The sequence below is a fragment of the Prionailurus bengalensis genome, chromosome E4, assembly GCF_016509475.1.
Source record: "Prionailurus bengalensis isolate Pbe53 chromosome E4, Fcat_Pben_1.1_paternal_pri, whole genome shotgun sequence".
Classification (NCBI taxonomy): domain Eukaryota; kingdom Metazoa; phylum Chordata; class Mammalia; order Carnivora; family Felidae; genus Prionailurus; species Prionailurus bengalensis.
The window spans coordinates 39,762,730-39,901,879 of NC_057360.1; the positions used below are offsets into that span (position 1 = coordinate 39,762,730).

At 54.0% G+C, this 139,150-nt stretch overlaps 4 protein-coding genes across 15 annotated transcripts; 1 reads left to right on the forward strand and 3 right to left on the reverse strand.

Annotated features, from left to right (window-relative positions):
- Window positions 1-3,561: 3,561 nt before the first annotated feature.
- PKP1 (plakophilin 1) lies at window positions 3,562-55,705 on the forward strand. Its single transcript, XM_043569410.1, has 14 exons — window positions 3,562-4,052; window positions 14,794-14,900; window positions 35,540-35,934; window positions 38,844-38,988; window positions 39,954-40,161; window positions 40,938-41,115; window positions 42,501-42,615; window positions 44,534-44,689; window positions 45,546-45,722; window positions 47,027-47,180; window positions 47,535-47,721; window positions 48,325-48,409; window positions 51,456-51,562; window positions 52,726-55,705. The coding sequence occupies exons 1-13, from the start codon at window positions 3,851-3,853 to the stop codon at window positions 51,528-51,530; spliced, it is 2,184 nt and encodes a 727-aa protein (XP_043425345.1). The 5' UTR covers window positions 3,562-3,850; the 3' UTR covers window positions 51,531-51,562; window positions 52,726-55,705.
- A 19,549-nt stretch (window positions 55,706-75,254) lies between these two features.
- TNNT2 (troponin T2, cardiac type) lies at window positions 75,255-94,276 on the reverse strand. 12 transcript variants are annotated; one of them, XM_043569354.1, is made up of 17 exons: window positions 94,149-94,273; window positions 89,684-89,731; window positions 88,746-88,756; window positions 88,627-88,641; window positions 86,295-86,321; window positions 84,292-84,357; window positions 83,889-83,924; window positions 82,985-83,018; window positions 81,831-81,891; window positions 81,446-81,562; window positions 80,473-80,550; window positions 79,332-79,442; window positions 78,478-78,483; window positions 78,010-78,119; window positions 77,408-77,498; window positions 75,836-75,876; window positions 75,255-75,503 (listed from the first exon to the last, which is right to left on the reverse strand). In XM_043569354.1, exons 2-17 carry the CDS (start codon window positions 89,719-89,721, stop codon window positions 75,458-75,460), a joined length of 888 nt encoding a protein of 295 aa, XP_043425289.1. In that variant the 5' UTR covers window positions 89,722-89,731; window positions 94,149-94,273; the 3' UTR covers window positions 75,255-75,457. The 12 variants fall into 12 exon arrangements, with proteins under 12 accessions (XP_043425289.1, XP_043425286.1, XP_043425288.1 ...); XM_043569351.1 differs by having other exon boundaries at window positions 86,295-86,324; XM_043569353.1 differs by having other exon boundaries at window positions 89,684-89,735; window positions 94,149-94,270.
- Window positions 94,277-98,285: 4,009 nt separating this feature from the next.
- On the reverse strand, window positions 98,286-115,326 carry LAD1 (ladinin 1). Its single transcript, XM_043569350.1, has 10 exons — window positions 115,090-115,326; window positions 105,537-105,674; window positions 103,437-104,268; window positions 102,820-102,924; window positions 101,951-101,994; window positions 100,502-100,574; window positions 100,261-100,398; window positions 99,652-99,738; window positions 99,313-99,387; window positions 98,286-98,968 (listed from the first exon to the last, which is right to left on the reverse strand). Exons 1-10 carry the CDS (start codon window positions 115,125-115,127, stop codon window positions 98,963-98,965), a joined length of 1,536 nt encoding a protein of 511 aa, XP_043425285.1. The 5' UTR covers window positions 115,128-115,326; the 3' UTR covers window positions 98,286-98,962.
- A 9,194-nt stretch (window positions 115,327-124,520) lies between these two features.
- TNNI1 (troponin I1, slow skeletal type) lies at window positions 124,521-137,208 on the reverse strand. The gene is made up of 9 exons (XM_043567612.1): window positions 137,156-137,208; window positions 133,594-133,629; window positions 132,948-132,951; window positions 130,596-130,637; window positions 129,798-129,929; window positions 128,721-128,810; window positions 127,336-127,512; window positions 125,850-125,959; window positions 124,521-124,896 (listed from the first exon to the last, which is right to left on the reverse strand). The coding sequence occupies exons 2-8, from the start codon at window positions 133,602-133,604 to the stop codon at window positions 125,852-125,854; spliced, it is 564 nt and encodes a 187-aa protein (XP_043423547.1). The 5' UTR covers window positions 133,605-133,629; window positions 137,156-137,208; the 3' UTR covers window positions 124,521-124,896; window positions 125,850-125,851.
- Between the last annotated feature and the right edge of the window lie 1,942 nt (window positions 137,209-139,150).

The window sequence follows — 139,150 nt, forward strand, 5'->3', positions numbered from 1 at the left end:
CAGTCCTCCCACCTGGCCCAGCCCCCGCTCCTCCCATCTCTAGACTGTAAGTTCTATAAAGGCAGGACTTTGTCTTCTTTACCATTGTATCCCCAATGCCTAGGATAAGGCCTGTCCCGTAGTAGAGGCTCAATAAATACTTGTCGACTAAATAAGTCCATATTCTACATGTTAATGAATGAAACTTGAGGTCACGGGACGTTTTGCTTCTAAGAGCACACTGCAGGTGACGTGTGGGTCACAGGCAGCGCTGTGGGGAAGGCAGCAGAGAGAAGCAGAACCCCGTCCACATTCATTTATGCTAACTCCTATGAGGATGACGGTTGACTCACTTTGTTCCAGAATCAAATCAAAATTAACTTCTTTCGAGATGCTTTTCCCAAACCATCCCACACCCTCTAAACTCAAATTAACCCATATTTGTTAGCATTTTTTAACCATCTACAAGTACATTCTAAAAGTCACCTGAAAGCATTTCAGAGCTCAGCTCACATGACAGAGTCTCACTGGCATTTATCCTTCCCCTTAGGAGGGCTACCCTCTTCTCTGGCCTGTTTCTGAGGCAGGATCCCAGGATGCAGAAGAGAGAGGTGATGGGAAAAACCCTGGCCCGCTCACTCCAAACCATACACTTGAACCCCAAACCTACCTTTCTAGCCTGAATATACCTCGCTCACTGGGTCAGAATGTGTGACTGATCCCCTTTCTTTCCTTCTCCCAGGGAGAAGTCAGACCTTGTTTCAAATCAAGGCTTCACCATTGATGTGTTTCCGCTTCTGCAAAATAATACTTCCTCAAGGGCTATTGGAAAGATTATATCAAATAATATATACCAAGTGGACCTGTTATTGGTCCTGCAGATCCTAGCACTCCCTCTGTCCACTGCCAGGCTTCCCTTCGCGCTCGTGTGGGGTAGGAGAGACAAAGAAAATATTGTCCAGGAGAGCTGGTTCAAGGTTCTCCTGCCCTACATATCCCCATGATTGACATCAGAATTCCATAGTGTTAGGTAGGGTGAGGGCAGATTTGGTGAGCTATCAAATCCACCTCCACTCTTTACAGGTTTGGTTCCAGGACAGAGGAAGGGACTTGTCTGGCATCACGAAGCTAGTTAGTGACACAACTGGCCTGACTTTCATGCCACATGATGGAAATAGATGCTGATAAAAGATTGATCCATGGAAGGCTTTTGAGCCAGATGCTTGTCACAGGGAAATCAGGGGGCACTGCCGTGGGGCGCCCAGACTCTGGATTCAGGGTGCCTGTGTGTGGCCTTGTCTCTGCCACTTGCCAGCTTGGTGACCTCACTGAGTCTCAGTTTTGTCATCTGAAAAGGAAAGATGATGGCACCGATCCTGATACTTTTAGGATCACTGTAAGGATTCAAACGAGATGACCCACGTAAAGGGCCCAGAACCGTGCCTGGTTTATAGGCCTGGTGCTTGTAAGAGCACAGCAAGTGTTGGGTATTGCTCTCAATATATCAAAATAATGTCAGTATCAAAATAATAGAGAAGTATCTAGAAAAACTGAACTTCGTATCTGGAAACAATCTTAAAGATGATCAGTTTCAGCTTCCAGAGGGATAAGTATGGCCTTTCATAGCAATATAGGGTGCACCAATCACCTCCTCAGGGCCCTTCCACAACTTGGAGCAAAATTATCATTATTTAAAGACATAATTAACACTTATTATATCTAGCATGTTAGGTTTTAGATAGGGCAAATGCATGATACAATGGAGTTGTATTTTTATGTGCTGTCATGTGCACTTTATGATGCATTGGGGGCCCTTATATAATCGGTGAGCACTGTACTTTAATGCCCATTTTATACGACTTTTATAAAGGAGGTTGGATAGTGTGGAGGGAAGAGCAGTGGCCCAAGAGTCACCAGGCCGGATAGGAACAAAAGCTTTGCCACATATTAACTGGGTGACTGAGGGCAAGCTACCGCTTCTCCTCATCAGAAAAATTTGGAGCCTGGGCTGGATGATGTCCAAGGATCAATCCAACCCTGACAGTCTGTGGCTCAAAGCAGAATCTAAAAATTTTAAGAGATGATAGAAGTCTATGAGTGTTGAACTTTCGTGTATCTATGACATATTGTTGGTCACACCTCTGGTTTTTTTGATGCTAAGTGCTTAGGAATACAACCTTCAATTATAAAACTATTTCTACTGGAAATTGTGATCTGCTTCACAATATTCTGCTCTGTACATAACTACCAGGAATGCACTATGGGGAATTGTAGGGGCATGTCACACCCACTTCTCAGGAAATGAGCAAATGACCCTCATGTGGTCCCTGAGATTGTCACTCAAGCTTTGCCATCCTTTCTCATATAATTCCCAACAAGCCTAGACTCTGATGGCCCCTTCCGTCGCAAATTAGAAGGGAAAACTAAAAATGAAGTATGTGAGCTGTGGGTGGCAAATATAGAGGACAGCTAAAGGGACAGCTGTGATAGCATAACACAGCTGAAGGACACCCCAAAACTAAGCAGCTGATGGGACTTCACACCTAGAGAGTTCAGAATCGGTGCCCACAATGAGAATCCTGAGTCATCAAGAAATGCATAAATTATATGCTCATCTTTTACTTACAGAGAACAGGCAGGGTGTGATGCCTTTTAGAAAGATTTCTGTCAACGTAGTTTTTAAAATACTCGGCTTCTGTTACACACCAAATTCCCTGGTATGAGCTACCTTCGTGCCTGGGACCAGGCTACACGAAGGAAACATCACTCTGCGTGTGTCCCGGGGGGTTGGGTGTATAGGAGAATGTCACAGAAGTCCCAGAATAGTAAGTCCACAGTGGGGTAGTTTTATGAGACAGACAGCTTTCCAGGTTTCCAGGAAGGCTCTGGGTAGGATACAAGTAGACTTAATTTACCTTAAACTGGCTAGCTTTTATTCATGCATCCATTCAAAAATATTTTTATTGAGCCCCTAATATGTGCCAGCACCATTTTACGGGCCAAGTCTCAGTTTCAGAGAGAATCCACTGTTCACACGGCGTGTTCCTCTGGCGTGCCGCTCATGACAGGTGTACTATTCTGTAGTTTTGTATCTCAAGTCTGTCTGGCCCTTGAGGCTTCATGCCCCCACCCCAGTACCTTCAGGTCGACTGGCTTCCTTTCGAGTAGAGTGGGTTGTTCCCACAGGATTGAGCACTCCCTTTAGACAGCCCTCAGCCTGGGAGCTGACCACCACCCAAGGGGCTGGTCTCTGCCATGACCTCAGGACAGGAGGTGGATTTCAGGCTCTCTCGGGATGGGGCGGGGGGGGGGGGGGGGGGCGGTGAACTTATCAAGAAAGACTCCTTTTTCCTCGAGAGAAGTCTCCCTGGGTTCCTGAGCTGAGCACATACTTTCTCCATGAGCGAGCAGGAACAGGACGGAGGGGCGTCTCCCTGGGGCCTCACCTCCCGCACGTCACGGAGAAGGGAAGCGAGAGCAAGGAGCAGAGAGCAAGAAGACGCCGAGGCCCCACACTCCGGGCTCGCGGCCCTGCCCCCCCCCCCCTCCCCAAGAGCGCTCGCTCCCGCAGCGGCAGCGCCCTGCAGCTCGGCACCTGGCGGGGGCGCGCAGCCAGTGGAGTGGGTGGTGCAGGGCAGGGGTGGTATATCCAGTCTGACCGAGGGCGGGCCCCGCCAGTGCCAGCAGAGGGACGAGCCGGGGTGGAGGCGCCAGGAGCCGCTGCCGGGAGCCTCACGCGGACCTCTCACTCTATGGCCCTCGGGAGCCGCTGAGCGCCAGCAGAGCCGCAGCTGCCCGCCCGCCCGCCCGCCCCGCCGCACCTCGCCGCCCCTCTCGGCTCTCGCACGCCCGGCCCGCGCCTCCCGCCGCCATGAACCACTCGCCGCTCAAGACCGCCTTGGCCTACGAATGCTTCCCCGACCAGGACAACTCGACGCTGGCTTTGCCGTCGGACCAAAAGATGAAGACCGGCACGTCGGGCAGGCAGCGCGTGCAGGAGCAGGTGATGATGACCGTCAAGCGGCAGAAGTCCAAGTCTTCCCAGTCGTCCACCCTGAGCCACTCCAACCGAGGTAAAGACTCGGCGCCCGGCGCGGCCCGTGCGCCCCTGCCCCGCGCGCCTCGTCCGGGCTGCGGGGACAGGAGGTGGCGCGCGCCCCGGGGCGGCGGGGGGGCGGGGGGTGGGGGGGTTCTGCGCGGCCCGTCCGACCGGGTGGAGCGGCGGCCGGCGACCGGCTGGCGAGCTCCCCAGAAGCCGGGAGGCGCGAAGGCGGGCTCCCGCGGCGGGGGACACCGCCACGGGCGTCTCGCCAGCTCGCGGAGGCTGAGGATCGCCCGCGGGCCCTTGTCCAGGCCCAGAGCGGGGAAGGCTTTCTTCCCCCAACTGCTCAGGAACAGTCCCCTCCTCTCTCTTGTTCTGCCTCGGCCCCCCAGGGCTCCCCAGGGCTGTGTGCCCCCCTCACTCCCCGTCCTGTCCTTGAGGCTTTGCTTTTCACTGCGCCAGCGGCAGGTAGCCGGCGCCCAGGCCGGCAGGTTCCCCAGTGTGTGGCTGCCGGCGGGCAAGGGAGTCACTGTGACCCCAGTAGGTGCTCAGGAGAGGAGGCGCTGCGGGACGGGAAGGTGCCGCGGGGAACAGGGACAAGCCCGTGGTGTGCCGCAGCACGCTAGCGGGAGCCTCAGACCTGGAAGAGGCAAGTCTGGTTGGAAGGTCACCCCAGGACCAGCGCGCTCCCTGAGGCTCCCTGAGGACCGGGAAGGAGGTCTGGGGATGCCCTGTTTCCTCAGTAGCTAATGCAGAAACTCCCTTTCCCACCAGATTCTCCCTACCTCACTTGGCTTAAGTAGGAAGGAACAAGTGTCAGGGGGACGCTTGTGCAGGAATTGAGGTTGGCAAGGCTGGGCATCCCAGAAGGCCCCCAGGGCTGAGCCCTCAGGGTGAGCACTTGTTTAGTTTAGATGCGGGGCCTGACCAGCCATCGACCCCACCCCTTCACCCTGTGCTGAGGTCCCCCAAGCCTGGGAGGCTAGGCAAAAGTGATCGGCCCCCTGCAACTCAAGAAGGAAGGTACGATATCTGATAGGGCCATTTGTGGAGAGTTTTTAGGCCAGATACTTTAATACAAAGCATTCGCAGTAAGAATTACACACCAACCAGCAATCGTTCTGTTTATTTATTCGTTTAGCTAAATTTCGCAAGTGCCGACAAAGATTCCACAGACTGCAAACCAGTACAGGTCAACCAAGACTTATTTATGCAGTCTGGCCCCTAAGAGAGTGTACAGGGTGTGGGGGTAGTAAAGAGGAAGGAGGCAAAGGAGACAGACCCCTGCCCACCTCCCACCACACACGTGCACGCACGCACGCAGCAGCTCACATTTCCTACCTCTGGCTTTTTCTCTCTGCCTGTCTCTCTCATTCCTGAGTGGCCCCCGTGGAGAGCTGAGGGGGAGAAAATGGCTGGCTGAGGACTTCCCTGTACCCCGAACCTAAAGGTCTTTGCTGCTCAGTGTGCCCTTTGCCCTGGCCTGGAATCCTGGTTCCTCTCCTGCCAGACTTCCACTCAAGGTCATGCAGACTCCAGAGCATTTGCCTCCGTCTCTTTCATTTATGGTTTGATAGCTGCATACTAGCCTTTTTTGGAAGTAGGTTCGAGATTAAAAAAACAAAAAAGTGTCCCCATTTCTGGCCACGGTCCAGTCACAGCTCAAGGCAACCTACTCTCTTCTCTGCATAAGAGTCACCTATCCCTTTCCACTCCCACGCCATCCCAAGAAAATCTCAAAAATGCCAGGTGCTCTAAACACCCGTTCTTCTTCCCACCTGCAGGGATGCCAGCGAGTGTCTGTCATCATGCAGTGCTCTGTTTCTGGCCTTGACCTTTGTGGGTAACATCTATCCAGGGGGATCTCATTCTCTCCATCCCGAGGTCCTCCAGGGGGCTTCGGCCAGGCGACAGTTGACTTCCTTGGCTAATGCGTATCTTCCCAGAAAGAGGCCTCTCTAAGGACTGACCCAGAAGGTGTGTCCCCTCTACCCTCAGCTCTGGCGAGGTTCCCACAGGGGCTAGTTTCCCCAGCGGCATCCAAGGTGGAAGAGGCGGTTAGATCACTTGGAGCTGGTGTTTCTGGTTTATCTGGCTTTGTTTTCATCAGATTTCCCCCTTCTCGTCATCAGAACCGCCCAAGCGTTCCCTATGTGCCCAGTGGCCATTCCTACTACCTTCGCTCCCTCCTTTTGTGTTGGTTTATATCCCCTGCACCTGCTGTGACTGCTGGGAGGGGCAAGTTGGGAGTTGTAGAAGGACCATACCCCAGGGCCTTGCCTTCACCCTGCTGGACACACTGGACACTCTTCAAGAGAGAAGAGTCGAATTCTCTAGGGTGTTTTGTTCTGTTGGGACCCCTGAATCCCACCGGGGCTCCTCTGGTTAAGAACAGCCGCTCCTGGGGCGCCTGGGTGGCGCAGTCGGTTAAGCGTCCGACTTCAGCCAGGTCACGATCTCACGGTCCGTGAGTTCGAGCCCCGCGTCGGGCTCTGGGCTGATGGCTCAGAGCCTGGAGCCTGTTTCCGATTCTGTGTCTCCCTCTCTCTCTGACCCTCCCCCGTTCATGCTCTGTCTCTCTCTGTCCCAAAAATAAATAAACGTTGAAAAAAAAATTTAAAAAAAAAAAAAAAGAACAGCCGCTCCAAAGAAGGCCAGCCACACCTCACAGGTTGCCTGGCGGGGAGCCGCCACCCCTTGTACGCCATGAGGGACAGCCAGGAATCGGCCAGTGGTGTTTCTGGTAATAGAACCAGCTTTTCCCCAGAGTCCTCCCCACTAGGGTTCTCTTCTGTCTTGTCGGTGAGGGGGAAATTGAGCCACCCATGAAAAAGGAGTCCTGTGGAAGGAGCCTGCCACACAATACCCATTTCCACCTATGCCGTCCCCCAAACACAGCAGATGAGACAGATGCCTCGTTGTGGTCCCCAGGGAGGGAGGCGAGGGCCCTGGTGTCATGAGACCCTGCAGAAGGAGACTGCTCTGAACCTGCCTGCCAATGTGGGTCTTCTTGTGAACTGGCCACTAAGTATTACTCTCCTGTGCTTCCAGAGCATGCTTGAATGCATCAGGGTGTCTTCTCAGACTGTGTGGGAAGCGGGAGGAAACCCAGGGGATGGGGCTGCTTAGCCAAGGATCTCTGTTAGGGAAACTTGACCTGCCTGAGGTGGGAAAGGCCCTGCAGGTGCTGATCATGAACTGCCCTGTCTGGGGGTCAAGGGCTATTGCACTGGTTAGGCAGCCTGGAGGGAAACTTTTCCACATTCAGGTTCTTTAAAAATTTTTTTTAATGTTTATTTATTTTTGAGAGAGAGACAGAGTGTGAGTGGGGGAGGAGCAGAGAGAGAGGGAGACACAGAATCAGAAGCAGGCTCCAGGCTCTGAGCTATCAGCCCAGAGCCCGACGCGGGGCTCGAACTCACGAACCGTGAGATCATGACCTGAGCTGAAGTCAGACGCTTACCGACTAAGCCACCCAGGCGCGCCCCCCACATTCAGGTTCTTTAGAACTTCACTTGGTATCTCTTCCTAAAACTTAACCCACATCTCATTTGATCCAACTTCAACACACACACACACACACACACACACACACACACCACTGTCTCTGCCATGAATACTCATCACACACCAAGTTTAATGACACTACCTTTCTGTTCCACATCCCTTCTCCTTCCAGGCAAGTCCCAAGACTAGCCTGTCATTCTTGTGTGTCTCACTACCTGCTTAGACATCTGTGATTTTTACTTTCAATTTTCTCCTTTCTTCTCCCAAGTACCATTTCCTATTTAACATGGCCAAACCTGAATTTCTCCCTGATCAGAGATAGGGTTGGGGCGACCTTAGGCTAGGGGAGGTGTCTGTCCACCCCGCTCCTTCAGCATCCTGCATCTACCCCTCACTGGGCAGTTGCTACTCCAGGAGCTCCTAGGGGGCAGGCTTGTGCTGGCTTGGTGGCCGTGGCGTGTACAGGTGGAGGTTTGTTGGCACTTCTGTATTTGCATTTGGCTGTGTCTCAGCATAAGCCTCTGCCTGTGTGAGGGTCTGCTCATTCTACCCTCTTGAAAGTTGTCTGTTCCTGACCGCAGACCATAAACAGGCATCACTTCTGGGGTTGTTTTCTTGGGACTGAAGCTGGCACGGGAGCGAGTGAAGGGTGTCTGGGCTTCAGCTTATTCCAGCCGCGAAACATCCTAATTAAACTTCAAATGGACCAATTCCTGTTTCTTTACAACGTATCTTGGCTTGAAGCTCAGGTTTTACCAGACTTTCCGTTTGCCTGTTACAACACATGCAAAAATGCCAAGTATTCCAGAATGTTTCATGGCAAATGTGGTTTCCCTGGAGCCTGCTCCTTTGCGAAGCTCGTTGGCAGAGGTTAAAAAAATATAGAAATCAATGTTTCTCCCCACACACCAAATGGTAAATATCAAGAAGCCAATTGTTCCGGACCTAAAAATCTGGCAACTACCCCTGCCATGAGGTATGACCGCTAGAAGGTGTGTGACGTTTGGACAAAGTAAGATGGCAGAATGTTAGATATCTTCATGTGAAGTTCTCTGTAGGCACACACCACACATGTGTGCATACACATATACACACGAATACCCCACACCCATGCACATACACATGTGTGTACACGCACACACACACACACGCACACACGCACACATGCACACACCATCCTTGCAGTTCGTGCTAGGGCAAGAGTCCAGCCTGGTGTCAGGAGATCTGAGTTCTACCTGGATGGATTGCTGACTGCTGTGTGATCTCGGGCAAGTCACTGCCTCTCGCTGGGTCTCTGCAACTGTAAGAGATTGGATTAGATCATTTCCAACATGTGCCGTGATGGGTAACAGTCTTTGGAAATAGGTGGTGTCACTCCCTACCTCTGCAGGCCATCCCCCCAAACCAGCTGCAGCTGTCCTGCAAAAAGGCTCCTCGCCTCACTGTGTGTCACTCACGGTTTCCCTCTTGTAAACACCCTGACATACCAAAAGCCATCCAGTCCGCTGCTCTCAAACCTGCCTCTGCATCGAAATCACCTGGGGATTTTAAAAAATGCAAATGTTTGAGTCCCACCCTCAGAGATTCTGATTTAGTGAGCATGGGGGACAGTGTGGGCATCAGGACTCTGAAAGGTTCCCAGGCAATTCTGATGGGCAACAACGTTACGGTATGGTTGTTCCGGTCCCCATCTTTCACTCACACTTAGATTCAGCATGAAGATCAACCCCATGGGATGCACACACACACACACACACACACACACACGGGTGGATAGACACCTAACATGGTAGTTGCTGAAGACAAGTTTTTAGTCTGGATCCCCAGCCAGGCGGCTGAGTCCTGTTCTGACCTTTGCCCACACTAGACCACTGCCCTGCCCTCTGTGCCAGTCCTGTCCCTACAAGATGCTCCCACTCTCTGCCCTATCCTTGGGTTTAGTGGTGGCCAGGAACAGATGATCAGAAAGAGAAGCAGATGTGCTAGTGAGGGAGAGGAGCGGGCACAGGCTGTAGCAGCATCTCTGCTCTGTACACATGCCCAGAAGAAGAGTAAGAACCATGCCAAAGTGCCTGGGTGCGGTTGTGCTGAACTCTCTGCCCACCTCAGGCTCATGGAAGCGTCCGGATAGGAGATGTACGTCCAGAGTGCTCCCAGCTGGCCCTGGCAGAAAGAAATGGGAGGGTGTCTGGTCATTCCCCTCCCTTGGGCACCTGAACGTTCACATGGGCACAGTCCAAACTGCCCAATCTTGAACATCTCTGGGGGAGATCGTGCTAGAAGTATCTTCTGGCATTTCTTATTCTCTCATTTAAATTCCTCTTGCTATGGGCCTAGCCTGACAGAGCACCACCGGTGGAAGAGACTTCAGGGGGTGAGAGAAAGACGTTGTCAGGGCTGGAAGGTAAGGAGCTGCTTCCTTTCTCAAGGGTTCTGTGCTGAGGAACAGATGGACTTTACAGGGTAGAAGCCAGAAGAGACATCGACCGACCTTAAGGGACACAGATCGAACCGTAGATCTACATCTAGGGCTGTGTGCTGTGGGACAAACCTTCCTGACTAGCAAGGGAGAGGGATCTGGGGCGGGGGGCGGGGAGGGGTGGAGGAGAGAGGTTTCAGATGACCTCTGTCCCTAAGGGCAGCCTGTTGATCATGAGTGCCTTCTCCAGGCAGACCCTGGTCCTGGGGTCAGGAGTGGGGTGGCGATCTAGTACAAGCAGGAGATCTCTCACTTCAGGGAGTTCCCAGCCTAACCGGGGACATCTAGAGCCTGGTTTCTGGGAGAAGGGCCCATGGTGCCCACGCGTGCACACACACACACACACACACACACACGCCCACGTACCCACATACCCACACAATGTACAGAAGCCACACTCCAAGGAACACACAAACCAGCGCAGAGTGAGTAAAACAGTTGGACAGAAAGCTGGCATGGTTACACTAGAGTGCCATGAGCCGGGTGCACTTTGGAGTGCCCAGAGCACTGGGTGGAGTCACCTGTAGGAGAAGCTGATTTTTGTGCAAGGTTTTGAATGCAGGGAGAGGGTTTGGCTGAGAAGAAGAGAAAGAATGTTTCAGGTGCGGTGGGTGTGACCTATTTGAAAGCTTGGAGGTGGAAAAGGATGAGTCATCCCTGCAAAGGTTTGCCTGTCCTCATTGGAGAGAGAAGTCCATATATCCTAACAAAGAAGCTGCCTCTCTTTTCAAAGCTTCGGTAGGCGAGAAAGCTTGGGTTGCCCCTATGACACAAGAGAGAATCAGATAATCATCTCAGGCACCAAAGGGAAGCAGCATCCAGGGACGCTGATGGTGTGAGTGGTGGATTTTCTGAGAGGGCTTTACGCCCTGAAACACTGACACAAGCTGAGACAAGCTGTGTGGACAGAGCCGCTGGAATTGCTTGTATGCCGAAGAAAGCGATACATTCTCTGAGACATCTGCTCTTTGACCTTGGGGTTCTGTGGGTGGGTTGTCTCCTGGGGACAATGCACAAGTTGAGCCGGCAGCCGGCTTTACTGAGAAGCCACCATCTTTGTTTACGGCGTGTGTGCCCTTCTAGAGAAAACTGTGGGAATGCACTCAGATACAAGAGTGGGGGTGATTCTGTGGGGTGAGCTGGGTGCTGGGATCGCCTCCCCTTACCACTCCTGACACCAAGAATCCTCCTCAAGGAGGTGGCTGTGCCTGTTCTAAAGCTGTTCTCAGACCCTCTGTCTTCCTGGATTAGCCAGCAAACCCCACCCCCCCCCCCACCGCCCCCAGGGACCTCTTTGGGTGGGAGGAGGGCCTGGTTGGGTAAGCCTTCAAGGACCCTGATCCCATACTGCAATTTGGGGGATGTGGAGCCTCTAGGCACCAGAAATCTAAGCACCTCCACCATGAGGGGTGGGTAAGGAGAACTGGTTGACAAAAAGGGCCAGCTCAGTCCAGGTTCGGCCCAGCCCCGCCCAGGGCCACGCCCTGTGCCCAAGATCCCAGGGAAAGAAGAGACACAATTCATGCCTCAGTGAGTGCCCAAAGTACATGACGATGGACACTGGCACAGTCATGAGATGGAGAACTGATTACACCTTTCCGTGCCCTTATTCCAAGGAGGCAGTCAACCAGGGTCATGGGACCAGGTAGAGTTAATCAGGAAAGGCTTCTTAGAAATGAGTTCTGGAGAAGTCAGAGGACTAGATGGAGAAGGGAAAGCTTTCAGAGCTGTTACTATTACTGTCATTGAGAACCCCCATGTTCTTGGTGTTGAGCCTGACTTTCCAAAGGCAGTGTGTACCAGCCAGACACCCTAGGGTCAGGAGAGGGGAGCAGCGCTCTTGCGAACAGAGCTCACCTCCTTCCTGCACCTCATTGGTCATCGGGCACAATACAGAGTGTGACTTCAGGTAGGCAAGTTCTCTGGACTCCTCCTTTACCTCAGAACCTTGGCCCCCAAGTGCAGCTACCTTTCTGCCAGAGAAGCAGCACTGGCTGTTGTGATGGCAGCCTCGTTCTCACAAGGGAGCCAAGCAAAGCATCTTAAGGTGGGAGTCAAGTGATCTGACCCCCAGTTGCAGACAGATCTTAGGGGGTGCCTTCAGGAGCCACCTGGAAGGACCTGGAGACCTTGGCCCCACCAGTAGGGAGTGCTATAGCCCACACCTGCCACCACTAAAGTCACCACTAGGACACAGGGACTGGCTTTGGAGTTATAGGACATTCCAGAGGTCCTATTCACCCCTGCCTCCATGACAGAGAACTCCCTACCTCCCACATGGAGAAGATTATGTGAGAGGGAGGCAGGCAGGTGCAGGGCATAGAGGGAAAAGATGCTTCATCTGATGACCGAGAGGGTGAGTGATGTCACTGCTGACAGATTCCCTTTTGAGAAAGAGTAGAGGCCCCATGGGAGCCTGCCCTCCACTGAGCCTCCCGGGGATGCCTCCCCTAGCAGAAGGCCTCCCTGGGGCTCCATAGAACTCTCCATCGCCACCCCAAATTTTCCATCTGACAGCAGCTGGCTGACCCACACCTGCCCTTGGATGAGAGATCCCTGCTCATGGGGCAACAGCCAAGTGAACGCTGGCCTGCCAAACCCTGGAAGGGATGATAGAAGTAGGCCGGATGGAGGAGAGTCAGACGAGACCTGCTGTCAGCTGCCCCGGGGCCTGACCATGCATGCCTAGGGTCCTGGCTGCAGCCCCTTCCCTGCTGTAAGCTGCTTCTGGGCGTCTGAGTCCATGAGATTGCTTCCAGACTCCTCCTAACAAAGGCAGCCTTTCGGGGGCAGGGGGTGCAGCTTCCTGAGAAAGGGAGAGGAACAAGCTGTGTATGCTCAATAGAGGAGCTTACAGTAGGTCAGAGGCTCAGGGAGAGTCCCTGTCAGGAGTCAGGCCTGGGCCTGCAGGACACCTCTGGGAGGACCTGAGGCAGGCAGCAAAGGAGGTGCTGGTGTAGCCTTTGATGTCTCCCCGTCTTCCTTACAAGCTTCTCTGAATGCCATGGGGCATGGGTTACTATAATCATACAGTCATGGAACACTGGAGCTGTATGCGGCCTTTGGGGTGTATAGAAGCCAACCCCTTCTTTTTACAGAAGAAGCTGAGGTCCAGGGAGAGCAAGTGACTTGCCCAAATGTCGGAGCCAAGACCAAGGTCAACACCTGTAGGCTCCCAAGGCAAACTGTCTCTGCCACAGCCAGTAACCTTAATGGCCTATTGGTCCTCCATGATGGGAGAGTGGTAATCAGGGGCAGTGCCCCTTCTGTGTGCTATGGGGTGGTCATCTGGCTGGCTTTCGACAGAGGAGGTGGCACCACGCAGAGATGCCTGCCACATCCCAAAGCTGCCCCTCTGCTATTCCATCTGCCCTCAGCCTAGATACTCCAGTCCCCCCACCATCCCCAAAAGATTTGGGAGTCTGAGTGGGTATGGTGGATGGGGAAGGAGCTAATCTGGCTGGGAAAGATCACTGTCAAACCCTTCTCCCTAGACATGGTTTCAGATGCTGCAGTCTGACCATCACTTCAGAGAAAAGAAGTGGCCCTCCCCCTTAGGAGGCTGTCACTGGATCCCACCTTCCTTTTTTCCCAGAGGGCTCATCATCTAATAAGAGTGTGGGGCAAGCCTTGCTCTGGATGTCCAGACCATACCGCCATGACTTTTCCCTCATGCAGGTCCCAGTGTAGGGAATGGGACAGTAATGTGAGTCAGGGTACAGACAGCAGGGCACTGTGTGTTTAGAGATAGAAGAGATTGCCTCGGGCAGGGTTGGTCAGAAGAGGCTTCCGCAAAGGGGTGAGGTCGTGAGCTTGGCCTTGAAAAATAGGTGAGATCTGAATGTTGTGACTGATAGGGGAAGGCAGACTCCGCAAGGGACACGGTATGAGCAAAGTCATGGCCATGTCACGGTCAGCCGTGTTTCAAGGACAGTGAGACAGCGAACAGACTAGCTTTTGCAGTGTTGGGACGATCCTTTGGAGGCCACTTGCCATTTGGTGAAGGGGAGAAGGGAAGGTAGCCCTACCAGCAGCCCAAAACCCAGTTCCGATTTCTGTGATTCAAAGCCATTTTGCTGCTAATAACCCTAATGACACTCTATCCTCTCGCAGAGCCTATCATTTGTGGGTCTCCAAGCACTCAGAAAACATTAATTAATCCTCACTGGGGCCTTTGAGGTTGATGGCCACCCTCCCCACTTCACCATCTGGAGCACCTAGAGGATGAAGGAAAGGACAAAAGATCACCTCGTCACTCTTGGGGGCCGGGCTGACGTTTGAAACAAGAGTCCTGCCCTGAATTGGCCTCTAATCAGCCCTCCCGGCTCTGTGGCCCTGACCTTGGGACTCTGGACCTGGAATGCTGAGATCGTGCCAGGCTTCCCCCAGTGGGAAGCTTATCCTTGTGGAACACGGAGTCGTGATTCCCTTGAATGGAATGGCGGTGCTCCGAGGCCCTCCAGGCCAACTCCTGACCTGTAGGTGTCAAGTCACCCCAAGCCCAGGGAGACATTTAGTCAGCCCAGGAAGGGCTCAGCTGGTTTGCAGAGCTGTCCCCGCCGCAGTCTGCCTGGGCCCTTCCTCGGCCCTGGCTGTGGAGGAGGTAGAGTGGAGAGACGGAGAAGGCAAGTAGATGATACATTTCCTATCCTGCTCCTTCAAGAGCTCACACCTGGTCTCCTCCATGGGGTATGGTGTACCTGGATACAGAGGCGACGCTGTGGGGAGGAGAGGCGAGTGAAGAGCGTGGCCATCACTGTCCTAACGCCCTGCCTTTGTCCTCAAGGTTCCATGTATGATGGCTTGGCCGACAATTACAACAACTATGGGACCACCAGCCGGAGCAGCTACTATTCCAAGTTCCAGGCGGGGAATGGCTCATGGGGTTATCCGGTAAGGAGCTGCGTGCATTCAAAAAGACCTGGGGTGTTGGGGAGTGGTTTAGGGTTTATGGCGGAGCAAACCTGCATTGGTTGCTGAGAAGAGTGATACAGGGTGGAAGGGGGCTGCTTTGGTCCATGAGGTGAGGCCCGCCAACCATGACCATGGTCCATTTGCTTGGCCATTATTTCATAGATGGTTGTTAGTGCAGGCTCCTGTTTGGGCTGATTGGATATTTCCAAATGTCCCACATGAGAACATTGTAGAAAAAGCATAAAGAAAACAGCATATTTTTAAGTCCGTTTTCCAAAATGTCTGATATGATCATGGATTTGAGAGAAGTTTGAATTCTTGAGGTCCATTTGTGGATTAAATTAAATGTTGCTAGGAAACTCCTGAAGGGACCTCTCTGCTCAATATGTGCTGATGACCAAGGAGAATGCTCTAGAAGTCTCCTGGGGCTAGGAGAGCATGTCCCCTGCAGTGACTCTTGGATAAGAGGGCACATGCTGGAATGGAGCATTGCTTAAGTTTATAAGTTGGACAGGGGCACCTGGCTGGCTCAGTTGTTGGAGTATGCAACTCTTGATCTCAGGGTCATGAGTTCGAGCCCTAAGTTGGGTGTGGAGTGTCTGTAAGTTGGATACATCTGGATTCAAATCGGAGCTCTGCTACTCACTGAGTATGTGGCCCTGGGCAAGATAATTTTACCTCTGGGCCTCAGTTTCTTCACATATAAAATGGATATAACAAAGTCGTCCTTGTGAGGTTATCATCAGGATTCAATGAAATAATGTGCATGGAAAAAAACCTGATGATAATTAGTCTTCAGGTCAGTTTTAAAACGAACACAGGTAGAGATTATTCTAGATCCTTTAATCTTGGCCCTGTCACTGTCTTTCTTTGTGATTTCAAAGAAATCACTATGCCCATCCATCCATCCATCCATCACTGAACAAATATTTATTTAGCCCTATCTCTGCACCAAGGTCTGTGGTAAATGCTCTGGTTCAACCATACAAACCAGCGTTGGCGCTCTCCTCAACTCCAAAATCAGGGGTATTGGGCTAAGTGACACCCAAGTTTTCTCCCTGGTTCCAAATTCTATGACTTTCATTTATTTTTGCTAATTTTAACATTAGCCTGTATGGTTCTTGGGAATTCTTTTGTGAGGCATTATGCAGATGGGGCTAAAGACTGCCTTTCCATGGGAATCTGGGGCACTGTCTTCTTGGAGCTCCAGGTTTCAGTGCTATTTGCTTTGAGGTCACATTGCTTACAGATGTCACCCCCGAGTGTCAGGGTCCCGGGCAAGGAAGAGGGTTTACGAGTTGGGTGTTCTTTTTATTGTCAGTGTGATCCTCCCTTCCTAAGTTCTTGCTCCGGCTAATTGTGGAGTATTTGTCTTTCTTGCATGTTACAGGTTAGGGACTAAAGGGAGGCGTTAACTAGGTTTCCTGCAAATGTATTTCCCTCCCATTTTTTTCCTGAGTTTTTGATGTCAATTGATACCCTCAGAGCAACATATGGACAGTTGACTGAGCCCATAAGCCGGCAGATCAAGGCTCATATGTGAATCAAGTGCTCTGACACCAAGAGTGATGACCAGACAGAATCTGACTTAGAGAAAACGACTTAGTAATGCAGTATAAAGGATTATATGAGACCCAGGGAAGGCAGATCACTGGAGGAGACTAGTAGTCAGAATGAATAATCATGCTGACAGGATAGATGTTACACATCGTCACGTATATTTTGTTACACCTCAGAGCCTAGAAAGCTTAGCTTCTAGCCTGGCTTCTGCTACTCCCGTGGCTCTGTGACTTTGGATAAACCTCTTAACTTCTCTGAGTATCAGTTTTCTCATCTGTAAAATGGGAACAAAGCTATCTGTGTGTGTACTTCACCCACAGGTTGGTGTTACAGTAACGGGGAAGTGTTATCAGATGGGCAGTGTGGGGTCATTACATACGGAAATTTGTCACCAAGAACCACAAAGGAACTCTTTCAGAGGTGTTTCTTAAAAAAAAAAAATTCTCCACACGGCCCATGTTGGGCATTTCTTCTGGCTAATCAACTCAATCTTCAGCAATCTCAGCAGCTCCTGATGCTCCCAAACCAGCCCCGCCCCTCCCCGCACCTATTTTCTGACAATCCATTAAAATTCCTTCCCTTTCCCGCACCCTAAGGCCCAACCCTTCTCGCTCCGTCTTCGCTGGCGGTACTTCAGACATGACTCATGTCAGGGCAGCTGCTGAGGCACGTCCTGTCTCCTCTCAGTTCAGGAGGGGCTATGGGAACGGCGAAGAGCTGAGCACACATGAGGATTTGGCAGAAGGAGGGGGTGAGGAAGGGAGGAAATGGAATAATTGATATTGGAGCCAGGCATATAATCAGCCAAGGACTGGGCAAAACCAAACAGGGCCAGGACTTAAGAAGGAGAGAGGGACAAAAGGTAATACAGGTCTGTGGCGGTGAGATAATCTCACCACAATTTCCTCTCCTCTCTGTAAATTTTTTTTTTTCAACGTTTATTTATTTTTGGGACAGAGAGAGACAGAGCATGAACGGGGGAGGGGCAGAGAGAGAGGGAGACACAGAATCGGAAACAGGTTCCAGGCTCTGAGCCATCAGCCCAGAGCCCGACGCGGGGCTCGAACTCACGGACCGCGAGATCGTGACCTGGCTGAAGTCGGACGCTTAACCGACTGCGCCACCCAGGTGCCCCTCCTCCCCTCTCTTTTGGTGAAACCAACATGGTGGCAGAAAGCAGGGAGTGAGGGGAGCAGGGTGAGGTGTGGTGGGTCTGTACAAGCCTCGTCAGTGGGTTTCGGCAGTTTCTGAAAGCTGCCGAAGGACTGTTCCCTGCACATACTTCACGTTCCCTCCGTCAGCCAACTCGTATTGAGCAACTCCAGGGCGGGGCAGGGAGCTGGGCGCGCTGCAGACACACAGACGAAGAGATTCATCTGCCTTCGGCCTCAGTGAACTTGCAGTCGAGTTGGGAGAAGCATGGAGGTCAAAAGACAAGTTGAATCCTGGAATATCCCGGAATATTGCGGCAGTTCTGCCATTGCTCAAAAGATCCCCAGATACCTGTTTTAGATTTTTCTAGATTTAAAAAGAAAATACAACTGTCAGTGTCCTTTTAGGAGCCATATGAGAAAACCAGTCTCGTTTCTTTCTTGTCATGCATGGCCTGGGTTTGACCGGAAACAATATTAACCACTTTGAGCACCTCACTCCTCACTCCTTATGCAGAGAGGGCTGGAGGCTGCTTTTCCACAGGAATCTGGGGGCACCGTCTTCTTGGAGTTCCAGGTTTTGTGCCATTTGCTTTGAGGCTGCGCTGCTTACCCTGAGTATCAGGGCCCCAGGCAAGGGAGAGGGTTTATGAGTCGGGTGTTCCAATTACAAATACCACATGAACTTCAGTTAACAAAGATCTGTCCCCATGAAGCATGTATTTTATTTAAATATGCAAAGGATCTGCAGCCCATTCCAAAATGAAAGTTCTAAAAATATTTAAAAAGCAGTGGTGTTACCCTCTGATTTACCTTATATTCTTTATCAGCCGTAGCCTTCTTTGTTTTTTATTTAAGAAAATTTATTTTAATGTTTATTTATTTTTGAGAGAGAGAGAGACAGAGACAGAGCACGAGCAGGGGAGGGGCAGAGAGAGGGAGGCACAAAATCCGAAGCAGGCCCCAGGCTCCAAGCTGTCAGCACAGAGCCCGACACGGGGCTCGAACCCACTAACAGTGAGATCATGACCTGAGCAGAAATCGGACGCTTTCACCGACTGAGCCACCCAGGCGCCCCTATATCAGCCATAGCCTTCTAATTTAAGTATATATGTAAATTATAATTTATATATAATATATAATTGTACCACTTGGAATCTAGGGTCGCTGATATTGCAAATTAAGAACATTGAACAGAGGGAGTCTTATAATAAAATAGGACTTAAAACATTAAGTTAGTGAGACGCACAAAAAGCATCAAGGAAAAGAAAAGATTGATCCAAAGAAAGTCGTTGTCCAGTCAACACTCTGCTGGCCACTCCAACCTCCTCCTCCTTCAGAGACATGTACCTTCTAGAGGACAGCAGGAGCCCCAGGGTCCCAACCTCAGGGAGAAGGAGGAGCTGGGTGAGATGGGCCAAAGGATGGGGCAGTTCTTATCCTTACTGCTCAGTTTCTCAGGTAAACAGGCTCTGCTATTCTGCTCCAGTTCTCAGAACCAGACTAGTGAAATATTAGGGCCCCAATGAGGTTTACGCTTTACAACTGAGGATACCCAGGCCCGGAGAGGATATAAGACTCATCGAGGGTCACACAGCTGGTTAATGCAACAGCAGACTAGACCCCTGGCCTCCTAACTCCTAATCTAATGCCGTTTCGTTTTCATTACTCCAGACTTTGGATGGTCTTTTTATATGGGGTTTTTGTTTGGTTTCATTTGGTTTTGCATCTCAATATTTTAACACCACGACCATGTTGTAGGGACCTGCAAGAGATCTGTGAGTTTGGATCCCTTAATTTCCTCCCTCCTCCTGTCCTCCAACCAAACCTGCTCTTTCCTTGAGGAGTCAGCCTAGCTCAAAAGAAGCAGGAGAGCGGCCATTTTTTCCCTTCCTAAACTCAAGCAGAATTCACTCAGCTGTAAGGGTTAATAGGGTCAGGGCAGGGATACCAAATAAAATGCGATGAAATACAATAGTTGGGACATATTTATACTAAAAGATTATTTGTTGTTTACCTGAAATTCAGATCTTGTACTTTTATTTGCCAAATCTGGCAACCCTGGGTCAGGGTATCTTCCCACACACTCCTTGTAATAAAAACAGGCCTCCCTTAAAGGGCTCCTCTCCTAGGCCAGGGCCCACACATAATTACGTCAGGCCATAGCCGCCTCTGGTGAGAACATGGAAGCTGTTTGACTCCTGTGAGGGGTCCTCAGAATGGGTCCCTTGAATACCTTCCTCTGGGTCAGCTGAGACCAGAATGAGGAGGGGCAGAGAGCTTGAGGCCCTGGAAGGCCCAGCCCTTCCATTCCCACACTGGAAATGGGGTTTGTCCTAGATGAAGCTGAGGCAAGTGCACAATTCTGATATCCAGAGAATGTTTCTGGATTAAGACAATAATCTCCTTCTCTATCAGCTCCAACTTGAAAACGTTTTCCTGCTTATAAATCAGGAAGCGCATCTTTAGCTTCAAGTGTTCTGGGAGTCACATCAAGTGAAATGTTCTTTGGTTGTGGGTTGAACTAGACCATCCTGCCCAGGAGCTGATTCGCAGAAGAGAGAAGCCATGCCAAGCATCATCAGCCAGGAGGTCTGGACTAGAGATACCTTGAGGACCACCATATTGAATCACTCAACTGTGCTCAGTTAAATCGAGGCCAGTGCTTCTGAGAGTGAGAATCCCCCGGAGTACAACCAGGGAAAATTAATCCAATATTCACTAGCAAGTCTTTCTCAGCTGAACTTGCCTAACTGACATGTCAGTAGTTGATAATCTATCCATGACAGAGTTTTATGGGCAACGCGCTAGGGACCCTCACCCTGAGAAGAACTGACCCTGCCCACCTCAAGCCCGAAGCCCCTGGGTGGCCCTCTTTTACAGGTGAGAGGGCTGGGGTTGTATGAAGCTTCCACAGGGCATGAGAAACTCAAACACAGCATTCCCCAGTTAGCCATGTGGCTGGGCCAAGGCAGGGCTCTGGGCCAGGTACTACAGAGGACCTGCCAGAAAGAAACATGATAGGATCCTTGCCCTTGACGCAGAGAAAGAGATCATCTTTACCAATCCACAGTTAACACAGTCCGTTCCCAAAAACAGCCAGGTATGGAGGAAAATCCTTACACTCTGGCCATGAACTTTGGAAACAAATCCTGGCTCTGCCCCTTACCTGGCTGTGTGACCCAGGCAAGTTCTTAACCTGACTGAACCTCAGCTTGCCCATCTCTGAAGTGGGTGAGAATTCCTATTTCAAAAGGCAGTAAGGGTTGTGAATATGGCATGTCAGATTCCTAGTGGGGAGGCCTGGATTCCAGTCTCAGCTGGGCTGCGACACGCTGAGGGGTCTGGGGCGGTCTTCACCTCTCCAGGCCTTGGTTGTCCCACCCGTGGGGCAAGGCAGTTGGATTAGATCCTAGCCAAGGACCCATTGAGCTCCAACTTCTCAGGTTCTGTGTGACTCGAGAGCTGAGTCTGAGTAGCTGCAGGCCTCTATAACCAAAGCCTACATGATGGTTTTCCCGGAAGCAGGGGTGGGGGCAGGGGCAGATCTTCTGCTGAGACCTCTACTTCCACCAATGGATGGATAATGGCTTCTGTGCTTCCTCCCTGCTTTCATCTGAGCATCTCCAAGCACCAGGAAAACAGCAGTTAATTAACCCTTGCAACAGGATGGAAAGGTGGTAGGACTTCATTTACTTGAGCTTTACAGAGAGGAAACGGGCACAGCAATGGCTCCACCTAGTAACTGCCCTGACTTACAAAGTCAGGCTCGACCCCCTCCCCTGCTCCCATTTCTCAACTATGAATGCCACTTTCCAGATACGCCAGCCGGGCTCCTCTGGCAGTGCCTGCTGGGCCTCTGTTCTTGAAAAGTCCAGGAGAAGGGAAGATAGAGGGGATATAGACTCCTTCTCCCCAGCAGGCCTGGCTCCTGCTCTAAGAGGGAGTGATTGATGTGTTTGCCAACTCAGTGTCCCTGCTGCCAGCCTGTGACTCACCCCCACTCAGCCCTGGGAGATAGGAGGGTCCCACAAGGGCCCCAGGCTCTCACCCAACAAGAAGAGACAATGATCCTACTTGCCGAGGGACAGAATGTGCCCGAGAGAATAAGGTGAGGGAGCGAGAGCTGGCAGGGCCGGCTCCCAGGGGACCCCTCCCTGTGGAGAGCAGTAGCTTGGCTTGTGGTATGTTTCCACAGACACCTTGCTGGGGCCAGAGACGCTCCTATATTTAAACCGTGGAGAAGAAGCATGTGGCAAACGCCTATATCTGGGGTGTCCCTGAGGGATGGGCCCTCCTTCGCAAGCTGCAGTCCCCTGGAGGGGCTCTGCTTTTCGTGTGAGAAGTTCCCGCTGCCTTTGAGTTGGGTGCTCAGTGAGGAGCTTGCTTTAGGGCTCGATTTCCCTACGCAGCTGATTTCAGCCTCTTAGGGAAACCTGAGGCCCCTCCTCCTGGCCAAGGTTTGGGTGAGCCAGAGAGGACTCCCCAGAGGTCAAAGATAAGGTAGAGAAAAGGAGGAAGCACCGGCCTGGACGTGGGGTTCTCCATCACTGCCCATGTGGCCGTTGCTGGGACCCCCCCTCCTGGCGGGGCCTCGGGTTTATCAGCAGCAGGAGTAGACAGTGGCTCCATCTTGAAGCCATCCCTGAAGCTCTGATATTTCAGATCCTGGGCCTCCCTCAGGGGAGAGGAGTCAGGGAATGCCTCCCATGTCCACACCATGGACTTGCAAAGGGATAAGAACATGGTTCCAGCGAGCACACGCAAGTAGCTTCCGACGGCGGGCTTCAAGCAGAGAAAAGCAGGCCAGGCTGCCGGAGGAGCTGAGCTTGGAATGAGATGTGAAAGGAGAGGAGGGCTGCCCTCAGCAGAGAGGATGTGGGCAGAGGAGAAACGCTCCTGGGCCTGGGGCTTGGTCTGACAGTAGCCCTTGGGCCCTTTTTCCTGACTGATCACCCCCAAGGAGGGTGGCTATTTGCATATTGCCAGCCCCAGAGTTCTCAAGAGCCTTCCCTGGCCTCCGGTAACCAATTCCTGGGGGCACAGGACCCATGGTGCCTGTCTGAGCTGAGCAAGCCTGCTGCCCGCACCTTCCTTCTGCCCCTGAGGAGCACCAGACCCAGGAGAAGGCAGTGAGGGCCCTCATGGGGGAGGGAAGGCCCGGCAGTTTGGTCAGAACACTCAGGGAGAGATGTCACTGCCCACTGCCAAGGGACTCCCTGGGGCAGCGATAGAGCGGCGGGCAGCAACCCAGGACACCGTCAGCAGCTGGCGCTTCTCAGACAGTGCGCTAGAGGGAATTCCCTCCCCTCACGAGAGACAGCAGCGCCATTTTGCATCTTCCTTCAGCTTAATCTCTGCTGGGTGCCTCTGGGGCTCCATTTCTTCCAGCCTGACAGGGGGAGGCGGTTATCCCCTGACCACATAGAATGGAATTATGCCTTCTTCCAAGAAGGAAGACGGCATGAGTTGGTCGCTATTCTCACCTTCCGTCTCACACACAAATTCAAGGTAGAGCCTCTGAGACTCTAGAGGGAAGATTGGAAGAGTCAAGGATAATTATACACTTTTTTATTTTGCTCCAGGAGAAAATTAGTGGAGTTCGGGGCCTGGGTTTTGTTTTGTGGGGTTTCTGGGGGTTTTGTTTCTCTTGGTTTTGTTTTTTGGTTTTTTTTGTTTTGTTTGTTTTGTTTTGTTCTTTGGTCCTGACAAGAACTAATCTACTCAACCACCAAGTCTTTAAAGTCCAAACACTGTAGTTAAAAACAACTAAAGGAGGAAACAACCGCATAAGAGAGGATGTAATTAAGTGCTATTGTGTACAGCACAAGCCAACTTAAACCTCTCCAGGCCTCAGTTTCCTCATCTGTAAGTGGCAGGGGGGGACCAGGTGATCTACGAGCCTCCTTCCCCAGCTCCAGACCCAGTTCCCAGGAGGAGACAGAGGTTTGGGCACAGGCCTCCCATGGGGTCAGCAGGCAGGGGAGAGAGCTTGCGAGGCTGCCACTGCCCCGCCCCTTCACCCACCGTCCTCTCTTATGGGGGGAATAACTCGGTCCTCAGCACCCCTGCCATTTAACAATCCCTTGAATTAGTGCAGCATTTTGAATTTACACAAAAGGCTCATGTTTGTATTTCCCCACTTGATCCTTCAGTCTTTGAGAGATCAGTAGGTGAACCGGGTATTATCATTCTGATTTATGTGCAGGGAAATCAAGCTGCAGAAAAGCGCAGGGACTTGCCCGGTACCTCACAGGTAGACTTGGCAGAACTGAGTCCAGGGCCCAATGGGCCGGAGTGAGTCAGGATCTCTCCTACTAGGCGAGCTCTGCAAATGCGCCCGAGCCAGGAAGCGGCAGGGACATGATGGAGGGCCATGAAAACAAAGCCCTGGGTAGATATTCTGATACCTCTTTTCTGGTTTGAGAGTTTTCTTTTTGTCACAGAGCTCAGGAGACAAATGCAGCAGCATTTCCCAAGTGGGTGGAAGAGCCGTCCCCACCCTTCATGAGGGTGAGGCTCAGCATTCTCCCCCAGGGCCCTGGCAAGTCTCTACGGAGGCCTTCCTGCCCCAGGAGAGCAAACTCAGCTAAAAAACACAATCCAATCAGGTGGGGGGTGGAGGTGGGAGGTAGAGACACAGCCAGGGAGAGAAGCAGCTTTGGGGCCCTAGACCCCCAGCCCCTCCCCTCCTACTCATCGGCAAGGCACACAAGGGTGCGGCCTGAAGGGGGTGAAGGTGGGATTGGTGGGGTTTGTCCGTTCCCAAGCCCTGAGCGAGACTGGGAAGGAGGCCGCTTGTGACTTCAGTGAGGGCTGAATCATAGAATGCCAAAGTCCAAAGAAACCTTATGGGGCACACCGTAGCTGGGGAAATAGGATCAGAGACGTGAGGTGACTCCCCAAGGCTGCACAGCTAAACAGAGAAGAACCAGGACTGGAGTCCCAATCTCCCAACTCCTTGCCCAGAGCACCTTGTCACACTGTTACATCTGGATACCCTTGTCACTGTGTGCAACAGTGTGTCCCAAACCTCAGTCACTTGCAGTCTGCTCTCACAATTTCTATGAAATTATCAACCAACTCTTATTTACTTATTTTTAATGTACTTACCTTTAATTTTCAAAAGGAATTTTGAAGGGAGAATTTATATCACTAACTCAAAAGTAAAAAAAAAAAAAAAAAAAAAAAAAAAACCAGTATTCTTTTCCATAGATGAAGGCTAACCATAACTTATAACCAATAATAATAAAAAGAATTAAAACAAATCATCATTTAATTCTAGCCAGATGAAGCTTTTGTTCTCTCTCTCTCTCTGTCTCTCTTTTTTTCTTTCTGCTCAGAAAGGGAGGCTGGCAAGTATTAAAGAAACATACTGGGGGCGCCTGGGTGGCTCAGTCTGTTGAGCATCCAACTTCGGCTCAGGTCATGATCTCGCGGTCCGTGAGTTCGAGCCCCGCGTCGGGCTCTGTGCTGACAGCTCAGAGCCTGGAGCCTGTTTCGGATTCTGTGTCTCCCTGTCTCTGACCCTCCCCTGTTCATGCTCTGTCTCTCTCTGTCTCAAAAATAAATCAATGTTAAAAAAAAAAAAAAAAAAGAAACATACTGGCACCAACCTAGACTTTCTCCTCATGGTAACCAAATGGAAAAAGGAAGAGCTTTCTATATGCTTCAGTGTTAGTTACTACTGTGCCTTATCACCAGTGGCGTGTGACCTACCCTAGGGGAGATTCTGGGTCACAAACTCATCATTCAGGATAATTTTCCTAAAGCTGGTCCAGCAGGTCAGGTAAAGCTGAAAGCCAAGAAGAAAAACAACTAAGTGGAGCCCCTCCCCAAGATGCATGACCAAATAGTTGTTTTTTTTTTTAAATTTTTTTTTAACATTTATTCCAGAGAGAGACAGAGCATGAACGGGGGAAGGTCAGAGAGAGAGGGAGACACAGAATTCGAAACAGGCTCCAGGCTCTGAGCTGTCAGCACAGAGCCCGACGCGGGGCTCGAACTCACAGACCGCGAGATCATGACCTGAGCTGAAGTTGGACGCCCAACCGACTGAGCCACCCAGGCACCCCTGTTTTTTTTTTTTTAACAGAGCATTTAAAGATAATTTTTTTTTAACCTTTTGAACCCCCCCGCCACTCATCCATTTCTCCAGCCCCCCCCCAACCCCCTCTTCAGCCCCTGGCCTGCTCTCTGTATCTAATAAGCCTGGTTTTTGTGTTTTTGTTTTTGGGTTTATGGGTTTGGCAGGGGAGGGGGGATTTAGATTCCACATAGAAGAGAGATCATATGATACTTGTCTTTCTCTGACTTATTTATCTTAGCATAATGCCCCTGAGGTCCATCCATAGTGTCGCGAATGACAAGATTTGATTCTTTTTATGGTTTAATAATGTTCCAGGGTGGGGCGCCTGGGTGGCTCAGTCGGTTGGGCGTCCAACTTCGGCTCAGGTCATGATCTCGCGGTCTGTGGGTTCGAGCCCCGCATCGGGCTCTGTGCTGACAGCTCAGAGCCTGGAGCCTGTTTCGGATTCTGTGTCTCCCTCTCTCTCTGACCTTCCCCCATTCATGGTCTGTCTCAAAAATGAGTAAACGTTAAAAAAAAAAATTAAAAAAAAAAATAATGTTCCAGGGTGTGCATATACACACCACTATTTCTTTATCCATTCATCCATTGGTGGACCCTTCGGTTGTTCCCATGTCTTGGCTGTCGTGAAGAATTCGACAGAGAACATAGGAGTGCAGGTATCTTTTCAAGTTAGTGTTTTCATTTTCTTTGGGAGAATGCCCCAAAGTAGATACACTAGTTCTGTTGTTAAATATTGAAGGAAACTCCATCTTGTTTTCCACGGTGGCTGCACCAGTTTGCGTTCCCACCAACAGGGCACGAGGGTCCCCTTTTTCTTTGGGCCGTTACCAACACTTGTTATTTCACGTTTTTCTAGCCATTCTGGTAGGTGGGAGGTGTTATCTCATTGTGGTTTTGATTTAAATTTCCCTGACAACTAATGATGTTGAGCACCTTTTCATGTACCTGGTCACCATTTGTATGTCTTCTTTTGGGAAAATGTCTATTCGGGTCTGCCCATCTTTAAATCAGATTGTTTCTTGGTTTTGTTATGTTGCTATTGAGTGGTATGACTTCTTTATATATTTTGGGTATTAACCCTTTATCATATATATGATTTGCAAGTATTTTCTCCCATTTGGTGGGTTGCCTTTTTATTTTGTTGATGGTTTCCTGTGCTGTGCGGAAGGGCTTAGTATGATGTAGTCCCCTTCTTTGCTTCGTTTGCTTTGATGTCGGATTCAAAAAACCCTCACCAAATCAAGGAGCTTACTGACAATGTTTTCTTCTAGGAGTTTTATGATTTCAGGGAAACATGATGTTTCTGACTGTCTACAGCTCTCTGACCTAATTGGTGGCCTGCTGAGTGCTGAGTTCTGTGGGGTTGCTCTCTGGGACCAACCTGGGAAGTGTCCACATGAAATCCTGGGCCTCTTCCACACCTGCCTGCAGCCCTCATCAGCTCTTAGAGGCCCCATGATGCTGGGGGCAAAGTGGAGATGCTGTGGGAGGAAGCCTGGGGAGAGTTGGGGAGCTCAGGGCTAGCTAGTGACCCAGCCCTCTCTTCTCTTCCCTCTTTACTGCCCCCGAGGCTTGGAGCATGGTGGCCCAATTCCCTGAGCATGAAGAAGTTCAGCAACCCTTGGCTAATTCCAGGAACTCCAGGCCCAGCCTCAGTCACCAGTCTTGACATGACTCCCTGCTTTCCCAGCCCAATTTGTGTGTGCTCAGCGATGCATTTGGAGCAAGGTGTGGTTGCAAGGGTACCAAACAGTCACTGTTCTACACCTTCACATTTGTGTCCCAGTCAAAACAGACCAGTTGTCATGACCATGGGGTCTCCTTGCCCACAGGTGTCCCTTGGAACAGAAGGTCTTGTGGCCCAAGTCTTTGGGCAGTAAGGTTGTGTCACACAGTTGAGCAGCTACCCTCCCTAAATGTCTCTAAGCATCGCTCACAATGGGCCAAAAGCTGGGAGCAGGTATTTCCTATGTTTGCAACCCCTGGGGAAGGAGTTTTCTAGGAGCCAGCAACTAGCCAGAGAGGCAGGTAGAGTTTCTGCAGAGCACCCCTGAGCTGCAGGGGCTCCTTGCCATTTAGACTTCCTTTGTGTCACCAGACTCTGGTGGCAGAGTGGTTGGAGGACAAACACCAGGAGGGAGGTTGGAGACCTGAGTCCGGGTTCCCAGCTTAGTTGTGTGGTCTTAGCCAAGCCTCGAGTTCTGTGAGCTTCCTACATGCTCACAGAGAGCACAAGGATGTGGCCGTCTGCCCTGACATTTCACTGGCAAAGCAGGAGACCAGAACGCTGTCCAACAGGAGTCTCCAACAAGATGCTGAATGGGGAAGGTCTTTCCACACTGTAAAGCACCATGCCTGCTAAGGTGTTTTTACATTATGTTCAAGGAACTTCCAAAGACCCTCCCTCCCTGGGTCCCCTGCCAGCAAAGTGATGTGTGTCCCAGGTAGGCAGGTGTGCATATGGGAGTGTGTGTGCATACATGCACACGGGCTCCCCTTCCAAAGTGAGACACAAGCCCTGGGGGATCCAGCCCCCTTTCAGGTGAAAGTCTGTCCCTCCTTTCAGGTGAAATTCTTGACTATCTCATCAGTGGGAGTAGTTTCCTTCCACTGTTGGTGTTTCCAGGGAGCTCTGCTCTGGGCAAAGTAAGCATCTCTCCCTGAGGATGTTCCCACCTCATGGCCTCTGGCCCTCTTCTTATGTCTGGAAGCACCTCCAGGCCCGGTGTATGTATAGGATCGTTAAGGGGGCCACCGAGCCTCCCCCCAGACTTCCCAGCACAGTGTTGGGGGTGGGTGGCTTGGTAGGATCTTCCTGACCCTCAAGTATGCTCATCCAGGAACTGGTGTATCCTCTGAGATTCCAGGAGTTAGTTCAAGTTCGAACTTTATAAGGCTCCTTCCCAGGATGAACAGTTACTGGGACAATGGAATCAGCCTCCAGGCTCAAAAGGCAGAAGCTGTGACCACAGAACATGGGACTCCTGGAGGGCAGAATAGTCATACCTCAGACCTGTCCGAGCCCATGTAAGAGAGGTGGCAAGATTCAGGGGTCCCTGGCCCCCGGGCCTGTGAGACCTCTGTCTCAGGTGGTAATCACCTGCTGGGGATTTCCTTTCCCAAATCTAACATGGGAAACTTTAGGTCCTTGCTCCCCAAACCCATCCTGGGAGTTCCAGGAGCTAAAAAAACAAAAAACAAAAAACAAAAACCACTGCTCAGACCTGAAGGGGGAGAGGTGCCAGAGAAGATTTGCAGAAAATCCGCTTTTTCCCACAGTCGAGCCGTTCAGCCAGGAGCAGGATGTGGAAACGGAGCTGGGTGCTGGAGCTGACACGGTTGTCTGTTCCGACAGCAGATGGTACTGAGGGCCAGATCTCAGCGAGGTGCTGGGGTACACAAGTGTGTTTGGGCCTCCCGCTGCCCAGGAGCACCAAGAGCTGCGGTGGGTCTCCCCTCCCCCCAGCCCGAGACACAGACTTGGAGCATGGAGCCCAAGAGGGCAGGTGCTTCTTTCACCGGAGTTGTGAGCTCCCTGGAGAGAGAGAGCAGCACCATCTTGAAAGACCCACAAGCCACAGCCTGGAGTTTCATAGGATCTTTTCTAGCTGGGCTGCAGTTGTCCAGAAAACTTGTTCTGAATTACCCACATTTCCCACTACTGCCCAGATTGATGCGGGCTCAGAGTTTCCACCTGTTAAAGGTTACAAGGGACACTAACCGTTATTAGCCAGCTCTCTGATGAACTCTGTCCTCATGGGATGGGCGTCAAAACTTTCGTGGGTTGTTTTGTTTTGTTTTTACACTTAAAAAATTCAGGCGATAGAAGATGGCCAACACGTGACATCAGGCCATCTCAGATTCCTGTTGTGCCTCCCCTGACTGGGTAGACAGGAAGCTGGTCATCCGTCAGGCTCTGCCCTTCAGTTTGCAAACTGGGGTTCCCTCCTGAGTAGGCACTTCTGGTCTCAGGGTGCTGCGGATGGAATCGTGGCCTTGAGGACCCCACAACAGGGGCCCGCCCACCACAGCCTCCTCCAAACAGAATGAGTTTGCTCTTTGCCCAGACGTCAGGGCTGCTGAGTGAAGGGGGGTGGGGGGGCTGCTCTGCTCTCCACATGCCACACAAAGTCACGTGCCCCAGAAAGGAAGGAAGACCAGCCCAGGGTGGGACCGTCTGCTCCCCGCCAGAGAGGGAGCGGAGCCCAGGGGGAGACAGGGACTGGCACTCCTCCTGCTGAAGTCCCACCTTTGGTGACTCAGGCCCAGTGGCTCTCAGTGACTCAAACTGCTGAGTAAGCAGCCACCTCTACCCCCTGCACGGGGGGGGGGGGGGGGGGGGATCTCCCCATGCCCTGGGGCCCTGATTGTCCCCTCCTGGGCAGCCCATGATGGGAGAGGACCTGTGCCTTCCAGACCCCCAGAAAAAGTAGAGCAGAGCTGCCACACAGCATGTGAAGGCCCCTCTGGCCACCCTGCGACAGGCCAGCCACACCAGTACCGTTTTATCTCCCAGGAAGACGAAAGAGAGCTATGACATGTCTTCTACACCAGGGCCCTCAAACAGGCACGGGGTGGGGGGGGGTAGTAGGTACAAGGGAAGTGGCGAATGGGATCTGTCCTCAAGGCATTTCCAATGAAGATCTTTCCCAGGAGGGCTTCTCCAAGCCCAAGAGGCACAGAGACCCCATGAAACCGTGTGCGTGCGCTCACTCTCATGAGAAGGGCGTTGGAGATCGTGCTGCTGAAGGTGGCCCTGCTGGGCACTCTGCTGGGTGCGTGACTGGGCAGGGAAGAGCAGGGTGCGTCCTGCTGGAGAGCCGGTTCGGCCGGTCCCACCTTGCTAGCAGAAGCGTGGTTTCAAAATGGGCTAATAGCTGGGGACACAGACACTCTTTTCATCTTGGTCTGCCCAGCACATGCCTGGCTCCCAAGGAGTCAGCAGCTTCTGTCTGATCAGCCTGAGCTGGAATAGAACTCTCTAGGCTCAACCCACCAGCTAATATCGCCCAGGTCACAAGGTAAAGGGAAGAATCCTGGACCCCTTCAGCCCGAACCCATGCGGGGCCACCCTCACAGACTGGCTTGCCTCATCTGGAACCTTCCTGCCTTCCTAGCAGCTCATTTAGTTGTTGAGGCTCTCCTGCACCCACGGGAGTGCGGCAATTCCAGTACAACAGCCCAAATTTCCATCCCCAGCACAAAGTCCCATGGCAAGTCACGACTCCTCTGGGCACTTGCAGTGAGCCCAGCCCTGTTCTAGGCACAGTAATTTGGGGGAAATGAGGAGACCATTAGCAACTAGAGAAAACACAAGGTCACAGTCAACAGGGTGTGCAGATGACAGTTTGGAGACAAGACCTTGGAGAAACACAGGATTTGGGTGGAGGGGCAAGGAAGCTATGCAGGATGGAGAAGAGGTTGAGCAGAAGCAGGATGTGGTCAATGTCACCAGACAGTGTAAGGGGGTGTGTTGGGGAGGAGAAGAGGTGACCAAAGAGACAAGGGCCAGGCTGGTGATTTTGTCTTGCAAGAAGCAGAGAGACACTGTGGGCTTGTCAAGCAAGGAAAGCTTTGTCTGAGGAAGGTCAAGTGGATGGCACCACCAGGAAGGCACCAGAACCCCAGGGGCTGGGTTAGGGGCTGGCAGGAGACACTAGAATTGTCCGTTTGTGAGCTGAAGCTTGTCAGGGCCACAGTCTGGGCAGTGGGAGTGGAAAGGGAGGAGTCAGAAATGATTCTCAGTTGGAAGGACAAAATGATGCCATCTCTTCCTGAATGGTTAGTCACTCTCATGTCCAATGATCTTGGGCCAACAGGAGCTCTTCCAGTTCAGGGGCCTCTTTCAACTGAATGGAACTCTCAAGGGAAAGCCGACTATATTCAGTTCTTTGAGACCCTGGATCTTGGTCTCTATTAGTCTAGTCACCTGCTAGGACTCAGTTTCACTGCCTGAAAAATGAAGGGGTTGCCTTCTGAGCACTTCCTGGTATAAGGGGGAACAGGAAGAGGGGCTGGGGAGCATTCAGCAGGACATAGAATTCCACTCTTCTCCAAGAAGGAAGGGGAGAAGAAAAGAAAGGTGGGTTAGTTACAAGACCTAAGTCATTAGCACAAGGGGGAGCAGAGCAGGACTTGGCTAGGAGAGGCTCCTTGCTAAGAGCAGCTCTCTCTAGCCCACCTGGAAGGTGGTTCCACGAGTTGACCTCCCCAGAGCCCCATTGATCTTCCAGGTGGAGAAGCATATCTGTCTGGACACAGCCTGGACCTCCCCCAGGCTGTCCAGCCCAGCCTGTTCTCTAGTTGAGGGTCAGCTCTGCCCCCAGAAAGTCAAGTTACTAGCCACTGGAATGTTCTGATGCATGGACCATCCCACCTGAGGCTGGAGTTTCCCAAGGAAACATGAGATAACCAGACAAGGAGTGTGTGTGTGTGTGTGTGTGTGTGTGTGTGTGTGTCTCACTGTCCTTTGTATTCAAAGCAGAGGACGCTACCAGAAGATCGCTATCTGAGTGTGGGGTGTGTCTGGGAGACCCGGCACTGGTAGGGAAGCTCTCCCACCTGCCGTGGGCACATGTGTGCACACTGCCCTCGTATTCCATTCCGGCTGCAGGTGCTTGCTCAGGATCTGAAAGGGTGGGTTTGGAAACGTGTGGGGGCATTCTTGCTAGTCACAATGGCTGCAAGGCATACTGACATTTAGGGCCTGGGGGCCAGAGGCAGCTAAACACCTGTAATACTTGGGACAACCTGCACAATGAAGAATTGTCCTGCCCCAAATGCCGACAGCACCCACGTAAAGAAACACTGCGTCATCCCTACATAAAGTCATACAGGCAGACCACACTCCTTTGTTTTTCTGAAACCTATTGAGGCCTATTCTGTGGCCATTGGGTGAGACTAGCATGGGTTCTAAATACTAGTGGGTACCCCTACCCGGGGCTGGAGCTGGCCTGGGTTCATCCCCCTCATGTGCCAACCTGGTCGCTCCTTTAGGTATGGCTTGGGTGATGTAAACCCTCAACCAGGTCATACATGCCACCAGTCTGTGTCTAGTCTGAGCATCAGAGGGATACAGATGGCCCTACTAAACAAACATTTACGTCATGCACTGTCCTAAGCACTTCAGAAACGCTCATTCACTGAATTCTCCCAACACTGGGTACAATTATGATCCCAATTTGACAGATGTAAAAAAAAACTGAGGCATGGTGGGCTTAAGTAACTTGGCCGAGGCCACCCATCGAGCAATTGACATGGCCAGGACTCGGCCCAGGCAGTGTGGCTCCAGACTCTGTGTTCTTGACCACCGAGTCCCCCTCTGCCCAGTGAGCTAGAGGAATGCACCTGGAGTCCCAAGGTCTCGTCCTGATAGGCAGAAAAGGGAAAGGTCACAGGCCATCTGTGCCCAGAAGACTGGTGATAACCGGCCTTGTCTGAGCCCAGAGGGGTAAATGCAGACTCCCTGTGGCGCTAGGGCAGAAAAGGGCCTGGCTGAGAGGAAGCTCGGCTCCCACCTGTCAAAGTGATGATGACGGGAGAGTCACCTACAGCTATCCTCAGCCACCAGCAGATAGCACAGCAGCCAGCAGCCATGATACAAGAGCCGGGGTGGGGCTCCCAGGAATGGGTGACGCCACTGGGATGTAGCTGCGGGGGGCGGGGCAGGAAATTCGGTCCCACGGGGACAGCCCTGCCTTCTCCACCACACCTGACCCCTGCGGGCACATCCAACCCCACTCCCCGTGGGCAGCCCACCCTCACCAAGACTTGGCAGGGCTGCCTGCTCCTCCTTTTCCCAGCCCGGGAGAGCAAAGCCCAAAGCCTCTGTCAGGCTTCATCAGCGTGATCACATTTCTGCTGGGTTTGGTCCAGGATGAGTGTTTGGATTCCTCAGGTATCTGAGATGACGTCCAAGGGTGTCATTTACTGAGAACAAGAGAGTTCCTTGTTGCATTTCCATTTAAGGCTTAGCCTGCCTCCAAAGTGCCATCATCACCGCCCCGCATCCTGGGAGAATGAAGGTGAGAGGGGTGTGGCCATTGGCCTAAAGCAGGGGAGGCCTAATTGCATATTTTGCAGGTAAAGTCTACAAGGTGCTACAAAATGCAAGTTCCGAGTTCCCGTCAAAAACGCTCACCACTTCTCTTCCCTCTGCCTGTTATTGTTCATTTATGTCTCCCCGGCACCTGTTCCCTTTGGGGTAGGTTGGTTTGACCCAGTTTGAGGAGGAAAATTGTGCCCACCGGAGTGCCCAGCTGAGCATGTGGGTGGAGTTGATGAGAGCACCATTGTGAAGGTTAAAAGTTTGTGGCTTGTGACTTTTGTGTTTTTTTTTTAATTTAAATATATGAAATTTATTGTCAAATTGGTTTCCATACAACACCCAGTCCTCATCCCAAAAGATGCCCTCTTCAATACCCATCCCCTCCCCTCCCCTCCCTCCCACCCCCCGTCTTGTGACTTTTGGATGCCACCCCTTACTGGGACCTCAACCCATGGGTGGCTTCCTGCTGAGAGTCTCCCTGCAGAGACGAAAGGGCACTGGCCAAGAGAAGTCCCTTCCCCAGCCTTGTGTGGCTAGATGTGGTGTGGAGGAGAATAACCCAATTGCCCAACCACCTCTGCCACACACACACACACACACTCACACACACACTCATGGGGTGGGGCAGGCAGGCTCCGGGCTGCTAGACTTGGCCTTGGCTCATCCCAGCAAAGGTGAGATCCAAGTCAGCACCTGTGTGGAGACATTTTATCAGGCTCGGTGTTATCCTCTAGTCTGAGAACAAGTCAGAGCAGGCAGGCCCACTGGCCTGTGAGCTCCTGGGAAAGTCCCCCTCGAACAGATCTGCTCCGAGCTCATTCCCACCAAACCTTCAGCTTTGCAGGCTCTTCCCAGGGAAGCTGCATCCCTGAGCAAGCTCACACAGAGCCCTGGGGGTCGCTTCATTACCATAAGTTTTCCTGTTGGATTGAGCCTCTGCCCAGCCTCTCCCCACTGCAAGCCGGACAAGGAAGCCCAGGAGGTCCCCTTGCGCCCCACCCTAAGCCCCTGGCCTGCCTCCCTGTGCGCAGGCACTCTCGTAAAAGGTGGCGCAGCAGCAGAAATATTTTCTCTCTTTGGCCTGTGAGGGGTTCCCCCGGAGGGCCCGTTACCATTTGCTTCTTGCCCTGGCAGAGGGGAGGCAACGTGAGGAGTTCAACAGAGAAATAACAGTGGAAAACAGCCCTGGCCAGAATAGGAGAGATTTCCCCACCCTGAGTGCAAGTGGCCAAGCAAGGCTGGCTGTGTTGGAAGCTGCCGGTGTCTGGGAATGGCACGAGGTGACAGGGCGAGGGTGTAGGGACTGGGCTTCAGTCCAGGGTTGCCCTTCCCTCACTGAGTTCTTCTGTGCCTCCGACTCCCCCCCTGGACAAGGCCGTGAAGGGCTGGGTCGGTGGCTACAACCCACTGTAGGACGTACATCTTACATCGCAGCCCAGCACCCACGTGCTGTGTCACAACACCACGCGTGTCTCTACTCCCGGCATTGCACTCGGAGAGCTTACATTCCAGTATATACTAGTCTATTCCATTTTTTTAAATGATAGTCACAATCGGCTAAATTGATTTCCCAATCCATAATGGGTCGCAATCTGCCGTTTGAAAAGTAATATATCAGATGATGGCTGAGATTCCTTCCACTCCAAACATTCTGGGATTCCACGAACATTATCACGGGGGCGGGGGGCGGACTCCGCCCCATGGCCAGCTGGATCCAGAATCCCCGGTCAGGAACCTTGACTGAGCCTTTCTCCCTTTCTCTGACCAGATCTACAACGGGACCCTCAAGCGGGAGAATGACAACAGACGCTTCAGCTCCTACAGCCAGATGGAGAACTGGGGCCGGCACTACCAACGGGGCAGCTGTAACGCAACGGGCGCCGGCAGCGACATCTGCTTCATGCAGAAAATCAAGGCGAGCCGCAGCGAGCCCGACCTCTACTGTGACCCTCGGGGCACCCTGCGCAAGGGCACACTGAGCAACAAGGGCCAAAAGACCACCCAGAACCGCTATAGCTTCTACAGCACCTGCAGTGGCCAGAAGGCGGTCAAGAAGTGCCCTGTGCGCCCGCCCTCCTGCACCTCCAAGCAGGACCCGGTGTACATCCCACCCATCTCCTGCAACAAGGACCTGTCCTTCGGTCACTCGAGGGCCAGCTCCAAGTAAGTGCTGCCAGGCTGTGTTGGGGGCCGGGGTGGGGACCGGGTAGGAGACGGAGTTCTCCTGGCTACACCACACAAGGTTGTTGCTGATGATAGGAAAGACGGCCTCTTGTCCCCAAGGGGCTCGTTGTCCCTGCGGGGGCAGCGGTGGGGAGGGGGGCGCTTCCTGGCCTCAGGAAGTGTGAAGGGGGAGACAGAACCCAGACATTCAAACAAATGCATTGAGTATATAGGTTCTAAAGGGTCACGGGTTATGAACAGAGGGAGGCTAATTAGAGAAGGTTAGCTAGGCTCATGGTTCTCAAAGCGTATGCCTCCCAACAGCAGCAGCAGCATCACCCGGAACTTGTGAGAAATGCTAATTTTCAGGTTGCACCCAGACCTACTGACTCAGGAACTCAGGGAGAGACCCAGCAGTGTGTGTTTTAACAAGCCCTCCAGGGGGGGCGCCTGGGTGGCACAGTCGGTTAAGCGTCCGACTTCAGCCAGGTCACGATCTCGCGGTCCGTGAGTTCGAGCCCCGCGTCAGGCTCTGGGCTGATGGCTTGGAGCCTGGAGCCTGTTTCCGATTCTGTGTCTCCCTCTGCCCCTCCCCCGTTCATGCTCTGTCTCTCTCTGTCCCAAAAATAAAAAAATAAAATTTTTAAAAAAACAAGCCCTCCAGGGGACGGGGAATCTATGATCTTAGTCATGCACATCTCTATCCGTGTTCTGGAAGAGCCAACGAGTGTGCCCTGATGTAGACGATGGGAAAGGGGCCCTGTTCCACCTTATAGGACAAAAGACGGCCAGGACAAACAGACATAAAAGTTGAGGAACCGGAGCTAGTGCTGAGGAACTGAGTACAACCCTTGTCCCTCAACACTGAAGGCCCGTCACCCAGTGAGAATGAAGGAAACGAAGGCGGGTGTCCCGTCAAGAGCCACGGGCACAGAGGGGCTTGCGGACGGCCACAGTATCTCCGGGGACACTGAGCCTGCCCTCCAGGGCTCAGAGCCCCATGAACCTCCAAACTGTTCCTTATCACCGCTTAATGATCGTTTATTCACTTATTTGACAAACATTCACTAAGCGTCTCCTGTGCTGGGGAAGTGTGGTAAGTGTAGGGACACAGCTAGGAACAGAGCGGCCTAGAGCTGTCCCAGAGCTACACAATTAACTGATAAACTGCTTTTCCTAGAGCCCCAGGAGCTTGCATTCTTCACCTCTAGTCCTCATAGCCCCTCTAGGCAAGTGCTGGAATTCCCGAGGAGGAAACAAGGCACAGAGATGCTTGCCCAAGGCTACACAGCTGCTAAAGCATTCCCCCACTCTCCCCCACTCACCACTGTTTTAATACTAAGCTGAATCCCGAGGTAGAGCTGGACCTCTCCTAACTACTCAAAGGCCATAAGGTATATTTAGGATGATTCGGAGAAGGACCAAGAAACCCTCTCCCTTGGAGCAAGGAACAGGGCAGTGTCTAGCCCTAGCTTATTGCCCCAAACCAGAGGCCCTGAGAGGTCAAGGTCTAGGTAAGACATGGGAGGGGATGAATGTCAAGCCATTTAGAGATGATGTCTGACTGGCAGATGTGACATTTTCTCAGTGCAGGGCCAGGGTGCTGCTGATACAAGATAGGAGAGCTTCACCCCTTGGGCAGTTTTTCCAGAAATGGAGTTAGGATGCCACACTAAAACTATGAATTCTTACTGAGCATTTACTGTGGCAAGACTGAGGCTAGTAAAAGTGAGAAGAGGGCTTCCTCTAGAAATGCTGGGGAGATTTCTAGGGGGGTAGGGCTGGGTGCCATAGAAGGGGCTGTCCCTGCCCTCAGGAACTTTGCATCTCTGTTGGCAACCAGGACACAGACAGGTGGAAAGGCAGCCTGAGACTCAACATCACAGAAGCTGGAAGGATTCCTAGGAGAGAGGTTTCCTTGCCCTGGAATGTTCACAGCAGCAGGACCTCAGCAGGTCACATGCACCATGAGGGGAAGGGAAAGGGGTACACCTGAGCCCTGATGAGGGGTCAGTGAAGAGAAGAGTCCTGCTGGAGCAGACCTTGTTAGGGCTGGAGAGTGTACAAGAGGGCTTAGCAGAGAGCCAAGCTATTAGGTTAAAACATGAAATTTTTAGTTTTATGGCTCAAAAAGGTTGACTATCAACCCTTTTACATGGTTCGACTTAACATGTGCCCTTGGATATTGGTCTAAGCAGTCTGCACTTGAACCTGCCGATGGGAACAACACAGTGAACCACATTTTAGGACTGTGAGTGTGGAAAAAGAGAGTCAAATTTTGGATGATGGAGCTTGGAGAAGAGAGCCAGTTGTGAGGGTCTCTTGCTGGAGTCCCAGTGAGAGTGATCATGGTCAGAAGGAAGGCAGTAACCATGAGGTTGGGAAGAAGAAGCAGGTATGAGGATCTTTGTAAGAAGAATTAGCTGGACTTTGGAACAAAGGGAGTGAGGGACAGATGGCTGCATTGATGGATGGATGGATGGATGGATGGATAGAGACAGGAGGGAAGGAAGATGGATGGATGGATGGATGGATGGACAGTTGGACAGGCTCACAGCCATTCTCTTCCATTTTCCCAATACCAGGCACAAACAAGAAAGATGGCAGAGGGGTGGGGAGCTTCCTCTTGGGAATAGGGCAGAGTTTTGTCTTGGTGTAGAGGTAATTTACCTGTTTGGATATTGACCCATGACGTGGACTTCATCACAGTGAGTGTTCGCCGTGGATGAGCCTTTTCCCTCCTCTGGAAGAGCTGTTCCACAGGAATGCTCTCCAACTGGGCCTAGGGCTGCCTTGTTCTGGCTTTCCAGATTGCAGATGAGGCTGTGGCAGCTTGGGCATACAAGGGGAAATTCTCCCAGCCTACCCAGTAACCACCCCACCCCCCCACCACTGCCCATTGCCCACAGGATCTGCAGTGAGGATATTGAGTGCAGTGGGCTGACCATCCCCAAGGCCGTGCAGTACCTGAGCTCCCAGGATGAGAAGTACCAGGCCATCGGGGCCTATTACATCCAGCACACCTGCTTCCAGGATGAATCGGCCAAGCAGCAGGTAACTGACCACACACCCTCCTCCCCTATAGACCTGGGCAGGGACTGGGTGTGTCAGTCTGACCCCATTTAAACATGGGTGGGGACGTCTGCACTTGCTCCTTCTCACCCTGCCCAGCTGCCTTGGGTGAGCAGTGTGCTTGGCATTGCCTGAGATCACAGCTGGGCATCTTAACCCTCCAGGTGAGTGGACATTAGTCAGGAATTTCCTCCACTGATCATGAAAGAGACAGCTGTGAGTTCAACAGAAATCCCCTTTCTCAAATTCCACTAAAGAGTATGACTACTTTCCACCCTTCAACTCCCTCCCCCCGCTTCTCTCTATCTGTCTCTCTGTCTCTCTGTCTCTGTCTCTTTGCCTCTCTGTCTCCATCTCTCTCTCCCTCTCCAGAGCTTGATCCTCTCTCTCCCCAGGCATGTGTGCTGGAAACTGGGGCTTGGTCATGCCCCCCCGAGCTTGGCTGGCAGGAAGGATGCCTATAAGGTTCCGCAGCTCAGCCCCAGGGAACGGTGCCTGAAATGTGTTTCCTAGAGATTCTAGATCCATCCGAATCAGAGTTCCTGTCACAGGAGAAAGTTCCCATGGGAGGGTCTCCTTTATATCTGTCCTGCTTTAGGACTTTTGAAGTATATTTATAACCATGTCCTCTTGTCCTCACCACCGTATTTCAGAGGAGAAAAGTGAGGCTCAGAACAGAGGACTGCCTTGCTGAGGGTCTCCTGCCGAGGATGTGAGGGCGCTGGCATTGGAATCCATCTTGGTTTCTGGTCTGATTACATCTTGGTTTTCTGAGTACTATTACTCCACACTGGTTTTTGTTTTTGTTTTTTTTTTTTTTTCTTGGCTGGCTTGAATATTTCTGAGCTGACAGTAGACTTTGGGGTCTGAGAAAAATCACTTCGAGTAGTGTCATCAGATCAGCCTCACCTCCTTGACTGGCCCATGTGGCACCTGTATGTCAACAGGTCTATCAGTTGGGAGGCATCTGCAAGCTGGTGGACCTCCTCCGGAGCCCCAACCAGAACGTCCAGCAGGCTGCGGCTGGGGCCCTGCGTAACCTGGTGTTCCGGAGCATCACCAACAAGCTGGAGACCCGGAGGCAGAATGGGATCCGAGAGGCTGTCAACCTCCTGAGGAGAACCGGGAGCACTGAGATCCAGAAACAACTGACTGGTAGGGATCCCCAGCCATGGAGAGCTAGGGTTGGGGGTGGGTGGTGTATAGGGCATTCCCTCCAGTCTGGGCCCAAGCACAGGTGCACATTTGACCTCTGGCTAATGTCTTGGGAGCCCCATGGTACTGACTGTGGCCAGGTTAGTGGCGTCCACATGGTGCCTACCCACAAGGTGTCAACCTTGTTGAAGATAGAAGGCAAGGGGTAGAAGGCTGGTGTCCAGGCAGGATCCATATTCAACAGACCCTGGGATTTCCAGACGAAGAGGAGGACGTGAAGTTGGAACTTCAGGTCTTAAGCGCCCTCTTGTGTCCAAACAATATGCTAAGCACTCAGGCCTGGGCGCAAGGGTTAGAAGGAACTAGGAAGCCCTCAGACTGGACTGGGAGATGAGACCACGTACAGAGTAACCGTGATAAGTGTTTCTGGAATGACCTTCAGGTGGAAAATAGAGAACATTAGAAGACTCTAGCGCTAACATTTATATTAGAAACTACTGATCAATCAAACGTTTCTGGATGACCTTGCACATTCATAATTTTGACCTCGATAAAGAACTCTAGATGCTCCCTGCCCTCAAAGAACCTGAAGTCTTGTTGAGACATTGGAAAATGAGCTCAGGAAATAATCAGACACTAGATTTGATAGACCAGGCCTACTTGGAAGACGATGTTTCAGTAGGGCTCCCTTGCCAGAGCAGGCTGGGGGTGGCACCTCGGCACCTGGGGTCTTCCTGAGCCTGCCATGTGTTGAGTTGACCATCCCCAACCTCCAGGGCTGCTCTGGAACCTGTCATCCACTGATGAGCTGAAGGTGGAACTCATCGCCGACGCCCTGCCTGTGCTGGCTGACCGGGTCATCATTCCCTTCTCCGGCTGGTGTGATGGCAACAGCAACATGACCCGGGAAATAGTGGACCCTGAGGTCTTCTTCAATGCCACAGGCTGCTTAAGGTGAGAGAAGAGCGTGTCCCTGGGGTCCTTTTGCCCCAGCCCTGGGCCTTTCTCCAGGCAGCCCCATCTCGGCCAGCCTAGGGCAGGGGACGTAAAATGCAGTCTGGCACTGGTCTTCAAGGGCAGACTCCAAGAAATGGGACTCCAGCATCCCTAACTTCCCTGGATCTGGATAAGGCTCAGGACTCCATGACCTCCTGTAAGGGACCTCAGCAGACTTAGTTAGAAATCTAAGAGTAGAAATGCCAGATCTGAATATCCAAACTGGCTCAACCATTCCCCTCTCTCCCGCCCCCCAAAAATGCATTTCTTGTACTCTCTTGAAGAGTGTTCTTTTAGACAAAAGTCTGCTGATGGGCTCCTAAATGAGTCACTTCCCAGCTGTGGTGCTAAGACCAACGGCCATATTCATTGGCATAAAGGTGGCACTGCTCTTTCCAGAGTCTCCTGAGTCTCATACCAGGGTGAGGCAAGGCCCCTGGGGGCTGTTGGGGGAGGGACCTTGGTGTGCTCATTGCAGAGGAGAGGTTTACAAGTGGGGTCATGGGTGCTAGGGTAGAGGTGGAACAGTGAAACAGATCCCCGTTAGGGTCACACCTTGCTCCGATGGGGTTCATCTTTCCCAACTCCTAGGAGCCCCGGAATGAGGGGTGCAGTTGGGGGGTGCTTCTGTGTCCTCAGCTTATGCTCCTCCCTGTCAGCCTCCATTAGTGGCCTCCAGTGAGCAAAGTCAGGGTATTAAGGACTTCAAGGGGTTGCAAGGCTATTAATAGCAACAGCAGCCACAGCCCGCCTGCAGAGGAAAATGGGCCCAGACTGCTTGGAAAGGAGCTCACTACTGAGGCAGAACACAGCTTCCTTGTGGAGGGGGCATCTGGCCCCCAGCAGAGCACCCCTGGGCTTCTTTCCCAGATCCAGCCCTTGGCCCCAGCACCCTACAGAGCTTCTCCTCCTCCACAGAAATAAACTGGGCAGGTAGAAGCTTCCAGCCCCTGTTCAACAGGTGCCCAGTAGTGGTAGGGAGCGTGCCTCGACCTGCCAGCTGCACTAGAGCCATGGACAGTCATGAAAGTTACAGGCCTGGAGCCCAGGGGGGCAGAAGGAAGGGTGAAAAGAACTGAGTTCAAGGAGACCCCATCCAACCTCAACCAGGACCGGGCAGAATCCGCTTAATGGTTTTTCTTTCTTTCCTTCTTCCTCGTTTTTTTTGGTTTGTTTTTTTTTTTGCCTTGTTCTCCTCCTGCCACACCTCCAAACTCATCCCCATCTCCTCTGCCCCTACTTCCCCCACCTGCTCTCTCCCCCGCGTGCCCCCCAACCACACTCTTCTCTACCCGCTTCCCTCTTCCCCTGCATCCTCACAGCCTCTCTGTTCTCTCCCTCAGGAACCTGAGCTCTGCCGATGCAGGCCGCCAGACCATGCGAAACTACACGGGGCTCATTGATTCCCTCATGGCCTATGTCCAGAACTGCGTGGCCGCCAGCCGCTGTGATGACAAGGTGAGCGTCCCACCCCTCTCTGGCCCCGGCCCCCAGTCCTCCTCTCTGTCCGGAGCTCCAAGGCCCAGGACCTCCCCAGGATCAGTGAGGGCAGCTCCTTGGCCTCCAGGTCCTGACATTTTTCTTTCCCAGGCTCCACGAGGCAGGTCTGCACTTGAGGGGGGCCCTGAAGGCATGGTCTGGTGACAGGACAGAAGGCCAGTGAAGGGGATGGCTGGATGCAGAGAGCTCTGCTGGCCTGGGGCAGTGCTGCAGGGGCAGAATCCCCTCTTCCTCGCTTACAGGCTTTGTGAATGCAGACGCTTCCACGATGTCTGTTTCCCGGTTTGCACTGTGCTCATTCGGAGATAATCACAATCATATCTATGTCATGGGCTGGTTGAAGGGCTCAATTAGTTACTAAGCAAAGCGTGAAGAGGGCCGGACACAGAGGGAGCTCTCCGTGAGCATTTGCCCCCGCTGGCATTGGCAGTGCTGAGCCCTGCCTGCAGCCCTAAGGAGCCCCACTGATGCCCCCAGGGATCCTTCCTGCACCAAGGCTCCTTCTACCACAGTTGCCCACCACCTGCCAAAGAGACCATTGGCAAAGCCACCCTCTTGTCCCCTCTGGACGTTTGGACACACTAGCACAAACAGACAGAAAGGAAAAATCACAGAAGAAAGAGAAACTGAAGGCTGAGATATTTCTACCACGGCAGGACGGACACTCAGGAGAATAGTGAGTTCCCAGAGTTCCTAGATGACCAGGGGACTGTCTGGGCATCACGGCCACTGGGTCTTGCACAGTTCCCCTGTGGAGAGATTTTGTCTCCTGCTCATCCACTGGAAGTGACAACAGGGCCTCAGGGGAGAGAGAGAGAGAGAGAGAGAGAGAGAGAGAGAGACAGTCACTCGAATGCTCAGCCAGGTCCCAGTAGACATCATGTTTTTCAACTCTGGATGCAACATCCCCTCTACCTGTGGAACCCAGACCGTGCAAGTCTGATTCCCTCAAGCCCTAGTAGGGCCGAACATCGTTAGGAAGGTAAGTCTGCTGGCTCAAAGCCCAGCCTGTCCACTGAGGACAGATGGCAAAGACCTAGGAGCAGCTGCCATTGCAAAGTACTGGGTCCCAGGTCCCACTGCTCGTGTAGATTTGGGATGGGTCAGCACCTTTGGTATTGGAAGCTGAGGACTAGCCATGAAAGGAGGGAATAACAGGGACATGGGGACTCAATGGCTTTTGAACCTAAATATGTCAAGGCTGCTCCTGTCTGTGCCAGGACAGAGGGTATGTTCTTTAATAGCCCACTCTGACCATTGGCACAATGGCTGTAGCAAGAGAAACAGTAGCCACTGTCGGGGCACCTGGGTGGCTCAGTCCATTAAGCGTCTGACTCTTGATTTCGGCTCAGGTCATGATCTCATGGTTTATGAGATCGAGCCCTGCATCAGGCTCTGTGCTAACAGCATGGAGCCTGCTTGAGATTCTCTCTCTCTCTCTCTCTCTCTCTCTCTGCCCCAGTTGCTCTCTCTCTCTCTCAAAATAAATAAACTAAAGAAAAGAAATAGTAGCCACTGTCTGTTGTGTCCTACCATGTGCTAGGCCCCACGATAGGCACTTCCATGTATAATCTTCCCAATAGCCCGATGAAGTAGGTGACGTCAGTCCCATTTTACCAGTGAGGAAACGGGCCCAGAAGTTGAAGAAAGCCATGACGTTTCACACAGCTGGGAAATGACAGAACTGGATTCAAATCCAGATTCTGGGGAGTGTTACTGGGAGCTTTTTTCAGACTGCGGTGGGTGGCTGTGTTCCTCTCTCCTGGGGCAGCCTAAGGTGCCTGCCTCTCTCCCATTAGTTAGGGCAGGGAGTGAGCCCAGGACGCCATCAGGGAAGGGCACAGGCTCAGGCGCCTTGCTTCTGCTTGGCCCCTAGTCTGTGGAGAACTGCATGTGTATCCTGCACAACCTCTCCTACCGCCTGGACGCCGAGGTGCCCACCCGCTACCGCCAGCTGGAGTACAACGCCCGCAATGCCTACACGGAGAAGTCCTCCACCGGCTGCTTCAGCAACAAGAGCGATAAGATGATGGTGAGCACAGTCGGATCACAGAACCAGGGCCTGCTGCCCGCCAAGCACCCCGCTGGGCTCAGCTGCCTGGCCCACCCCTTCCTCCCTGCCCCCGTCCCCCCGAAGCCTGAAACCAGCCGTAGGAGACAAGCCCATGCCAGAGCCTTGGCCTTAGGATTGTGCTGCACCCTGGGAGCTGAGTAGAGGGCATTCTGTCTTGCATGCAGACGGGATCTGTGTTCTTGACGGTGGGAGCTCAGACCGCCCCGAGCTCAGAAGCTCCGGTCCTCTGTTTTCACAGCTCATTCTTGCTTACCATGTAATTGGTAAACCCTGCCTCATCTTCTCCATTACTGTGGAAGGTTTGGGGGTAGCCAGGACTCTAAGCCCTCTCTGGCCTGGTTCCCGCCAACCCCCGAGTCCCCCAGGTGCCACCAGAAGCAGAAGGGTGCTCTGGAGGGAGGGTCAGGCCCCCCACACTGGGCACGACTGTGGCTGCTGGGCCCCTGGACCACCCCTGTTTGACCCAGGGTGGGTCAGCCTTGGAGTCTGACTCTGGGAGGAGAGGAAGCATCCTGGTGTGAGACCCCAAAGCAGCCCGACGCAGCTGGAAGGTTTGGGCAGAGGCTGGCCTGCAGCACACTTCCTGCGATCTCTAGATTGTTCTCTGACTCCCTCAGAGCCAGCCTGCAGGACCATGGCCCCTTGCCTTACTCATTCTGCGGAGCTGCTGCCGCCATGAGGAAAAGGGCACCGGGGCAGGTGCTTCCTAGGCCCCTTCCCTCAGGAACCAGGCCCCTAGAGTTGGGGGAGGGCACACAGAATGCTGGGTCCCTCCCTTCACAAGGCTCCCTGCTGACCTGTCCTGTGTCCTCAGAACAACAACTACGACTGCCCCCTTCCGGAGGAAGAGACCAATCCCAAGGGCAGCAGCTGGTTGTACCACTCGGATGCTATCCGCACCTACCTGAACCTCATGGGCAAGAGCAAGAAAGACGCCACCTTGGAGGCCTGTGCTGGTGCCCTGCAGAACTTGACCGCCAGCAAGGGGCTGGTGAGGAGCGGCATCAGCCCTTGCACCCACCCCCGTGCCCACCCCCATCCCCAACCCCATTTCTCCAACTTCTGCTCCCTTCCCTGCTCTCCCACAGGCGTGTGCACTGAGTCATGCCAAACACATATGGCCCTCAGAGCTTGGCTCTACAGACACAAACAGAGGGAATGTCATATGCTAGGCTCCAGCCAGGCCTCTGGGGAAACGATGAGGCAGTAGAAATGGCCCGGCCCTCTGGGAACTCTAGGCGGTGTCTAGCAGGTGAATCCACTCCCGTTGGATTCTGTCTGTGCCCACAGAGTCCCTTTTGCCTCATGATTCCTGGCTCGGTGTTGACCCCTGCCTGGGGCGGGGGACAGGGATGAAGGGTACGTTTGTGGTAGGAGGAATATCCTGTGTGTTGAACTGACAGAGGGAAAAATAGATGGTTTGGGTCTGGGCAGATCTAAAGGAAGACGATGCAGAATCAGTAGAGATTTTGAGGCCACATAGAGTTAGGAGGACATGATGGAATGACATTGAGCCATAGGAGGCCTGTAGCAGCCAACAAGTATTTAGATGGGGAGACAGTCAACAATCGCTCATCTCTACTGAGGACAAAAGAGAATCAGGTGAAGGCAGGACCGGGGCGAATTGAAGTCTATGAGAGGATGGGGCTGGGGGTCTTCAAGAACTCCAAACCAGCCTGGGACCAGATTACAGACGGGCTGGCCTTGTGGCTAGAGGCACAGATGAGCTGACCCACCTCCAGGGGGCCCTGGATTGTACCTCCATGTGGGCACAGACCCTCCCTTCTCCCTTTTTGCCCTGGGAAAGTACTCGACAAATATGTATGGAATTCTACGGAGGTATGGAAGTTGGAAGGTGGTCAGTGCCTCGGTAATTGACAAATATCATTGACTGTGTGCTTTTGGGTGAGCAGATACTGCTGGGAAATGTGGGCGTGGTGGGGGGGGACAGAGCTGAGACAAACAGGTGAGCAGTGGCATCTGACAGTTTTGTTAGACTGGGAGTCGAGTCGGGGCCTCCATGAGCCAGGGGTCTGAGACATCCCTCTCATCACCCATCTTGGCTCCAGGCTGAGCTGGGAGAAGAGAGCAAGGTCAGGAAAGATGGGGGCACGTTTTTGCCTGGGTGCTCTGTAGTTGCCAGTGTGTGAGCGAATCGGTGTCCCTCTTTGCCTGTGCTTCTAACAAGAGAGGGAAAAGGTTTCAGGGTTTTTTTGTTTGGGATTACATGGCCCTCTTCCACCATGGTGCCCGGGAAACCACAGGCTAGGTCCTCACCCCGTCCTTCTTTCTCAGATGTCCAGTGGTATGAGCCAGTTGATTGGGCTCAAGGAAAAGGGCTTGCCCCAGATTGCTCGCCTCCTGCAATCTGGCAACTCTGATGTGGTGCGGTCCGGAGCCTCCCTCCTGAGCAACATGTCCCGCCACCCTGTGCTGCACAGAGTGATGGGTAAGTGCCCACCACAGCGTCAGACCACCCCTCTCCCCCCACCCTCCAGCTAGGACTCGGCAGAGCCCTCACTTTCCAGAGCCTGCTGGAAGGTCACCCTCTGAACTTTCCCTAGAGTGAGCGTTCCAAGAGGGGAAGCTGGCCCAAGAGAGGCTTGGAGGTAGGAAAGGGCAGGGGTGCAGAGATCCCATCTGGGTCCTCAGCCCTGAGTTGGAGCTAGAATGGAGCCTTCAAGGGCCACCTTGCTAGAAACCTGGCTGAGGTCAGCGCAGGACTGTGGTCCCAGAGGGAGTCCCTCAGCCCCTCTCTCCTCCGGTCATCTGACCCCGTGCCCTCCACTCCTTTCTCTCTCAGGGAACCAAGTATTCCCAGAGGTGACCAGGCTCCTCACCAGTCACACTGGGAACACCAGCAACTCGGAAGACATCCTGTCTTCAGCCTGCTACACTGTGAGGAACCTGATGGCCTCCCAGCCGCAGATGGCCAAGCAGTACTTCTCCAGCAGCATGGTCAACAACATCATCAACCTGTGCCGCAGCAGGTGGGCGGGGAGGGCAGTGGTCTCCACCCCCCACACACTGCAAAGCAGGCAGCCCCACAACCCTCTGAGAAGGCGCAGATGTGCAGCGAGAGCAGGACCCAGCGCAGGGTGGGAACCTGGGCAGGGGAGGCTTGAATGCAGAGAAGTTCCAGAAGCCAAGAGCGCTGTGGAGCTGAGCCCAGCTGCCAGGCCTCGGGGCTGCACAAAGGGGACAGAGGCAGCGCATTCTCAGCTGGGGGTCACCAGGGGACGCGGAGTCCTTAGAGGACCAACAGGAGGCATGGAGGCACAGACCCCCCCCATGTGGGAACTGTATTCTGCCCCATGGGGCTTTCTCCTCCCAGGACAAGGGCTTGGGAACCAGAATGGGAAAGAACTTCCCCCCACAGCCCCCGAGGAGAATCCCAGGCTACTTCTAAGTGGGCAGGGCTGCCAAGTTGTGCCCACTGTGCGGCGGGACCAGCCCAACAAGGCTCTTTTCTCATGCACCCCTGGGGCCTCCCCGCATCGCTAAGACCTGGAGGTGAGGGTGGGAGGGAGGAGGGTGATCATTCTCATGCCTCCCCGAGTCTCATCCCACAAATGAACTTCCTGCCTGCCCAGCACCTCGCCCAAGGCCGCAGAAGCTGCCCGCCTCCTCCTGTCTGACATGTGGTCCAGCAAGGAGCTGCAGGGTGTCCTCAGACAGGTAAGGGCCCGCCCTGTCACCCCCTGCCAGTGAGGCTGTCTTGCAGCTCCCCTTGCAGTGCTGAGGGCCAAGAAGAGAAGCAGAATGGCCCGCCCTGCCCAGTGGGCGTGACTGAGCCGCACTGCAGACAGACGGACGGACGGAAGGAGTAGAGACAAATGTGCATGACGGTGAAAGTGATCACACTCTGAACAAATCTCTAGGCTCGGACTCGGGGGAGGTGCTGAGTGCACGGAGGGGAGAGGAAATCAAGGAAATGTGTGAGACGCCTGGGGCGGGATCTTCTAGGAGCAAACTGAAAACCAGGAATTCACTTGAGGGCGTGATGTGCACTGTGGCTGGAAAGGAAGGTTTGGGCTACAGCACAGACCCCTCTAATTTCTTTGAGAGTTTGCCCTTGGCAGAGGGGAGCCACTAGGGGTTTTGAGTGATTAAAGCAACACTTGGCAGCCTCCCTCCTCCCTAGGGGCAGGGCAGAGGGGACTGAGAGATTCTGGGGCGGCTGTATTTGTCCAGTGGTGACCCTGGCTCCTCCCTGTCCTCGACACCTCCCAACCTCATCAAACACAAAGTCCTACCTGGGGTCTTATTTTACCAAAAGCTCTTCACACTGACCTTTCCCGCTCCTGCGGCTGCCATGCTTTAGACCCAGATGTAGACAGCGGTGAGGCCAGAAGAAGGACAGAGACAGAATGGTCAGGCTGTCCACGCTCGAGTTGTAGCCTGGAGACACTGTGGCCGCGTTAACACAAACAGATCGGTTGGGGAGAGGCCAAGTAAGCTTTGCGGGGACAGCGAGGGCAGTCCTGATTTGAAGAGGTCGAGTCTGAAGGAATTGGATTGGGTTGCAGGTGGGGGACCCAAGGAGCGAGGCCAGGCTGCCACACAGATGGGAGCGTTGTGCAGGTGGAAGCCATGAGAGCAGGCAGGACCATCACGGGGCACAGGTGTGGGGAGGAGTCTTGGAAAATAAGGGCAGAAGCAAGGGGAAGGCGCTGACTTGGGGGCCGAGGAGTGCGAAGGGCCAGGGAGCCAGGAGGAGCCGCGCAAGGTGGCCAGGAGGGGCCAAAGCCCGAGTGGGAGGGGAGAGCACGGGAGAGGGTAGGCAGCGGTTCCCAGGGCCACAGAGGTGCCAGGGAGGACCCTGGATGTGGTGACCCAGGAGTCCCAGGGCACCTCTAAGAGCACTTCCGGCAAAGCCAGGGGAGCCGGGCTGGGGAGGGACGGAGTGGGGCAGAGAGGAGAACTGCTCCCCTCAGTTTGGCCCAGAAAGGAGGGAGACCGAGGGAGGGGTAAAAAGGTCTCTGTTTAATGACAGAGGGGACCCGAGCGTCTCTATCATGAGATGAGGAGTTGGCGGCAGAGCAGGGGACAGTGAGGGGCGAGGAGGCTGAGGAAGACTGTGGAACAGGTGGGAGTGGAGGGTCAGGAGGGGCCTGACCGTGTAGAAGAGGAGCCTGGAAGACAACCGCCCTGGGGCAGGAGAAACAGTTCCTCCTCCAGCGCAGCAGGGAGACTGAAGGGAGGCCCATGAACTACTGTAGTCAGAGACGGCTGGGAAGCCTGAAGGCCATGGCCGGCGGTGGCCCCTGTCCTCTGCTGGACCATCCAGTGCTCTTTCCCAACAGCACTGCAACGTGGGCAGGCTTGGCCACATGGCAGCTGCCGGGGAGTCCCAGTGGAAGGGCGGTGGGTGAGGACGGGGTGAGACCTTCCTCAAGCTGTTCGATCGTGGTCCAGAGGGTCCAACTCACCCAGAAATACTGAGGCCACGCCCAGCCTGAGGCACACGGTGACTCTTCTTGTTACCATTCTTCTGTACAGCACCGATGGGAACCAGCTTCGCCATCCGGTCCCCACTGCTCCCTCTAGCTGCGGTTGTCAACAGCTTTGACGTGACTAGCTCGGTGCTTCTGTCCCCCAAAGCATCTGCACATCCCCCATTCATTAGGTTGTTACCACCACAGAGAGGCAGGCCGTGTGGCTTATGTCCATCCTGCAGAATAGGAGTTTGTCTTGATTCAGTGAGTCATGGCAGGGGCAGGGCTGAGACCCAGGAATTCTCACTCCTGGGGACTCCTTCCACCAAATCCAGCCAGGTTCAACAGGAGCAAGCAAGTAAATCCGCAGGGGAAAACCCAGCATCATGTGATTCGTGCCCAGACCAGGTAGGCCTGGGGCTTGGAACCACCTGGTGTCTGGATCCCTCATTCCCACAGGCCAGTGAGAGCTGACAAGGTTCTCAGAGCTCAGGGCTGGCACCAGGGGCCCCTTCTGCCATCCTCATTCACTCCAGAGCATTTATTGACCACCTGCTGTATGTGTGAGAAACACTGGATGTGTCCCCCCCCCCCCCCCCCCCCCGCAGAGAGCTCATGCCAAAATTTAAAAAAAACAAAAAACAAAAAACAGAGAAGAAAGAAAGAAAAAGACAGGGACAGTCAGAAGGAAGAACAACAAACAGCTTTTCTAATTTGATGTTGGTTGTTGTTTTATTTAAAGAGTAATGAATATGAGCGTAAGTCCTTGTGCCTTAATACAGATTTCTGCAAATCCACGTAGGAAATTCACAAGCGCTGGTGGAAGTCCAGACACATTTTACTAACTTGTGGATATCAATGGCCTTATGTTTGGTTGCACTAATGAGGTCAGCTTTGGGGCGCCTGGGTGGCTCAGTCTGTTAAGCGTCCGACTCTTGGTTTCGGCTAAGGTCGTGATCTCACGGTTCATGAGTTCGAGCCCCACATTGGGCTCTGTGCTGACAACACAGAGCCTGCCTGGGATTCTCTCTCTCCCTCTCTCTCTGTCCCTCCCCTGCTTGTTCTCTCTCTCTCTCTCTCTCTCTCTCTCTCAAAATAAATAAATAAACTTTAAAAAAAAATGAGGCCAGCTTTAGCCCTGACACACATATATAATGAGCCCAGAGGGCTATGGTTCAAGCCCAAGGACACTCTGGGAGGGTAGTTTCTGACCCCGTGGGAAGTCCCACTCTGTTTCAGCCTAGGGTGTTTCATACGGTTTCATGCTGTTTCTCCCCCCTTTACAGCAAGGTTTGGATAGGAACATGCTGGGATCCTTAACTGGGCCAAACAGCTTCAGGAACTTCACCTCCCGATTCTAAGAAGGGGCTGCTCAAGCAAGTACAGATTGCAGGTAAGAATTGGCTCCCCCCTGGGCAGAGGCATCTCTAGGACCCCTGTAGCAACCTTAGCCAGTCTCAGAGGGAAAGGCCAGGCCTGTGTTCCCCAGGGACACAGAAGCATCCTTTGATCTGGCAGACAGCATAACTGTAGCTGACAACAAGGGCTATGAGGACAGCTGTATAGGTTGTTTGGGCAGGGTGCCGTGGGCTCTCCCACCACAGGACATTAGGGATGTGCAATGTCTGAGCAGGGCTTCTAGATACAGCTGTGTAGGCTGTGCACTGCACAACCTAGGTGATGCCATTTACATGGGCTATGGTGTGAATGCAGCTGTACAATATGTCATCTGGGTTTGTACGCCTACAGCTCACTTTCTTATCCTTTTTATAATTCACTTCCCAGTCTGCACATGCCTAATGAGGATAAGGTTATTTCCAGCTGATGACTCCAGAGACCAAAAACTCAGAACCGGTATCTATAACAAAGGCATACAAGCCTTAGCTTTCATTAGAACCACTTAAGATGCTTCCTAAAACACACGCTCCTGGTCTCAACCCCAGCACTTCTGACTCAGTAACTCTGGAGTGGAAAATGCATCATTAAACAAGCATCCGAGGTGTTTCTGATGCAAATGACATCATCAACTTTCTCTAGAAGGTCACTAGAGATGGCCTTGGTACAGAGCCATCTGCAAAGAGCCAGGGATGAGGACAGGGTCTCCTGAACTGAAGGGGACTTCTTAGCAGCCTGGCTATCTGCCAGCACCCCAACACCTCAGGAGAGTCCTGGTGGGGGAGACGGCTATAAGTTTGGTCCAGATGAAAATAAATAAGACATCAAATACCTTCTCCTGGCAGGTGAGCGTCCACAACATGAGGATGGAAAAAAGAGAGAAGACAAAATTCACTAGATTCTTAATGAGTGAAGTCTGGGCACTCAGCACGCGCTGAGTCTGGGCAGAACGGGGTGGGCGTGGCAGTGGAGGCACAAATCTCATAAGCTTCTCACTCAACAAGAACAACCTATCAATGTGTCAGGGCGACTCTGAGTCGCCCCTCGGGCCAGGGGACACGTCCGTGCCGACGTGGGTAGAAAGGGGTGGCAGTATTGGCCAGACCTATGACGTGGGTCTGTCTCCTGTAAATGCTAACTGGACGACTTCTCCTTTTCCAGAAATGATGTGACCCAGCTGAGAAGAACTCAGGCCTTGCTGGAGGGGTGACTCTGTCCACCCTGTGCATTGTTTAGAAAGGTTCAAATGCAATTGAAAGCAAACCTGAAGGCTGCGGATGATGGAAATATTTTTAGATTTTTTTTTTCCTTGGGGGAACTGGCAGGCAGGGAGGGTTGGGAAGGGTGGGGGGGGGGCTTTTCTTGAGTTAAAGGGGCTTATGTTTCATGTCAATACTTCTTTCTCTGAGAAATGGTGTATATATAGATCTATATCTACATATACACATATATATATGTATGTATAATGTAAGTGTGTGTGTGTGTGCAAGTATGACCGCAAAGTGCAAACAGCGAAGCTGTTACTGCAGCTCGTGAGGTGGTGAAAAGTTTCTTACTCGTAGGCAGGGACTTCCATGCTTTTTGTTTAGCTCCCCATAGTTCCCAAACTGTGCCGTGCCAGGACAGGGGGCCCGCACCGGGGTCACGTCCATGAGAAGTCTTGCGAGGGAACCGTGGAGTGGGGGGAGGGAAGGGGGAAGGGGGGGAGAGTACCTGGGCCTGGGGGCAACCTCCCTCCTTAAGAGGCAGCTTTGCAGGAAGGGAGGCTGGCCGGGCTGTGAAGTTCAGTGTATCTCATGGCAAAATCTAGTTGGCTGATAATGCTGCCCTTCCTGCAAGGCCACAGGGACTGGCCACGGGGCCTGGGGCTGGACAGGGTTGGGGCTCTAGAGGACAGGCGAGGACAGCCACACTTGCTTTGCTGCCTGAAGTCTGTTCTGGGGGAGTAGGAGCCAGAGAGATGGGGCTGGCCATTCTCCTGGGCTGTGTACCGGTCAAAGGAGGCTCAGCCTATAAAGCCCCTGCCTTCAGAGGCTTGTCATCTACCTGTTTCGGGAGAAAGAAGGCAAAATGGTGCCCAAAGCCAAAGAACCGTTCAGGACATGGCTGTTTGGTCTTCGTATTCCCAACAGTGAGGGGGACAGGCTGGGGTTGGACAGGGACCTGCTCCAGGCTCCGGTGGGACAGCGGCTATTTGGAAACTAACCAGGAGGACACTTCCCTGCGTGCCTGATAAGACTCAAGTGAGAGAGTGTTTTGGGTCCCAGAAGACTTGGAAGACAGGAATTTGGGTCGACCAGGAAGGAGAACTGTCGAATCAGGGCACCAGCCAGCCCAAGACCCAGCAGCGGCCGTCCCCACCTTCCCCTGAACCCCGGGCATCCTGGTCCTCACTCTGTCTTTGGGAAAACCACAGAGGATGTGATAAAAGGGGCTTGTCAGGGGCACTGGCCACACTCAAGACCCCAGACTCTTGAGCATTTCAGATGAGAAGTAATAGAAGGACCCCCTGAGGGCCCCATGGAAAAGCTTGCTGTAAATAACCCTTAGTATATACTGTAAGATAGAGAGAACATAGGGTTCCCAAGGCTTCCCTGATTTCTGCCTTCACCACCCACACTAACTGTTGGTGTCGGACAGGAATTAACCGCCTGGTTCATATCCTTCTCTAGAAGAATAGAAGGTGCTCCTCACCTTTCATTCCTCCTCCTCCTCCTCCTCCTCCTCCTCCCAGGTCCCCTGCCTGACCCCCCCACCCTGAACTACACCCCAATCCAACCCCACTTCTTACCCCAGCAGTCAGAGTTGAAAAGTACCTTTCCAAACTAAGGATGTGCCTATTAAGAGGTGTGACAACTGAGACTGGGGCCAGACATGTGATGGCAGGCCATGTAACCAGGTCCGTGATGCCCTCCCTCTTTTTTGCTCATGATGGAAGGCCTCCTCCAGGCTCACCCCTCTCTCTCAGGAGCCACGAGGGAGCCCGGTCCCACCAGACAGTCCTGGGTGTAGGTTCCAGGATGACTCCTCTGCCAGTCCTCAGGGCTCAGAGGAATTCATTTCTTAAAAAAAATATGGATGGCGCACCAGTATGTGCCAGGCAGTGTTCTGAGCACTCGGGATGCATCGGCGAACAAAAGAGACCAAGCCCTGTCCTCATTTACCTTACATTCTCCGGGAGGAAGGAGGAGACACGGGGCTCTTGGCTTGGGGGATCCCCCAGTGTGAGAGGACTGTCCGGAACAGTCAGGACAAGAAGGAAATAGCCCACTACCAGGGAGTCTGTGACAGCCCTCTAAGAGATGGCCCTTCCCTTAGCGGTGTCCTGACCTCCTGCCATTCCTCTGCTGGTTTTCTGTCACCAGCTGTGCTGTAGATCCAGGTGGGCCCAGCCCTCTGCCTTGGGGAATGGTGGGCTGAGGTGGACAGTTAGGCCAGGCCTGATTTGGTAACCTCTCTAGGGCTTTCTCAGGCCGGCCAGCTGGCCCTGTGACCTGGGCCTCTGACCCATGCCTGTCACTTTGGAAGAGGCAAAAACCGAGAGGGTCCTGAGGATGCATTTCCAAAAGACAGGAGTAAGGGGTTGGCCCAGGCATGGCTCAGTATCTCAAGCCCACGTTGGCCTCATGCTATCAGGGTTGACGCCCCAAACAAGACATTCCAATTTGAGGGCAATGAGGGAGGACATAGGCCACCCAGTCTCTCCCTGTCCCTGTCCTGATCCCAGGATCTCTTGTGCTTAAGATCCAGTCATTGGCCACCAGCAGCCTGTCCAGTGGGGGCCAGACCAGCAACGCAGACCCCCGTGCTTCCCTTAGTGAGGCCGTGGAGGGTTTTCTCCAGCCATGTGGAGACAGTGACATTCTCTCTCATCCACCACAGAGCCTGACTGGGGGGGGGGGGGAGGGTTGGCTAAGATGAGGAGCTTGGGACAAGGGGACGGGCAGGGGTTGGCGAGCAGTGGGAAGCCCAGGGGACGTTCTGGGAGGTATCCTGGAACCCCTCTGGAGCCCGTGTCTCCCTTTGCTCCATGTTTGTATAAGAACTTTGTGCTGGCCAAGCCCAGTGTCTCTGTGTGTGCACTATGTGTTTGCTTTTTTGGAAATATAGGAAATCAATAAATTGCTGGCATTTCTTTGAACTTCTTTGAACAGTGGATCATTTGGGGGTGCCGTTGAGGCAGGAAGAGGCATGCCCTCCCTTCCAGGGTCTCCTCCTAACTGACCCTGTGCCAGGCTAGGACCGAGAGCACCACGGGAGGGGTGATGGGTGCCACCACTCGTGGGCACCTGCTCCAGGTCGGTGCATTTGAGCCTCACAGGAGCTCCGTGACGCCAGTATGGCTACAGTAATCTGGCAAATAAGTAAAGTGAGGCTTTAGGGAGGGAGCGAATATGCCCAATGTCACAGAGCTGACAGAGGGGAAAGGCACCCCACCCGTGAACACCCCCAGACAGAGTACCTGTAGGAAAATAAACTTCAAGGATGTAAGAGAAACTCATGTTTACTGAACGTGTATTCCACCTGCGTCCTGTATGAGATGCTCGGAGCATCACAAAAGCAGAGGATGTGGTGGGCCCCAGCCACAAGAGGGTCATAAGGGACAAGATGAGCACCCGGGACGTTCACAGGTGGTAAATTCCAAGTGGTGGTCTGAACATAACCGCCGTGGCCCGTCACTGAGCGTCAGGGCCGTCTGGGTGGAGAAGGTTGGGAAAGCTGAAGAAAAGTGCTGGAGAGGACCTCGTTCCCACCTCGGGAGGGTGGTGACTGGCGTGGCCTCTCTATAGAGCCACGGCCCTGACTTTCCGGGTCGTCTTTCAGTTTGGAAATGGTCAGGGCAGCCAGGGAGGAGACACTGTGCCTCAGCCCAGGGGGAGGAAGGTGGCCTGTCTGTGGTCCAGGGTGTTAATATACTAGGTCTGGGGCCTCTGCAAATGTCTTGAATCCTGAAAAACATGTGTTGGCTCCAAAATGTGAACTCAGATGATAAATTCAAAGTCAAGAAATGTCTGATTGTTCAGCTTTCACTACGGTAGAGCAAACATGCAGAAAGGCACACAACGGGGGCGCCTGGGTGGCTCAGTCAGTTAAGCCTCTGACTTCGGCTCAGGTCATGATCCTGCGGTTCGTGGGTTCGAGCCCCGCGTGGGGCTCTGTGCTGACAGCTCAGAGCCTGGAGCCTGCTTCGGATCCCGTGTCTCCCTCTCTCCCTGCCCCTCCCCTGCTTGCACTCTGTTTCTCTCTTTCTCAAAAATAAAATGAACATTTAAAAAATAACAGCAAAGAAAATTGATTGATGTGGGATGTGGGTGCATCTAATGTGTGGGAGTGGCAAAGGGCTACAAAGGTCTTCGGTCAGCGATCCCTGGACAAGAGGGTGACAGGCCTTTCTGGCCCCTCAGAGGACTAGCCTGTGAGAATGGGAAGTCCTTGGGGGTCCAGGAGCAGAGGGCAGGACCACCCTGGGAGACACCAGGAGAAGCTGGAAGCCCAGCTGGTGCCGAGGGAAACGCCCGAGTGTCCTGGGGGCGGAGTCAGGCTGCGCCATCTATCTGTCCCTGAGCCTTGAAGCCATTTCCTCCTGTCCCTTTGCAGTTGGCCTGGCCCAGGGCCCGGATCCCCCCAGTAGCCCAAGTTACTCCAGGGACAAAGCAGTCTCTGCGCATCATGTCTGACAATGCAGTGCTCTGCATTGTCCAGCACAGTTGGAGAAAGGGTGAACAGAAGCTGTGAGTACTAACATAGTCTTTTTACTTGAGGAGTTCGCAAATAACCTCGTTACCTCTCAAAGCCTTAGAGTATCCATCTTCTGTGCTGAGCTTTACCTCGATCTAGTGAGACAAGCAGGGTGTTACATTCCAATGTGTAGATTGAGAGAGAAAGTGTCTGTCCCGGAGTCACTCAACGAGTGTGTGCAGAACCACAGCTGAGACCCTAGTGTCTGTCCCCGCCCACGTGTATACTCTGGTCGACTCAGGTGAACCTTCTCAGCTGTCTGGGCCTTAGAATGTGATAAGACAGCCCTGATACAAAGGTGATACTGTGCACAATTCAACCCAGTGACACAGAAGCTGACGTTGCCTTGAGGCATGATAAGATGACACCTCTCACGAGCGGGGGTGGCTGTGTAGACAGGCTGATAAATAGAAAGTTCTGATTTGTGGACTATCGGATACCGGGAACCATTGTGAGGATCATCTAGTCTGGGGCTAGCTGGTTTGGTGGGCTAGAATATGAGGCTAATGACCCCCCAAATGCCTCAATGACCCCAACAGGTATGCCCCACCCCAACTGGGCGTCCTGCAGACACCTGCCACTCCTTCAGCAGAGTACAAGTCACTGGGAAGCACGTCAGCCCTCTTGGGGGAGTGTGTCAAAGCTGATGAGCCTCCCTAGTGGCAGATCAGCAGAGACATTCCATATAAGAAAGGACTTCATGTTCTAGAACCATTAGTCAACCATTAAGAAGTGTCATGACTGACGAATTAATTCAAACAATTTTCATATTTAGCAAGTGGTTCTGAATCTCTGGGCTGCATTTACACCCCCTCTACACAAAGCCATTAAATCCTGCTCTCTACACCTCACTCAGAAAGGAAGCTTCAAGGGACGCCTGGGTGGCTCCGTTGATTAAGCGTCTGACTCTTGATCTCCGCTCGGGTCATGATTTCACAATTCTTGGGATCAAGCCCTACACCTGGCTCTGTGCTGACAGTACAGAGCCTGCTGAGGATTTTCTCTCTTCCTCTCTGCCCCTCCCCCACGCGCAAGCACTCTCTCTGTCTCTTTCAAAATAAATAAATGTATTTTTAAAAAATAAAAAATAAAATACAAAAGTTAAAAAAGAGAGAGAGAGAGAGAGAAAGGAAGCTTCAATCAGACATCCAAGACCAAGGGGGCCCACACTTGAACCCATGTGTGTAGTTCTAAATCCTCCCAGGCTCACATTCCTGCATTCTGGGGCCCCAAGTTTTCCTGGAGGACAGCTGGGCTATAAGGCACAGGTACAGACCTAGAGAGAAGTGACCATGTGTTAATTACGTTTAATCATATCGATGCCACAAAGCGTGTTTAACCATTCACACTTAACAGATCATGAAACTATGGTTCGGAGAGGCTCGGTTATGCATTCAAGGTCATACAGCTAGTAAGTGATGGATTCGGAATTTGAACCAAGTCTGAGGCGGGGACTCCTGCTCTTCCCCCTTCGCTATAACTGCATATAGACCCCCATTCCGACAGTTAGGTTGACTTCTCAACTGCCCTCTAGTGACCATCCTTTGACCATAGTGCTCCCTCTGAACCTTCTGTAACCCGGGTCTGCGTCTGGAACAAGCACCTGTGCCCTGGACGCATACTGCTCACCACCCCTCCTTTTTTTTTAATTCGAGAAACATCCAGGTTAAAAAAAAATTCTTGCCTTCCAAAAAGGTGCTCAAGACAAAACTAGGAGACAACCGCTCCCTCCCTGCCAGTTCCTTCAAGCTGATAAAAGCCATTTCCCAGACAACTGGCCCGTTCTGAATCTGATTCTTGCCCAGACTCTCCTTCTGTTTTTCTTTTGCCAGCTCACGGCCGGCCCCCATGCCTGCCTGAGTTGGGGCCCTCCTGGGGGCAGAGACTTGATTCTTGACCTCAACAAACCAGAGCTCATTGGTGGCTAGACAACCTGGCAGGACAGGCAAGGGGAAGCCGTGGCCCCCTGGGAGGCAGGTTGTCAGGGTTGTCACCCTTTAGAACTGGCCCCTACCAGGGACTCAGGCTGTCAGCTGGAAGGGTCTTCAGGGTTTCCCTGAAGTGATTTTCACACAGTTTTCAGCCACAGAATCCTTTAGGTGAAAGACATCTAACGTGGGAGGTCAAAACACCAAACAGGTAAGATCAACACAGCCCGGGTGAAAGAGGTTGAGGGCAGGACCTCCGACCGCCCACCCCCTTTATTCCTGGGGGGAGAGGGGGTCCTCGGAACCCCAGGCTCCGAGGAGCTGTTGGACAATCTCTGGTCTAGTCCAGCCCCCTTGCTTTGCAGGTGAGGAAACTGAGACCCAGGCAGGGTCACAAAGCAGCTCCAGCACAGAACTAGGTCTAGAGCTCGGCTCTCTTGAACTGCAGTCCAGGCCTGCACGGCCCTCACCTCCCCCCTGGACCAGGTCTGCCTTCTGGTGCTCCCACAGTGCTCTGCTGGAGTGTAGCATAACCCTCACCGCCCTGGGTAATTGTTGTAGTCCGTCCTCTCTTCCCCCACTAGACTGTGAGCTCCTGGAGGGCAGGGATCCCCTCAGTACCCGGCACAGAGCAGAGGCTCGATACCCTACACACGCATTCACGAGCACACACGGCCACATGGCTGCCCGAAGGATCTGTGACCGCACCTGGCACCATGTGGGCACAGAGCAGAGTCTTTGGTAAGTGTTAGCGCGACGGTGTGATTAAGTAGGACCTTTCTCATAGCCCCAGCGTTGGTGGCCAGGACTCGGCAGGGGACGAATTGATGCCGAGTGCCCCACGTCCTAAAGAGGATCGAGAATAATTGGAGCCAGACGCCAGACGTCTTTGAGCAAAGATGTGCGAGCTTTTAAACCGTCAGGCTAGATGAGATGACCAAGGGAGTGAGTGCACACACAGAAAAGAGGAGAGGTGCGAGGACCGTGGAAAATCAGCCAAAGAGAAAGAACAGCCAGGGAGGTGGGAGGCAAACCAGGGGACTGGGGTGTCTGGAAGCCGAGTGAAGGGAGTGTGACTGGATGCAGGGAGGGACCAGCTGGGTGAAAAGATGCTGACGAGCCACAAGAGATGAGGAATGAGACCCTGGCTTTGTGTTCTTTTATTTCCTTCTTTTCCTTCTTCTCTTTCACCTTCTTCTCCTCCTCTTCCTCCAGCTCCTCCACATCCTGCCCTCCCCTTCCTCTCTTTTCTCCCCCTCCCACCTTTAGGTGAAATTCAGATACAGTGCAATGCACAGATCTTAAGTGTATCGTTCCATCCATTCGGACGAATACGCCCACCTGTGCAGCCCCAACCACTACCTCATATGGAACATGACCATCTCCTCAGAAAGTTCCTTACGCATTTTCCCTGGCAATCCCCCTTCCTCCGAAGAGGCAGCCACTGTTGAGACTTTTTTTTTTTTAATTTGAGAGAGAGAGAGGAGAGAGAGAAAGAGAGAGAGAGAGAATCTCTCTCTCACAGAGCAGCACAGAGCCCGATGTGGAGCTCAATCCCACAACCCAACCTGAGAATCACAACCTGAGCCAAAATCAAGAGCTGGATGTTCAACCAACTGAGCCACCCAGGTGACCCCAAGACTTTTTTTTGTGGTAGTTTGCTTTTGCCTGTTTAGAAAAATTTAATGTCTGTAGGATCAATCGTTTTGTCCTCTTTCATTTCTGATATTGGTAACCTGCTTTTGTATTCTCGAACCGTCTAGCCAGGAGTTCAGCTTGTCAGAAAACCAACATGTGACTTTCTCAACTTTCTTTAACATTTTTCTATTTCATCCGTTTCTGTTCTTTGTTGTTTCCTTTCTTCCACTTACTTTGAATTCAGTTTGCTTTACTTTTCTAGATTCATAGAGTGGAACCTTAGGTCATTGATGTTAGACATTTCAAGCATTTAAAATGCCCTCTAAGGGGCACCTGGGTGGCTCAGTCGGTTGAGCGGCCGACTTCGGCTCAGGTCATGATCTCACACTCTGTGAGTTCGAGCCCCACGTCAGGCTCTGTGCTGACAGCTCAGAGCCTGGAGCCTGTTTCAGATTCTGTGTCTCCCTCTCTCTGACCCTCCCCTGTTCATGCTCTGTCTCTCTCTCTGTCTCAAGAATGAATAAACATTAAAAAAAATTTTTTTTAATAATAATAAAATAAAATAAAATAAAATGCCTTCTAAGAACTTCTTCGCCCGTATCCTGTAAATTCTGACGTTCCGTAGATTAATTATCCATTAATTAAAAATATTTTCCAAACTCTCTTGCAAATTTCTTTGACCCATGTGTTCCTTAATTTCAAATATTTGGGCGTTTCTAGCTATTTTCTTTTTATTTATTTCTAATTTTCTACTCTTGCTTATTTCATTGATCTAAAGGATAGTGATCCTGGGCACCTGGGTGGCCCAGTGGGTTGAGCATCCGACTCTCTGTTTTGGCTCAGGTCATGATCAGGTCATGGGATTGAGCCCCGCGTCAGGTTCCGTGCTGAGTATGGAGCCTGCTTAAGAGTCTGTCTCTCTCTCCCTCTCCCCCTCTCCCTTGCTCTCTCTCTAAATAAAAATATATACATACAACTTTAAAAAAAAAAAAAAACACAGAACTCATATTGAGGAAGTGATGGCGGACTAGAGCCAGAGTCTTCAGGGAAATGAGGGGAATGGCCTGGGGGTCTCTAGGTGACTGCAACATTGCACGGTAGTAGTTGCACGATACGGCAGGTTTAAACTGAAATAAAGGCTATAAAGCGGGGACATTGTGTCTGCCTCTGCTGCTCATTCAGAGGAAACTGAGGCACCAAGAGGGGAGAGCCCACATAGCAAACCTCAGACCTCTTGTGGCTGCCCTGAGAGCTTCCCAGCACCTCCCTGGGCCTTGCCGTCTCTGCTCCGAGCTCCACAAAGTTTAAAACCAACCTGAGCCACACATATTTTGGGTTGCTTGCTTGCTTTGGACAAAGGTTAATGAAATCACCACCTACCTAGCCACCCAGGCAAGAAACCCTGGCCACGTGTCTAATACTTCCTTTCTCATTCAGGCACCAGGTCCTGACAGCTCTGAGATGTCACCTCATCTCCATACCCACTACCTGTGCCTTAAATGGGGCCACCTTCAAGCCTGGCCTTGAGCGTTTCGAGATGCCAGTGCCTCCAACTGGCCTCTCTGCCTCTCGCTCCCCCCACCTGCCTCCCAGCCACCAGAGTGTGCCGTCACCAGCGCAACCACCGAAGTGATGCTGACGAAATCCTTCCCCTGTGTCAAAACGTCTGCCGGCTCCCAATTTTCTGCAGCTAGAAGTCTTAGGCTGTCACCCAAGGCTTTCTCCACCTGGCCCCAATCCACCCTGAGTGTCTCTGGCTCCTTCCCATTCACTTACTCCCTGTACTCCACCCAAGCGAGGCATCTCCCCAAACATGACGTGCCTGTTTAATCCCACTGTCTTTGTGCTGTTTCTTCTGCCCAGTGTGCCCTGCCCCTAGCTCTGCCCGTCAAAACCCTGTTTATCCTTTGAGGCCCAACTCACATGGCCTTCTCTCCATGGGACCTGCATGTTTGCACCTGCGTGGAGGCCCCGATCGGGTCTTGACTTCTGTGCGGCTCTGTTTTCGCCCTCTGTGGGAAAGACCACTGGAAGCTGTCCTCGCTGTTAGATGCACCTCTCCCTTGGCTTCTGCTCACCGGCCCTTGTCTTCACCCACTGGGGCCATGGAGAAGGGATCCCATCTCTGTGCCTCGAGACCGTTCTCTCAATATCTGAATGCAGTCATCTTGTGTCTCCAAGTTGTCTCATATCCAGGCTAACCCTTCTCGGATTCTTCAGACTTTCCTTCTAGGGCGTGATTTAGCATCCCCCTCGCTGTCTCGTTCACCCTTCTTTGAACACATCTCAGGTTGTCATCATCCCACTTAAGAACTGGGGCTCTTGGGGCGCCTGGGTGGCGCAGTCGGTTAAGCGTCCGACTTCAGCCAGGTCACCATCTCGCGGTCCGTGAGTTCGAGCCCCGCGTCAGGCTCTGGGCTGATGGCTCGGAGTCTGGAGCCTGCTTCCGATTCTGTGTCTCCCTCTCTCTCTGCCCCTCCCCCGTTCATGCTCTGTCTCTCTCTGTCCCAAAAATAAATAAACGTTGAAAAAAAAAAAAATTTAAAAAAAAAAAAAAAAAAAAAAAAAGAACTGGGGCTCTGAATGGGACCTAGACATCAAATGTGGCCTGAGTGGGATCGAGGCCAGTGGATCGGGACGTCTCCAATTTGGGGCATACGTGTCTAGTCTACTCTGCCATCCAGCCCGGAAATCACTGGGTTCCTGGCCTCTCTGATCCCTCATTCCTTGAAAACTCATGCAGAGGTCTTTTTTGACTTCAGGGAACACAGGCTGGTGGTGGATCCTACTCCGAGCTTCCCCAGGGATCTAGATCTCGTAAGGAGCAAGAACACTGGGCGTGCGCCTGTTGGTATTTGGAAATGGAATTCTCCAGTGTGGGTAGATCCAGCTTTGGTATCAATGTATTCCCAATCAATTTATTTGGTATCAAATTTGGTCATTGAGTTCTAGGTGGGGAAGTGGTCAGAAGCCACAGAAAGTGATGTCTCAGTATAACTGTCAGGAAATCTCGGCTCCGACGTGGAGCCAATGGATGGCCTTGGGAAAGCCTCCTCACCCGTTTCCTTTCTGCTAAAACGAGGTGTCCAGGGCCCCATGCAGTTCTGCCACCCTGTGCTGATATGTGGCGACTCCCAGAGCATCAGTGCTCTCCAAGACTCCTTTCCCCTTGTCCCCTGTTCCCCAGGGTCTCCATGAACTCCAGACCATGGCCCCAGCCTTCCCCAGCTTTCTGGTGGGAGCACGGGAGCCCACACTCTGGCATTCATACACGGATTCCCACACCCTCCCCGCCTCAGCCTCCTCAGCCACACCGTGCCGGTGGCAGGAGGCAGGAGGCCCACGAAGCTGGTGAGTCAGGCTGTCAGAACTGGCCCTGCCTGTTCTACGTTCCATCGAATCACAGTGTCAGCAAAAGCCCAGGCCAGGGTTTGGCTAGAAACCTCTTCCAGCTGCTGTCACACATTCTCCAGGTGGGCAAGGCGTAGAGCTTTCTTGCAGAAGCCCAGGCCAGCTGCTGGATTTGCAAAAGCCCTTCCCGCCCCTTCTCTCCCTCAGGTGGCAGTCACGCCTTCTTTTATAATGGCCAGCAGGTCTGTGGGAACAGCCTTCTCCCTGCTGGCGGGGACAGGACACCAGCTCCAGACTAGGCTGGTGGACTGGGGAGAATACTAACATTTGAGACTCAAAACAAAAGCTGGTGGGAACAACTTGTCCGCATAGACTCTGGGTGAGGTGACACCCACTTGGCCACTGCCCAGAGGGCCGTTAAGAGAGGAGCCCCACCCGACCCCCCTGCAGGAAGCTCCACGGGACCACCAGAATCAGTTTCTCACCTCAGAAAATGGGGGCAAAGGACTCCTTAGCACCGGAGAGCCTCACGTTAAAACTTCAGTGGGGGGGGGGGGGGGGGGGGGGAAGAGGTGTGTGGAAGGGAATTAGGTTAGCACTTCCCAAAGGGATTCCTTTCCCGCAGGATGTTCGTAGGTGCTCAGTGACAAAAGAAGTCTAAGTTTCGGAAACTCTGGGCTACATGAAGCTAAACAGATTTCCCCAAAGCTTCAAGGTGCTAATGTGTGTCACAGCAGAGAGAGGACAAAGAGAGGAAGTGGGGGTGACATGAAGCCCCTCCCAAACTTGTTTCATGGAAGAAACACTTCTGGACAGAACACCTGTGTTCCGGACAGCCAGTCTGAGCGACACCCCAGATTGACGAAGCTCACTTTGGAAGGGAGACTCTGGAGTCCCAGACAGAGGCCCATCTTGAGCGTGGTAAATGGCAAATCAGATGGACACGGCCTGGGAGAGACCTCTGTGTCAGCCGGCCAAGGGCCAGGGGTAACTCGGCCATGGCTGGCCTTCAGCCAGTGGAGAGGCTGGTGGGAAGATCATGAGAAAAGTAGGATTCAGGGACGCCTGGGTGGCTCAGTGGGTTAAGCGTCCAGCTTCAGCTCAGGTCACGATCTCACAGTTCACGGGTTCAAGCCCCGCATCGGGCTCTGTGCTGGCAGCTCGGAGCCTGGAACCTGCTTCGGATTCTGTGTCTCCCTCTCTCTCTGCCCCTCCCCTGCTCATTCTCTGGCTCTCTCTGGCTCTCAAAAATAAATAATCATTAAAAAAAAATTTTTTTTAAGAAAAATAGGATTCATGGGGCGCCTGGGTGGCGCAGTCGGTTAAGCGTCCGACTTCAGCCAGGTCACGATCTCGCGGTCCGTGAGTTCGAGCCCCGCGTCGGGCTCTGGGCTGATGGCTCAGAGCCTGGAGCCTGTTTCCGATTCTGTGTCTCCCTCTCTCTCTGCCCCTCCCCCGTTCATGCTCTGTCTCTCTCTGTCCCAAAAATAAATAAACGTTAAAAAAATAAAAAAGAAAAAAAGAAAAAAAAAAAAGAAAAAAAAAAAAGAAAAATAGGATTCAGGATGGAAGAGGAGAGCAGGGCCTGTGTCATCACTTACAGAATGAAATGCTCTCTCCTGTCTCCAACCAGCCTGATACCAGCTGACCCAGATTCCCAGAGCCTCCATATTTCCAGGGGTTAGAAGGGCACCTAGCTCAGCAACTCTCAAACAGTAATGCGCATGCGGATCCCTAAGGATCCTGTTAAAACGCAGATTCTGAAATTCTGGTGGATGCTGTTGTTTCTGGTCTGTGGACCGCACTTTGAGTAAGTAGCAAGGTCCTAGCCAGAGCAGGAAGGCTTTCTGGAAGGGTAGACCCTACAAGAGAGGGGAGACTCAAGGGAACAGTTACCAGAGAGCAGAGCTGGGGCTGAAGAGCACTAAGAAAGTGGGAAGAAGCTGAAAGCAGAACAGGATGGTGGGAAAAGGAAGCCAGTGGAGTCTGGGGCTCAGGTTTTAACGTTCGGTGTGGGGCAAGAGGCACCGTCAGGGCTGGAGGATAGACACCAAGGTAGAGCAGCTAGCGAGTTCCCCCCATCCCCCACCCCTGGGGCCACACAAGTGGGGTTGACAATAATTCTGGTGCAGGGCCTAGGGACCACCGGGTGAGCATGATAATTTGTCAGAAGAGGAGCGTGACCACATGGGTTCCGTGTCTCCCCACTATACAGAAGAGACCTCTGAGGTCCTGGCAGGAGATGGGAGTGTTATCAGCACCTTCCCTTGGCCTCCCGTCACTGGCGGCTGCAGGCGAGGCAGGATGGGCTGACTCACCCAGCCAGTCCCATCTTCCCATGACCCGTGGGTCCCAGACTCGGCTTAAGGAAGGAGAAGGCAGGAAAGAGGGGTTGGCCAAGGCCTGTCCTAACCCTCGGGACCAGGGACCTAAAGTCGGGGAACCTGAGGGGAAGGAGTAGGGGGGGTGGACACCACAGGGACAGGAGAGACCAGGGAGATGCACTGGGGGAAAAGAGAGCCTTTTGGTCTCCACAATATCCCGGAGACAACAGCAAACACTCATAGGCTTGTGATAAGCACTATTCTGAGCTCTTATATTTATATAAGCCCGTTTCATCCTCCAAAATCCAATGAGACCGTTGCCAATATCATCCCCACTTTACAGGTAAAAAAAAACTGAGAGAGTGACTTGGCCAGGGTCACACCGTGAGTCCATGTTAGAATGGGGATGCAATCCAGGGAGTCTCGCTTCAGAGTTTGTGCCCTTTACACACCTTCCAGAAGACAACAGGTTCTAGGGCACCTGTGACCTCTCCCTCCCTCTCCCTGCTCTCCACCATCCCCCACCCCACCCTCTGGCCAAGAAAGATGCAGAATGGGTTGTTGATGGCCAGGACACCGGTACCACTCAGGCGTGGAAGGCAGCCTGAGATCTTTCTCAGGAAAACTCCTTTCCAACTGGTGGTTTCCCCACTCATTCATTCAGGGCGCTACAGTCCTGGACTCTTCATCTCCAGCGGCTGAAACTTCTGTGACTTTTCAGAGTGTCAATTTCTTCAGGGTCAAACATCCAAATGTCCCTGCCCCAGAGCCCCCAAATCTCTCTGTTGACCTTTCCAATCAGCAAGATTATCTCTGGCCTTTTTAGGACACCACGTGTATGTTACCTGGCCTTTGTGAGTCAGTCTTGACTCCTTGGGGATAGATGGTCGTGCATTCACTCTTTCAGCAGTTATGGAGTGTCCCCACATTCCAGTCATACCCTTGGCGGTGAGGATTCAGCAGTGAACCAAAAACAGACAAACTGCAGGTCTTCCCAGAGCTTACAGGAAAGAGACAGACCAAAAACAAGATAAGGGGAAAAGGGGCCAGAAGCGCAGGGTGGAAGGGAGGTTGCGACAAAGTTTGCTCTAATGGCCAGGGATGGCCCCTCTGCAGAGGCCGAGTAAAGACCTACAGGAAGGGAGTTTTGATTATGAAATATCATTTTTCTTTCAATAACTGCTACCACCTGTGCTCTAGGGAAACCCCTTTCCGCGGGAGGGTGGGTTCCAGTAAAGATTCCAAAACTTGGGGCGCCTGGGTGGCTCAGTCGGTTGAGCGTCCGACTTAGGCTCAGGTCATGATCTCACGGTCTGTGGGTTCAAGCCCCACGTCGGGCTCTGTGCTGACAGCTCAGAGCCTGGAGCCTGCTTCCGATCCTGTGTCTCCCTCTCTCTCTGCCCCTCCCCCACTCTCACTTTGTCTCACTCTGTCTCTCAAAAATAAATATTAAAAAAAATTTTTTTTAATTAAAAAAAAAAAGATTCCAAAACTTAACAGCCACTTTTGTTTCTTTCAACAGCCCTTTGTAGTTACTGAGCCTTCATCCCCATCGACTTCAAATCCCAACCTCACATCCAGTTCACATCCCCATCCCCATCCCTGCCCATCCCCCGCCTGCCCAGCACAGACCAGATGTGGGGGAGCAGGGCTGGGCTGTGCTCTCTCACACGCCCCTTTCCACACGGATCCCTGTCACTCTGGGGTGGTGCCAAGGAAAGGGAAGGAGCCTATTCGTATTGGGTTCCCATGGGCGTCACGCCATCGCCCTGTGTCGAGGCTTCAGCTCTTCTGCCCCGTTGTCTGTTAACTCAGAAGGACCCAGAAGGGGGACTAACAGAACCATCCGGGAGGGTCTCTCCCAGGCCACGCCCATCTGGTTTGCCACTTACCATGTTCCAGGAGGGCGCCTGCCAGGATGTGTACTCAGTAAATTTGTGTTGGATTTATGGAATGACTGAACGAATGAATGAATGAATGAACCCTATCAAGCAGACTCAGTCAGTGCTAACATTGATAGCACATGAGTGAGGTAGACGTCTGAACCTTTCAAGATCAGACTTTTTTCCCAGGTTCCGTTGTTTTTGTTTTGATCCACAGTGCTTTGACAACTATAAAAGGCAACGCAATGATAATGTAACTATTTTACCGTGTTTTCCCTTTCTGTCAATATTTAACCATCAAATGATCAAATCCTGTGCAAAATCTGCTGAGTGAGAATGATTTCCTCCTGCATTCATTCAACCCGTATGAAGGGGCACAGGGATCTATGGAAAACAAGCCAGGCCTCATGAAGCTCCCAGTCTAGACGGGGAGAGGTGAGGAAATCAACAGTGAAACTGACTGGGATGAGGCCAGTGTTCATTGGCAAGTCATTTTTTCTGAGCAATGTGGAACAGTGGTATGATCGTACACTCATCATCCCAGACTGCCCGAGCCAGTGACCAAAAAAACTACAATAGACAGATCTCAACAGTATTTCACACAAATTTTCTTATAAGGATTGATGCATACATACTTTGCATTATATAGTCAGAATTGTTCAAATATTCCTTAGCTAAAATACAGAAGTGATTTCTTTAAAATATGCTTTTCTTTGTTTCCATCAGATATTCAATTTTATTTGGTAGAAAGTATACCATGCAGGGGCGCCCGGGGGGTGGGGGCGCAGTCAGGCGTCAGACTCTTGATTTTGACTCAGGTCATGAACTCATGGTACAAGCCCCAGGTCTGGCTCCACATTGACAGTGGAGGAGCTTGCTTGGGATTCTCTCTCCCTCTCTTTCTCTCTCTCTCTATTCCCCTATCCTGCTTATGCACGTGCACACACACACGCTTTCTCTTTCTCTTTCTTTTTTTTTTTTTAATTTTTTTCAACGTTTATTTATTTTTGGGACAGAGAGAGACAGAGCATGAACGGGGGAGGGGCAGAGAGAGAGGGAGACACAGAATCGGAAATAGGCTCCAGGCTCTGAGCCATCAGCCCAGAGCCCGACGCGGGGCTCAAACTCACGGACCGCGAGATGGTGACCTGGCTGAAGTCGGACGCTTAACCGACTGCGCCACCCAGGCGCCCCAATTCTCTTTCTCTTTCAAAATAAATACATAAACTTTAAAAATTAAAAAAAAAAGGAAAGTATACCATGCAAATGAAAAATCATAATCAAAACAATCGGGATCCTGTCGTGTATGACCTTGGATGAGTCACCCAACTTCTTTGAGCCTCAGTTTCCTCACGTATAAAATGGAACTATTTACATCCTTACTTTGCACATCACTGTAATCAGAGTGCACATAAATTACGTTGCACGTTGACTGGCACACAGTAGGTGCCTAATATGTGGAGGCTAATATCATTCATTTGTATGATCATGTAGCCAGCTTATAAATTATGTCCAGTTTCTCCCAGTAGAGTCCGCCATTCACCACCTCCCCTGGGCCCCAGTAGGTGAGACAGGTGGGGTCAGAGGGGTCTCCATGTCAAGATCAGAGGGGAAAACTTTGCTTGTCCCTACCCCCAAGCAGCCACGAAGTGACCTCCCCACTCCTTCATCCTCACCAACCTGCACCCCAGGTGGCTGGCTTCTTTGGAGAATTGGCAAGGCAGGGGTGGGTGGGGACCAGGGAGGGGTGAGGCAGCTCATGCTCAACAGGTCTCCCTGACCCGCCTTCCGCAAGCCCAGCACAATCTCAGCCCTGGAGCCAGCCTGGGAATCTCACCACCTCTCCAGCCCCGCCCTCCACGTTCCTGAAGAGCAGCTCCAACCCCACCGCCTCTTTCAGATTTGCGTCGCCCAGACCTGACTTTGCAGGGGAAACTGCTTCGGGTGTGCTGAAGGTGTGGCCGGTGTGGCCAACGCAGCGCTGAGTGCAGGGCCACCGGGCAGGGCTACCCCCTGGGGGCTGGGTGCTTTGCACAAGGTGGAAACATTTTTCTCCTGAGTCTTCAGTTGAGAGCAATTGAAATCCCTGTAGCTGTTGGGGTGGGGGCTGAGAACCGGGATGAACAGGCTCCCGCTGGGGAGGGAGGGCGGGGCTGGGTACCCAGACCTGGTTTCTATGAATCACAAGCCCAGGATGAATGGGCCTTAGTGTGGGGTTCTCAAGGCAGCCTGGGGATGGGGGGAGGGGCATTGTCCGAGGAAACCGTGGGGACTCAGGACTTCTTGGAGAAACAGCCACTTGAGCCAGATCCTGAGGGGTGGGGAAAAGTCGGGTAGGCAGAGAGGGAATGAAGGCATTCTAGTGGTAAGACAGAGCATTGCAGAGGTGGGAGAACGTGGGATATTTGAGGGTCACAAAACAGCTAGTTCCATCTGGCTGCATCGTAAGATTGCACGTAGACTAAGGTGGGGGGCGCTGCGGGGTTCCCTGGATCAGCTCTCCACCCCAACAGCAGCTGGACCAGCCCACTGCTGATATTTTTAGGCCAGGCCTCTGTCCACCCTCTCGGCATGGTTGAGAAGTGACCCACTGGCAAAGCAATGACAGGTGCTTTCTAAGTCCCCCTAAGCACCTGTGGACAGGGCATGGGCTGTAACCACCCACCGGGAGGAGGAGGCTGCCTGCCTGTGTTCTTCCAACTCTGAGCAAAGCCCCCTCCCGTGTTGGAGAAGGCGTCTCTCCTCCTATCAGGTCCCGGGGCTTCCCTTGGGGCAGAACAGCCAGACTTGCAGGCTGACAGGCACAGCACAGAGATGCTGCTGTGAGCAGCTGCGGTGGGGGGGGGGGGGGGGGGGGGGGACAGGGGCAGAGGGTGCTGAACCCCTGCACTCATGCCCTGTGCCCTGGCCCCTGGGCCCACCTCCAGCCGGCTCACGGGAAGCCCCAACTGTGGCTCAGGCCCTGCCCTCTGGGAGATCTGAGACGGTCCTCAGCCTGCAGCGTCCTTGTGCTGGGAAGAGCCTTGGCCCTGAAGCCATAAGCTTGGGTTCAAATCCCAGCTTTGCCACTTACTAACTGAACGGCCCTTGGCATGTTGCTCAATGCTTCGAAGCTGTTTCCTCATCTGAACATAAGGATGGGACCTCAGGGCCGTGGACGATGGGTAGGTTGGCCCAAGAGAATATGTGTCACGTAGCCAGCACAGTGCCTGGCACGTAGGACAGGGTGAGAAACACACGAGGGGATGTTATGTAGGAGAAAGGGTAGGTTTACCCCCAATCAGCAGCATTGTCCCCCCAGTTCCCAATCTTCCTCCCCATAGGGCCAACAGGGCAGGTTGGACTTTTCAGCCCAGAAGGATGAGTACCCACAGCCATCCTGTGGGGACATGGATGCCAGCCTGGTCTAGCCTGCACTTCTGGCCAGCCCCCAGCCCCCAACCCGGGCCCGTTGAAGAGCCCGCCACCCCTCCCCCGGGAGGCCTGTCCTTGAGCCCAGCACAGACAAGAGGCAGCCCCCGACTCCAGGAGGGGTGCTGCCTCACCTTTTCCAGAAACCAGGCTGCACCGTCAGGGGTGGATCCACCGGGAGCGAGCTGGCCACGTCCATCCAGGAGTGGCACAGACCTGGGAGGGACAGTCGGCACCAGCAGGCTCTCACCGTCCCGGGCCCCCAGTGATCTGCACAGGGAGAAGGCCTGACCCTGGAATCCAGAGGGAAGACGGGCTTGCAGGGGCTCCTTGTAACCCCGCAGAAGGGAGGAGCTGGCTAGGACCCAGCCTTGGTGAATCAGCTTCCCGAGCCCCCAAAAGGGGCTGGTAAGGAGTTACAACCAAAATAACAGTATCAACGGCTGACATTTACTACCCACTTAACTCACACAGGCACTGCACGCGTGATCACATTCAACCTTCCTTAACAATCCCCGTGTTTCAACAGAAGGGAACTCAGGCATTAGAGAGGGGAAGTCACTGGCCCAAAGTTGCAGAGCTGGGAAGTGGACGGGCCAGAATTTGATGGGAGAAAATGAGGATCTTGATTCAGAGCACGGAGTCTCCGGCAGGAAGAGCTGGATTCCAAGGCAAGTGGCCCCTGGGGCGTCCACCCTCCTCTCTTAGCTCTTCCTCCTCAACAGTGGGTTTATCATGTGAATGCATGACACGACACGAGCTTGTTTGGACAGAAAATCTGGTGATAGGAGGATGGCAGGGGGGAGGGAGGGTCTCCACCCCTCTGACCGAGGGCCGAGCTGAGCTTAGAGGTCATTTTCCCTGACCTATGGGTGTACACAGGGCGCGAGAGATCCGTGAGGGGAGGGGTGTGCCCAAAGCAGGGGGAGATGGGACCCTCGTGGAGAGGGTAGTGCCTGCGGGTTGCAGGGGACGGTGGGCGCAGGGGGAACCTCGGTGTCTGGGGTCACAGGCCACCCTGCTGCAGCCTCACCGAGCTCCTGAGTGGTCAGGAGGCCCAGGCCAGCTCCTGGCATACTCGTGCCCTCAGTGTTTGGCGTGGCTTCCGCTGCCCAGGAAGCACAAGAGTGACAGAAGTAATGAACGAACCGAGGGCAAGGTGTGCGTGCCTGTCTGACGCACCTTCCCACTCACTCGTGAGCCCATCACAGTGTGCTTCTGTGCATACGTCCGTGGTCCCTCCGTTCCCGAGCTGTGTCATGGGGAAAGCACGGGACGACTAGGCTGGAAGCCCACGCCCCTGCCTTGGGCTGATGACCCAGGTATGCCCCTGCACCCTGGCACTCGCTTGCTCTCTCCTTGGTGAACAGGACAGAACCGGGCCACCTGCCCAGACTCTTTGGTTATGGACGAACACTCCAGGCCCCGTGCACACCAGGTGTCTTCAGGGCTCCCATTTAGAGGCAGCACTCTGGATCAACCTGCGGTGTTGCTGTTAAGGTGACCGATGGGGACCTGGACCGGCCGCCACAGAGTCGGAGCATGGTACGCCCTGCCTGGGGACAGTGTCTAGGGCACTCGCAGGGTCTTCCCTCACACCAGGTGACTTCAGGACAAAAGGGATAAGTGGAACCTGACCTCAGGGAGACTCAGAGTAAGACGGCAAGGCCACCTCTATGTCCCTGTCAGTGCGTGGCCTTTAAAGGAGAGACCACGCCTGCGAGGTCAGAGGCATGATCACGAGGACCCCGTTGGGAGAGGGGGGTGCAGGAAGCAGGACCCAGGCCTGCACCATCATTCCCTCTTGTGGCCCAAGATGAGGCTGAGACATAGGAGGTGGGGCCCCCATGGAGATTTGGCAGTTGGAAAATTCTAGCCTTTCAGTTCTAGATTCAGTGCCCCTCTCTCTGGTAGCAGGGAGGGTGGAGCCACAGTGGATCTCCCAGAGACGATGATGGGAGCCCTCTGTGGGCCTAACGCCCTGCCTCCTGTCTTTTGGGCACTTACAGAGGTCCTTCTTGTTCCCCACCAGAAGACCTTGGATTCTGTGATAACCAGGGCTCTTCAAACACACTAAGCCAGCTCTTGCTTCTAGGGCTTTGTTTATGCTGTTCCGTCTTCCCATCCCTGGCCCCTGTCCTTGACTTTCTTCTCATCCCCTGAGACTCCATGTAGAAACCCTCTCCTCCAGAAAGCCCTCATGCTCACCAATGCCAGGTAGGGTGGCTCTTGTCTGGGCTTCCCCAGCACCCACTGTCCTGCCTGCGGTGACACTGAGCTGGAATCTTCTGTTTGCGGCCTCTCTCCCGCTGGGCTAGGCCTAACACAGTGCCTAGCACATATTTGGTTCTCAGGAGACATTTATTGGATGGATGGATGGATGAGTGAGTGAATGAATAAGAAATGAGGCCAAGACTCCAGGCTAAGGTCCTTGTTTGCCCAGGAACCATATCCTTCTCATCTCTAGGTCTTGGCATCTATCACAGTGCTTGGCACATGGCACAGGATAAGTGGGTCTAGATTGTTTCTTGAGAGTCCGAGTGTGATGCTACGGGCACACAGGGAACATGGTGTAGTATGGGAGGTGTCACTGTGGTGGCAGTTACATCAGGGTCCGAGGTGCTCAGAGCAAGGAGTAATGAATCACTCTGCCTGGAAAGTATAGGAAGCCTTCCCAGGGACAGTGGGGCTGGGCTCCCTTGGGTGGATGACATGTGGAGAATTGGGGGAAGGCCTTCCAGGCAAAGGGAGCAGCCGAAGCAGAGGCGTGGGGGTGCCCCATGCAAGGGGGTGCCCTAGGGAGCTGTTGAGTCAGGTGGCTCTCATCCCACACCGTTTCCCTTCTGCCAACTGGGCTCAAGGCCACCATGCTGTCTTCTCCGATTCAGAACCGGGACCCTGTAGTCCCCGGTTTGCACAGGAAGGAAGCAAGCCAAGCACCCAGACCAGCCCACGCCTCCCAGAGGCTCATCGCTGCCTGAAAAGCTACCTGACAAAACCGGCCCTCTTTCCTTCCTCAAGGGCTCCCTGCCCCTCAGACAGACGCCTGCTTCCTAGTCCCTGGCCAGGAAGAGAAAGAAAACAGGCCCATCCAAAGAGGCTTCCATTGTTCCCAAGGAGTGACTCACACACACGGGAAGGTTGTCCCCCGGCTCCTCCGCGCTTTCCCCCAGTGTGCCTCTCGGTGACTCAGAGCAGCTCGCGCCACAAGCCCTTCTGCTGTCTGTGAGGCCCAGGCCCCGAGAGGGCCCTGCATTCCCCAGGGCCAGCCGCCCTCTCCCCTCCGGAAGCAGGGGGGAGGCGGCTCCTTTCAGTGTGGCAGTTATGAGGGGCCGTGTCCCCTAGGGTCTCCCTGTGAGACAGGCTCTCGCCTCAGTTTCCCTCCCTCTGAAAGGGAGCTGACAGGAAAGCCATGCGATGTGTGTTGGCTTTTATTACTGGCACGCGTGGGCATGTGGGGGTACAGGCACCAACAGCAGCTTCCAGCCGCGCCAGCTCCTGGTTTCCAGACTTGAGTCGGCCTGCAGTGCCCGGGGGGTGGTGGGGGGGGGGGGCAGAAGCTGGGGGGTAAGCAGGGAGGGGACACGGCGAGGATCTTTGGTGAAGGACACTGCTGCCCCTACTTCCAGCGCCCGGTCACTTTGGCCTTCCCGCGGGTCTTGGACCTGCAGAAGGAGCAGGGCCCAGTCAGAAGGGGGACACAGGGCTGGGCAGCAGGCCTCCACAGGGAGGGGGTGGAGGTGAGCGATGCTAAGGGTGGAGAGAGGCAGCCCGGAGCCGCTTCCAGAGATACAGCAGGGCAGCAGCCTCGGGCTGGAGTGAGACCTCCTGGCCCTGTACAAATCCCCCACTGAGCAGTGACCAAGCAGGAGTCCGCGCCCTGAAGGGGAGGAGGGAGGGGTGGGAGCCAGAGCCCTCAGAGGAGGAGTGGGATGGTGGGGACACACGGATGGAGGGGGCAGGGCCGGGTAAAGAAAGGAAGGACCTAGAAACTTACACTTTCTGGTTATCGTTGATCCTGTTTCGGAGAACATTGATCTGTAAGTGAGAAAGAGTGACTTTGGAGCTGATTTGGCTCAGGTCTCAGGTGGCTGGGGGTGAAGGGGAAGCCAGCTGAGCACAGCGGTAGAGGGTGGGGGGAGGGGGAGCAGAGCAGCGATACTGTGAAAGTCAGAACAGGCAGGCATCCGGAGGGGCCCAGGTCCCACAGGCAGAAGCCGAGGAGAGGCTTCCTGGCCGCCCCACTGGTCTCTCACTGAGGGGTCCCCGAGGCACAGAGGGCTCAGGACGAGAGGCCTAAGGAGGCTTTCTGAGAATCGGGTGCAAGGCTGGGCCTCAGGAAGCCCTCTGAACAGCCCCAGTCCGGCCTGAGGCCCCCTGTCAGGCACTCTTGCCCGGTTGTTCATGAGGTACAGCACCCCCGTGTGCTACGCCTGCAGTTCACCACCCTGTACTTGGGCCAAATCTGAGCCCGGTAGGCCAGGTGCAGAGTTAAATGTGGAACCAGAGGCAAAGTGGAAGGCCCAGGTCGATAGGGGCTGTAACAGCAGCTAATACCTACTGAGCACTTAGTGGGTGCCCACCACTTTCTGTTCCGTTATGAGCACTTTCCCGAGTATTAACCCCCAGGGATGACTGTGAGGTATAACTTAACACATGGCAAGTGCTCAGAACAATTCCCGGAAGACTTTACTACTATTTTTATTACTACGATGATCTCTATAAGCCTCACAATAACCCTGTGAAATAGGTCCTGGGGTTATCCTTGTCACTTAGAAATGGAAAGAGGGAAGCGGGAGTAACTTGCCCAAGGTCACACAGCTAGTGAGGGGCAGGGCTAGAAATAGGACCCAGGCAGTGTGGCTCCAAAGTCCACGCTCAGTGCCACCACACAAAATTGCCTCTCTCAGCACTGGGGGGTGGGAGGGGACCCTGTAGCCATTCAGGCCTGAGCTGTGCTCAGAAGAGGGGCCCGTGCACAAAGAAAAGCAGCAAAGTGGGCCCGGAAAGGGAAGCCAAACTCCTCTAGGCAGAGAGGCCGCGCTGGGGAAGTGTGAGGGCCCGGCGTTCACTGAGCCAGTTCTTGCCGCTGTACGTGCACCTGGGACCCCTCAAAGCTGTGAGTTTGAGGTTCAGCCGGCTGTGCCCACACCAGGGCCTCTAGGGTACACGGGGAGAGAGAAAGTGGCTGCATCTCTGGTGAGGCCTCCCTCTCTCCACCCAGAGGCCTGGCTTTGTGCATCCTGGTCCTCCCACCTGACCCGGGGCATCCGAGCTGCTGCCTCAAGGCCTTCGGGGACAGAAGGGAGGGAGACCCCCAGGGCTGGCACGCCAGGAACGTGCCTTTGCTCAGCCCCAGCAAGTGAACCATCAGACTTCTCCAGCAAGCAACAGCCCAGTGGTGGACGCTGAACACTGCCAGAGACAAGACCCCCAGGCCGGTGTGTGTGAGTTGGCAAGGGTAGGAGGTGACAGGGATAGGGGAAAGGGGCCTGATGGACAGCAGCCATGTGGGACCCAATCCAAAACAGGAGTGTGGGATGGGGGAGGGGCCAGTGAGCAGGCTCACTTCATATTTCTGCTGCTTGAACTTCTCCTGCAGGTCGAACTTCTCTGCCTCCAGGTTATAGATGCTCTGCCATAGTTCCTTGGCCTTCTCCCTGCAGGGGCCAGAGTGGGGATGCAGGGCAGGATAGGAACAATAAGGAATGGCCCTCATCTACCTTCATCCCGGATCTGACCCAGCCTCCCCCACCAGCCCTCCTTCCCACCCCCAGGCCTGCTAAGGGGACCCCCCAGCCCACCTGACTCAGCAGGAGGCAGAGACAGCAGCACCTGGTGCTTAGGACCGGATGTGGGGTGGGGGGTGGCGCGGCGCGGCGCGGGTGGGGCATCATTCAATCCCCCTTCCCGCCACCTGGGTGCAGGTGGGTAAGAAGCTCAGAGGGGCGAGACGCCTGCTCAGTTCTCTTTCTCTATTGGCAAAGCACAAAGATGGCTTGACTGCCTCACACCCAACTCCAGTGGCACCAAAACATTCTTGGCGGGGGCGGGGGGCGGAATATGTGAGGCAACAGCGCCCCTTGGTGGTGCACGATGAGAATTGCCCTATGCCCCGACCCCCGTGCTGGCGCAGGTGCACGCAGTCGGCTGAGCACCACCAGTCCCCACCTCAGCTGATCCTCATTCAGGTGGTCAATGGCCAGCACCTTCCTCCTCTCGGCCAGAATCTTCTTCTTCTTTTCCCGCTCCGTCTGCCTCTTCCCGCTTTTCCGCTCCGTCTGGAGAGAGTGACAAGCAGGGGGAGTTAACTAGGGAACACCCCCTCCTTTCCCCTAACCCTCCCAAAACCCAATGGGGAGCAAGGCAAAGCCTGCAGAAGGACCAGGTTCTTATCCTCTTCTTCCTGAAACACCCACGCTATCAGCTGCCTGGATTCCCCCCCCCCCGCCCCCCGAGAAACTGAGGCAGGGGCAAGGAGGACCTCTTCAGTCCATTATTTCTTTGCCTCTCCAAATTCTTCCATCTCTCTCCCGGCTCCCTCCTCCCGCCCGACCCATTCTCCACACTCAGCATCCCCCTCCCAGCGAGGCCCCCAAAACGATGAGGAGGACAAGGGTTAGAGGTTGTGGTACCCACCTGGGCCTGCAAAGCCAGGACACCATGAGAGAAAGACCCAGAGAGAAAGACCAAGACCAGGGCAGAGATAGAGAGGGCAGGGCACGGCAAAGGCAGAGAGACACAAGGGGGAGAAGGAGAAGGTGATTCAGACGCTCACTGCAGGCAACCTTGTTCACTAGGACTATTCTGAGAGCAGGGCCATGCCATAAGTCTGGCTGGTGTGGTCATTGTGGCGACAGAGGCAGGCAGGCCGGGCTAGCTCTGAGCTGGGGGACTCTGGAAATCTAAGAAAATGTTCTGATCCCTCCACTGCACAGAGAAAATCAGTTTCATATTTCCTCTTCTCCCTTGAGAATGGAGTGTCGAGCAGGAGTGGGACATAAAAATGAGGAATGGAGGAGGTTTGCAGGAATAAACCATCTCACATCTGCGGGATACACAGATGCTCACCATGTTAGCCGATCTGATCTCAGAGCAGGCAGGGCAGACGATATTAAACCCATTTTACAGATGAGGAAACTGAGGCTCTGAGGTTGCCTGAGGCCACACAACTGTAAGTGGCAGGTCTGAGTCTCCAACCAGAGCTCTGACTCTGGGCACAAGGCTCTTCCAGACACACCATCAACTTTGGGGGTTCCCGGGGCACTGCTGACACTCGAGGCCGCTGCCTGCAGCCCCCCCCCTCCAGCAAGCCCCTCTTAGGGGAAGCCACAGCCGGCAGAGCGCCAGCTCAGGGCATGGGCAGGAGGTGGCCTTGGCCTTTCACTTACAGGTAGGAATTTCTTCCTGGGATCCAGCTTGAAGTCTGTGGACACCCCCTTCCTCCCCATATACCGGGACCCCCTGAAGACCACTGCTGCTGCCCGACCTACCTTCTGGATGTAACCCCCAAAGTGCATCATGTTGGACAAAGCCTTCTTCTTCCGGGCCTCGTCCTCAGCCTTTCTCCTGTTCTCCTCCTCCTCCCGTCGGGCTCTCTCTTCCTGATTTTCAGTGGGGAGGAAGAGAGAAAATCAGGGGTGAGGGTATGAACCCCTGAGGCTGGGCTGAGGTCTGGGGTGTTTATGGGTCATGTGAGTAGAACTTTTCCCTCCATCAGGCAAGAAGCTTCCTGAGGGGCCCCCCAGCACGGGGCCTGACACACAGGAGCAGCGAAGACTTTTGTTTATGAATGAGTGAAGAATGATCTCACCATCCCCTCAGGCAAGGAGCCCCCCACCCCCACCCCAGGAGGCCTGCTGGTCTGGAAGAACCTCCAACACCAGCACAGGAAAAGGGCCAAGGGACCCCCTGTTCCCAGGGAGCCTGCACCAGGGAAGGGACGCAGCAGGAGAGGACTTCGCTGCCTTACAATGGAAGTTTGTACCTTTTGGCCCCTTCTTACCAAACCCCCCCCCCCCCACCTCTGGCAACCACCAATCTGTTCTCTGCATCTATGAGCTTGGCGTTTGGGTTTTGCTTTGGTTTGGCTGTGTTTCAGATTCCACATATAAGTGAAACTAGACAGTATTGTTCTTTCTCTGAATTGTTTCACTTAGCATAATGCTCTCTCCAGGTCCATCCATGTTTTCACAAATGGCAAGATTCCCTTCCTTTTTTATGGCTAATATTCCAGGGGGGGGGGGGGCTGCGTGTGCATGAGCATGCACACACACATATTTTTATGCCTTCCTTCATTGGCAGACACATGTTGCCTCCGTGTCTTAGCTCCTGTAAATAATGCCACAGCGAATGGAGCGCAGATGCCTTTTTGAATCAGTGTTTGCATCTTCTTCGGGTAAATACCCAGAAGTGGAACTGCTGGACGGAGAGTCTTGTAAAATATTAAGTTCGTGAAAGCCCAGACATTTTGATCTCAGTTACTGCTTATTATCAGATTCCAAACAGTGCCCAGCACTCACCAGGGGCACGTTCACTGAATCAATGTGAATGACTAGGGAGGGGCCTGGGGGCCTGGAAGGAGCTGGGGGCCCGCTAGGGGCTTCTGTGGGCCATGGATTAGGGGTCACTCACTGCCAGGCGAGTCTGACGTTCCTTCTCCCGCTCATTCCGGATGCGCTGCTGCTCGGCCCGCTCAGCCCGTCGCTTCTCCTATGGGGAGAGGGGCACAGCCTGCCCAGTGCGTGCATATGGAGGAGGTGTCCCCAAAGGTGCAGGGACCAACCAGGGAAAGAGGTGGCAAGAAAACGCACAGGGGATTTTCCCCTCGGGAGCTCAGGGCAGTGAGTGCCCTTCCTCCAAGGGCTTCTACTCTGCCAGCTCCCTGGACACAGAGCGCCTCGACAGGTGCACCAGCTCAGAATGCCCTGGCTGAATAAAGATAGCCCACAGCAGGCGTGTGCGGATGCCCCACGCGGAGCATTACTCATCGTGGGGTTGTCCTCAACGATTTGAAAAATGTCAGGCGGACTTCTCCCGTCTCCCACGAGTGCTGTGCCCCTGGCCCCGCCCCGGCCCCAGCCCCAGCAGCTGCTCTTGTGTTCGCGGACAGATGGCCAGACCCTCAGCTGCCAGCCAGGGCGGCACAGCGGTGCCACAAACACAGCAGCGAGTCTGGTGGAGCGAAAAACAAAGGAGTCAAAATAACCCCCCCTGGTTATGATTCGGGACTGTAGAGGCCACACTCATCTTCCCTGCATTCGTGAGGGGAGCTCCCAGTGGAAGGGAGTGGGGGGCAGAGGTGGGACAACAGGGATTTGACTCATCACCCCCCAGCCAAGGCCTGGGGCACCCGGAGACCATCAGCAGCTCTGGCTGCCAAGAATGGTCCGGTCTGGTGGGGACGGAAGGCAGGGACCCAAGAAACCACAGTGCAGGGCCTCAAGAGTGGCTCCTGGCCGCTGGAATCCTGATGGAGAGCCCATGTGCAGCAGGGTAAGGGGCCCCCCCCTACCCCCGAAGGCGGTCCAGAGGAGGTGGGGCCTAACAAAGAGGGTGGACGGAGCGGGGTCTCTGGGGGCATTGCCACAGGAGACTGGACACCCACAATCCTGTCTTTGAGGGAAATGAGCTCCTCTTCCTCTTTCTTCCTGTTCTCAAAGTGAGCCTCGATCAGCGTCTGTAGCTCATTCAGATCCTTCTCCATGCGCTTCCGGTGGATATCCTGCGAAGGCACAGCCGGGCTCAGAGGCTGCCAGGCCCATGGGTCCAGGGAAGAAGTGGTTGGGTAGATGCCACCCTCCGCAATGCAGGAGGGACGGGCAGGGCGGGGGCCTGGCCGGGGAAGGGGCCACCGTGGCCCGAACCCAGGATGAGGCCCTGCCAGGCCTGTGCCGAGCACCATCCTGCCTGCGCCCTCCGCCTGCCGGCCCCCCAGCTCACACGGCCTCTGTCTCCCAGCCCAGGCCCGTTCCCCCCGCAGGCACACTCACATCAAAGTCTACTCTCTCCCCATCGGGGATCTTGGGTGGCACCAGGTTGGGCATGAATGGCCTGTTGGAGAGAAGAGGAGGGAATCCATGAATGCCAACCCCATCCTGGACCCAAGGGGCTCTGGGTGGCCAGCACAGGAGGGGACCTTCTCCTTCCTGCAGACACGCGGCCGGGCAACAACGACAGCACCTCTCGGCACGTGGGCACACTGCAGCCCTTTCGCGTGCGCCCTCTCGTTTTATCCCCCTGATACACCCCTGACGCAGAGACCCCCCCAATCTCACTGAAGAAAACGGAGGCCCAGGGAATGACTCGCTCCGGACCACGCAACAAGGACGTCACAGAAGCTATGGCGCGTGAGTCCGACTCCCGAATTCCCACGGCTGGCCCGTGAACCCCTGGCATCCTGGGGTTTGGTCCCCGCCCCAACACATACTTGCTGTGTGACACCAGGTCCAGTGGGCTCCTCAGTTTCCCCGTTTGCCCTCAGGTCTGTGAGGGGCCGAAATGAGATACTGCCATCCGTACAAGTGGCCGGGAAAGGGAAAGGTGCGGGACAAATGAACGGGGCTGGGATTGTCTCTGGGGCTGGTGTTGGCGGGGGGGGGGGTCCCAACTTGGGGAGCAGCCTGCGACTGCTGAGGCGGCATCTGCGACAGGTTTGGCGTCACCGAAAGGAAGAGCCTCCCTGGCCCCCTCTCCACCTGACACCCACCCCGGCAGCTTCCAGGTGGTTTCATTTTGCGGCACCAGGCCGTCCTGCCCCGCCCCTTTGTGACACTTTGAAGCCAGCCAGGCTGGCACGCTGTCACTGCTTGGCTCCCCCAGATTTCCGTCCCTCTTCCTTCAGGTCCCACTTCAGCCGTGCCGTGAGACAGGAGAGGCTATCCATCCAGGGCCACAACTAGTCCACCCCTTTCCTCTGGGTGAACACAGTGCTTTCCATGCTGGGGTACGCAATTGGTAATGGAGCGTGAAGTGGATTGCAGCCCCCCTCCTCCCTCGGGCCAACTCTTGTGCAGTACACAACCTGTACAACCATACAGGTGCCTGCTGCACCCCCCAGCCCATGCCCACTGTATCACACTGCACTCCTGTCCTTCCTCACTGGCCTTCTCCTCCCAGGGCTTCACCACAAGTGTGTCCCACTCACCTGGGCTTTGGTTTGGACTCCTCCACTGGGCCATCTGGGGAGGAGAGAAGCACACAGCCACAGGGTCAGAAGGCCCCAGATCTGGTCCCAGCTCTGCCCCTGATAAGCTGAGCACCCATGCGCCTCTGTTTCTCCATCTGCACAATGAGTTCCTTCCAACCCTGGGGATCCCCGGTTCCAGAAGCATCACGAAGAATTAAAGCAGCAGACCCACAGACCCCACACTCCTTCTCCCATAGTGGCTCCCAGGGGGTCATCTCAGGGGACGGCTGGGTCCTGACAGGAAGAACACCCTCCCAGAGTGAAACTCCAAAGCCTTCTCTCATTCACCGGTTCTGGGCGTTGTCCCCGGGGGATCCTGGCCCGAGAGTCCCCTCCGAGGCTCTGCCTACTTGGTTGCTCCCTGGACTTCCTGGCCTCCAGGGGACGATGCCAGGGGGCATGATTTCAAGACCCAGCTGGCTGCCCCTCCCCTCCAGAGCCAATGCACCCTTGGTAAAGGCTGCAACATGACAATGACCACTGCAGTGACCCCCCCCCCGACATGGGCCATCTACATCTTGGGATTTCATCCTATAGACACTACACCTTATGAATGGTTTTGCCTGAGCTCCAGGAGCCTTGTATGTGTAGGCGACTTCTGGGGCCCTGTCCAGATTGGGACTGGACACTGGTCCCCTCTCCCACAGGGCACCACCCAGGCAGCTTCTCTGGAACGAGGGGGACAGAGGTTTGAAGGCCAAGACCCCAAACCTGCATGGTCATTAACTCTGTCCTCTCCTCCCCTGAACCCCTCCTCGCCCACCTCCCTGGAGGGAGCCCTGTGGTCAGTCTCCCCTAAAGCTGCTTGGAGGGGCTCCCTCGATGCCTCAGTACCTCTCTCTTGATGTCCAACAGTCCTCACCTTCAGTTTCTTTAGCCTCCTCTTCTTGTCCGTCTCCTAAACAGAACGTGAGAAATTAGCAAAGATCCTTGTTCTAGACCCAAGTCCCCCCCTTCCAGAGTCTCCCTCACAGACAGGTCCTAACCAAATTGCACCCTTCTGGTTCCTGGGCTCAGGGGATGTCTATTCGCACACATGCCCCCGGGGCCCAAGGCTCTGCCTGACACGAAAGGAGCTCACAGTCAAGGTTCATTGATCGAACAACTGGGGGCTGAATCCCAGCCCAGGCAGGATGTACTGTTGCATAGGTTGGAAAGAAGGTTCCAGGTGGATTTCTCACGGTCATAGGAGTGCCTCTGGGGGCTCCTGCCACCCCCCCTCCACACCATGAGCAAGCCCCCCCTCACCCCAGACAGGGCCTTACCTTCTACATTGGTCTCCTCAGTCTCAGCCTCACCTTCAGCCTCTTCTGCTGCTGCCTCTTCGTGCTCTGGAGAAGTGAGCCAGAAACAGTGAACACCCAGGCCCTTACTTAGGCTAGCAGGCAGAACCCAGATCAGAGAGGGGTGGGGGTGGAGGTCAGCAACATCCAGGATCCAGAGGAATGTTGGGAGTCACCAATATGAATGACAAGGGGCTGCTCCGTTCTTGGTTTAAACCAGAAGTTGGCAAACTATGACCCAAGGGCCAAATCTGGCCCCCAGACTGCTTCTGTAAATAAAGTTTTATTGGAACACAGCCACATCCACTCATTTATATACTGCCTATGGCTGCCTTTGCCATATTCTAGCAAAGTTCAGTAATGACAACAGACCCTGGTAAACCATGACGGAAGGGCATGATCAAGCTTGTGGAGAGTGCTTTTGTTCTAGACTTGTCTCTCTGGGAGTTTGGGAATTGCAAGCAGGCCTTTCTGAGCATGGAGACCTGTTCTGTACGTGAAGGCCACTGGGAGGGCCAGAAGTCTGGGGTAGGAGCGTGTTACGGTGCGGGGGCAGGGGGTGCTGTTGGTACCAGCAGAGAAGGGTTTGCAGGCCCAGAAACACTCATTGCTGGGGGTGGGAAGGTCTGGTGGCTAGCTATTTCTGCCTCACTCAGCACCTTTGCCCAACAGCCTCCCTGGCAATACAACTCCACCCTGTTCCCCAACTTTCCACCCCCAATGTTCCACCCAGTGATCTGACACCACAGGATGTATCCTGCTTAAGATGAGGTGTTGGGAAAGCTCCTGTCCTCAACTCGGTAACTCTAGGGACCCTTCATCTGTATCCCAAAGAAACCCAAACAGCAAGACAGTGGGAGGGTAGATGAGGTGCCCACTGTGTAGACATTTGTACTGCCCAGAGAGTTGGTAGGATTCTTCTATTTTCATCCCTTTGCTTGGCAGGATATGGACCCCACCCAAGTCAGGCACTTGGAGTAGACAGATCAGACAGGATGACGCCAGGCTCATGGCTCTGCCCGTAGGAGGCATCTGGTCATGCTCACTGGCTGATGGGCTGACAAGTGTGGCCTCCTGGCAGAGGGAGAGGAGAAAGCCTCAGGAAGGGACAGAGAGAGGCCATAAGGAAAGAAATGTTGGCCCCCAGTCACTCTGTTCTCTGTCTTCTTTTCCTAGTCTGGGCCCAGGGATGCCTCTTCTTTGATCCCCACAGGAGCCTTACCTCAAAGAAGATCCTTCCAGAAGGGGCAAGAATAGAAGGCTGGCCAGCAAGAGTATGACCAGTTGTGGGGTCCTCTTCAGGCCATCTTGTTAACCCCTGTCCCCACCCCATCTAATGTGTCAATTCTCTGTAGAATACCCCCGCCCATGCCACACGCTCAATGAGGCGCTCCTGGCCTCCTCACTACATCTTGAGACATCACTATTAGAAACTTCTTTCAACTTCAGCCCAAGTCTATCTCCCTTGCCCTAGTCCCACTCCTAGGGGCTGGAAACAAGTCCCGGCCCCCCCACCCCACAGCAGTGCACATTTGAAGGCTGACGTCATGTCCTTTCTGCCCTGGCTATTTCCAGTTCCCCCAGCTGCTCTTCAGATCGCTCTGTCGCCAGGTCCCTCACACCCTGGCCACCCTGCCTGGGTCCTGTCCACTTGAGAGGGAGGGCCCAGTATCTGCAGCGGGGGCAGAGAAAGGCCACTCCTTCCAGACATTAGTCACCTTCTGTGGCCACATTCGGAGCAGGCCAGGGGACAAGCCAGCCTGGGTTCTTCCCACCCGCCCAGCCCAGGAGAAAGATCAGAAACCAGGGGAAAGGAGCAGCGGCCTGGCCCTTGTGAGGCTGAGAGGAGGTGACCGACCCACTCCACACCTGTCCCTCCCCCCCGCCCGGCCCACCCCACTCTGCCACAGAACAGGGCCCGTCCACGGCAGCCAGGCTCAGGACAGCAGGGAGCAGAAAGCACAGGAAAGTAAAAGCTGTACTACCGTCTTCGTCCTCTCTCCAGTCCTCCTCTTCTGAGGGTCAGGGAGTGGCCACGGCAAAGGGGAGAAGCGAGACAGGTTAGTCTGGGAGCAGAAGGACGGGGACAGGAGCAGGGAGACAGCGCACGGTTCTGAGCATGGGCTTTGGAATTAAGCTCCGGTTCCAAGTCCTGAATCACTACTTCTAGCAACTGAGGCAAATCGCTTCCCAGGCGCCTTGTCAGTATAATGGAAAGAACGATCCTCAGGTCTCCGCCGTGATCTAGCAGGCATAGAGCACTCAGTGGGAAGGCACTCAGTAAATGACGGTATCGGGCCATCTCCTCCCTCTCTAGACACGAGGACAGAGGCCCCGGAGAGCAGAGAGTGGGAACAATTCCCGGCTGTCAAACTTCTCCCGTGTTCCTACCCTGAATGAGCCCCTCAGGTATCCCACAAAACATCTCCAATCTCCAGGACTCACAGTTCTGAGAGCCCCAGTGGAGAGCCTGGCACAGGGCAGTTTTGTTGGTGTCTTTCAAGGAAGCAGCCCCATCTAAGGAAGGCACAGCATTATCACACTGAGGAAACAGACCAGCCCATGGTATGCAAACACCTGCCCAAAGAAACAGCTCACAGCAGAATGCACCCTTTCTCTACTGGAAGAAGAGACAGGGCATCGTCCATTCTGCAGGCTGAGTGGTCATCCATGTAGACCTTGCTCTTTCTTGGTCATGTATAGCCAGGGACTTAGCTATGAGGGAGGCGGGTAGAGTCCCTTCAAGCAAGGTCATACATGGAGCTCAGTCCACCATCACAGTGCAGAACCGTTTTGCTAATTCACAGCCAAATCCCACTGTGTGTAGCAGGCAGATGAGCCCCAGATCCAAAGGTCTGTATCTCAAATATCGCCCCCTAAAATTCACAAGCTGGCCAAGCCTCCAAAGCGAAGGAAAACCTACCACATCGAGAGTTTATGCGGGTCACGCAGCAGAAAAGTGGAGCCAGCTAGATTTTTTAAATTCACAACATAGTTCAAATAGCTTCTTAAAGTATCTGGTGTTCCTGGAAAACCAAAGCGACGCCCATGGCCCCTCTCGGTTTCCCCTGTGAGTTTCTCATGTGTCTACTCTTTGGCCAGGCACCCTGGAACAGCCTTAAATGAGAGTTGAGAGAATTTGCTGAGCCTCTAAGGGGCAGGATGCAAGCTGCCAGGCCTGCAGAAGCCTGAGGGGTCTGAGGGCTCCTCTGGGCCACTTGGGGCCTGGGTGGGGACTGGAGTGAGGCCTCGTAATCACGTCGGTGTGTCAAGCGCTCAGGAAGGCAGAAAGGTTAGGGTGTTCTCGCGTGAGATATAGGCACAAAGCTGAGGAGAAATGTGAGAACAGATCAGAGTAGGAATGGGTCTATGGGTCAGAAGGGACTTTCCAAGGTGTAATGATGTCTTCGTGTTTAAATAAAATGTTTCAGATAACGGAACAGTTCTATAATCTCATTTTGAAAAATTATTAAATTGAATGCATTTAGGTGTGATAATGGTGCAATGGTTACGTCTTCTCTTTTTAAGTAAGTAGCGCGTACCTTTTAGCGCTTAAGTACCTACTGAACCATTTAAGCATGAAATATATGATGTCTGGGGATGATTTGTGATGTCTGCTCTAAAATAACTGAGGGGAAGGGTGCCTGCGCGGCTCCCTGGGTTAAGCGGTTAACTGACTTTTGATTTCGGCTCAGGTCATGATCTCATAGTTCATGAGTTCGAGCCCCGTGTCAGGCTCTGTGCTGACAACTCTGAGCCTGCAGTCTGCTTCGGATTCTGTGTCTCCCTGTCTCTCTGCCCCTACCTGACTCACGCTCTGTCTCTCTCTCTCTCTCTCTCAAAAATAAACATTAAAAAATAATAATAATAAAATAAAACAAACTTTTATAAAAAATAACTGAGGGGAGATGAAGCATAGGTGAAAAAAGATTGGCCATAGCTGATGACTGCTGAAGCCGGGTGATGGACGCATGGTGAGGGAGGGGAGAGCGTTATTCTATTTTGCTACTGTTACATGCATTTAAAACTTTTCATGGTAAAACAAATAGAGAAAAAAAATCACACGTAATTAATTAGAAAAAGGGGTGATTCTGTTTGAACAAAATGACAGACAAAGGAGACAGGTTTAAACCTTTTGCCTGAGACCTGAGCAACCGAGGCTGGAACGATTCTCATCCAGGGGCCATGGCTGCTGAAGGGTCTTTGCTCAGCTGGGAGTGAGGGGCGGGCACAGACAAGCTGTTTTCCCAGGGCCCCCAGAATATTGGATTCCTGGGATCTCCCCTTCCCGGCCCTCCCTCTGCCCGAGCTCCATACCTTCTGCAGCTTCTTCTGCTCAGGAGAGAAGACCACGGCCGTAAGAGAGGAGACAAGAGGCGGGTCAGTTTCCAACCACGCTGCCCTCCATCCACATGAGTACACAGGCGTGTGCTTACCTTCCTGCTCCCTGCCCGGCAGAAGGACACGTTGTCAATAGCACATCGCACACACACCACACGCACACACTGGCCTTTTCCCCGAAGATGACTCCGCTCTTTATTTCCCTCACTGCCTAATGAGGCTCACCCCCCCCTCTGCCCACCTATAAAGGCACCCCCTAACCTGGCTCAGCCTTCTCCGCCAGGGTTACCCACTGTCCCCAGCAAACCTCTGCCTGGGCCAGCTTGCTCTCTCCAGCGTCTGCCCGCTTACCACTCTCTCCCTGCTCTGAGCGTCGCCAAGCTGTCCCCGAGAATGCCCTTCCCTCGCCCTTCGCTATCCAAATCCTACCCAGGTAACCCCTCTTGGCTAATTGTTTCCAACATGTAACATCTTAACATCCACAGGAGAGCACGCTCTGTGAGGGCAGGCGTTCTGCATCCTGATGCCTCTGCAGGCTCCCTGGTGAGCACCACCCCCAGGAGATCATTGTGAGACCTGCTGCCAGTGTCCCACCCCCAGGGTCTCCCAGGCAGGGCGGTGGGCGGGGCACTCCAGGAGGAGTACGATTCCAAGATGAAGTGCTAACAGTGAGCTCTGATTTGGGTTTCATGGGGCATGAGCAGCTCTGCGGCCTCGAGACAGTCACTGAACGGCTCTGGATTCGTTTTCAGGAGACACAGCTTCGAAGCTCCTCTGCCTCCTAGTCTCTGAGCCAGACAGGACCCCCAGCTGACCCTGGGACCCGAGCATCTCTATTTCCAGAAGTCTCCCAGCCTGTGGCCAACCCAGGGTCCGCAGCGCAGAGGCACAGAGGCACTTCCCCAGAACCGGCACAGCCACTCCCCTCCCTATCCCAGGTGGCTCATGGCCCCGGGGGGGGGGGGGGGGGGGGGGGGTAAGGGGCAGGGTAGGGAGGGGTCAGCACCCCAGACAGGATGCTCCAGATACTCACTCCTCGTACTCTTCCCCCACCTCTTCCACGTCAGACATGGTCTCCGCTCTCCCTCCGGAAAGAGAAAAATGTCATAATGGGCAGAAGGGGAATCCGAGCCCTCCTCAGCTCTGAGAAGAGCTTAGCCTCAGGCTACTGCCTGAGACATGGGGAGGTGATGCTAGCCCTGCCCCTCATCAGCCTGTGACCTGCAGCCAGGAGCCTGCTTCTCCTTCTGTCAAGGGGGGATAACAACCCCACATCACCTCAAGGGCAACCGGTCCAATGTCCATTTCACTCATTCACCTCAAGGGCAACCGACCATGTCCATTTCACTCATTGTTCTGCAACTGATACACTGTTTGGAACTTCCCTGCTCTGGTGCAAATCATTGCAACTCTCAAAACAATGTTTCTATAGTTGCTCAACCTTTCCTGTCCACAACCTTGCCAAGCATTCAGGGCAGCAAAGCTGTGCAACCCGTACCCCGTGTAGTTTGCTCATCACTGCAGAACGTTCCCCTGGGAGAGTGGGTACATGGACTGTGGCACATCCATAGCGTGGAATACTTCTCGGTGATGGAAAGGAACAAGGCGTGATACCCAGGACGCCTTGGATGAATCTCTAGGGAATTACTCTCACTGAGGGGGAAAAGGCCAAGCGATATGATATCATTTATATGACGTTCTTGAAATGGCAAAGTTACAGAAATGGAGAACAGATCGGTGGTTGTAGGGGGTGGAAGGGGAGGACAGGTGGGCGTGCTGACCCAAGGCACACAGGAGGGGCACCTGGCTGGCTCAGTTGGAGGAGCATATGACTCTTACCTTGGGATCATGAGTTCAAGCCCCACATTGGGTGTAGAGGTGACTTAACAATTTTTAAAAAGGTGCACAGGATTTTTGTGGTTTTAGAACATTTTAGTGTCTGGAGTGTGGTGATGAACACATGAACCGACACAGATTAAAGCCATACTGAATTTCACACACACACACACACACACACACACACCTGGTCCAAGTAGAGCCGGGGAAATCTGCGTCAGATTATGGCTTCTAGCAAATGCCCATATCCTAGTTGTGACCTGTACCATAGATGTGCAAATATACCATTGAGGGGAACTGGGCAAAGTGTGCAAGGGAACTGTATCACTTCTTAGGATTGCATATTAATCTATAAAATTCCAATTAAATAATGTCTGCCTGGAGAGCTCGTTTTGAGATGCACCCTTAACTGGGATAGGAACGGACAATCGATATTCCAACCCTCTTCCATCAGCTTGCTGAGTGCATTTGGGCAAGTCTTTGTTTAATGTCTCTGAAGGGCAGTTCTTCCTCTGTACCCTGGAGATAGACCCTACACATCCTGGCTACCCAAGGATCTTTATGAGGAGTAAATCGACATTAAGGAAATTGGAAGGCATTAGGCAGTGTGAGGTTTTGTTTCCGTGCAATTGCAGAGAGAAGCCACAGGGAGACGGGAAACAAATCTGGTTTTGAATCCTGGCTCCACCTCACGTTTGCCTGTGACCTTGGAAAGGTCACTTAACCTCCCTACACCTCAGCTCTTCTGTGAAATGGCTCCTCCTCTGAGAGGCTCAGAGCTCGTGTAAAGTGCCTGGCCCAGAGCAGACCTCTGACTAATAACTGTTATAACCCAACCCTCCCGGGCCACATGCGTGTACAGCGTCGGGGGCACCATTCACATTGGCTGAAGCGTGAACGGCGGCCCCGCAGAGTTGTGCAGCATGAGAGCTCTCAATCTTCCTGAGCGAGAAAAGGGATAAGGTGATGTGAGGGTGAGCCTACAGTGAGGCAGGAGTAGAATCAGAACAAAGGACATGGCCACCCTCAGTGAGGCTTCTCCTGGGCCCCTGCCTGCTGTCCCACCCGCGTCCAGCCACCAACTTCTGACTCAAGCCACAGGTGACAGGGGCAGAGGGAGGGCACCGCTCACTGCCCTCTCCGCCTCTCCCTGCACATCCTACTGGAGTGGTGCCCCAGGCACCCACCTGATGACATCCAGTGAGTCCCTGTTCTGATGGGGTGGGGTGACGTCAGCTGCTTTCGGGCTGAGGGATCTGAAGGGTTCTCTGCGCCCAACTGCCCCTCTGAGTGGAGAACTCTTCAGACCCAATGCCCCCTTCAGCCGCCGGCCGGCTGGCTACTTATCTGAACCTGCTCCCAATATCCCAGGGTCCTGCTGGGTTCAGGACAAGCATGGCTGTAGCGAGGCAGGCCCCTCTCTAGCTCCCTCTGCTGGCGCAAGGTGGGGGCAAGTGAGGGAGGGTTTACACAGAAGCTTTGGACAGAAACTCTGAGCCACTTTTTGGCTCCATTTGGATGGAGGCGGGTCGGAAGAGATGTCAGATGCATACAGTATCATGCCGGGGATGGAACCTTATTCTGCTAAAGAAAGACCCAAACGCCAGAGCATCTCCAAAATAGGTCTTCAGATGAGAGTGGCCAAAGAGAATAGCCCCCTCACCCCAGATATGCACTGCCCCAAGCCCCAGGACAGTAGGCAGGAAGAGAATCCTGGGAGGAATCTGTCACCTCAGGGAGGACAGAGAAGTTTCTCACAGGGGCTACGCATGCCAGCCTGGGGCATGTGGCCTCTAGCTTTCTCCCCTCTCTTGCCCTCCCTCCTGCTGGCAGGGCTCTGGGCTCAGAGGAAGAAAGAGCAGCTTGGAGCCCTCTCCCTGCTCCTGGGAGCACCATCCAACTCCCCAAAATAGCAAACTGACCATGGAGAGTAAGGGAGGGCTTTCAACCAAGAGGGCAGCAGGCAAGCCAATTGCCCGAAGGCAAGACTGATGAAGGGGAAGGCGATAGGCCGAGGCCGGGGCTCTGGAATGAGACATAATCAGGAACCTGGCAGGGCCAGGAGTGAGAATGTCCTGGAGCAGCTGTGTCCTCACACCCAAACCCTCACCTGCTTCCACAGACGGCTTTCTAGCCAAACTCCCTTACAGCCAAGAGATCAGGGTCACCTTTCTTGGGGAGTAAAGCAAAAACAATACAGGGCAGAAAGAACACTGGCCGTGAGGTCAAAAGGTCCGGGTTCAGGGGCACCTGGCTGGCTCAGTCTGAAGAGCCTGAGACTCTTGATCTCAGGGTCATGAGTTCAAGCCCCTCACTAGGCATAAAGATTACTTAAAAAAACAACCTGGGTTTAACCCCAGTTTTTGCGGTGTGACCTTAGCTAACTCATTTCATCTCTCTAGGCTTCTCCTATCTATAAAATAGATGAGCTTCAAGTTCTAGTCTCACAGAAACAAGTCTCTGAGTTTCTGAGGAATGTGGGCCCCATCCCTCAGCCCTTGTCCCCAACATCCAGCTGGAATCCTCCCAAGCCTGCAGCTGTCAGCCCACCAGGAGAGCTAGGGGACAGGGTTGAGGGGGGCCAGCAGGCAACCCGATCCTCTCAGATTCCTCTTCTGCCCGGAGAGGGCTTGCCCTACGAGACATGGGTCAGAGGAGGAATTCTGGAGGTCAGATGGCTTCCCAGCTGCAGTAGGCCTGGAATGTGCATTGACACTCCTTACACGCTAGGCCACCCCTTCCCTAGATGTTTCCTCATTCGGCCCAGGAGAAGCTGGAAGTCAAGGGAATATCCTTTCTCTGCCACTCCCAGACCCTGAGCAAGGTCTGTCCCTACAGGGCATGTTGGAATGGGGTGGGACAAGGGTCCACGGGGGGCCAGGGGGCAGCTGGATTCTAACCCCTGGAGCTGGGTTCACACCCCATAGAAGGATCTCTCACTGGGGTCTCTCCCCCATCAGCCCCCCCAAATGCTACCTCACAGGGCTTTCTCTCTGGGGAGGAGGGTGGTCCTGGTAGAAGGCAGATGAACGTCACATGTCTGCTCACAGAGGTGCTCCCCCGGTCCCTGCCTACCTCCGGACATGGGCTCCTCCTCAGCGCTTACAAGACAGTTTCTGAATTCCTGGAGATGTGAATTTCACCACCGGGACTATTCTGATTGACATGACTGCAGTCTTGCTCTGCTCTCTGGGAGTCAAGAAGGACCTGCCTGGAAAGGTTTAGGGGGCCCTGGGCCTGGAGGTGAGGGGCGGGACTGAGCAATCTGGGGGAGTTCCTGTTGCTTAGAGCTTCACTGTCTGTAGAGCAGACAGAGACCTAGCAATTGTCTCCCCCACTCTACAGATGAGGAAATTGAGGCCCAGGGAGGGAAAGGCACTTACCCAAGACCTGCCAGCGATACAGTATCTTTAGTGGCAGATCTGGGACTCAAATCCAAGTCTAACATTTCTAACATACTGCCCTACTGTGCTAGTCTTGAAACCTGATCCCTGTGACACCCCTGTAAAGCGTGGCCTCTTCTCAGAGGGAATGTGGGCCGCTAGGGACTCTGACGTCCACTCCCTGCGGACACAGACAGACTCTGGATACAAGTGCCAGGCTGCAGGACATCTTTCCTCTCCTCTCTGCTCTCCCCATCTCGAGCCGCACCCGGGTCTTACCTCAAACCAGGAGCTGCCGACAGATCCCGAGGTATCTGCTCTGCCTCAGCAGGGACTGGGTGAGGGCAGGGGATGGAGAGGGCTTTAAGCAGGCCTGTGGGCTGGGGCCTTGTAAGCCAAGCCCTGCGGTGGGAGGAATGTGCAGCAGGAGACACAGCGGGGGCGCGGGGGGTGTTGGCTGCTATTTTGGCAGGTGCCAGGGACAGGACTAAAGGAACATGCACCCCACGCCATATAAGCCCATGTGGTTGTCCAGCTGCTCAGATAAGCTATTTAAAACCAGAACAGATATGCAGGGAACAGAGGAGGGAGCAGGCATGTAACATAAACCAGCTGTCCCTCTTAAGAATCCTGATAAAGCAGGTGCCAGAGGCCCAGGCCTGGGAAGGCAGGCTGGGAGCAGTACTGGGGGGCAGATGGCAACCTCTAAGACACTTCATGAGTCTCTGGGCCAGGGGCCTGGCGGGCAGGGGGAAGGGCTTATCTGCAGCTGCACGTAAAGTGATGCTGTGGGTATAGACGTCTTGCAAGCTACTGGCTGCTTCTAATGGGCCGAGTGGGCTTGTACAGGATGCAGGCTCAGCAGGCCTCAGTAAGGACATCTGCAAAGTGGGTCTTTTCCATGACCCCCAGAGCCAGGTGGCAAGTCCTCCTCACTGGGAAAGGACTAAAACTGATACAGAATGTCAGATACAAGGTAGAACCTCCAGTCAAGAATGATGGTTGTCCTCAGACAGGCAGCTGGGCTGTTCAAGGGGGCTGTGAGGACCGCTGAAGCGCGTTTCCCCTCCCAGCCCCCCCACGCCCAGGGCTTTAAGATAAAGCAGTACAGGACTGTGATTGGCTATACCTACTAGACTGCGAGATACATAGGTCAGGGCCCAGGGTTTTTTGTGGTTTGCTTGCATGGATATGCCCACAGCCCCTAGCACAGTGCCCAGGGCATCTTGCAGCCCAGTACGTGATGGAACTAAAACGGAGGGGGAAGGCAAGTCTGGCAGCAGCCGAGCTAACTACCCCCCTCAGTGTCTCTGGGTCAAGGCCTGTGTCCTACCTCTGAAGAAGGAATGCCCCTCCTCTGGGCCAGGCCCACTCCTCCCGTGTGCCCCCCGGCCCTTCCAGCCCCTGCCCATCAGGGATGTACACTCTTGTCTGTTTCTCTGTGGGTGAAGAAAGCCAGTCTCCCCCTCCCTCCTCCACCCCTGCCTGACCACACACCCATGCTTCCCAGTCCTTGACTCTCCTCTCAGTCCTGCTGCCCTGGGAGCCACTATGCGGCACCAACAGCCATCATTTCTGCATCCCCTGCGTGCAGGACTTCCACTCGCCGCTCATCCACTCTATCACACTCCTGCCCCATCAACTCAGCTGAGACTGTCCCCTCCATGGTCCCCAGTGGCCTCTGAGCCCAAGGGCCTGATTCCCCCACCTCCAGGCTGATCCCCGCCATGTGGTCCTCCACGCTGCTGGGAGATCCGTGGCACGGCAAGCTGGGGCCAGGTGCCTGACGGTCAGCATCCTGGGGGAGAAGGACCCCAGGGAGGCAGAGAAGAGGCAGAGAAGAGGCAGGTGGTGGGAGCAGACTGACAGAGGAACGGTGAGCAACCAGGCTGTCCGGAGAGAGATGGAAGAAAAGCATTATCATCCTCTTTCCTGTCTAGCCCACAACAGCCCAGCCTTGCTTTGTGCCCTGGCCTGGAACCTTTTAGAATTTAAGAATTGTTGGTCTTAAATTTTCCCTTAACTCGAGCCACTTTACGTGGTTTACTGTTCCTCGTAAGCCCAGTCCTTCAAACGGGCCATAATTTGCACAGATGCCTGGGAGAGGGACCTGGGCACCTCAATTGCCACAGATCCCCATGGGAAAAATCCAGTAGGTTCTCACTGTTCATGGACTATGTGAGGCTCTCACAAACCGTTCTAAAGCAGGGATTTAATTCGGAGAACGGGGAGGCAGTGAGTCAGTGAGAAAGTCTAGCCACTTTCCAGCAGCCATATCTTGATACGACAGGGCTGTTCCCGACCTGTCGTGGATGCCCCTGTCCCTGCAGGTGGGGATATACAGTGCTAGCGATAGCAAGGAAGGGGAGACAAAGGCTGGTCCCCACCCAGAATTGCACTGGAAGAAGCGTATACTGGAACACTGCTTGCAGATTCAAGGGCCCACGAGAGAGCGGGCCATGTGTGAGGTCCCAAGGCCATGAGGGCAGGCAAGCAGGGCAAGGAGTGTTGGGGGGATGCGTGGGGGGACCTGCTCTGTCTGCAGAGGGTGCTCGATGTCACCTCCTCCAAGAGGCCTCCCCTGTCCACTCAGCCAGCCAGTCACCGCCGTGCTGCATTTCGTCCTCACACGGTCCCCAGCTGAAATTATCTTGTGCATAGATTTGTCTCCTTGTTGGGGGGCTGGCCCCCTGACAGGAATGAGGTCAGGGCCTTTGTGGGGGGGGATCCATGAATGCTAGGGACAAAGAGTCACGAGGTCGTGTCCCTCAACACTCTGTCCTGCGGCCTGTCCTTGATGGTCACCCCCAGAGAGGGTGTGCAGCTGCCAGGACACCCCAGACACCCAGGACCAAGCCATCCCCCTCAGGCCCCACTCAGGCCTCTACTCTAGAAGGTTTCTGGGAGCCTCTCCCAAGAAAAGTCTATGCAAGGACAGTTCTTGTCTGCTGAACAAATTCGCCCACCAGGGGACTTTCCAAAGTTTAGAAGAGACCATCATAAGTCTTTAGGTCCCTGTTTGAACCCTGAGTTCCCAGCAGGTCCTTTGAGTCTCTGGGCAAAGCTCATCACACTCCTCCCCCTGCCCCTGGTTTCGTCCAGCAGTGGAGACCATGGGGAGTGAGGAGGGCTAAGCCTGTGGGCCGGGAGACAGAAGAGAGGAGTGGGTCTGGGGTCTTCCCTCCCAGGAAGTGAAGGGGCCTGGGGGTCCCAAGCCCCTCCGCAGTCCGCCTTCATCCCCCAACCTCGGGGGGAGGCAGTGGGGTACAGGGCAGTGCCTCCACGTCCCACTGTCCCTAGCTCAGTGCAGGCACAGGACCAGCCACAGGAGACCCAGCAGCTGAAAGTGGGCCAGTCTGGGGTCACTGGGAGGTCTGAACAGATGGGGCCCTGAGGGCCTTCTGTCCCCCAGTCCACAGGACCCAAGGTAGGAGCCCTCACTCACAATCACAAAGGCTGGGACAAGGCTGGTGGTCCCTGGCTGGCTGCTTCTGTCCCACAAGCTTTGGGAACTGGGGCCTGATGATGGCCTTAAGGGCGGTGTTCTGAGAAACCCTGGAGTTTTCCAAGTATGTCTGCAGGCAGAGGATAAAGGGGAAGCAGGCAGAGCTCTGCACTGGTTCCCCCAGCTGGTTCTGGGTAAAACCAGAGCAGTCTGGAAGAAGAGTTCTAATGAAGTTCAAATGAAAAACTAAGTAAACGTGTGGGTGTGTGTATATGTGTGTGCATATGTGTGTGTGTATATAGTAGTGTATACGTGTGAGATATGTGTGTGTACACATGCATGTGTGTATACACACACACACACACACACACACACACACACATATATTTTTCAATTACAGCATTAAAGGGTTGGATAGGGCACCGGACTGACCAGGTTGGGTTTGTCCTAGATTCTCAGAAAGCTCAGCCGTCTCCAAGCCCACATGGGCCATGATGCTGGGGAGGACTGGCTTGGGGGAGAATGTGTTTGGGGAAGTGTGACAGCAGGCCTGGTATTGTAGGTGGCAGTTCTGCCCTCCACCAAGTTCCCATGCTAGGATAGGGCAGCAGCCCGCCTGAATGTGAGGAAAAGAGGGGCTGCAGGGAGAATGGCAACTGACCCCTCCCCTCAGTCCAGTCACAACAATGATGAACCTGGTTAAAAAGCACATCTTCCAGGGGGCGCCTGGGTGGCGCAGTCGGTTAAGCGTCCGACTCCAGCCAGGTCACGATCTCGCGGTCCGTGAGTTCGAGCCCCGCATCAGGCTCTGGGCTGATGGCTCAGAGCCTGGAGCCTGCTTCCGATTCTGTGTCTCCCTCTCTCTCTGCCCCTCCCCCGTTCATGCTCTGTCTCTCTCTGTCCCAAAAATAAATAAACGTTGAAAAAAAAAAAATTAAAAAAAAAAAAAAAGCACATCTTCCAGGAAGGAATCCATTTTTAAGGTATTATTAGTCACTTACACCTGAGAGTGAGCGAGTGTATCAGACCTTTCCTGAGAACAGCTTTTCCAGAAAGAGGGTGAAGGGGCGCACAAAAAGGCACTGAGCTCCCGGCCAGAGCCGCAGGCCAAGGAAGTGAGAGGAAAACAAAGCGGGGAGGGGGGCACATGGAAGACAGTGCAACTCCTTTACAACCCAGCCGATGGGCCTCAGCAAGCTGGAAGCAGGCCCGGGGGCTAAGGTGCGTAAATCCAGGCCTCAGCGAGGGACACCACAGGCAGGTGGAGGCCCCTGCTGGGAGCAGATCACAGAGGTGACCCTGAGGTTCTTCAGAGACAGTACCGCCCTGACCCTGGACGTGAGCGGGAACTATCTCCGGACGGGGTGTGGAGGTCACACGGTGCTGACGAGAACCAACGCTGTGCTGACACTGGGTCCCGGGATCTGCTGCGCCCGCAGTGGGGTGACAAGGTGCCGGGGGACACCTGCCCCCGGATGCTGAGCTGGGCAGGAGCTGGTTGAGTCTCCCCGACACTCCCGGCCCCAGGTCCAGAGCCAGAAAGGGGGCAGGGACAATGAGAGACAGGAATGCTGCTGGAGACAGGGCCCGGCCTGAGGGAGGGCCCCTGAGATGCAGACCTTGCGGGTCTGTCCCGGCAGAGGGCTCGTCACACCTGTGGGGGCAAAGGTCTGTCAGAAAAGACAAGGAGGTTCCTAGAGCTGGGAGGGAAAGGGGGCCTCCGGACAGGAAGGCATCCCTTTGCCCAAGGCCCACACTCATACCAGAGACCCCAAACCTGCTGGTTGATGTTGGGGGCGGGGAGGGGCTTTGCAGAGCTGCAGGGAAAGCAAAGCCAGATCGGGGTTCAATCAGCATTCTCAAGTTTGGGTCAAACAAGCTTGAGAGCAGAACCAGGGTATCCTGGGTACTAGACTGTGCAGCTGGAGGCCAATTAGTGTGTACGTGGGGGTGAGGGGTGGAGTCTCCCCAGGCCCGGCCCCTCTCTGCTCCTCTCACCTCTGCCTCCAGGAAGGAATCTGCTTTCTTTCCCAACTGGGTCCTCCTGGTGGCTGCCGGCTGTTTCCGCACCTCCTGGTTTGGGACATCAGGGTTTGGGGGTGGGGAACCAAGGCTGACTGCGGAGGGACTCGGGAACCCCAGGTTCCTCCCCTTCCTGAGAGGGAAGACCCCAGACCCACTCCTCTCTTCTGCCTTCTGGCCCACAGGCTTACCCTCCTCACTCCCCATGGTCTCCACTGCTGGAGCTCTGTTTCTCTCAGGGCTGTCCCTTCTCTCACCCGGGTCATTCTACCACAAAAGGCCTGTAGCACGAGATCTTGGGGAGGGACGAGGTACCTGGGGGTTCTGATCTCCAGATTCCTGGGTCCTGCTGATCCACAGGTTGAGCCTTGATGTCACAGCCCCTGAGAGCCTCATGTTCTCCTGAAAAGAAAGCCTCGCATCTCAGGGCTTGGGGCAGCTGGCAACGGGATGGCATTTTCAGAGGTCCTGGCACAGGGACATGACTCTGCCTCACTCCCGTATCCACCTAGCACGTGCCACATACGCCCCGGAAGGCCCCCGACGCTCCCCCAGGGAATGCTGCACACAGCTTGGGAGACAGGCTTATGAACAGCAACTCGAGTCAACAGTAAGTTCTGCCAAAACGGACATGAGAAAACGTGGAGCTTTCTTTTTGAGAGAGCGCAAGTGGGGGAGGGGCAGAGAGAGGGGGACCGTGGACCTGAAGCGGGCTCTCTGCTGAGAGCAGCGAGCCCGACGTGGGGCCCGAGCTCATGAATCGTGAGATCACGACCTGAGCCAAAGTCGGACGCTCAACCGACTGAGCCACCCAGGCGCCCCAGAAAACACGGAACTTTCTAGTATTGCCAGGGTCAAGTTCTGCATTTGGAGGCCTCAGGCCTAATCAGCCTGAAGACACCCAGCTGGGCCTGAGCCCCTCACCTTCCGGCTGGAGGCTGGGTCTGCTCGGCTCTGGCCCACCAGCTCCTTCTCGAAGAGCTGGCGCTTGCTGGCTACGCCCACGGGAGCCACAAAGAACTCGGTGCGGGAGGAGCCTGGAGACTTGACCGATTCCGACCTCTGGAAAGAGAACACCGATGGCTGGCCCACGAGGGTGACGTGCACAGACCACACTTACCACGCTCGTCAGGTGTCCCGGCCCCTCCACGAGAGCCCTGCCCACCTGAACAGCGGTGTGGTATCTCTCCAACTTCTCGCCTAACTTGACTGTGCTGGCCGGGAGCCTCACGCTGGCGCTGCGGGACGGGAGGACGGGACAAAACAGGTGAGACGGCTGCGCCGGGCCCGCCTGGGCCCCGAGCCGTACCCACCTACCCTTTTGGCAAAGAGAAGATGGCCTCCGTCACTGAATGAGGCGAGAATGGCTTGGCCAAAGTGAAAAACTACAGGAAAGTCCAGGGACTTTCGTCACCTCCCCAGAAACATCCCCACTCAGCAGGACACCCCCAGGGTCAGAAATATCTGCCACTCCCCCTCCCGCCCATTCTTGTCACTGGACCTCACACACATCTGAATCTCCTTCCTGTCTACCTTCCGCAGCGCTGCAGTCCCCTTCCCCGACCCCCTCTGCCGGCCACCCTGAGCTCTCCCCCACTGCCACCAGACCACTCCTACCCCAGACAAAGCCCAACCTGTCCTCAACAGCTCAAACCTCGCAGGCCACAGGGCAGGGACCAAACTCCCTGACACAGCATACAAGGCTCTCATGGTCTGGTCCCCGACTCCTCCCCGACACCAGCATCCACCCCAGCCCCCGACCGCTTTCTCCGCGGGCTTATGTGCCAGTTAGCTAGATACCTCACGCTTTTCATACTCTGTGCTTTTACTCGTGCTGTTCCCTCCATCTCAAGTCCCAGTCAGGAGGCGAGTGCTCCGTGATGTACTCTCCAGCTCCCGCAGGCTGGGCGGCTGCAGCCACTTTGGGGTTCCATTCCTGTCCCTGCACCCCCCTGCCGGGGCGGGGGAGGCGGCTCTCGCAAGTTTAATAGTCTGATGTGAGGTGCCGAACAGAAGCAGCCGTGCCTCATTCATATGTGCACCCCGTGCCACCACCGTCACCCCACGCCTCGCCTGGGATAGTTGGCCTCTACAAATGTTTAGGGGCAGGTGGACACAGCACGAGTGCACAGGATTCCTCGTGCTCGAGCACAGCTGCTTTCCAGACCCCATTTCAGCTTCCTTCTTTGAAAACACAGTCCTCAAACTACTCGCATCAAAATTATGGGGCACGGGGATGCTTATGGCGCACGGAGACTTGCGGGCCCCCCTGCGTTGGGTCTGCTGAAAGTCGTGGCTTCCCCTTCCCTGCGCTGTTCATGGTCCTCCTCCCCCTCCCCACCTCCTCCACCTTCAGAGCCCCACCCAAGCCCCGCCTCCTCTAAGAAGCCTTCCCCGTTCCCCGCCCCCCCATCCCTGTTCCATCTCGCTGGGCCTCGGTCCCTCATGTTGGTCCAGTCTCCCCGCAGGGTCTGGAGCCCTGGCCGAGGACTGCACCTTCCCCTCGGGTGCTCTATGGCACAGCCTGGCACAAGGAATACGGGTGGCAGTCGCTCAGCAAACACAGACTGAACATGAACAGATCAGACAAAGCCAGAGCCTCCAGGCCCCTGACCTGCGTGTTAAGGTTGTTTCCGAGTTGTCTTTCCTGGAGTTCATCTGAAACAAGAAGGATAGTCTCTGATGAGTGACAGTCCCCAGGAGGCCAGGGCCCTCCTCGAGGGAGAGGCTCAGCTTTCTGAACACTTCCTCTTCCTCCAACCCCCAACCAAACCTCCGTTAAAGATCCTCCTCTTGTCTGGGAGACACCTGCCTCCACCCACCAGGCCGGGTCAGAAGCCCCTCCCTGGCCCCACCACCACCACCAGCTCAACCATCTGTTTTCCTGTCTGCCTCCCTACTGCCCATGAGCCCTGCCAGGCAGGGACTAGCCCTGATCAATATCAGGCATCCAGCTTCCTCCCCAGGGCCTGGCACACATCAGGGGCACAAAGCAGTCAGTCAAAAATAAGTGAACCACCCAGTGAACCAAGGAACTAAGAGTAAATTATCAGAAATTGAGAAGAGAGTCCCCAGTCCATACCACTGTACCACTGGGGCAGAGGCAGAGTAGGGAGCGCTTGGAGAGCCCCACTGCTCTTGGTTCCTACCCTTCCCCGCTGCTCAAGCCTCCTGGGTGGGATCAGGAACTGCTGAAGGCAGGGGTGGGGCCCCTGCCACAGAACCTGTCCGGTGCCCTCTTCCTGCAGCTCTGGCCTTGTCCACTAGGTGGGGCTGCTCAGTCTCATCCACACCAACCCTCTGGGTCATTAACTGGCTCTCCTTCACTTAACCCAAGTCATCTGCTCTTGGCTACCCATGGGAATCCAAAACACCTCTCTATCCAAAGGATCCGCTTGATATCTAACCTAAGGCTGGGATAGATGCTGGTTTCCCCAGGTTGCCCTCCAGGGAACTGGAGACAAAGGTACCCTGGGCTCTCACCCGAAAGGAGATGGTCCTGGGGCTGGAGCGTTTGAGGGAGCTGCTGTAGGTGGCCTGAGTGGGTGAGGGTGTGTCCACCTCTTCCTCCTTGCTGGGGACTTTCACCTGGATGGAGTGGGGGAGTGTCATACGGGAGATCGGGGGAGCCCGAAGCCCAAGCTGCCATGGGGACCCCATGTGGCCTGGCTCATCCCAAGAGCTGCAGGAGGAAGAGGAGAAGAAAACCGTCCTGCCCCTCTGCCTCTGCTGTGGGGACGGTGGACACAGTTCCGTGGGGCTAGGCCACCAGGCAGAACTTTCCAGCAGAACTTCTGGAAGGATGTGAGGTTTCCCCAGAGTCTGCTGGTGTCCTGAAATCCAGGCCCTGGATCACGAGGGGGTTCAGGGTGGCAGGTGCTCCCTGGCAACACAGCTGATGCCCTTTTCAGCTGCCAACTGCCTGCCCTTGCCTCAAACGTCCCCTATTCTGACAGTGATTGGAAGCAGGTAGGGAGAGAGGAAATTGCCAAATCCAGCCCCACGGTGAGAGGACAGGAGACAGCAAGGGAGCCAGAGACCACCCAGGGCAGGATGAGAGGGGCACATGCAGGGATGGGAGGGGCGGGGGCACTGCCAACCTGGAGTGTGATGGGCGGGAGGCGGGAAGTCACAGTCGGAGAGTCTGGCACGCCCTGTTCTCCCAGCTCTGCCAAGGACGGGGGCCTCTTCTCAGAGAGGGCACTTCCCCTCTGCTCTGTGGTGGTGGGCTGGCCTCCCCCAGAAGCCAGCCGCCCCCCTGCCTGGGGCTGTCCCAAGGCTGCCAGCCTCTTTGGAGCCAGCTTTGTCTCTGCCGCTGAGGTCTTCTCGGACACCAGAGACTTCTCAAAGAGCAATGCTTTCTCAGAAACCAGTCTCCTTTCCGAGTCTGATGTCTTCCCTGGGGCCGGCAACTTCTCAGAGCCACTTGTTTTTTCTAGAATGGCCTTCTTCTCTGAGATGGCTCTTTTCTCTGACACAGAAGTTTTCTCAGGTCCCGGGGCCTTCTCCGAGATGGAGAACTCCTCTGAGACGAGTCTCTTTCCAGGGGCTAATGTCTTCTCTGGGATGGAGGACTTCTCTGAGATAGGGGGCTTCTCTGAGACCCCCTTCTTCCCGCCTTCTGCCTCTTGGCAAGCTCCCGCCAAGCTCTCCTCCTCCCTGGCCCAAGGGCCCCTCTGCTCCCGGCTCAGTCTCCGGCGAGGAGGCAGCTCCGCCTCCTTCTTGGGCATGAGGGGCTGCAGCTTGGCCTGCTCTGGGCCGGAGCTGTCCCTTCCCTCCTCTGCCTCCCGCTGGACAGGGGCCTGTGCAGCCTCCACTGCCTGCCGCCTCTGCCTCCGCTCCTGCCGTGTCCTGAGGGTGGTCTGGCTGTCCTCATCTTTAGAGGCTGAGGTCTGCGGCTTGGGCACCTCGGCTTCCTCCACGCTGGGCAACCTAGGCCAGAAGATGGAGAAGGGGTGGGAGTTAAGTATCAGAGGCTATCAGAGACGGGAGACACCCTGGGGTGTACCTGACCCAATGGGGATGCTTCCAGGGCCACCGGGGAGGCACCCCACCCCCCATCACTTAAAGAAAGATCACTTTTAACAGCCTTTACATATTGGGTTTCCACGAAGTCATTTGAACAATGCGCACCACGTTTTTAAAAAGTTTATATACCCCTATAAGGTCCAACTCTGCATGTTGAGACCCAGTCAACAAACACTGACTGAACAAGTTTGTCTGCGCTGGGCCCCGTGCCGGGTGGGGGAAGTCAAAAGGAATAAATGCAGTGCTCGCCCCTGAGAGCTTAGATCAAGACCAGAGACGTTCGGGGACTTGTCAAAGGTCGCACAGATGATCAGTGGTGGAGCCGAGAGGACAGCGCTAAGCTCTGACACGCCATCCTGCACTCCCGTTAGCCGCGGTGGCGGCCACGGGCACTGGGGCAGCTCGGGGCGCACACCCTGTTCCCCCTTCTCTTGGGGACCCAAGGGAACACGAGCAACATGAGAGGACTGTCCTAAACCCGTAGCACTTGGCCTCCAGCAAAAGGAGATTGTTTTCCTTCCTCACCACCCTGCTCTCCATGTGAATTGGGGCAAGTGAAATCACCGGCTAGGCCTCAGCGTCCAAATCTGCAAACCAGGCCTGTTGGGTGAAACGAGACCCATTCCACGTGATTGCCCAGCACAGTCCTGGCCCACAGGGGACTTCCATTCCCCCACAGCCCTAAAATCCAGGCGGCAAGAGTAGCCACCGCATCCCTCCCCTCAGAAGTGAATTATGGAGGTTCCGGGTTACAGGGGAGACAGCCTGGGTTGTGGAAAGAGTTGAGCCCACAGAGCCTGACCGATCCGGATGGCGAGTCCGGCTCTGCCAACCTTAGGTGTGCAATCTCAGCAAGTCACCTGTGTGTGCTCTTTGACCCAATTTCTCCATCTGTAAAATGGGTTAATGATACCTCTCTCCCGGGGATACTGTAAGGATTAAATGACTTCTATCCACCAAATGTGCAGCAAAGTATCGGCTCATGGATAGTGATTCTGGTTCTGAAGAGGGTGGAGGCGGGCAGCGTGGAGGAGGGTCTAGGGAAGGTGAGGAGCTTGAAGGACATCTGCGGACCCTTCATCTCATTCCCCGGGCTGTCTGGGGCAGCTAAGTCCATCCGGGTCACCTGGGACAGGGAAATGGTGCCTCGTCCCCCACCCTGACCCGAGCACCTCTGGGCAGCCGGTGTGTGTCCATTCTGGGCGAGCTTGGGAGCTTCCTCGTCCGTGGCCGAGCTCAGATTGCGGTGTCGCCGCCGGCGCTCTCGCTCCTGCTCCTCCTCATCTTCTAGAGTCCACTGCCTGGCCAGGCTGGGGGAGGGGGGTGGAGAGGATCAGTGCAGCCCAGGCAAGACTCCTGGGTCCCTGGATACCTATTCCCAGGGCAGACCCCTACGGGGCTGGGAGAAGACAGCAAATTCATTCTAAGCCTGGGCCATCTGTAGGTGGTTATGGCGCACTTGAAAGATGGCTGGGCTGGGGCGCCTGGTGGCTCAGTCGGTCAAGCGTCCGACTTCAGCTCAGGTCATGATCCCCGGGTCCGTGAGTTCGAGCCCCGCGTCGGGCTCTGTGCTGACAGCCCAGAACCTGGAGCCTGTTTCGGATTCTGTGTCTCCCTCTCTCTGACCCTCCCCCATTCATGCTCTGTGTCTGTCTCAAAAATAAATAAACATTTTGGGGCGCCTGGGTGGCGCAGTCGGTTAAGCGTCCGACTTCAGCCAGGTCACGATCTCGCGGTCCGGGAGTTCGAGCCCCGCGTCAGGCTCTGGGCTGATGACTCAGAGCCTGGAGCCTGTTTCCGATTCTGTGTCTCCCTCTCTCTCTGCCCCTCCCCCGTTCAGGCTCTGTCTCTCTCTATCCCAAAAATAAATAAACGTTGAAAAAAAAAATTAAAAAAAATAAATAAATAAACATTTAAAAAAATAATAAGAAAATAAAAAAAGAAAGAAACATGGCTGGGCTGAACTGAGACGTGCCGGAATTGTAACACACACAGGTAGTCCCAAGACGTAATATGACAAACAGAATGTAGAGTATCTTGTTAATAATTCTGCTTATTGGGGCACCTGGGTGGGTCAGTCGGTTAAGCATCTGACTTCAGCTCAGGTACTGATCTCTCGGTTCATGAGTTCGAGCCCCGCATCAGTGCAGAGCCTGCTTCGGATCCTCTGTCTCCCTCACTCCCTGCCCATCCCCTGTACTCTCTCTTTCTCTCTCTCTCTCTCTCAGAAATAAACATTTAAAAAATAAAAATAATTCCATATATTGTTTACACGCTGAAATAATATTTTGGATACCCTGGGATAAATGAGACCTATTATGAAAATTAATCATCTGTTTCTTTTCACTTTTTTAGTGTGTCTTATAGAAAATTTACAATTTTAACATGGTTCATATTTGTGGCTCACATTACATGTCAATTAAATTTCAAATAAAGGTACTACAAGGATTTGGATCAGACCAGAGTTTCCTATCCCGGGTACCACTGAGATTTCAGCTGGGTAACTTCATGTGGAGGGGCTGTGCTGAATTTAGGATGTTGAACAGCATCCCTAACCTCTACCCACTAGAGATACCTTAGCACCACCCCCCACTTGTGACAACCAAAAATGTCTCCTGTCTTTGCCATATCCCCTGGGGGACAAAACCACCCAGGATGACAAACACTGGGTTGGACTTGACTCTGGAATCCAGAGTGGGAAGGTGGGGCCTCCCTCTCTAGGGGTGACTAGGAACATGGGAGGGTGGGCACAGTTCTGCCTGAAGGAGGGAGATAAACTTGACAAGTTCCTTTTTCTTTTGGGTCCTGGATTCTTAGATAATATTCATCAATGGACAATGGCAGAGAAACTTTCTCAGAGGTTCCCAACAACCCACGGGATTTCTCAGCCGTTCAGAATGGGGAGACTCACAAATAAGGCCAATTACACCTGGGAAAGGTTCCAATATCCACTTCCCTTCTCAGGAGCTCTTTGGCCTCTCTCACCTTCTAGACCCAGCTTTCATTTGTCGGGGAGCAAGGGGACTCCATACACTCTATTTTGGGTTCCTGCTCCAGTCACCCTGCATTCACAGGACCAATCAGGCACTCCCACAGCCAGTCACCCACCCACCCACCCACCTCCTTCCGCACTCACCACCTGCCCATCTAGCCACCTGTCAATCCACACAGCCATCCACCCAGTCACCCCCCATTTCCCTGCCCAATCCCACCCACCCACCAATCATCTTTAGCCACCTGCCCTACCATCCCCCCCCCCCGTGCCTCACTGCCAGCCCACCCCATCTTCCATCCAACCACCCTTCCATCCCAAGCGAAGAGCAAATATGTCTCTAAGCAACTGCAATGGGCCAGCAAGTCAGCAACGGGGGGGTTCACAGAACAAGGCAACGTCCCTTCCCTAAAGGTACCTACTGTCGAGTGAGAAAGAAAAGTGTGTCCACCAATAACTTCCCCAACCAAAGCAAAGAAATTGCTCTGCAGGGGGGAGAATGATTACTGTAGGCCAAGATTACCAAGAAAGGCTCACGGACAAGACTGAACGAACCTGAGCTGGACCTAGGGGGGTGAACAGGATTTTAATAGAGGTGACAGGGGGCTGGAGAGAATCTGGCAGTCCAGGCAGAAAGGAGGGCCTGAGCAAGCCTAGAGGTTAGAGGTAGGGGGGTTGGAGGAGCAAGAAGATGTGCTTCACCCAGAGCCCTGGGAGAAAGTTTGGGCTGAGAGTAGCATGCCCTGAGAGTCAGCAGAGCAAGCCCTCTCTGGAGCCTTCCTATGACTCCCCCAGTGCTATCTGGGGCCCTACAGATAGGAAGAGTCTGGAAAAGGCCTTCTTCTTCCCTCCCAGAGTTACTGTGAGGCCTTCCTTTGGCCATTATCAGGTGTCTCTCCCAGCCTATCCCTCTGCCCAGCCCTATACCTTCTAGACCTTTTCCCCTCTTGCAGAGTATTGCCATGCAACCAAGACTCAACTGAAGGAACAGATGTGTTTCTTGGGGGGAAAAAATCATGCAAACCCACAAATTTTGCAAACAGAATCGCATATGAAAAGCACCTATGGAGCCTCCAAGGAAAGATTCCTCAAGGCCGCCTCTTGTAAGGCTGAGTCTACTCCTCCTCCCCTGGTGCACATCCCCCTCTTTCCTCTTCCTCGGTTTTCTTTACTAACATGAGGAGAAGGAGCCACACGATGGCTCCGATCTGGTTTTCTAAGTCCAACATCGTGCTGATCCAACATTCACCAAGTAATTTTTGAGCACTGACGACGTGCCAGGCATAGTTCCAGGGATCGGCGTGCAGCAGAGAAGAAGACGGAGTTCTTCCGGCCACAGAGCACATAGTGCAGGGGGCCGGGGTGCGGTCAGTGAGCAAGGAAATAAGCACATGGACAAGGCAAAGTCAGCAAGGGACACAGGACAAGAGAACCAGGTAAGGGGTAAGAGAGAGACGATGACTGGGAGGAGAGGGCCCTCTGAGAAGAAGCCAGAGGAGCCGGATCTGGAGGCAAGGTGGCCCAGGAGGAGGGCACAGCAAGTGCCAAGCCCTGGGTGTGACAGCTGGCTGTTTGGAGGAAGGGAGACCCAGAGCCAGAATATGGCCCGCAGGGACCTTGGACAGGGAGGAGAGGCCAGAGAAAAGGCCTTCATAGACCAGAGAAAGAATGTGGGTTGTACTCAAGTGTGCTGGAGACCCACTGGATAGTTTTACATAGAGGAATGACATGACAGAATTTATCATTATTATTATCTCTGGCTGCTGAAGGAAAAAGAATTGAGGGTGGCAGAGGGAGAAGGAAACAGGGACACCCATCAGGAGGCTCCTGCAATCGCCCAGGTGAGAGCTATGCCGGCGGTGGTGAACTTGGTAGCGACAGAGAGAAGGAAAAAGGGATGGAGTGGGAACACATTTTGAAGACAGAGCCAAAGGGGGATTGTGGATGCAGAGGAGAAAAAAAGAAGAAACACGGAAAACTAGATTTCTGGCCTGAGCAATTCCTGGTGCTGTTAGTACGATGGGAAAGATCAGGGGAGGAAGGAGTTTAGGGAGCTGGTGGGGGGAGGAAAATTCCATTTCCGGCTTGTTTGGGGTGAGGAGAAGAAAAGGACACCAAGGAGACTGGGGGGCGGAGTGTGAACCTGGAGGGAGGAATGAGGTCCTGTCCAAGACCACAGGGGCAGGGGGTGGTGGGGACAAGAAGACCAGCACAGAGTAGAGAGAACAGAAGTGTCTGGTCCACAGGAAGCCAGCTCGACGGATTGGGCCGGAGCCAGGCTGGACCAGCAAGGGAAGAATGGGAGTCAAAACCGAGGGACCGGTGAGAGCCAGCAACTCTTTGGAGAAACGTTCCTCAGAGAGAAGCAAATAAAATGGGGCAGTGCTAGAGCAGAATGTGGACTCAGGAATGACTTTTTTTTTTTTTTTTACATTTATTTATTTTTGAGAGAGAGAGAGAGACAGAGCGTGAGAGGGGCAGAGAAAGAGGGAGACAGAGAATCCGAAGCCGGCTCCAGGCTCCAAGCTGTCAGCACAGACGCAGGGCTTGGCCCCGCGAACTGCGAGATCATGACCTGAGCCAAAGTCAGCCACTCAACCAACTGAGCCACTCAGGCACCACTTAAGAAATGATTTTTTTTAAATATTTTATGTATTGATATTTATTTATTTACTTATTTATTTATTTGGACAGAATGTGAGCAGGGCAGGGGAGGGGCAGAGAGAGTGGGAGACCCAGAATCCAAAGCAGGCTCCAGACTCTGAGCTGTCAGCACAGAGCCGAGGAGGGACTTGAACTCATGAACAGCAAGATCATGACTTGAGCTGAAGTTGGATGCTCAACCGACTGAGCCACCCAGGTGCCCCCAGGAGTGGTTTTTTAATTGAGGTGTAATTTATATACAATAGACACACATCAAGTTTTGTTTTCTTTTTAAAGCCAGGCAAATGAAGGGGAGTAGAGAAGGTATGAGAAGTTAGGAAGGAAGGTGTGAGGCTGTGGTCCTGCAGGGAGAGGAGAGACCACAGGCCAGGGTACCTCTCATCTCCAGCATGCACCACGGCTCCTGGCACACAAGCGCCAGTGAATGTGGAATGAACAAGTGTGACCGTCGACTCTCAGATGTGCAGGCCGCTCCTCCTCCCTGAGAACCGAAAGCCTCTGTCTTGACAAGGAAGAGAACAAAGCAGGGACAAATCCTCAGCTCCCCAAAGGCAACCTGCCCATCTCTTACGAGCCAGGTTCTGATGCCCTCCCATTCCTCAGCTGAAGTTGGTTCACAAGAGATCATCAATTCGTGTGTGGTAAATGAATGATCAATCTTCAGATACACATAGCCTACAGGGGTATGTGAAGGCCTATGGGAATCTTGTTTAAGTTCTGAGGTCAAGGCCATAAGGCTTTGATTGCAGCCCTTCTCTACCAGAAGTGGAAATGCCAACTTCATCGGGTTCTCATCTGAGGCCATGTTTTCAGCTCTCTCCTTCTCGGGACTTATTCCCTCCCCCTATGAACACTTTGGGACCAGTTCTCATCCTCCAAAGCTGAAGGATCCATCCACGGGAAAGTGCCCCACAAAGCCGGAAGCTCTTCTCCCCTGACCACACCCAGCTGGGCTGGGCTGGAGCCTCCAGGATTCCTTGGTCCTGAGCAACCCCGTTCCCACACGCTCCTCTCAGCCCTGGGGGAAGCAGCTTATTTGTTTATTCTCCAGTGGGGCCATATATGGAGTGTGATCTGCCAGAGCCTGGTCTCCTCAGAAATGACTCACCCCCCCCCCACCCCTCCCCAGGCCAGCCCTAACCCTAAGGGGTCTCCAGGGCTGGAACTGCAGGAGGTGGGGCCCAGGTGTCCTTGAATGTCCACCAGTTTTAGGCCATGACCCCACAGTGCACCCAAGGTGGCTTGGTCACTCCCCTGCTGCTCACGAATCATGGGGCTGCCTTCAACCCCTGGCAAAACATGAATCACTTCACCTTCACCACCTTCACCACCACCCCACCCCGGGGGAGAAATGCTATTGCCAATAACTTGCTATAAGATGAGGAAACCGATAGAACTGGGGGGAAGGACGGGCAGGTGTCTGTCAGTATCCAGGAGGGGCCTCAGCAGGTATAGTTGTCGAAACCCCCGTAATAAATAAATGGTAACGAAGGGCCTTAGAACCTTTAGCAGCACACAACTATTTGCGGAATATGGTAAACAGCTCAATAAATGAAGGAACCAAGAAGTAAAGGTAGTAACATAGAAGTGCTTACTATAATGCCAGGCACTGTTCTAAGTATTTTACAAATAACATTGACATTAAACCTCACAACAGCCCTGTGAGGAAAGGTGGTGTTATCCCCATTTCACAGACGAGGAAATGGAAAGTCACTGGGGCTAGTAAATTTCCCAAGATACCACAACTAATAATATAACAATAATAATAATAATAAGATTCCATCCTAGGTCAGCCTCTCATAAGCCCGTACCCTTAACCACAATACCAAATGCTGGTAAAGGATGTCCTGGGAGGGCTGTCCCTCAGCCAGAGTGAGGCCCCACCTTCTTAAGAGCCCAACAGGGTATATATTCAGAGGAAGGAGCAGGGGAGGCTGGGAGGGCCTCTGACCTTGTGCGCTTCCCCACCCCAGGACAGGCCAGAGGTCATGGGAGAGCAGAGGTTTGGGAAAGCCCGGTGGCCAACACATTGACCAGAGCCAGGCCCAGGATGGAACCCGGGTCCCACCATCCAGGAGTCCCAGTCACTCTCACCAGCTGATGCCACAGCCCTAGGAGGCTGCCCCACCACACCCACCTTTGCCACAACCCTTTCCTCTGCCTCCTGGCCTTCATTCGGAGACAACACCCCTGTCTTTGCCTCCATGTAGGGCTGCTACCCTCCCCAATACAGCACTCACACCGCTCTCAGCTGCTGCAGACCAGACAGAAGTTAGATCTAAGGAAGAAACCCCTTCTCCCCTGCCCTGCCGGGGACCTCAAAACAAGCTTGAAAAACAGACCAAGGCTCAGCTGCTCTGGTTAAAGTAGAGGAAGGTGGGGGAAGGCTGCCCCAGAAGCATCTGTAGAACCCCGGACCTCAAGGAGCAGGATTTGCAAACCTCTGAAGGAAAGAGGAGCTGGGAGGCCCAGCTCTGACTGGCTGTAGGACTTTGGGCCAGTCTTCAACCCCTGAAGGAGACAGGTCTCTGGTTCCCCTTCTGCACAATGAGGGGTCACCACAGGTGGTCACCGAAGTCCCCTCTAGCCCTGATGGTCTAGGGAGAGGTGTCAGGGGAGGGCAGTGCTGGGAGGTGGGAGGTCTGCTCAAGGCCCAGGTAGGGAAATGATTAACCACTGGCTACTCAGTCCCAGGCACTCTCAGACCCACCCCTCACCCCCTGCAGACAGGCCCCGCCCAGCCTCTACCGTCACCCAGCCAGACAAGGGAGGAAAGGACGAGGCCACTAACCAGGGCGCCCTGCCAGCCAGCTCACCGCTGCCCCCAGCCCAGGGCTGGAGCATCTGAATTCCTACTTCGCACCAAGGCTAGGCTGCAGGCCGCCCTCAGCTCCCCACCTGGGCCCTGGCTGGAGCCACACGGGTCACACCCTCACCATAGTCCTCCCCAGCCTGGGAGACTCGGTTGACAGTGACTCACAGCCCTTTCCCTCCTGCCCGCTGAGGCTTGTTGTTCACGAAGGGAGCAGGGAAGGAGCGGTCCTCTGTTCCAGGTGCCTCATCAGGGTGACTGTTGGCAGCAGCTGTGTCTGCCCACGGGGCTCTGTGAGGGCTGGGGCCAGCAGGGAGGGCCGGCCAGGGGCTCCTGTGGCAGGACTGGTTCTCCAGGGCGTGTCTGGCACTGACCCTGGACATCCCATGGGAACTCGGCCCTACCCCAGCAGCCACAAGTCCATCTGAGCAGTGGACAAGCTAAGACCAGACCCTGCTCCCATTTGTAAAGTTCTCATGCCCCAGCTGCCCACCCACCACACATGCACACCCCATACAGATCCAGGCATGCTCTCAGACACAAAATCACATACATCCCACCCGTCTGTGAGCTCCTGAGGAAGTTGCGTGTGGTTTGCATTTTTAACCCAATGCCCTATACTGAGGTCTCCCATAAACATTCACACCAAACAGACTCAGACTCAGACTCCTAAGGCCCAAACTCAGCCACATAAGAACCTACTACCCACACAGATGCCTCCACACCACACAGGCCATAAACATGCTCACCCACACATACACCTGCACGTACACATACAGGCACACATCCATAGGCACAGATATGCCCACACCTAGGAGAAAAGACACTCCCACATCAACCCCCATGTACACTGACCCACACACAGAGTCCAAGGTCTGGACCCCCAAGCTCCACCCTCAGCACAGACCTTCCCTGGGGTGTGTCCAACCTCCCTGGCAGCCTAGGTTCCTGTTTTCCAGGGCACTGAGTTCCTTCCATTCTCGGGGCTTACTTTATCCCCTTTCTAGATCCCTTGGGCCCCTCCACCTGGGGGGTTACCTGGCCACTGTGCTTCAGAGCAGTGTGAGGTCTTGAGGGTCTGAGGAGGTGGGCCCCCAGCCCTGGGGAGATGAGACTGAGATGCTGGAGAAGCTCTGGGGCCCTTCTGGAGGGAGGGGAAGGAGATTCTAGAGCACTAGAGAATGCCTGAAAGCAGCCTTAATGGGGAAAGCCTGGGGAGGGTGCTGGTCTGCCCCTGCAGAGACTGCCTTGGCCTCAGGATCCAAATGCCCACCTGGGAGGGTCAAAAAGGCCAATTTCTCCTTGGCTGAAGCCTACGGGATCAAAGGAGTAGGAATCCAGCTGAGAGCTACTACGTGGGCCTCGGTTTCCTCAAGGGCAAAATGGGTGTATGTGACAGATGCTGCTGGGGATAAGGAGGTGAACATGCTCATGTGGACACTTCTGAGCAGAGGTGCAGGGTAGCTCCGAGAGGAGTCACCGGGGGTCACCAGCCACAGTGAGGGGCGCTGCCTCCAGGACAACCCCCCAACACCCCAGTTTTATCTAACCATCACAGGATGCCCAGCAGGCAGAGATTAGATACCTGGTTTCCTGACCCTTTGAGGGACTTGCCTACAAATAAGGAACGAGGCACAAAGGGGAACAGCAACTATCCTAGGTGATCCAGCGCAGACACCACCCGAAAATGCCAAACTCAGAATCTGAGCTTCATTGGGGCGGGAGGGGGGGGGTGGTGTCTGTTGCGCCGTGGTCTCTCAATCCACTGATCCTTCTACTTCCGACCCTCCGAGGAAGTGGTGCCCCCACTCCTCCTCCGCAAGAGGGGCTGAGGGACCCCTCCCCAGGGCCCTCCTCTCCCAGTCTCTACCAGAGAAACGTGACAGCAAGGGAGGCTTGTCTGGAAATGAGGCTCGGCGGCGGTAACTCTTAAACACCTCCCCAAACCCCCAACGCGTCCCCGCAGGTGGTCGTGTTTGAAGGGGGCTCTCCAGGTCGGGCCCAGCCTCCCCCAAGCACCCCGTGTGCGGCCTCAGTCCCCAAGAGGAGGAAAGGAAACCGTCGGGGAGCGAGAACACCGCTCTGTCACTTAAGAGTTCCCCAGTGTGCCCCCGGGGTCGTCCCCCCTTACGGAGCAGCAGGGCCAGCAGGATCAAGGCTCAGAGCCCGCCTCCCGGGCGGGAAGGGGTGGGGGGTGAGGGGCCGGCGCGCGGAGGAGACCCCGGTGCGGCTCCCCGGGGCCCGCCGCGGCGCTCACCTGGACAGCGCGGACCAGTCCTTCCTGCTGACAGCCATGCCGCTGAGCCCGCGGGCCGCCGTGTGCGCGTGCAGGGCCCGGCGGCCGCCGCCTCACCTGCGCGCCCCTCCCCCGCCGCCCGGCCCAGGTAGGGTCACATGGCCGCTTATCTCGGCCCGCCCGGCCCGCCGCCGCGAGCCGCCTCTTCGGGGTGTGGGCGGCCCCGACAAAGCCGCATTGATCTCCGCCCCGGCCGGCCCGACCGCGCGCCTGCCAGCGCCGGCCAGCTATCCGACAGGCCGCCGGACGGACCCACGGACGCACAGGCCGGCCCGGGGTCGATCGGCCGCCCGCGGCGAGGGCGGGGGACTTCCTGCTCAGAACCAGTCGGACCAGCTCGGCGCTGGGCCGCCTCCTCTCTCGCAGGGGCCTCGCGGGGCCCGGGGTGGCGGGGAGTGGGGCGGCTGGAGGGGACCCGAAGATCAGGGTCAGGCCGAGCACACTGGCGGTAAACCGACTTAGCCCCGTGAAACTTACGAGCAGAAGCCGAGCGGGAAAGTTAGAGCAGGTACCGCAACCTCGGGTCTGCAGCCCTGGGTGCCTCCCGGGGCCTCGGCACCCACCCCGCCCCTAATAGCACCCCCCCACCCCCACCCCCGAGATGAGCTGGGTCGTGCTTTCGCTATGCCGCATCCAAAACTGCCAAACGCGCCCCCTGTAAAGCCAACATCTCCACAAAATGAGATTTAAGAAGATTCAATTCAGCAAACATTTGAGTGCCCACAGCTCTGAAAACACAATGGTGTCAAAGGTACTGTCCTTGCTTTGCTGATACTGGACTTTGGGCTGGAGGGGCAGGGTGTGGAACAGGGCAGAGGAAGATCAGCTTTTCCCCCCGGAAGGAGTGAACCCCGATAACCAGGACTGGAATTTTGGAGCCACTCGAAGGCAACTCAGGCACCACCAGCACCCCCTGGGTCCCTTAAAGGGCCCATCTGGGCTGGTGGGTGTCGGTGCTTTCTAGCCAGGAACCAGCAGCAGGTGGGCAGAGAGAGGGCCAGTCACTGAGCACCGAGAGTCTTATCACCCCTGATGGATCAGAACTGCAAGGTCAGCAGCAGCTGTTCCTGGTCTGAGAGGGACGAGAAGCAGCCCCAGGTGCCAGGAAAAGAAGATGGAGGAGAGTCTACTGCCTGCACTCCGACCTTGCTCCCCAGCCTGGCCTCCCTTTGGCACTGACCCAGGACTGATTGTCTCTACGGTGCCCTCCAGCTCTGAGATCTCACAGTGACCAGCAAGCCAGCTGCTGAGCAGAAGCCTGGAAACACAGACATAGCTAAGCATCTCCTTCTCCCCAAACACCCCCTCCTCCGGGGAGCCTTCCTTCCTGGCATAGGAGGTGAGGAGTGAAGTTTAAGGAGTGAGTGCTGAACTGGGAGCCTGGAGACTTGGCTTTGAGCTCTGATTCTGCCGTTTATGAGCCATGTGACTTGGGCCAAATCACTTCTGTGTCGTGGAAATAATGACACTTTGCTTCCTTCCAGATTGCAGGGATCAAATGAGTCCATCACGGAGTGTTGGGGAGCAGCGTTAAGGTTGACAAGGCCCCAGAGAGTTCTGAACAGAAGCCAAGGCAGGACCCAGAGCCGTTTGCTCGGCCAAGGAAAGACAGAGAGGGGATGGTCGTAAGCTGTGTCCCTGGATACTCCGATACAGGGCCTGACACTTCCCAGGGAGCCTGCTGTCTCCCTGGAGGCCTAGGGAAGGGAACTTTCCTTCCAGGGTTTGCCAGTGGTCCTCAACTTAGGAAGAAAATTACTCCTAGTCATTTGATGCCTGGCCCTTCCAGGGACACTTCATGAAGCCAGGGGACAGTCAGGTATCTGTCAGTCCAAAATCCAAAACCCTCTCTATGGATGTAAAAAAAAAAAAAAACAAAACCCAAAGACACGGAAGGTCGGTATGCAGATGACTCTAGAAGTAAGGAAAAGTGAATTAGGTACATCTTAAAGTCCGGAGAGTTCTTTGGGGGCGGGCATTGTATATTTTACTAGGCACTTTCTATGTGCCAGGCCCTCTGCTTGGTGCTGTGCCAGCATAGTGGTTTCCTCGAGCTGCTTGGGACAAAGTGCCACAAATTCAGGGGCTTCGAACAACAGAAATTTATTTCCTCACAGTTCTGGAGGGTAGAAGTCCAAGATGAAGCTGTTGGCAGACAAACTGCCTCCTCAGGCCCTGAGGGGAGAATCACTCCTTGCTTCTTCCTAGCTTCTGGCGGTGGCTGGCCATCCTGGGAGTTCCTTGGCTTACAGTTGTGTCGTTCCAAACTCTGCCTTTATGGTCACATGGAATTCTCCCTATGTCTAGGTGTCTGTGTCCACAGTGCCCTCTTCTAATAAAGGCACCAGTCATGGGGCGCCTGGGTGTCTCCAGTGGTTAAGCATCTGACTCTTGATTTTGACACAGGTCGTGATCTCCCCGGTCATGGGATCGAGCTGTGCATTGGACTCAGTGCTCAGCCCAGAACGTGGAACCTGCTTGGGATTCTTTCTCTCTTTCTCTTTCTCTCCCTCCCTCTCTCTCTGCTCCTCCCCCGTGCACACTCCAGTTCTCTCTCTCTCAAAATAACTAAATAAAACTTAAATAAATAAGGCATCAGCCATTATACGAGGGCCCACCTCATGCAGTATGACCTCACGTTAACTTAATTACGTCCACAAAGACCCCATTTCCCAATAAGGTCACATTCTTAGGCACCAGGGGATAGGAATTAAACGTATCTTGCGGGGAGACATAATTCTACCCACTACGATCAACAAGTGGCTTTGATTTCAGTGACACAAAGATGATAAGGATTCAGTTCCTGACCTCCAGACATTCTCACTCTAGCAATGGGGACACACACACATTTCCACAAACACCCGCACACCCAGGCCTCATGCCAGAGAGACCTTCATAAAAAATTGAAATTATGTCATCAGGAGAGATTAGTAGAGGGATTGGGAAGTCCTAAAGAGGAAAGACCATCTGGTTGGGCCTTGAAAGTTAAGCGGAACTCAACTTCCAGAAAAGGCAGTCGAGCATCCAACTACCAGACACAGTGGAAGACGTGGGGGCAAAAGTGGAAGGTGCTTATGGAACAGAGAGACGACTCATATGCCTGAAGCTTCGAATGCCTTCCAAAGCTGACGGGAAAGATGGGGGGCAGCTGGTGAGGTCCCAGTGTGTGGTGCTCAGGAGTTACCTTTTCGTGTGGAATATGGGGAACTTGAAGAAAAAGGGTTCATGGCCTCTGAATGGGAAAGGTCATGAGGTCAGATTGGAAGGAGAAGGCCATTCTTTACAGTCCACAAAAGAAATGAAAGGGGCTTGAGCAAGGGCAGCCAGGGAGAGGGAGGGGGGAGGTGTTGGAGAGCAAGAGCCTTGGAAAGTTGAATTGTCAAGACTGAGTTGGCTGATGGCAGGTGGTGAAGTAGGAGAAATCCGGGAGAAATCCAGAACTCTCACCTCCCTAGCCTGAGGGGCTGGGTGAATGCAGGTGCCATGGATGAGACTGGGACGCAGGGGGAGGAGGAGGCTTAGGGAGGAGGGTGACTTTAGACCACTAGGGCTTTTTCAGCCTCCGCATTATTGACATTTTGGACCTGATAATTCTCTGTGGTGGGGACTGTCCCTGCATTATAAGATGGTCAATAGCATCCCTGGCCTCTACTCATTAGAATTTCAGGTCCCTGGAGAAAGCCAGGAGGAGCTGTCCAAAGATGGCTGGCTGCGGGAGTGTGGGTGCTCAGAAGACAGCTTCGCCTGTTTTCTTTGGTGGGGCAGGAGGGAGGATGGAGGGATCCCTGAGGACAGGCGGGGGAGGGACGTGTTAATGTTCAAGATATCTGTGCCCATGTGCTGACAACCTGAGTGTCTTGTGATTGTCTTGAGAAGAGAGCAAATGCCTTCTTCACCTCAGTTTCCCCTCAACTCTATGCCTAGTGTAGTAGGTGCTTGGTTAAAGGATTGGAGAGTTGCACTCACTTGCTTTGGGAAGAAGAACAGGAAAACCCAAATAGTCTGAAAACCCTGCCGAGTGTAACTTTGGGAGCTGGGTCGGGGAGAAGCTGAGATCGGGGTGGAGGTGGGGGGACTCTAAGTATCCCTTGGCCTCCAGGATGAGGCAAAACCAGGATATCAAGCATCAGCAACTACCACAGTTGCCGGTGAGGGTGCACGTGGTACAGACTAGCAAAAGTGAAGATATCATTCTTGGCGACCCAGCAATTGCACACCTGGGGAGAGAAACTCTCGAGCAGGAGCGGCAGAAGAGAGGCTCGTGAGTATTCCAGGCAGCACCGTTTATAGTAGCAAAAATCTGGAAACCACCTCAGTGTCACCAACGGGACCACAGATGAGTCAGCGATGGCATTTTGGTCATTTCACAGCACTGGAGATGAGCTACAGCTAAGTGTATCCACAGGAGTGAATTTTACAACCCTCACCTTGCAGTGGAAAAAGCAAGAAGCATGCATTTCTGTCGGGTTTACACGCCCCACCCCCGGCAAATGCAAAAGTAAACGATATCTTGTGTAGAAATTCCGAAATGCGGAGCAGCGCTGTAAAGAGAACCAAGAGAATAGTAAACACAGAGTTGAGGATTGTGTTTACCTTTGTGGAGAGGAAGGGCCTTTGAAAGTATTTGCAATCCCCTCCGTCTTTACGTGAGTGGTTGGCATAGGGGTGTTCATTTCATAGCTCTTCAATGTACAGACATTAAAAACCGCAGGCATGTGCCGGTCACTTCCTCTGGGGAGAATCCGTGAAGGTAGGGCATGTCACATGGGGAATTCCCAGGTCAAAGGCAAGGGGTTCTCAAGACTTCCCAGCCAGCAGTGGGGGAAGGGGTCATCTCTCTCCTCCCCTGCCAGAACTGATGTCTGGAATCCCCACCCTCAACCCCTATCGACAAAGCTCCTAGGGCAGCTTCCCCTTCTCTAAAGAGGCCAGAGTGGAGATTTAGGGGGATTCCCTGGCCCCAAACCATCAGATTTGTAAGCCACACCCTGACATTTCAGTTTTATTCTCATTCATATATACCCGCTAAACAACTGCCAGACCACTCTCCGGGAAGGCAGAAAACAAATAAGTGAAGTAATCACACACACACACACACACACACACACACACAGCAGTGGTTCCCTGGCTTTGGGTTTTTACAAATTCATTATACTTTTTATTTATTTTTTATTTTTTTAAAGCATTTTTTTTTAAACATTTATTTATTTTTGAGACAGAGAGAGACAGAGCATGAACGGGGGAGGGTCAGAGAGAGAGGGAGACACAGAATCGGAAACAGGCTCCAGGCTCTGAGCTGTCAGCACAGAGCCCGACGCGGGGCTCGAACTCACGGACCGGACCGCGAGATCATGACCTGAGCTGAAGTTGGCCGCTTAACCCCAGGCGCCCCTCGTTATACTTTTTAAATACGAATCCCCAAATGGTGTTGCTACCATTTTATTTAGCAAAGGAAGAACATTTAAAAGACAATTACCACCCACCATCCTCTGCTCCGTAAGTAAAGAATATTTTAATACTAAAATAGTAAGACGAAGGCATGCATACGTCAGTCCTTGTCACTGAGTACAGTTAGCTTTGTGGAAACTTCACCCCAGGGGCCCTGGCTTCCTCAGCAGCACAGTGGGGCAGTTGAAATTTGGGTCACAAAGAGCTCATGAGGAGAGTTGCATCCGCGAAGCACCAGTACAAGGGACACGCGGGCGTCCACCCCACTCTGTGACAGGCAAGCCACTGCATGCTGTGTGCACACATACCTGGCTCACCTTCAGATGAACAGCTGGGAATGTTCACACACACACTCCTCCCCCAGGGGCTCCCAGTTTGGAACACGCAGATGAGGCCATGTTTCTCTCCAAAACCTAGAGGGTCGGGCTCACCCAGCCTGTGCTGGCCAGTGACAGGGGTAGTTGTTGGCACTGGAGCCAGACGGGTGCTGAGCCAGGCCAGAGGTGGGCCACCCACTCAGGTCACCAGGCCTCTGCCTCTGGCTGGGATAGCAAACCTCCACCCACATCCAGTTTTCTCAGTAGACTGGGGGTCCAAGGACCTGTGTTTTCATCCCCAATTATGTCTGTGACCTTGAACAAGTCACTTTCCTTCTCTGGGCCTCCAGATGTTGACTGCAGTTCTCTGTGCCGGTGCCAGGGGGTTATAGAGACTCACACTGCTCAGCCCAAGGGACCCACTGGCCAGCTTAGGACTGTGTCTGGGGAGTAAGAGAATACCCTTGTTCCTCAGCTCCAGTGAAGGAGCCTCAGGCTGGCAAGCTTTGGGGAGTTTTGAGGAGAGAGCACTGATGCGGTCATGAGAGGAGGCTGCCACCTGCACTGGTCCCAGCAACCTGTCCCAGCCTTCAGTAGTTTGGTCATCCAGCTGGAACGGAACCGCCCCCCTGGCTGCCCAGCCCAGATCCCTGCGGGGAGTCTGACTTACTTCGTGGGGGGCCTCTGGGGCTAATGTTTAACTCAGCTCCCTCCTTCAGCAGGGCACTTTAGCCCCGGCAGCCCTGGATGTTGGGCCTGCCCTGATCAACCTGCTGGAGGTGGGCTCCAGACAGACAGGGGGCCTGGCCTCCTGCCCCCATGGAGATAGGGCACTCGTGGGGAGGGAGAGGCAGCCGCTGGCCTCCCGAGGACTCTGGGGCAGGCAAGGGCGTTCGCAGGTGGCATTCTGCCCTAGCCCTTCCTACCAAGGAGAGAGGCGCAGCAGGTCCATCTCGAGCTGCAGGGGAGACGTTTACCCAGCTTAACCACAGGCCTCCCCCAAGAAATCGCCCCTCCCTCCGCCCCCAGTTCTGGCCCCAGTGTTGGAGGAAGACCTCGCCTTGGCTCAGTTGGGGGACATTTGTATTTCATTTGAATGCCTTCCCTTTTTATAGGGATTTTGGGATTCCTCAGGTGCATAGGGTGGGCCCCTGACCCCCCCCCCCCCCGCCATGTCCCTTCCGGAAGGTGGCTGCTTGGGCTCTTTGTGGTAAGTCAGGCCCCAGGAAGCACTACCCCAAAGGCAGGTTGACCGAGGCTCCAGGCTACCAAACCCTGTGACTTGGGGTGAATTACTTCACCTCTCCAAGCCTCCACGTCCTCACCCACCAATCCAAGATGAGAGGATCTATTTGTTAGCATTTTGGGAGAATGTAATGATATAATTCTGATAAAGCATTGAACATCATATTTATTCTTATTAAAATAGTGACTAAGCATACGGGCTCTAACAGACTGCCTGGGTTGAATCCTGGCTCCTACCTGTGCGGCCACGGGAAGACGCTAGCCTCTCTATGCCCCAAGAATAGCACCTTTCTCATAGAGCTGTTGTGAAGGTCAAGTGTGAAGCTGTGTACAGTGTGGTGCCTGGCACTTAGTAAATGGGCTGCATGTGGGATCTGTTTTCAGGGGGAGGCCCAGGTCCCAGCTCAGCTCCCCCTGTATCTGGTCCGGGTCGTGCTGGCCCTCCGTGGGGAAAGGGGCGGAATCGTGTCTCTCCGGATACCATGCCTCCCACCCAGGCCCTGTTCACAGCTACAACGAAATGAGCAGCCCCCTCCCAAGGTTGCTGTCCCACCCAAAGCAGCCCTGTGACGGCACGTGCCTCTTCCCTCACCCACTCAGTTCCCGTGATTTTGGCTTCCTGGAAGCGTTTTGCCTCTTTGCCCTTGGTCCACCCTCACGGGAGGTGGATTAGGTTCAGCCGTGCAGGGAAGCAGGAAAAACCAAATGATGACCTCCGGAAAGCCTTTGGATCCCCGTGGCCCTTTCCCAGAGGGCACCCACCTTGGGTGTGTTGAGTTGGCCCCAAGGGCTCTCTGCACCGAGGTGTTTGTTTTGAGTCAGACCTGGGGCTGGTCTCCTGCCTCTGTAGGGCAGGGTGGAGACCCCAGTCTGCCAGGGCCCCAGGTTAACAGTCGACTGGTGGAACTGATATTTGGCTTTGGAACTTGGGGCCAGGCTCTCTCAAAGGGCTGAGAAGAGGCAAAGCAAGGAGACCATGCTCTGGACCCAGGCCAGCCGGGAGGAGCCCTCTGAGGCAGGGAAGGGTGGGTTTCTGTGGCTGCCCGGGCACGAAGCCCAACCCCATCCTCTGTGTACAGACCGGCCCCATCAGGTTCTCCAGCTTCGTGTGTGCGTATGAGAGAGACTGGGTGTGTCCACGCCTAAGGCTTTCTGAGTATGGTAGGAGCTGTGCTCTTTGCACACATCTGCCTTTCTGCCTACTGAGCTGGCTGTCGCAAGAACCCCAGGCAGAGTGTTGCCTTCCCTAAACGCATCCCAAGCTGCTGGTCCTTCAAGGGACTGGCAGGCTGAGCAGATCTGGGTCCGAGGGCCTGCCCCAGGAAGTAGCTGGCGCTGCACTTTGTACTCAGCTTCTGGCATTTGTGGCAGATAATACCCTGGGAGCAGAGGGCAGAACAGGGACTCACAGGGTGGGAGGAAGGGGGACTCCTCAGACAGCTCAGCCTCTCTGGGACCGGGGCTGAAGTGATCAAAAAGTCAAAGGGCCCCGGTCGGGGACAGCCACTTTCTTTGTAGGCTTAATTCAGGAGTCACCAGGACACCGCCCTGAAAAGCCAGGCTCTGCTCTACCCAGAACTTTGGTCTCTGTTCCATAGGAGCCACTCTCCTTGGTATGTGGGAGGGCAGCGGGGGAGGCTGTCCCCTCCCCTGATTCCACCCCAGCAGGCTCACACCCCTCATCAGGCTTTGGGTCCAGATATCAGTGGAATGGAGAAAGGACCTCATCTAGAGGGCAGACCACTGGTCGGCCCACCCCGAGGCAAGTGGATATGGAGGATATGACCAGTCCAGGAGTGTGAAGAGAAACTGGGAGGAAAGTGGATGAAGGTGGAGGGAGCAGGGATCAGATGGAAAGGAAAGCCCCAGGGATGGCGATGGGTAAGGAGCCACCTAGTGGCCAGACTTAGGACTGCGAGTTGTCCCTCCTGCCTGGGCCAGGGCGCTGAGTAGTAACTCTTGCCCAGGCCTGTAAGACCAGGTAAGGGGCTGAAAGCACCCTGACCTCTCAGCCCAGAATACTCAGGAATATCCAGCAGCTTCCAGCGAGAGATAATGCAGGTTTTCAGAGAAAGGGAACTGTGAAATCAAGCAGGGCAAGGGGCTTTGAATGCAGAAGCCCATTCTGCTGGCTGGAGTCATTAGGTAGGGCTGGGGCTGTTCCAGAGGCTAGGGCCTGGGTAATCTGAGTGTCCTGGATGGTGACAGGGTGCTGTTTGATGTCACTGGGGCTGCGCAGAAGGGGTCCCAGACGGACCTTAGCAGGCAGCTGCCAACTCCTTAGACCTCCATTCGGACCCTGAGCTCATGCCTTGAGCCCAGAACAGCTATCTCTTCAGACTCCCTGTCTTTCTTTTTCTTCTGAGCACTCACAGCCAGAGCTACAGAAATGACCAGAACCCTGGTTTTTAATGGAGATGTGATGCCTGGGGGCACCCTACATGTCATAGAAGCAGTGGTGGGATGCAGCACGGGGCCAGAGGGAAGATGCTCTCACAACTCTTCCTCCTCAGCTTGGCTGTACCACGGCTGGCCAGGATCTATACCCTGCTAGGGTGAACTCTTCAGACACTGGTGTGTTTGTCCTCTTGGGTGTCTGTTTAATCCCACTTCCAGAGGAGGGCACTCAGGCTGGAGGGGAGAGGTGGGAGCAGGATGGGATGTTCCGAAATGCAGGGTGGGATGCAGAGAGGCAGGTGAGGCAGGCTGGAGGTAGGAGGGAGAAGCGGAAGCTCAGAGCACAGTGCAGCAAGCCGGCCTGTAGGGACAAAGAGGCAGAAGCCATTTTACAGATTTACCCGCAGGAGATACAGTTCTGGAACTTCTCACCCCTAGCACACCCGGGGCTGGACCACCATCCAGAGGGGCGCCTATGAAGCCTCAGCTTGGCAGCCCAGGGCCCAAGCTCCCTCCCCTCTCCTTTCTGAAGCCCAATCACTGCTCCTCCCCACTGTGGCTCCTCCTCCACCACTGGTTAATTTCCGCTTCTGGGCTCTTACTTGCACATCAGCCTTCTGACACGCCCTTCTCCTGTATCTACTAATCCTTGCCCATCACTTCCTCAGGGAGCTCAGAGCTCTGGAAAGCCTGCCCTGCCAGGGCTATTTAGCAGACCTCTGCCCTACTGCACATCCCCTTGGCACTCCCATGGGGATTTTATGAGGCCTAACTTTGCTGCTTTCTCCAGCAACTTCCTCAGAGAAGGGGCGGGGGGGCCTCGTCTTCTCTGAATAGAACCCCCCTGGAACCAGAGACTGATTTGGGGTACTTTGCCAGGAGGTATTTTAAAAAGCTTAGATGTTCAGCAAGTCAGAGCTGGGGGGCCCCCAGGGATCGTCTCACCCAGTGGCTCTCAAGGTCTTGCAGGAGAAAACCTACAGGGCTGGCCCACCCCAGAGTTGCTGATTCAATGGCTCAGGGGTGGAGCCAGATCATTAGCAGGTGGTACTGATGCCACTGGTCTGAGGACCACGCTTGGAGAACACTGATCTGCTACAGCCTCCAGTTTTATAGATGAGGGTAACAAACAACGCCCCAAAGCAGAAATGATGTGCCCAAGGCCTTAGGTTGCTAGAGCCAGGGCTGAGTTGAGCAGAGCTGACTCTCCTCGATGCACCACACTGGGCCCAACCCACCAGCCATTGTTCTGGAGCCCCTGTTATCTGTTAGATTCTGGTGGGCCCAAGAAGAAGGGAGCTGGTCTCTAGGTACCTCTACTGTGAGGTGGGAGACTTGGCGGCATCAAACATCTTCTTCCGGCCTTCCATCCCAGACATGGCTTCCACGTTCTTCCTCCAGTCGCCCACCTCCACGGGCCTCTCCTGTGGGCAGGCCACACACACATCAGAGACTTAGCAGGCCAGAGGGCAGCCAGGCCCTCCAGACGTAAAAGAAACTAGGTGCTAGAAAGTCAGACTCCAGGGGCGCCTGGCTGGCTCAGTGGGTCAGCGTCTGACTTCGTCTCAGGTCATGTTCTCGCAGTCTGTGAGTTCGAGCCCCGCGTCGGGCTCTGTGCCGACAGCTGGAGCCTGTTTCGGATTCTGTGTCTCCCTCTCTCTCTGGCCCCGCCCTGATTGCTGTCTCTGTCTCTCTCAAAAATAAACATTTAAAAAAAAAAAAAAAGAAAAGGAAAGAAAGTCAGACTCCTCGGGGCCCCTGGGTGACTCAGTTGGTTAAGCGCCTGATTCTTGATTTCGGCTCAGGTCATGTCACGGTTCATGGGATCGAGCCCCATGTGGGAGCCCCAGTGTGGAGCCTGCTTGGGATTCTCTCCCTCTCTCTCTGCCCCTCCCCTGCTCACACATGTGCATGCATGCTCTCTCTCTCTCCCAAAATAAATAAACACATTTAAACATTTAAAAAAAAGAAGAAGGAAAGAAAGTCAGTCTCTTCAAGAAGAGGAAATGCTGACAGCCCTACCCAGCTGGTGAGGTCCAAGGACACATTCAGAGATAGACACATATCAAGCTCCACAGGAAGGAGGAGGCTGTGTCAGCTGGAAGTTCTGGATGATTGGGGCTAGTTCCCACCCCAGTGAACTCACAGCCCAACATTGCCTCCAGACCTACACCAACTTCCTGGTCTCGTGCTCAAGGCAGCTCAAGGCCACCCCTTCTAACCTACCTCCTCATAAATTGGCTCATGTCCCATTTTATCAGCATATTGCCTGGCCATCTCTTCTCTTTATGAAGCTTCTAGGGCCAGAGACCATGCCTTTCATCCATGTTCCTTCTAGAGCCCATCGATTCTGGGCACATATATTGAGCTCAATCAGCTTTGAGTGATTTGTTCCTGAATGAGTGATTGAACTCAGTTTTCTAATTTCTGTGCTCATGGGTCCTATGACCACAATGATCTGCTGTCTTTTTCCCCAGTAGCGACAGAGGTCACTGTCTCCCTTGTCATCCTAACTCCACATTCTCTTCACACTGGGTAGAGTTTTTACTTTATTGCTTGATCTGGCTTTCTTCATGTCCCAGTTTCCTCCTCAGATTGAGAGCAGCCTGAGAGAAGGGAGCAAGTCTTCTTTCTTCCAAAACAGAATAAGACTTCATCACTGGTCTCCCAGAGGGTTCTAGAATGTTCTAACAGGCTGCCTGGCCTCCAACAGGAGCTCCTGCCTGAGTCTATGTGATGGAGTGACTGGTAAAGGCTGATGGGACAGGGAGTGAAAGGTTCTGAGAAGAGGGCTCCTCACCTTCTCTGTGTCTTCCTTCTTCACTGACTTCAGGTTGGCCCGCAGATCCATAGACACCTTGTGCTTGGAGCCCAGTAGGGCCCGGAGCATGGCATCAGCTGAGACCCGGACCCGACGCAGTGGTGGACGCTTGAATTTCCCACGGAGGTCCAGTACCTTCAGCTTCAGGTCCTTAATCTGCAGGTGAGAAGAATCGAGGGTTCACTGGAGAGACTGCGTGCACCCCCAGGGCACCCTTCCTGAGGACCTCAGACTTCGACAGTTCCAGCCAAAACCACCCGCCAAATTCTCCAGCTTCCAGGCCAGGCCCTCTGGGACACTCAGACCCACTCATCACTTTGCAAATAGCCACAATGTGTTTGTTGACGAATGAATGAAAGAGTAAATGGACAGATAAAGCGCATTAGCCCCTCTCTGTCAGGGTGAATAGATAGGGCAGTCCCACCAAACTCAGCACAAGTCTGGTTTGGAAGCCCTGTTTGGGGGGGGGGGCTGCTGCCTCTTATTCCCGTGGCCCCATTTCTGCTTCTAAGTAGCCCCTCCGAGTGAGCCTTCAAAGCAGTTCATTGAGGGCACAGCCTTGGTCCAGTGGGGCGGATGAACTCCACTCCAGGGTGCTATCTCTAGAGGGAATTCTGGGAAGATTAGTGATGCCACAAACCATCATTCCTGATGGGAGAAGTAGGAAGAAACAAAGTGGTGTCCCATCCCACTACGTCCCCTCCTCCCTGTTTGAACAAGCACCCAGGAGCAGCTCACTACAGCATCAGGAGTCCTGCCCTGCTAAGTTCTGCCCCATCACACTGGAGCAGGGTCTGGACTGAGCTAATATTCCCACGCCCCACACCGAGGGAGCACAGGGCGCTGCAGTGGGTGGGCGTGGGGGCGGGGGGGTAGCGACCAGACCTGGTCCCACAATCACCACTGTGTGACCTGGACCAAATTTCTCAGCCTCTCTGAACCTCAGCGTCCCTCTTTGTAACGTGCAGATAATAGCACCTACTTCATCCACGGGGGGTGTAGGGAGGATCAAAGGGTGCAATGCACATGAAAGCCATTCACAAAGGGAAGATGTTATTAACAAGCATATGATTGTTTGTGTGGGTGAACAAAGAGGGCAGCTCCTCTTAGGCTGAGGAGCCCGTGTGGCCGGTTGGGAGGAAGTTTGTGCTTTTCATCTGTGTGATTATCCTCTCTGCCCATCTCCAGTCCTAGGGGCTGGAGTGGAGAGACCAGAGCTTCCCAAGAGGCCACTTCCCAGACCCTCCAGGAGAAGGGGGACCTACCTAGTCCACGGCTGCAGCATCATTGCCCCCCCACCTGCCCCGGACATTGGACATCGCCCCACCACGCACCCAGCCTGCCCTCTCCTCCTACAGGCTCACCTCCCTGGTGTTGTGGAGGCATTTGGCCTCAATGTCATATCTCTCCTCATCCACCACCTCCACCTTGGCGTGCAGGTCCCGGCAGAGGTCCTGGAGGAAGAAAGGTTAATCAAGCACAAACAGAAAAGAGGGGACAGGAGCTTTGGGGACCCCAGCCTTTCTTTTCTGCCTCCATGCCCAGCACCTTTGCAAGATTTACATTCTGGAAAGGACCTGACCATCCCCTTTTCTCTGAGGTTCATGGCTTCTGATAGCTCAGTGTGTAAGCCCTTTGTTTTCCTTTCTGAGTATAACTGTTTTCTTTAAAAAGTTTTCTTATAAAAATCAGTTAATTGTAGAAAATTTGAAAACTATGTGTTAAACAAAAAGAACATAATAAAAATAACGAGTGGGGTGCCTGGGTGGCTCAGTCGATTAAATGTCTGATTTCGGCCCAGAGCATGATCTTGTGGTTTGTGGGTTCGAGCCCCGTGTTGGACTCTGCACTGACAGGTCAGAGCTTGGGGCCTGCTTCAGATTCTGTCTCTCTCTCTCTCTCTCTCTCTCTGCCCTTCCCCTCTTTCTCTCTCTCTCTCTCTCTCTCTCTCTCCCCCCCCCAAAAAATAAATAAACATTTAAAAAATTTTTTAAAATAATGAGTGATGTCACCAGTAGAAGATGACCATTGGTGACATTTTGGTATATTTCCTTCCAGTCTCTTTTCTCTGCAGCCACTGGCATGTAAACAGGTATCAGTGTTTTACAAACATTAAAAACCTATTTGCAGGAGAAGGGGAGAAATGGGGCCTCCCAAGATCCCCCCCACTCCCACCCCACTGCACACCTTCCAGGCCCTGGCACTGGTCTGATGTGGGGCCCCAGCCTTGGCCTGGCCCCACCCACAGAGCTGCTCCTCCCCGCTCCGAGTCTCCCTTCCTGCGCTTGTGACATGGGATCTACCAGCACCACCTCCCAGGGGTCTATGAGATGACATGAGACCTTGTAAGGGAAGAGCCACTTGTAAATGAACCGAGTTTGGAGCCAGTGTTAGCTCAGGCTCCTGCCAGCTGGGCCCTGGGGTCAGCCGTGCAGACTCACCTGCAGAGCACTGAGGGACAGGCCACGGGTCTGCAGCGTGGGGATGCGCTCGGCCAGGTAGCGTGCCTTCTCAGCCTCCCGCTCCTCGTGCTCCTGCTCCCAGCACTCCTTGGCCTTGGCCAGCATCAGGCTCTAGATGGGACAGAGCCTCCTGACCCCGGGGCCTGGGGCCCTCGTATTCCCCACATCCTCTCCCTCCGCCCCCCCCCCCCCCCGCCCCCAGCATCAGGGCCAGAGCGGAAGGCTCTGCTCTTGCCTCTGACTCTACAAGCAACGTGTTCTCATACTGGTCAGGGAGCAGCCCAGGCAGCCCTGGGAGAGTACGAACAAGATAGTCCCACGGGGTGTGCAGGTGTGTGGACTGGCTGCAGGCAGGACCATGTGAGAGCAAGCACTAAGAAACCGCACGCAGCATTTCTTGGACCCCGGAACTTGTTTTTCCCTCAGTCTCCCTCTTACCCACTTCTGGTCTGTTCTGGGCCACAGAGCTCCAAACAGAGAAACTCTTGCCAAAATAAAGCAAGGCCCTCTGCCTGCCACCAGGGGATTGTCACCCTGAAGCTGGTCACTGCCTCCTCTCAGGAATCTGGGCAGGTGCCAGGACTCCATAGATTCAGGTTCCCACTCACTGACCACCAGTCTCAGGCAGTGGCTGAGTCCCCTCTGCCCCCTCATCACCCTCACTTTGGCCTCCTTCCTCTTCACCCCCCACAACCCTCCACACCCCCACAGAGTCTGCACCACATGCCCTCCTCCGTCTCCCACTGGATGTCCCCCAGAGCCAGCACGAAGCCTCACCTTCAGCAGCAGTTTGCGGGAGGCAGTGATCTTGGGCTTTCTCTGAGGGTGAGAAAGGGAGAGACAGGTGGTGAGGTAGAGGCTGCAAAACCGGAAATGTGGTCTAGGCTAGGATGCGTGCGTGCCAGCCAGGTTCACCATCACTACCCGGAATCCTCGCCATAGGGTCCCTTAACAGGTCCCTCACCTCTGTGACTGAGCCCCTCAAATTCAGAGAATGCTGTAGTCAGCTACCTTGACTTAGAGGCTGAAGCCCCCGCTTTCAATCCTGGTTCTAACGCTGGTGGGAGCCTACGTGGGTCACATGACCTCTGTGGACACCTCCTTCCTCGTCTGTAAATAAGGATGCTGAGACCCACCTTCCTCAGTCCACAGAGTTATTACAGACAGAATGACATCGTGGACGTGCAAATCCTTTGGAAGGCATGAAAGAGAGGCACCTGTTAGTGCTCTACATAGTAATGTACCAACACCTTGATGATCTGTTATGTCAGAGGAACAAGCTGTGAATTTCATGCGTGAAGAAGTATATCTTTTTAGCAATCACAGCTTTTTTAACGTCAACATCAGCCGTATTCATCTTCCTCAGGTATAAAAACCTCATTTTCTGGGGGCGCCCGGGTGGCTCAGTCGGTTAAGCGTCCGACTTTGGCTCAAGTCACGATCTCACGGTCCATGAATTCGAGCCCCACGTCAGGCTCTGGGCTGACAGCTCAGAGCCTGGAGCCTGCTTGGGATTCTGTGTCTCCATCTCCCCCTGCCCCTCCCCCATTCATGCTCTGTCTCTCTGTCTCAAAAATAAACATTAAACAAATTTTTTTTTTAAAACCTTATTTTCTTATTAAAAAAATCCTTGATATATTCCTGCTAACTGGACATGTTCTCACAAGTCTTAGCTCTACGGCAGCGTTTCCCTCAGGGGAGGCGAAGGTGAGGCGGGCTGTGCAGTTCCTAACTGATGAGGCTTGAGGCCTCCTGAGTATTTGTATCTCTTCTTGACCACAGGTTGTCGATTCTCATTGTTACCAGCGAGCAGCATAGACTATACCCCGCTGCGGGCTGGGAGAGCGTAGCTCTGGTTTGTTAGGCTAGTGTATAAAGTAGAAGTGAGCAGGATTTGCGGGAGAAAATGGGAGAAAAATGACCTTACATTTTGTGCGTGGAATGTGTGACTTCTAATCCGACTGGCGAGAGCGGTTCTGTTTGTCCCTTCACCTTCTCAAGCAAGGTTGGGACTGCGTCTCAGATTGGTGTGCTCGTGGGAGAAACGGCCCGTGGCCATCATCATTACCACTCACGGTTTACACACTGTGATGTACTCATGGAAAGGTTTTGTTGCAGTATCGTTCCCCTGCTGTTTGGTGAGCTTATGGGACACCTCGTTGCATCATCAATCAGTGGTGACTCACTTTACTATGAGCCTCAGCAAAACTTAGACATTCATATGGTGGGGCGCCAGGGTGGCTCAGTCAGTTAAGTGTCTGATGCTTGATTACAGCTCAGGTCATGCTCTCGTTGTTCAGGAGATGGAACCCCATATCAGGCTCTGCCTTCACAACGCAGAGCCTGCTTGGGATTCTCTCTCTCTCCCTCTCTCTCTGCCCTTCCCCTGCTCTTGCTCTCTCTCTCTCAAAATAAATAAATAAACATTAAAAAGAAAAAAAGAAATTCGTATGGCTATTGAAAAATGGTGTACTGAGAATCTCATTGAGAATCTCTGTGCCAAATGCCCCCTCCATCGGTGCTACTAATTCCCACCCTTGCCAGTTCAGAGTCCACAGCCCTATCCCTGAAGTTCCTAACCCAGGGCTGAATACACAGGCTGTGTTCTCAGCAGCCTGATAAATCTGGATTGTTTCAGAGTTACCTAAGACCTGAGGGGAGTGGAAGGACATCTCTCTGCTCCTCCCTCAATGTTTGGTCACCAGGCAGGGGTAGAATAGCCCAATGATGATGCCTTGTTACTCTTCAAATATGGCTTTGCATAGGACCAGCTCTGCAAAAAACAAGATGGTCCCCCAGGGCTGGAGAAGTGAGCAGAACAAGTGAGGAAGTACTTGCTCCGTGCTCAGCGAGGGTGCACAGCAAGGCATGGGTGCAGAATCACCCCCAGCTGTGCCGTGGCGCTAGCTAGCCCAGGACGACCTTCCAGGGAGATTGTGCACCGGGGCCACCACCCTGGGCCCAAAGAAGCCCCTGCCTGGAATCTTCACCCAAGATTTCTATTCTCCGGGGACTTTCTTAGCCACTGGCCACCTGCCCCCCCACCACCCTCTGCCACACACACTGCTTATGCCACCTTTACCAGTCTCAAGACCCAACCAAAACAAAGATACCCCAAATCTCACTTACCTCGCTTCAGGCATCCACCACAGGAAGGACAGGAGAGAACAGAAGACAGAGCGTGAACCATTCATATTACATATGCAACAGTAGAACCATGTAGACAAGCTTGGACAGGGGTGGTGTGGTGCCAATCATACACCGGAAGGAAATCAGGCATCAGGCAAGGGGATCAGCAGAACGGAATAAAAATCCAATGGCTCCCTGGGCTACTGGAGGTTCTCAAAGGGAGATACTAGTCATTATAAGCCAGGGAGGAGGGGTGGAAGTTCAGGGAAGCCTCAACACAGGGTTCCAGCAACGTGAAAGCTTCTGTCTCTGGCTTTGTGGGCAAATTTCCAATGCTTTGCTCATCTGTTGGGCCAATGTCAAATCATGGCCTGGCACATGCAATTCATGATCGGTGCAGGGACAAACTCTGAAACAGGCTTCAAAGCTCTCCCCTAAGCAACCTGGAGCATGAGTTCTGCTCAAAGGCTAGGATGATGCACAGTAACACTGGGGACCCAGGCACTCAGGACTGGTTCTGCTTTAGAATCTGATCTCCTGGGGAACTGCTTCAGGGGTTGGACAGATGGGGCCTCAACTATGGGGCTGAAATCTGTAGCAATGGGCCTTGCTTTCCCAGAGTCTCAGTGGGGGCGGGGCTACTTACACTTCAGGCATGGTGGTGGCGGTGGGGGGGCAGCACCTACGGGCACAAAGCAATCATCAGTGTGGGAAAGTTACGACTCCTGCCTCCCATCCCAGCTGAGCCTTGGGGCTGTGTCAGCAGCCCAGCCTGGGAGTGTCTGACAACAGGAAGAAGAAATCAGACATAATGGATTCCAATAGGTCAGAATAGGATAAATACTTGTCCATTTATTCTTTATTTCATTCATTCGTTCATTCATTCACTCGTCCACTTACTCATTCACTCACAAGACAGAGAAGTCTTAGAAGAGCAAAGAAGCAATATCAGAACCCAAAGTGGCTCTGTTGGCCGGGCATGTAGGGCGGGGATCGGCAAATTACAGTCCACAGGCCAAGTCTGGCCCCCAAACTCTTTTTGCTTAAAGGGTTGGAAAATAAAGAATATGCAACAGAAAGTTTTGTGACCTGCAGAGCCTAACATACTGATTATCAAGCCCTTTCCAGAAAAAGTTTACCAACCCCTGTGGGGAGCAGAATGGAATCCATGGAACTCTGTTTGAAGAATGAGGTCACGGGGCCCTAAACAACGTGCTGAGTTGAGAGTCTGTCCTGTGGATGAGCGTGGGCATGAAGTTCTCAGAGAGGGGAAGAGTCTGAAAGATGAGTGGCACCGAGTGAAGACGGAATACAGGTAGCTGCCATAGAGCACAACTCCAGAGGGCGCTGTTGACACTGTGCAATGTAATTGGGCCCGGGCATGCTACTCCCATAGAGGGCAGTGCAACCTGCACCCCTGGGGTAGGGCGGCGAGGGGGCCCTGGAGGGTGTCAAGCCAGGAGGCAGGGCAGATCCTGTGTTCTACTCTGTTCTTTATCCTGACCCTCTCCAGGCCAGTTTTCCCCTCTGCAAAAATCGAGGTTAGATAAACTGTCCACTTAAAAAAGCCTTTAAAGCCTTCGTTCAAACCAAATTTTACTTGGAAGTAACACAAATGTGATCAATAAGAGTAAACGGCCCAGGTTGAAGCGGGTTACATAGGAGCCCCAAGGCCTTCTTGAGGACCTCTGACTGTGCAGCACAGTTTGAAGCTCCTTGACTGGGTTATCCTGGGGCTCCCTTCAGTCCCAACAGTTGGGGGACCCAGGCCAAGAAGGGGGTCCTCAAGGCTACACGAGGGGGATACTCCAAAGCCAGACCTGACTCACCATCTTGCCTGGGCCTGGACAAAGAGCATTCCAGTAGAGGGTGGGGACTGTGCAAAACATCGGGGAAAGAAAGGGAACTCGGGTGGGAGCAGGTGTGCAAGGCAGGACAGGAATCCCGAGCTGGGTTGTGAAGTGAGGAGGAAACCGGCGTGTGTGCATCGGGGGCCATGGAGCGCAGGATCGGGAGTTCGAATCTGGTCCAAGAACGTGGTTTGGTAGGGGGCAGGGCAAAATCTAAAGGACACTTGGAAAGTAGCTACCAGTAACTTTATTCCAGAGCCACCTTCTGCCTCTGCCTTAATTCTCTCTTTTCCCTTTGTGCCCACGAAGCCTCCTCCCCCACCCCACGGGTGGGACTTGGCCACCTGTCCTGAAACTCCCCACCTTGTCAGAAAGCCCTCTGGGCCCCCCACCTCTGCCCCTGCTGCCTGGGGAGGGTGAGGCCTAGGGTGGAGGAGGGGGAAAGGGAGTGTGACCCCAGAGTCTCAGCTGTCACCCTGGGGCACAGAGGGAGAGGTAGGAGCCAATCCATAAATTCCAGAGATATTTGGCTGAAATTAGATTTTATCACCAGCTGTTTATTCTGAGGGCTCCTCTCCTCTGAAGACTCCTGAGGAAGTCCAAAAAGAAACACTAGCTGGTAAAGAAACATCTCCAGGTCTGTCTATCCATCATCATTGCCTCCCATAATGCCAGTCTGCAGAGGGCACCAGGTCTCAGCTGAGTAGGGATGTGGCTCACCCTTGGTGGGCATTTGGCCATGTTCACACCTCCCTCAGACAGCCCCACTGTCACCAGCATGGGGCCTTACTTGCCCAGGCCAGTCAGGGCCCCCTGCCAAGCTCCAGGGTCTGCCCTCTCCCCTCCCCCCCCCCCCCCCCCCCCCCGGCCCAGCTTGCCCCATTGACAAATGCCAGGCCAAGGGGTCCCCAGCCTGTGCTCTGATACCCACCAGACGGGACCCCTTGACAGGTCCTACGGGAGACAAGCAGAAACCTGATAAGCAGAGTCAGGATGCAGATAGCAGCAGCAAATGTGAGGCTGGAGAGCCAGCATTCCTTCACCCCCACAAGTAGCAAGCAAGGAGATAATTAGAAAATCCACCGCTGGAGGGAGGGAGGGAGGGAGGGAGGGAGGGAGGGAGGGAGCAAAAGATGGCCAGGGGTTGACTCTGAGCTGGGCCTGAGGACTGGGACTCTGAGCTTCCCTTTCCCTGAGGCCCCGTGGGGTGGGACAGGAATATCAACTAGACTATGAGGCTGAGTGTGTGAGCGTCTGTGTAAGTGTATAAGTGATTGTGTGTGTGTCTTTAGGGACGGGACCGATCCCTTTGCACGCCTGATCATCAGGGACACAAGTTTCTGGTTAGGCTCATGTGCTTCCCTCTGTTCCCCATTCCCTGACCTTGGACCCCAGTTCAAGGGCACCCCAGTCCTCTTTGACTATTAGCAAGCATCGTTACTCCCACACCCCCATCTTGAGCTCTTAACAGGAAAGCCTAATCTCAGGACGGCTGTGGGACAGTCTCCCAAACCTGGTGGCTGGTGCTGCCTTTAGCCCTCACCCCACCCCCAGCCACGGATCCCAATAGAAGGAGCCCTCTGTTATGCGTTCAGACTCTCATGCCCCAACCCCAAATGCTGTCACCATTGGCCTTCCCCCTAGAGCCCCCCTACCCCAACTACTTCTACTCCTCAGAGCCAGGAGCAGTGGACAGGGGTGGGGCCCTCGCCAAGCAGTGTTGGCAGTCTGCCCTCACCTCTTCTTGCCCTACTCTACAGACAGGTGGGCAAAGGGAACTGAGCACGTCCCTCAAAGACAAAGAACAAAGAGACAAGATGGTTTCCTCAGTCAGCAGGGGCTGGGGTCCCGTGTTCCAGGCTCCCCCAGAGCTCCACACACCGGAGAACCTTCTTTCTTTTCTGCTGCAGGCATTGCCTACTTGTATTGCTCACCAGGCTCCTCCTAAACCTCCAAATGCAGCTCTGCCACCCCCGTTCCCTGATTCCCAATGCCACCCCCTTCCCCTCGGTGCCCTCTCCCTCCTGGGGCCCGCTGGACAGCCTGGTGTGAAACAGAATCCGCTAGGCTCTGCCCTGAGGCCCCTTGAGCAACCTTGTGGGAAATTCTGCTCTTGGCTCTAGCCTTAAAATGGGCAGGGGGGATTTTACCTCCAATCACAGTTTTACAGGAGAGATGTCATTGCACAGGATGAAACCCTGCGGGAGCATTTGGGGGCCATTCCACCAGCCAACCCAGTTGCACAAGCAAGACATGTCTCCCTCCATCCCCAGGCCCTGGGTGTCTCCTGAAACTCAAGCCCCAGTTTTTCTCTCTGGGCTCGACCTCGATCCAAAGTTCAGGGCTGCAGACACTTACCTCGTTCGGTCTCTGTGAGCTGGGCTGGCCCGTGTCTCGCTGTGGACCACAGACTGTGAGGGGCAGAGCAGAGGGGAGGCTATGAAAACTATGAGCGACAGCAACTGGCCAGTAAAAATAGAACAGACACACTGCCCCTCCTCCCACCCCCTCCCACCACACACACACCCCTCACAGAGCAGACACACGCCGCAGCACACACATCAGGCACACGCTGAAGACACGCATGTACAGGCTCAGGAGTGCACCCAGATCCTGTGCACACAGAGGTGACCAGCTGAGTAAAACCAGCACCCACCTAGGGGGATGCAAGCCGAAGAAGGGAGAGAATGAGTGGCCAGACAAGATGAGGCACTGAGCAGCGAGGAGACTATAGCAGAGCAAGGGGCTCTGGTGGGGGGCAGGGTGCCAGGAGGCCTGGGGGGGGGGGGATGAGCAGGGATGGGGGGAGGGGAACTGTCTCGCTGACCTACATCTCTCACAGGGAAATGTGGAGATCACTTTTCTGGAGCCCATGCTCCAAAAGCCTAAGAGGGCTAAAGACTGGATTTGGGGGCTCTTGTGTGGCTCTGGTACACGTGCCCGAGGAGGATGCCTGGGCTTGGGGGTGATGTAAGGGGTGACGTAAACAGCGCGGCAGGCGGAATCCAATGAGCCTTCCTGGGACTGAGCTGAGTGGCAGGAGCAGCGGGGCCCACGCTTCCAGCATATGGAAGTCTGAGGGTCCGCAGATGCTCTGCACCCCTCTCCAAGTGGGTTTCCAGGAATCCAGGTTTCCTGGGTTCGAAATGGCTCCCCTCATCCCATGCCTGGAACTCAGACTCACTCACCTTCTCCCCTGCCTTACCCTCTGTCTCCAGAGTCCAGGGGGCTGGTGCCATAGAGGTTGCACCTGTTTACTGGGTATTTTTAGGACAGTTGATGAACACATAATACCCACCCTATAGTCAGAGAAAGACAATGCCTACTATGTTAATCCTGTGGCTATTATTGTCGGTCATCTCCTGGGCCAGGATCCCAGGCCAGGACAGGACAAGCAGGATACTGACCCCTCTTGGAGGCCAGCGAGAGCCTCACACGTGGCAGGAAGTTAGGGAGCTCTACCATGCTCCATGTTTGGTGGGGGAGAGAGCTGGTGGACAGGAGTATCCTAAGGAGACACACCCACAGAGCCTACAGAGGGGTGAAAGGCTCCGCCCTCTGGACATTGCCATTCTGGTGCCCAACAGAGGCTGCTCTAATTCAGCTCTGGTCAGGTCAATTTGGGAAAGTCCCCATGCTGGAATGCTGCCAAGAGAGAAGGGACAGGGTCTAGAAAGTTATAGGGGTTGGGGGCATGGGACTCTGAGTGGAGGGGCTAGAATGGAAAATAAGGGCAGGTATCAGCCAAGGAGCAGCTGGAGGTCAGAGAAGTGATTTGAAGGCTGGGATGAGTCTACTGGAGTTTATTGCATTGGCTTATTACGTTTGTAAATCATCCAAGAACTTTCTCTTTCTTTTTTTTTTTGTACATTTTAAAAAAATGTTTATTTTTGAGAAAGAGACAGACAGAATGTGAGCAGGGGAGGGACAGAGAGCGAGGGAGACACAGAATCTGAAGCAGGCTCCAGGTTCTGAACTGTCAGCACAGAGCCCGACGTGCGGATCGAACTCACAAACTGTGAGATCACGACCTTAGCCGAAGTTGGTCGCTTAACCGACTGAGCTACCCAGGCACCCCCCTATCCAAGAACTTTCTTACAAGAACTGAAGATGCACCCCCAAAAATGAATTATCTGCATGGATTATTCTGCTTTTTGGGAAGGAAAAACAAAGAAAACAGATTGACGAATGGAAGAACAAAAGAGGGTCTTCAGGGACCACGATGAATCGTGGACTCTGGGGTGTTATCATCCTCAGTCCCTGTGAGACAGAGTGGGGCCGGGATACCGCATCCCGGACCCCAGCGTCCTGAATGCTTCGACACCATTCCTCCATGCCATGTGGTCCAGCTCT

Excerpts from the sequence above, each read along its gene's own strand:
- PKP1 (XM_043569410.1), top strand. The coding sequence starts at position 3,851 with ATGAACCACTCGCCGCTCAAGACCGCCTTGGCCTACGAATGCTTCCCC. Across the intron at positions 40,162-40,937 it reads GATCCAGAAACAACTGACTG|GGCTGCTCTGGAACCTGTCA; the intron begins GTAGGGATCCCC and ends CCCAACCTCCAG. Across the intron at positions 45,723-47,026 it reads TGACCGCCAGCAAGGGGCTG|ATGTCCAGTGGTATGAGCCA; the intron begins GTGAGGAGCGGC and ends CTTCTTTCTCAG.
- LAD1 (XM_043569350.1), bottom strand. The coding sequence starts at position 115,127 with ATGGCTGTCAGCAGGAAGGACTGGTCCGCGCTGTCCAG. Across the intron at positions 105,675-115,089 it reads GACTGGTCCGCGCTGTCCAG|CCTGGCCAGGCAGTGGACTC; the intron begins GTGAGCGCCGCG and ends CCCCTCCCCCAG. Across the intron at positions 104,269-105,536 it reads CACACACCGGCTGCCCAGAG|GTTGCCCAGCGTGGAGGAAG; the intron begins GTGCTCGGGTCA and ends CTTCTGGCCTAG.
- TNNI1 (XM_043567612.1), bottom strand. Across the intron at positions 128,811-129,797 it reads TGTCCCTCAGTGCTCTGCAG|GACCTCTGCCGGGACCTGCA; the intron begins GTGAGTCTGCAC and ends TTCTTCCTCCAG. Across the intron at positions 125,960-127,335 it reads AGAAGGAAGACACAGAGAAG|GAGAGGCCCGTGGAGGTGGG; the intron begins GTGAGGAGCCCT and ends GCCTGCCCACAG.
- TNNT2 (XM_043569351.1), bottom strand. The coding sequence starts at position 89,721 with ATGTCTGACGTGGAAGAGGTGGGGGAAGAGTACGAGGA. Across the intron at positions 84,358-86,294 it reads CTGGAGAGAGGACGAAGACG|AGCACGAAGAGGCAGCAGCA; the intron begins GTAGTACAGCTT and ends TCACTTCTCCAG. Across the intron at positions 83,019-83,888 it reads GGAGGCTAAAGAAACTGAAG|ATGGCCCAGTGGAGGAGTCC; the intron begins GTGAGGACTGTT and ends TCTCCTCCCCAG.